At 39.8% G+C, this 141,960-nt stretch overlaps 13 protein-coding genes across 16 annotated transcripts in view; 6 read left to right on the forward strand and 7 right to left on the reverse strand.

Moving 5' to 3' along the window:
* The first annotated feature begins 337 nt into the window (after positions 1-337).
* LOC124405966 (laminin subunit alpha-1) lies at positions 338-71,682 on the forward strand. Its single transcript, XM_046881238.1, has 43 exons — positions 338-955; positions 16,697-17,004; positions 24,991-25,233; positions 27,881-28,111; positions 30,551-30,787; positions 31,778-31,939; positions 32,045-32,341; positions 32,455-32,712; positions 32,825-33,075; positions 33,179-33,425; positions 34,595-34,821; positions 35,138-35,325; positions 35,419-35,700; positions 60,987-61,093; positions 61,324-61,507; positions 61,623-61,978; positions 62,076-62,273; positions 62,368-62,538; positions 62,770-62,933; positions 63,229-63,363; positions 63,487-63,742; positions 63,873-64,044; positions 64,179-64,400; positions 64,502-64,755; positions 64,915-65,026; positions 65,099-65,243; positions 65,345-65,657; positions 65,741-65,901; positions 66,002-66,140; positions 66,262-66,502; positions 66,660-66,833; positions 66,928-67,094; positions 67,196-67,354; positions 67,550-67,698; positions 67,794-68,081; positions 68,176-68,344; positions 68,420-68,845; positions 68,922-69,107; positions 69,219-69,550; positions 69,642-69,948; positions 70,055-70,496; positions 70,574-70,945; positions 71,026-71,682. Exons 1-43 carry the CDS (start codon positions 817-819, stop codon positions 71,169-71,171), a joined length of 9,717 nt encoding a protein of 3,238 aa, XP_046737194.1. The 5' UTR covers positions 338-816; the 3' UTR covers positions 71,172-71,682.
* Positions 56,325-58,817, reverse strand: LOC124405967 (alpha-glucosidase-like). Its single transcript, XM_046881239.1, has 6 exons — positions 58,610-58,817; positions 57,996-58,459; positions 57,471-57,917; positions 57,127-57,382; positions 56,688-57,027; positions 56,325-56,579 (listed from the first exon to the last, which is right to left on the reverse strand). The coding sequence occupies exons 1-6, from the start codon at positions 58,776-58,778 to the stop codon at positions 56,402-56,404; spliced, it is 1,854 nt and encodes a 617-aa protein (XP_046737195.1). The 5' UTR covers positions 58,779-58,817; the 3' UTR covers positions 56,325-56,401.
* Positions 71,683-72,632: 950 nt separating the features above from the next.
* LOC124405610 (maltase 1-like) lies at positions 72,633-75,179 on the reverse strand. Its single transcript, XM_046880641.1, has 6 exons — positions 74,964-75,179; positions 74,159-74,622; positions 73,639-74,085; positions 73,308-73,563; positions 72,853-73,189; positions 72,633-72,777 (listed from the first exon to the last, which is right to left on the reverse strand). The coding sequence occupies exons 1-6, from the start codon at positions 75,136-75,138 to the stop codon at positions 72,702-72,704; spliced, it is 1,755 nt and encodes a 584-aa protein (XP_046736597.1). The 5' UTR covers positions 75,139-75,179; the 3' UTR covers positions 72,633-72,701.
* Positions 75,180-76,894: 1,715 nt separating this feature from the next.
* On the forward strand, positions 76,895-78,698 carry LOC124405365 (rRNA-processing protein UTP23 homolog). The gene is made up of 3 exons (XM_046880195.1): positions 76,895-77,144; positions 77,286-77,509; positions 77,650-78,698. The coding sequence occupies exons 1-3, from the start codon at positions 77,025-77,027 to the stop codon at positions 78,056-78,058; spliced, it is 753 nt and encodes a 250-aa protein (XP_046736151.1). The 5' UTR covers positions 76,895-77,024; the 3' UTR covers positions 78,059-78,698.
* A 125-nt stretch (positions 78,699-78,823) lies between these two features.
* On the reverse strand, positions 78,824-83,994 carry LOC124405364 (enhancer of mRNA-decapping protein 4). The gene is made up of 9 exons (XM_046880194.1): positions 83,812-83,994; positions 83,583-83,657; positions 83,215-83,420; positions 82,762-83,147; positions 82,386-82,663; positions 80,675-82,317; positions 80,348-80,555; positions 79,970-80,266; positions 78,824-79,842 (listed from the first exon to the last, which is right to left on the reverse strand). Exons 1-9 carry the CDS (start codon positions 83,826-83,828, stop codon positions 79,653-79,655), a joined length of 3,300 nt encoding a protein of 1,099 aa, XP_046736150.1. The 5' UTR covers positions 83,829-83,994; the 3' UTR covers positions 78,824-79,652.
* Positions 83,995-103,568: 19,574 nt separating this feature from the next.
* On the reverse strand, positions 103,569-112,487 carry LOC124405095 (adenylate kinase isoenzyme 5). The gene is made up of 10 exons (XM_046879700.1): positions 112,110-112,487; positions 108,316-108,483; positions 108,044-108,154; positions 106,833-106,975; positions 105,652-105,834; positions 105,415-105,537; positions 105,149-105,314; positions 104,787-105,055; positions 104,513-104,677; positions 103,569-104,293 (listed from the first exon to the last, which is right to left on the reverse strand). The coding sequence occupies exons 1-10, from the start codon at positions 112,129-112,131 to the stop codon at positions 103,691-103,693; spliced, it is 1,953 nt and encodes a 650-aa protein (XP_046735656.1). The 5' UTR covers positions 112,132-112,487; the 3' UTR covers positions 103,569-103,690.
* A 4,875-nt stretch (positions 112,488-117,362) lies between these two features.
* On the reverse strand, positions 117,363-119,385 carry LOC124405097 (E3 ubiquitin-protein ligase MARCHF3-like). Of its 2 annotated transcripts, none has more exons than XM_046879703.1 (4): positions 119,007-119,385; positions 118,548-118,711; positions 118,099-118,325; positions 117,363-117,949 (listed from the first exon to the last, which is right to left on the reverse strand). In XM_046879703.1, exons 1-4 carry the CDS (start codon positions 119,161-119,163, stop codon positions 117,691-117,693), a joined length of 807 nt encoding a protein of 268 aa, XP_046735659.1. In that variant the 5' UTR covers positions 119,164-119,385; the 3' UTR covers positions 117,363-117,690. The 2 variants fall into 2 exon arrangements, with proteins under 2 accessions (XP_046735659.1, XP_046735658.1); XM_046879702.1 differs by having other exon boundaries at positions 117,366-117,949; positions 118,548-118,714; positions 119,007-119,382.
* A 376-nt stretch (positions 119,386-119,761) lies between these two features.
* On the forward strand, positions 119,762-122,627 carry LOC124405094 (general transcription factor 3C polypeptide 5). 2 transcript variants are annotated; one of them, XM_046879699.1, is made up of 8 exons: positions 119,762-120,030; positions 120,107-120,280; positions 120,465-121,053; positions 121,143-121,445; positions 121,620-121,718; positions 121,801-122,006; positions 122,090-122,273; positions 122,353-122,627. In XM_046879699.1, exons 1-8 carry the CDS (start codon positions 119,893-119,895, stop codon positions 122,544-122,546), a joined length of 1,887 nt encoding a protein of 628 aa, XP_046735655.1. In that variant the 5' UTR covers positions 119,762-119,892; the 3' UTR covers positions 122,547-122,627. The 2 variants fall into 2 exon arrangements, with proteins under 2 accessions (XP_046735655.1, XP_046735654.1); XM_046879698.1 differs by having other exon boundaries at positions 121,143-121,718.
* Positions 122,628-122,914: 287 nt separating this feature from the next.
* On the reverse strand, positions 122,915-125,785 carry LOC124405096 (transcription initiation factor IIB). The gene is made up of 5 exons (XM_046879701.1): positions 125,690-125,785; positions 125,195-125,305; positions 124,935-125,121; positions 123,958-124,428; positions 122,915-123,874 (listed from the first exon to the last, which is right to left on the reverse strand). Exons 1-5 carry the CDS (start codon positions 125,704-125,706, stop codon positions 123,713-123,715), a joined length of 948 nt encoding a protein of 315 aa, XP_046735657.1. The 5' UTR covers positions 125,707-125,785; the 3' UTR covers positions 122,915-123,712.
* A 1,073-nt stretch (positions 125,786-126,858) lies between these two features.
* On the forward strand, positions 126,859-128,873 carry LOC124405431. Its single transcript, XM_046880309.1, has 6 exons — positions 126,859-126,926; positions 127,609-127,833; positions 127,902-128,061; positions 128,155-128,255; positions 128,403-128,528; positions 128,769-128,873. The coding sequence occupies exons 1-6, from the start codon at positions 126,859-126,861 to the stop codon at positions 128,833-128,835; spliced, it is 747 nt and encodes a 248-aa protein (XP_046736265.1). The 3' UTR covers positions 128,836-128,873.
* Positions 128,874-131,160: 2,287 nt separating this feature from the next.
* LOC124405575 (uricase) lies at positions 131,161-134,974 on the forward strand. Of its 2 annotated transcripts, none has more exons than XM_046880600.1 (4): positions 131,161-131,318; positions 132,831-133,408; positions 134,277-134,587; positions 134,694-134,973. In XM_046880600.1, the coding sequence occupies exons 2-4, from the start codon at positions 132,832-132,834 to the stop codon at positions 134,862-134,864; spliced, it is 1,059 nt and encodes a 352-aa protein (XP_046736556.1). In that variant the 5' UTR covers positions 131,161-131,318; position 132,831; the 3' UTR covers positions 134,865-134,973. The 2 variants fall into 2 exon arrangements, with proteins under 2 accessions (XP_046736556.1, XP_046736557.1); XM_046880601.1 differs by having other exon boundaries at positions 131,181-131,298; positions 134,694-134,974.
* Positions 134,975-135,911: 937 nt separating this feature from the next.
* On the forward strand, positions 135,912-139,318 carry LOC124405914. Its single transcript, XM_046881185.1, has 4 exons — positions 135,912-136,019; positions 136,152-138,631; positions 138,846-138,991; positions 139,102-139,318. Exons 1-4 carry the CDS (start codon positions 135,912-135,914, stop codon positions 139,206-139,208), a joined length of 2,841 nt encoding a protein of 946 aa, XP_046737141.1. The 3' UTR covers positions 139,209-139,318.
* A 459-nt stretch (positions 139,319-139,777) lies between these two features.
* The window catches only part of LOC124405708, a 5,112-nt gene continuing 2,929 nt past the window's right edge, over positions 139,778-141,960 (reverse strand). The window contains exons 4-5 of the mRNA XM_046880833.1: positions 140,189-140,435; positions 139,778-140,121 (exon numbers count right to left, since the gene is read on the reverse strand). Of these exons, the coding sequence (XP_046736789.1) occupies positions 139,935-140,121; positions 140,189-140,435 (434 nt within the window). The 3' untranslated portion in view covers positions 139,778-139,934. The remainder of the gene's footprint in view (positions 140,122-140,188; positions 140,436-141,960) is intronic.

Below are 141,960 nucleotides of genomic sequence, written 5' to 3' on the forward strand. Positions count from 1 at the left end.
TTTGGAACCTTTCGAACACGTGCTGCGGTCGTTTGCGCTCCAATAAGAGGTCGTTCGATCGTCGATTGTTTATTCGCCGCACTCATGTGACCGTGTTTGGTGCAGAGAATAACCACGTGGTCGCAACTCACTCGAAGCAACGGATCGTCGATTGTTTCGCATAATAAGAAAAAGTGTCGAGAGGAGGGAACGCGGCAAGGAGTAAATGAAATTGAAATCACTCGGCAATTGTGATGTCGAGATCAATGCGTTGCTGCTTGTCTCAGCGTTGTTATCCTTGTTTTGCAAAATTCTTTTGAAAGAGCGGCGAGCGAGGCGACTAAGTGAAACGCACTTGGGCACTCAGGCGACTAATAACTTTTGGTGATTAAACAAGATCGATAAGGCAACGGCAACTGTACGAAGCCGCGTAGGCCTGCCACAGCATCCAGGGTGCAGTATAAATTAGTGTAATAACTGGTTATATACCTACCGCGTCTGTTCAGAGGCGCAGTCTGCGTTCCCGGAGAAATATCGCTGGGACGAAAAGTAGAAGTAGAAGTAGAAGTAGAAGGAAAACAAGAAGAGGGTTGAGTTAATTAAGACAGAAAAGATTTTGCCTTTTATACTTATCGCTTGGATTAAAAAAAGCTTCAAAAATATATCTCGAGAGGAGCGCGAAACACGTGCGAAACCGGAGGGGCGGGGGAGGAATTTAAGTGTTCAGTGCACTTTGGTGGCAGATGTGATACCTGCGAATGTGCAGCCGCTCGGACCCGCCGTCTGCGGGGACTTAATTTTCAACTGCGAACTCTGTGGAGAGGAGATACGAACGAAATGGACGACGCCGAGGCGACGAAGATGAGGACCAGGACCAGGACCCGGAGGGCAATCGCAGCTCTTCTCGTCCTTATCCTCCTTCGGGATTTAACCGCTGTTCAAGCAGCGAGGAGCTCCAAACACGGCCTCAAAAACGGTGAGTATTTTACTTTCTCAAATTTATCTTGTCTTCTTTACGGGCCTTACGGGCCTTACGGGCCTTACGGGGTGACGTATCGATGCGTGTGCGTGGGTACGAGGGTGGTAAGGATAGAAAAAAAGGAGGAGAGAAAAAGAAAGAGGGACCCATAGGGAGATATATATATACTATGAGGTATTAGACGAAGTCACGATACATTCCGAAACAGTTTCTAAATCAACTGTTGATTACTGAAATATCATTTTAAAGAACGACTAATCGATATAGAGATAATAGATCAAGTTAGTTGAAATCGTTGGATGAAGCTTATGGTTTATTGTAGACGGTATATATTCGGAATTTCAAGCACGTATTTCATATGCATACGTGGGGATATAATATTCATAGATTATAAGGTGATTAGGTGTTGATTATGTGCGATAACCGGAATTTATGGTCTCGGTTTCTTCTTTTTTATCAGGCAAGCTCGTTTGTGTATACTTCTTATATATGTACCGAGCAAAGTTATGGCAGAAAAAAAATCTCACAAGTAAAAAAGTACCGAAGCGATTTAAGTATTGCTACAATCAATGAAGACAGAAATTGGGTAAATATTCTTTGGGAACTAATTAGGTACCATATAATTAAAAACTGTTGTAATCGAATACTTTGATGAAAAAAAAATAGTAATAATAACATATTTAAGTACATCAATAAACGATTATTACGACCAGTTCTAAGTTGTTCAAACATTTATACATTCGGAAAATGCTGCCTGAAATAAACTCTAAGAATTCTCATCGATTTTTTGGACTAAGGAATATGAAGTTAGTGTGAATGAAACACTCTGAACAAACGTAAGACGGAAAACATTAGAATACCCTTAATTATATTATCAACTAAACTGCATCGAGTTTTTGTTCTGGCCAATTGCTTAGATTATCATCCATATTTGAAGGATTTTACGACAGCTCAACAGTGTACATATAAATTAATTTAAAAAGTTTATTTTTTCTCATAAAATCAAGTAACAGAATTTTTAATATGGTGCCTAATTAGCACGTGTGGAGTACTTAATTTCTGTGTTAATTTTATATTTAAAATATTGTTGTTACATTCCGGTACTTTTTTGCTACAGTCGTGCAAATAATTGGCTACTCGTCAAAGAGCTCCTAATTACTTTTCACTAGATAAGCGGTGTATTTATGACATTCTGATCTGCTAATATTACGGGAAGTATCAAATTTTCCTACAATTTTATTGCATCGATGCAGTTACGAACTTGTCCACCACTATTTATCTCCGTATATTTGTTCTTATAAGGTACAAATACACACGAGACTGAAGCTAGCAGCCAGAATTTGCAGCCAATCGTTCTAATGTTCATTTGAATAAGATAAAAATTTCGTGAAATACCTTGAACCTCCGATAGTTTGATAGAATTATGAGGATAAAACTTGACTGTATTTTTTTATTTTCAAAAAGCTTAACACGTACGTTTGGCTGCTAGCTTCAGCTTCGTAAAATACACCGACGCGACGACCTAATCCAACAGAAGCGGATCTCGACCAGTTTTCCTCTCAAGAGAATTCCCGACAACTCCCTCCCTCCCTCCCTCCCTCTCTTTCTTATTATTTATGGACTCACGTTCAAGTGTGAAATGGGTTGTTCTGTTTGCCGTCCATTTGAATTTTCTCAAACAGTACCACCAGCGGAGAAGAAGGGCTCCGGGTATTCGGTAGAACTGAAAAATATATATCCGTCTACGAGTAATTAACGTGGATCGAGTTTCGAAATACAGATTCCAAATCACCGCGAGATGAGTATCGTTCATTCAATCGAGTTGAATCTTTCACACACCTTTCCACACATGTAATATCATATACCAAGAAAGCTTCAATTATTTCATCTTACGAAATCATCTCATTATAGCTATAAGGTGGAGCTGATTATTATCTGATAAATGGTCAGACTGACGATAAAGTTTAAAAGAAAATAGAGAAGAAACAACTACCGGCAATATTTTAGAGTCAGGTATAAATTACGAACGAGCACGTACGAGCATCAACCAATGAAATTAAATTGAAACTCACATCACCGTATTTTCCTTTTTCAATTTTCGATTTTCAAAATTCTACAGACATTTCTAGACCTCGGGAGATTGAAAGGATAGGTAAAAAGCTCAAGAGCTTTCCAAATCTCCGACAATCGATTCCCGGGCTGTTAGATTGTGGGTGAGAATTTACCACCGACTTAAACTACCTCCACGGTTTTCGAACAAGCTGTTGCACTGTGTCCGTATTTACCGCGTATAGTGGATATGTACACACCTATCTGTATAATGTATATATTATACACGCGTAATGCATAACAAAAAGAACTAGGAAGAATCGTGTTGGTCCAGCGAGCAGCACCATCACCATCACCATCACCATCACCATCACCATCACCATCACCATCACCATCAGCAGCCGCTGGCCCGGAGCGATTCATCACTAATTTCCCAGGCAGCGGTAGAACTTTTTCTCTTCCTTTTGTTCTCCTCATCCCCCCGGTCGTACACATTTTTTATTCTTTTTTTTCCCTATTTCTCCTTCTTCTTTTTTTGGACCATATTCTCTTCACCTTACATCGAACAACAAATACTTCGGGTCCGTTGTGCTTTCCTTTGAACCGAAGCGCCTCGGTTGGTGATCCCTTCTCTTCTCTTCTCTTCTCTTCTCGGCTTCATATTCATTCAAACCTTCCCTACTTCCTTCCTTCTTCTCTCGCTTCTCTCGCTGTCGTCGTCGTGTACTTCGCTCTCTAAACTCTATTTACCTTAACTCGAACCCCCGATGCGCACGTTATATGTGGAGACTATCTACGCCTTATACATTTCTTGTTTTCTCGTCGTGTACCTCGTTATTATACGTTTTTCCAAAATTCCAAATACAAACACACCGGCTATTTCTCCGCTCTCATCCTGTTTCAACTACGTATAGCGTGATCACCGATACTCACCGCGATATTATACACTCCGTTCGTGTTCAAATTCTTTTCTATTTACGGTTATGATTATCGAGAGATTGAGAAATTGGGTATATTGTGATAAGTACGTCTGCACGAGATTCGAATTATAAAAGAAAGAGTAAAAATTTTCGTCTACTTGGTTTTTTATTTTTTTTTTTTTTTTTTTCATCAATTTCTATAAATGTACTATAACAAAGGTAGAGGAAAAAAAAATATGCCATAATCATCATAGGTGTCACTTGATTGCTCCAAAACTGTAGAGTAATAAAAAAATCATCGCATTGCGATTTTTTTCGAATCGTAACATTCCTGCAGCAAGGATCAGAAATAAAAGAAACTTTTAAAACGTTATTATCACCAATAAAATTTACGGAAGAATGAACTTAATGGACCGTAAATAGATTTTTATTTATTTATGATTTTTTTTTTTTTTTAGTTGTCTGTGCTGCTATTATTATTCTAAGTATACGCGTTGAAAATCGAATGAAGGATAAAATAACTGGGCAATGAAAATGATCTGCAGAGAACTGTTCTTCTCGCTGGTTTGCACAGCTGTACAATTATAACGTTACATCGTAGTAGGAAAAGAGCGGTCAGTGATACATGCACACATGTATATATTATATATACATAGATATAGATATAGATATATGTATACGTAGGTATACGTAAATGCATAATAAATAGCGTTCGCACCGTTATACGATTTTAAACGCGCGAATCTTTCTATCTTTTTTTTTTCCATTTACTACTCAGGTATTCTACATTTATTTTAATTGCAACTGCTGCTTTCGACCTTCGTCGAGCTGCAGGCTTTTTACCGCATACCGATGTGCAGAATGCAAATACATATAACTTATGAATATAGTACATACGCGTGCAAACTTCAACTAACAATAAAAACGAAGAGTTTTTAATAATCTTGCAATCTGTGCAGCCGTTTTGCATTTTATTTGCTATAACTCGCGTCATCCCAATTGTTTCTATCTCTTCTTTTATTAATGTTTAAAATTCCGCAACGCGGCAAAGCTGCTTCGTAAGTAATTTCTTCGCGCATCTTGTTACATATGTGAGACTCGTAAGATTATTATTATTATACATGACAGTTTCTTCGATGATTCTATAATCTTTTTTTTTTTTTATCCTCTACCAATTCTGCAGTTAATCAATTGATATCGGTGGGTTAAAAAAGGTAGAAATTGCTTGTAATCGGACGATCTTTTTTATATACTCTGTTATGGTTTTAGGAGTTATTTTAACGATTTGTAGCCGCATGGATCGATTCATTTATAATATTTTATACCGCGATCGTGGATCGTTTGTCGTGTATGCGATGCAGGTGTGGGTGGAGTAGAGGTTGAGGAAGTCTCGTAGCGGTCTACCTGTATCCTGTATCATCCAACATACGTGATGAGCATATATACATCCTACAATCTTTCCTGTCAATCTGTTGTCTGGCATACGCCCAATTAAAATTTACGAGGGCACGAGAGAAGTAAAGGAGAAGATTATACGATGCAGGCTATAAGGGAAGCTCCAAGCTTATACGTCGACCGCTTACTAACGTGCCTGACGTGTCAACGACACGCGTGCTACACGGAACATTCTCAAATTTTCAAGAATATTTAGAAATTATTATATAGAAAGAGTGATTAACATTCAGACCTGGAAACACTCGCTCAACATTATCGAGGACAAAAATTTGATTCAAAGGATTTTTAGAGTATTCATTTGATTCGAAAATCAGATTTGTTCCATCAAAATGGAACGAACTATACAAAGTTTTCGATAATAAAACGAAAAAAAATAAAAAATAGAATGATGTGATTTCTCTAAAAAATTAAATGCTTAATCGTTATTTTATATCTTATTTAGCCTTAGTTTTACTTTTTAAATCTATGCTCACATTTTTGAACTGACTGTACCGCAGCTCCCACACACATTTTTAAGATCTGCTTTGAAAAAGGAATGAATTCTGTAAAATTGTTCTTTTTTCGTGACAGAAAATCGACCGTTAACGCGTGATAAACTCGGCGGGAAGAAGGAACGAAAAAAAAAAAAGAAAAGGAAATGTAAAATTTTCCACTCGTTGTGAGAATTGTGTTGAAACCCTCCAAAGTGGGCATACCTATGTATATATACCTACGTATACTTGTACCTTACAAGAGCGGTCAAGAATCGAGGTATAACGACGCGTCGTGTGGGGCCCTTTGGCCAGCGGACCCCCAGGACCTCCGGTCCCTTCAGGGTCCCTAAATAATCTGCTCTCCGTTCGAGCCACGGAAAATCCTTATTCGACTTGACAAAGGCGGCAAATATTCTGAAAGTCGACGCAAACTCTCGCGCAACCAAAAACTTGACTTGAAATTGCGCGCTCGAAAAAAATTTGGTGAAATTTTTTTAGTCACTCGCTTTGTGGCTCTGGGCGTTTCTTTTCTGTTACATAATAGACTTAGGTGATTGCAAGGACCTGAAAAAGGTATATAACCACTTTGCAAAAATTCGGACATTCTTTTAACGGCTTCGGTTCGGTCTACAATATTTACGATCGATTCTTGTCGTTCGTTAAGTCGCCATTCGGTGGTGGATCGGAGAGCTCCTCGATCTCCACTCGACAAAGAAGAGAAAATTCACAATGGGATGGGTCTGACTCGAGGAGATTAGAGTAGACTAGAGTGGAATGGAGAAGGTAGAATGAGAGGACAAACGAGCTATTCAGAACCTCTTCCGCGTATTTGACGATCTTTACGATTTCCGCAAAGGTTTTTACTCTTGAGGCGGGGTTCAAATTCCGAATTTGAATTGTTCCGAAAATACCATGTTCTGAATTTTTTGTTGCGAAACGTAAAGTAAAAAAATCAAAGTTTGATGTTTCGTTCGAAAAGTGAACGTTCAAAGTTACGAAAGTGCAGAGTTCCGAAAGAACAGAATTTCGAAAGGACAAAATGCTGATCGGGCAAAACTCCGACAAGTCAAAATTCCGAAAATGCGTAAATGAAGTAGTCCAAAAATCTGAACCATCGAAATTCTGAGTGATCGAAGATTTTCAGTTCTGTAATTTTCTGGATTAGTAAAACTTCACCACTTTGATCTCACTTTGTTTTGGATTTTCTGATTTTGACTCGCTTTGCGAGTATATCCTAATTTCCGGAGTTACCACCAATTCAAATTTATCAAAAATTGACCACCGCTTCAATTTGTAAATTGAACACTCCTTCTCCATTCACTACAATTATAAAATTCTGAGTAAAGAATCTCTCCATTTTCCTCGATCAGAAATAACGAAGGAACGTGAATCGCAATCCATGGTGCAACATGCGTGATGTGCAGGGGTTGAATAATGTCTACACCGCATAACGTTGTAACGTATTTTCAATGGGACATAAATCATGTACGATCCCGTGTAATTTTTTATGCATTATACACATCCGCACGTACGGGGACATGTGTATATATATATGCGTCGACCGTACAACATAACGTACGATCGTATGTTCTTCTCAATTGATCTTGTTGCGCAATCCCAGCGATCTTGCGAGCGATGTTACACGACGCGTGGGTTACGTTTCGTACATTCGTCTGCATGCCCAATCTCTACACATACCCTCAGTGTAGGTGTGCTCACTTACAGGTATATATATATATATATATATATATATATATATATATATATGTACATGTATAATTAAATAAAAAATAATGTGGAACCGATCTTGCTTTTAAGGTAGGTGAAAATACGTGGGTGCACTGACCCATATATGTGTATATACAGATACACACGCGCGCACAGAGATATTCGCACGATTGACCCCTGACTGTATAAATATTCGCCAGGAAATTACGCAACTAGGTATAATTTCACGTCGAATTACACGCGCTATAATCCGTATATGGACGGTGTGTTGTCGGTTGGTTGTCTCGCGCTATTTACCTCTCGATCTATATAATTATATAACGATCAAGTATATAATCGTTAATGTTATCGCTTCTACATGTGGCATATATATACATATAGGTATGTATACTTGAACGGTGCGTTTAGGATAATTATGGGAATTAATGAATCGGTGATCAGAAATTTTTACAGTTCTGTAATAACGTGAAAAGGTTGTTTACTTCGGAGATTGTTAAATATATATATATATATACATAAAAATTTATATGGTGTGCTTTTGTTTTTTTTCTTGAATTACATAGAAATTGACTTCGTCTTGAGAACGTGATCAACATATTTCGTAAGAAAATTTTCACTTCGCAATCATATCTCGGATGTACTTGTTGATAATATACGAATGTAAAATTATCGAAATAAATTCATTAGGATATTGATATTTTCTTTTTCTTTTTTCACAAATATTCTGTATCACAGTCGATTCAACCATCCTACTACAACGCCTATAAAATACAGATTTTATTACATCGTTTATACAGCTATAATTTCAGATAAGTACAGGTATAATTCGTGTGTACCTATACGTATAGGTATAATAAGAAACGTATATATCATGTACAACTTGTTCGCCACTTATACGTATATAGACGATAAAGCTGTTTATAATAATCGAAGTATTTTATTTAAATTGCTTCCTGCACTCGGCTTGCTCGCTTTGTAACGGGACACACACACACACATACACACGTGCATTCAAGAAGAGTATATATCATGCATATAATGTAACATAAATTGCTGCACACACGCATGTAACTGCCACTTTCTCCGCCGGGGCGTTTAAGGGCTCCACCCTGTTTACTGCAGGCTGATGAAAAAGTAAAAGTAACCATGAATGAATATGGATTTTTTTATGCACGATTTTAATATTTATTACATACTTGCTGCGTTGTATATTGTGCATTACAAAAAAAAAAAAAAAAAAAAAAAAAAACACAACTATTATGAGCTGATGTTTCCTTTTTTTAATCAATTTTTTTACCATATTATAGTAAAATTTAATTTTTCTTTAAGATGATAAATATGAATCGAAAAATTTTGCCAACCAATTATCGAATTGAATGAATATCACATGAAATCACTGATACGGAAGTATACATTATATGCATAAAAAAAAAAAAAAAAATTAAATAATAATTCAAAATACGCTGAAATTATTATAAATCCGATTTACAATCAAATACTTTCTCATCCTTAGTTCACCCACTCATTCTCCATACTCTAGACATTGTAAAATAAAAAGAATGAGAGAAGAGCGAGATAAAATTTGTTCACATTATCGCGGTGAAGCAGGAATAAAAGAGGCCTGCAGTGCGTGGGGTTGATTGCATTCTTTAGATAAGAGTTCTAGGTTCACTTTAACCGCATTGCAATGCTCTCACCACAACGCACTTAGGGTAAGAACGAGATGCGTATGTAACGGCCGACGCACTGTAGCAAAGAGCCTTCCTCGACGACGAAAAGATGCCGATGCCGATGAAGTCGATGCTCGTGACGGTGATGGTGATGGTGATGGTGATGGTGATGGTGATGGTGCGCGTAGGTATAATAATAATGTACAACGAGCCGAGTGCAGTTTCTCATGCCGATAAGAACAACACCGTCGCCACGTGGTTGGAAAACATTTTTTTTTTTTTAACGGCTTGAGGAAATTTTATGAGAATCACTGCACGTAGCGCATCGCATCAGCGGCGCGGTATACGGATTATCAATTTTTAAGAGGAGAATTAAAAAAGGATGTAAGTGTCAATTTTTTAATTTCATAAAAAAATTTTATGAAACAAAATATTCGAGCGATACATTATAAGTGTGCAGCGAAAAGAATATTTCTTCTGAATATCAAGATGTTGATATCGATGCTAATAAAATAACTGAGCGAAAATTCATTCAACAAAAGGTTATCATTTTTTACTTTGCATTTTTCAATGCATTCTTCCAAGTCATTGCAGCTCATGGAGTTTGGTTTAAATTCATTGAAAATTCATATACGAAACAAGTTTTAAAGTATATTAATACGTCTAAAAGTTATGATAATCTGAGAAATCTTTCATTGTTTTCGTTCAAAGTTGATGCGGTCTATTTAAATCACGAAAATACATAATTTGTCATATCAGACATGCACAAGAATTGAATATAGAGCAGAGACTGACGAAGCAATTAGATATAATTGATTCTAGAGTCTAGAGTGTTACGAAATTGAATGAAACATCTTTTATTCGTTTGAATCATTCAAATTTTAAGGATGTCATCCCGTGTCGTCCTTATCCTAGGGCAGTGCCTATCCCATTCCTCCTTCACCCTCGTTTCACAATCAGTATTGAATTAAGCCGCGTCGAATCGTCTGTCGTGTAACATGTGTGTATGGGTCTGTGTGGATTAAAAAGCGCCCGCCTCTGCCCGTCAACTCACAGCATTCAGCGTCAATCTGCCCCATAGATTTTACCCTCTTATTGTTACGAGCCCTCTTTTTTTTATCACGGTAGATCAAGGCGTGAAAATCGGATTTGAAAAGACTTGAGTGAGCTGTATACGTGCATGGAAGTCTCGATTTGTTTAATTTTTAACATTTCTTATTTTACTTCTTTTCAATTTTTCGTCTTCTAATTTTATCCCGTTATCATGTACATATTGAAAAGATTTTTTTTTTCCGCGTAACTGAGGGGGTGAAAAAATCCCCAACTCAAATGAAGTAGGTATTGGAAATATATAATGATTTTTCTAAGATTTTCTCAGCCCTTCTTTATCTCATCGTTGCCTTTACTTTACGTCCCTTTAGTCAACCCTTCGAATTCCGGTAAACTTCAGCGATGTATATAATATCCATTAGCTGTTTTTATGGACCGTTAAAACGCAGGTAATAATCACTTTGTAACGACCATGTCTCTCTCTCTTTCTCTCTCTCTCTCGGATTGGCTAGTATCTTCTGCACCTACATACTATATATACCTATTTATCTACGTGTAAACCTAGCGGTCCAAGCAGCATCAGCAGCCATCAGTAATAGTTCAGCGGTAGTCCGAAGTGAAAGATATATTGTCGAACTAAACAACCTTCCCCGAAGTGAACCGGAAAAGGAACACTTAAGATTAGATTAGACCAAAGTAGAAAGACAGTAAATGAGAATGGAAAAGAAAAACCGAAGTTTACGTGGATACATACATAGCTATACGATTTCAATAGTCTCGCGGTTAGCTGCGACCTGTATAGTGTATATATATATATATATATATATATATATACATACATACATATCTATAGAAGAATAGAATAAAAGAAAGTGAATGGATAAGAAAACAGAGATAAACGAAAGATAGAAGAAAAGAGAAAAAAGGGACGACCCAAACCTGTCGGGGGGGGGGGGGGGGGGGGGGGTTAAAAATGTTTTGAATTTTGCCTTCCTCGGAAGGAGACGGTATAGGTATACACGGGTATGTATATACTTAAAACAACATGCACGTCAGAACGGGAGCCTAATCCAATTTTTGAGGTGTTGACTGATGCAGATGATACCTGCAGCTATATTACGATATTGGAAAAGGACCAAGAACACCCGTGAAAAGTTTTGTTTTTTGTACAAAAGCAAAATCGTGAAAACAATGTCGAGGGGCATTTAGGTATGTTTAATTTGTGAAGATTAGTTTCCAATTTTAGGGCCGTCAAAAATCATTGAGTAGAAACGGTGATATCGATCTGAATGACTTGAAAAAATCCTCGGATACTCTTCAACTGTAATATTATATTTAACAATAGAAAATTGGTTATCTTTAGCAGTATGAAATTTTGAATACGAAAAAAAGGTTGATAAAACAACAAAATACTGGAAATGGATCATTCTACTACAAAAAAAAAAAAATTACAACTCACTGAATTTTCGATATATTTGGCTAAAAATTGACCGAGTAACTCCGAAGACACGGATCCTATTGAAGAAAAAAAAATATGAAACATGAGTGAACGATTTTTACGATATTTCATTATTTATCTTGGATAAAATCAAATAATCTTTAACGTTTTTCATATGGAATTCACGCGTAAGGGTTAAAACACGTCATAATTCCCGAAGTGGGTACGATATGTAGGCACGTGAGATTTGGCACTCGAGCCTGTATTTAGTTTTAGTTAGCCAAGTCCGGGTAAGAGGATCACATTCTCTCTTTTTCGCCGACGCGTTGCGGTGGCAGCAGGCCTGTAATCAGATGACCGCCGGTAATCACGCTGGGAGTTCCTCCGCATCCTCTTCATCCTTTTCATCCTCCCTCTCATCCTTGGTTCAATGCGCCTTCCGACTCCTCGCAGGTTCACCTGCGAACAGGCATGTTTAACTTCACTAGATCCTCTTGAAGCGTGTAATCGTATCCTGTTGAATGGATGGCGCTAGAGAAAAGTGGTCGAGAGAGAGAGAGAGAGAGAGGAAGAAAGAAAGAAAGAAAAAGAGAGAGAGAGAGGATTGGATAGCGATAAGTACTCGTAGCGCGGCCGCACGGCACTGTAATTATTATAGACATGAAACAAAATTTTTTCATTATTGTTTCTTATTTTTTGTTTATTTTTGCTTTGATTTTTATACGAAGCTTCCAAGTTTTTTTTTTTTTTTTTTTTTTTTTCTATCGTATTTTTATTATCATATCTTGTTCATTATGCTGTATCTTTATTGATTACAATTGGTAAATTGTATAAATGCAGGATCACGCGAAGATTGTGGAGAAAACTCTGGGATAATCATGATTGTACGATTATTTCAAATCAATATATCGTTCAGTTAAATGCTATTAAATCAAAATAAGTTTTGAGATGATCGACACGAGATGATCGTGTTGCGGGAAGCTTTGCCGACAGCAAGATCAAGAGAGAGAAAGAGAGATCGAGAAAGGGAGAGGGAGATGAATAAGGGAAAAAGAAATAATGAAGTAAAAAAAAAAGAGGGAAAAAAAGGTGTGTAAGTGAACGAGAAAGGGGGACGCTGTGGAAGGATGGGAGATTTAACCGGTACTGCAATGCAGAAGGAGGAACAAACGCGAGCAACGGGAAACCCGTCGATACCGGATCGCTCGTTCGCGCGTAATTATTATATGCGAGTTTACACCCCGCGGCGAGGAGGTGGATGATCAGGAAAAGAAGGGGGGGGGGGGGGACTTTTTTCCTTCCATTGCATGCGTCGTCGTAAATACTTGACACGAGAGGAGAGAGAATTCCCGGTTTTATAATCGATCCGACGAAAATAGAGAGTGCAGGGAGGCGGGAGGTGATAATGAGTCTGACGCATTTCTGGATCGATAAAAAAAAATGGAGGGGCGAGGGGGGGTGGGGGGGGTGGATAACAGAAGTAAGAAGAATGAGTAAAAATCAAGTAACATGAGAAAACCAGCTGCTGCGTACAGGTATATTGCAGGGTACACCATAAAGATGTTTATCCTGCATGTCTCTACGTGTATAGTAAGAAGTAATTTTCAATCTTTATCTTCGTGTTTACAACGCGTTTATATGACTTTTTATTGTTTTACTAACAAAGCTAATTGCCTGGTATTATACCTGTAGTAGTATTATACCTATACGATATATTATATATGTATAAATATAGAAATATGTACAAGGTGTATTGTGGGAATATTATACCCGGAATTGATTATATGCATAAGAATTTCCTTGATTTATTATATAATATCCAGAAATTTGTTTGCTCCTTGAGCGTATGAAAAACATAAATGAACTGGAATAATTAATTTCGTTGTTGTGATAGATTTTTTAAACTCACATTTATTGAAAAACAATGTACAATGAAAAATTTTTTACGTGACTTACTGATATAGCGGTGAAAAAAATCTGACAAAGAGAGTAGAGGAATGCAGAAAATTGAATGGCAATTATCTTGACTAAGTTACTTTCGTACGGTGAAAAATTAACACCCGACGGTGTGCAACGACTACTTATGACCGCCATGACTTCGTCGAATGCCCCGCGTGATTCACGCTGGAGGGCCGGTTGGGCTTCTTTCGCGTCGCGACGCCCGGTTGCACGGCTAACTTTGTCGAGTTTTTGCTATATTTAGGACCACGGGGTGAGAAACTTGTATAGACCGATCCTTAGGTGCGATATTCGCAACTTTGCGACTCCTCGCCGTATACAACGTGTCTGTCCCTACTGCCGTCAGGGGTGAAGACATATTATGTTTATGCAATATTGTTAACAATTTTATTCAACTCTCTCACGATCGTCTGATTTTTATTTGTAAACGTTATTTTTCAATCCTTTTAGTTTTTTTTTTTTTTTTTCATGGTTTTTATCACAGAGGAATGGGGAAATGATGTCATAATGTAGAAACATAAGGGCGGCGTTATGATCGATAAAACATTCGCTTGATGCACCCTGCATGTGAGAGAGAGAGGGGGGGAGGGGTGACGGGATTTTTTGTTGTTTATAATTTTTTTTCAAACTTATCTGACACCGAGATGAAAAACTTGGATCTATCGGTGTGTATAAGGTGTAGACGAGAATAACACGTGACTTTGAGAAACGAAAGCAAACGTGCGAGTTTTGAAAGAAATGTCAAGACATCCAATCAGACTGGAAGTTTAAAGAATTGACTTGACTGAGTGACGGATTGTATATTTTGTTGTGAGAAAACGTAATTTCAAGTAAACGTCGTTTTCTCTGACGAGGGAAAGTAACACGCGACAGACAGGGATAAAGAAAAAAAAACAAAGAATTGAGGCTGGCTGGAGAGAAGTGATGAGAAAATGAATGCAGGAAGGAAGAAATATCGTTCTTTTTAGTGGTTTAGAAAAATTTAATGTTTGTACGGGTTTTGTATTTTAAAAATTTCATCATCAGCCTTTTGTTCTTTTTGGTTTTTTCTTTAGCAAAAACAAAATATATATATATATAAATATATATATGTATGTATATGGGGGTGCTGGAAATTTTATGGGCTGTTAGAAAAGCTGACGCATAATTCAAGTCGACCTATCGCAACATAAACGCGGCGAGGAGGAGAAGGAGGAGAAAACCTGCATACTTCTCGTCGTTTAACTTCTCACACCAACTTAGGCTTGCCGTGCATTGGAATGAATGAAAATTAGGCAACATTATTCAAATAAGGAATTCACAGAGAATTCTAATTGCTTATTAGGCCCTTAAAGCCTGTCCCATTACTTATTTTGAAACCGAGTTCAACAAACAGCTTGATTCTCAATATACATATGTTTTATTTTCTCTCCTTTTTTTCTGTTTCACTTTCCCCTCTTCTTATCCTCGAAAGAAATTCTTGCGATACGTTTCCGAGATAAATTGATGTAGGATTAAGCAAAATATCGTTGCTCTTTCATTCACGTTCATTCAATTTACATGCATAATATTACACTTATTAAAATATAATGGCAATCCTATAGATCCGATCGATCAAGCAGCTTCATATGGAAATCATAGGAGAATCAAATACTTAAGCCTCTGTGTTATATCTGTTCCCTTTGTCTCTTTACGTGGCAACGTGCCTCGCTCTCTATGGTTTTCACTTTTGTTTGTCATGGCGTATGCTCTCCAGAACGATTATCGATCAAATGTCTTCTTTGCTCCGGAGAAACGTAGACTCGCGTTGCTTCTTCGCTCTTTTCCTGTTAAAACTAAAAAATCTACGGTCCACACTCTGGTTGATCGTTCCTGGACTCCACTGAATCCCGTGCAACGAACGAGAAGTGAATCACATCCGGACACTCCTTTATTTGGTCAGGATTAATCGCCCACTTGACGAGTTGAACGGCTGCCACGTCACGTTAATTCCAGTTCGAAATCCCATATTTGAAGGGCTTATATTTTCCACTTGAAAGTATCCCTGGAATTAGGTTTCAAGTCGAGGGGTTTCGTAAAATCACTTGAAACGACCGACCACTCAAAGACTTGAAAGATTCTTATGCAAAGTGTGTGCCAAGTTGGACTTGGAACGATTTGAAACTGAAATTGGGTATCGGAGTTCAACGACTAGATAGATTCGCATTTTTTCTCTCTTTCTTGTATGCACATACCTACGAGGATCTTATTTAAAACCGAGGTACAAAGGGAGGGTCTCAGTGCCGTGCAGTTATATCGTTCGAAGGATAATAATATGCTCTCTCGTCTATATTTAGAGTAAATCCGGATTGTTGGCGCGTGCCTGATTTGCTAAACTTTGAACCGAACCGCCCCCGCATCAGTTGTTTCCGGTTCGTTTTAACTCGTCGACGTTTCCGAACCGGCATTACTAACCAGCCAGCTCCAGCTCCAGCGACCCCGAGTCTATCCTTGGACCGACGTGACTGATGCCTGCTGAAATAACACCCGTTCACTAACAATAAACCCATAGAACTGCAGCCATCCAGCCACCACGTCGCTCGCCAGCGGCTTTGGACTTCTCACTTTATATACCCACCGTCAACTTCTTCTTCACCATGTGTATTTCACTGAACGTCTATTTTGCCAACTAGCACGTGCCGTGTGCCATGTGCCATGTGCCATCCGCCATCCGTGCAGCCAGCTCAGCCGGATTATTATTATTATACCGCTACAGTGATTTACAGATTCAAATTTCCCGCTTACCATTCATAATTATCGCGGATCAAGGATCGATGATTGTAATATTGTCATCAATATTGATCAATCGACGATTTACTTTCATATTCCTGTTTTAAACGGCTGACATCGAGAGTGATTTGTCTCAAAAAAATTTGAAACTGATTTTTAGTTGAATCGATCTGCTTGACACAAAAATGAAAATTACAGTTACAACGATTTTTAATAATTCCTTTTTTCTCTGCTACTGTGTATTACAGGTGAAGCGCGGCGGCACGGAATAGGAAGAAGTTTGAAGAACGGGGGCTTGTTTCCGTCGGTATTCAACGTGGCCGCGAAAGCTGAAATACACGCGAACGCAACGTGCGGCGAAGAGGGTCCTGAGACGTTCTGCAAGCCATCGGAGCCGACGAGATGCGCCGTCTGCGATCCGAACAGTCCGGATCCGGGCAAAAGGCACGACGCTTCTCACGCCCTCGATTCAAACCGATCTCGGTGGTGGCAGAGCCCGACTCTCGCTGCTGGTGATCGGTTCGAGTACGTCACGATCACCTTGGACCTGAAACAGGTGAGTGCCGAATAAAGAATGCGGAAGTGTCGGGTAATCTCAGTAAAAAAGCATGAAATTGCTGTGACGGTTCGTTATGAGCGTGAAATTTGGTACTTCAGTAACTTCATTATTTCGGTAAATTTTTACGATCATGTGACGTGAACGATAAAATCGAACGAGAATCTCTTTGCACCACCTTCGATAAATTTCAATACAATTCAAATTCGATATTTGTATATTAATTTTTGTCTTATTTTCGGGGAAAGTGGGAAGGGAGGGAGGGGGGATTGTATTTCGAGTTTGAAAAATTTGAACATTTAATTTTTATGACTATGGTTTATCGAGTGGATGAATCGGTATGAATTGAAAGAAGAAGATAAAGAAAGTATAAAAAATGAAATTGAATTTGAGAAAATGAGTGGAATGAAGGGACTTGGTGGCAGGTTACTGCGTCGAAAATATTACCCAAATACTGAATACTTAATCAAAACTGTCTGACGTGACAACAATGCGGTACCACCACATTCTCAAGCATTAACGAGAGAGGCTTGGAAGATGAGAGGAGAGACGACAGCCGAGGGAATCAGGGGTGAGTTTTCCACGCACCATAAGCTGCGATCTCTAGCTCGAATTGTCGTCCTCGTAGGGCCGAAATCTTTTTCTCGGAGTGAAAAGACCCCCGTTTTAATGCCGCTTGACAGCTACGCTGTAGGGAGTGAATCCTCAGCCCATTGTGCGTATACCAACAGATTAAGAAGTCAAGAATACTCATCTCCTACTTGTTCTTTTTTCTTAACCCGACTTCAGACGGCGAAAGAAAAAGAGAAACGTATTACCGAGCCGGACGAGAGAAGGAGAAATTCTTCACGCTGGTTATACTGCAGTCATTATATGTTAAATTTGAAAAGAAAACGTAACGATGACGTTGCAATATTTCGACAAATTACTTCTGAAACAGGCCAATTTTTTAAACTTTTATTTTCCATCCATCTGCAGTTGAATTTGCTTTTCGCGATCACCGATTCCATCGGCAATTAGAATAGAAAATGGTGAGGAGTGTGACGACTTATGGTCACTCACAAAATTAATATCAGTTGGAAGTCTATTTTCTACGACTGTGTAATTTACTTTCAATTTATTTTCTGTCATTTCGTACGCGATTTTGTCGCTATTCATATACACGTGTAACATATTATATGCATACGTATAATGGATATAATTTGAAACCGTTACACCGTGATGGATTATTTTGAAAAGAGAGACAGGATATCCTGAGCTTGAATAAGAAAGCTGCAGGCGTCGTCACTGCAGCATATAACCTTAGTAGTGCGAGAGTGAGGAATGAACGAAGAAGAAGAGGGTTGGATATACCCTGAAGGAAGTAGAAGAAGACGGAGGAAAAGGAAAACAAACGAGAGGTGAAAAGAGGAAGAAGAGAAAGAGACGGAGGTCTGGCTTCGTGTGTAATGAAACGAAGAAGGAGGAACGGAAAACAAGAAACACAAAAATTGAAGGAAATATGTGCACGCAGACATAATACACATGGGTGTATACCTGGGTATGCTTATACGTTATTACGTCAAGGCAGACTTCTGGACCCTCCAACTCCCGCAAACCCTTCAGGAACAACTCCTTCTCGGGTCCCCCGTGGCGAGGAGAGAGAGCGAGAGAGAGAAAGAGAGAGTAACCCAACCAACAACCGCAGCCTCCACTAATTGCGTCTCCTAAAACCAGCTTCGAGTAAGAATATCGTAGTCATTAACGTATTTCATTACCTTCATTAGGATTATTTTCATTTTATCTGATCAAATAATACAGCGTAATGATCGTTGTAAAGATCATTATATTGTTGTTTAAATTAGTATTAGATACGTTGAACAAGTTTTTGCTCAACGCGTTACGTCGTTCAAGTTATGTTACTTTTGTATTTGTGTCGTATACATAGTTTTTCCTATTTTTCTTTATAAAAATCATTTATGTATGTAAATTGATGGAAAGTTTATATACCGCGAATGAAGATCTCGCAATTTTGCTTATATCAGGTACACGTAGCGCAATACAACTGCGGTACTCTCTTGTTCAAGTTTTACCTTTTAAGGCGATTAGAACGCACTCAGCGATTCCTCCGTTGCTGCAACACAAGCGAGTTGTGTTATTTAAGTCTTGACCCGATTGCTGAATCAATTTTTTTTATTAGTTAGATTCCACGATGTTGACGGAGATGAAAAGTGTGGAAAGAAATCTTTCGACATTCGTTGAGTAATTTGCATTCCATTAGAATTGCAATTTTTTTTTCATAGGCAGTTGAAACGCGTTTGAATACCTTCTTTCAATCCTCTTTTTTCCACTGATCCGGTTCTCCCTACGTATTCATTCTCTTCTTAATATTCATCTTCTTCCTCGTGTGTTGCACAGACGTGTTTCTCACCGGTCTGAATAATTGCACTGTCAGATAGCTCAGGCAAGGGGGTTGCTGACTCTCGTATACGGCGTCATACGCAGGTTCTTCCATCCATAAGCGTCACCCCGGTCGGAGTTCCCGGCGTCTCCTGCGGCGAGACAATGGCGGGGGCGGGAGCGGGGGCGGAAAAAAACCCACCACAAAGCACCCCACGCTCATCCTCAGCGATACGTTTTGTGCGCGTGTGTTACTGTGCATTTTACTACACTGCAGGGATAGGTGCATGGAGTATAAAGTGGCACACGAGTTGTTGTCGTCCTCGTCGTCGTCTTATTCTCTTCTTCGAGGAATCAACGGACCAATGTACATGACCGGGTGTCGTTTCAAGCTTACGAGAAGACGACGAAGACGATGAAGAAGAAGAAGAAGAAGAAGAGGAGGCCAGGTAACCGCAACCGCGGAGGATGGAAGAAGGTCTGATCCCGCAGAGTCGCCTCCTCTGCAGTTAAAGACTCTTCGTTCTCGGCTACGAACATTCGCTCTCCCGCTCGTTAAGGCTTATAACGTCCTTTTCATTACCCGAGAGAACGCGAGAACGAGAGAGAAGAAAAAGAGAGAGAGAGAGAGAGAGAGAGAGAGAGAGGACTCCAATCCAGTTTTGGGTGGTCCGTCAAGGTGTTTTCTCATCTGTGGTTTGGGAACCTTAACACTTCCTTGTTTTATTGTTTTACTCCATTTTATTTGTCAATTTTACCTTTCTCTTATTTCTTCTTCTTTTTCTTCTTATTACTATTCTCCTTTCTTCGCGTTGAATGGTTTTACCGATTTCTAGATAGAACGGATCGACAGCTGGTCGGATTTTTATTCTTTGCTTCTCACTCTTTTTTTTTCTTGGTAAACAGTTCCGGTAAAGATTTTTATTGTCATTTGGTAGGTGGGTGGTCAAAGCGTTCATTCGAAAATTACAATTCCAAGTGACCTCAAAGCAATCGATAATCGATTTGCTGGAGTAAATATAAATCTGTACGAGATATAGCAAAAACCACTTATAACGACGTACAAATCTTCCTCGCTTTGGGTGTGAATTATCTCAAATCACCTACGACCTAATCTGCTTTCTGCAGCTAGATTCTCAACCCTACTTGTTACAAAGAAGACGAACACGATCTTGCCGCCTTCCTGACTAATGTCATACAACAGCAGCAAAGTATAACACATCGTCGCAGCTTCTACATTCCTATACATGTGTGTCATATATGTATTCGAGCTGCTGCGCTACGTGAAAGCTAGACGCAATAAAATTTCCACATATCTGTCATACGGAATCGGTGTACATCGCATACCTACGCCACGTACATGCCGGCATCTCGAGCACCAGCAACGAGCTTCGTACATCTCTCACGTGGGCTTGGCTTCTGGTGTTGCCACCGTTGCTGTTTCTGCTGGTGTAGCCGTTAGCTGCGACTGCCGTACAACCGATGACGAGTCTATAAATACGAGAGATGTACCGCTCGCCACATCCAGAGCTTCGGAAGACTCGTCTTCCCTTCATTCAAGCCTTCTCTCTGTCTATATCTACGTCTAAAGAGAATTAAGACTTTATCCTGCAGAATATTTTCGTAGTTAAAAGTCTTCTTTATATCCTTAGGTATTGTTTGTGATTTATAGAGAAACGAACCGCTTTTCACTTTTGGTTTCTTATCCGGTTACCGAAGTCACGTGATTATTTTTTCATTAAATTGTCTATCGCGTATATTGCAAACAAGCCATTACGTGTAGCCGCGGTTGTGTTTAGAGCGGTGCTAATATCAATCCGTGTTGGTTCACTGTCAAGCCTGAGAGTGTCGTTGAGTAATGAAGAGACCTATTGGTCGTAAAGTATCCTTCTTCTCTTCCATTCGTTTAGTTTTTTACTTTTTCGTCTGAACGTTTTTTCCTATACCTCTCGCCGTGTTATTCCGCCTTTGTTTTTACTCCTTCAATCTTTTCCTCTCTCTAGTTCTCTCTGGCTCAGTTCTTTATCTCTTTCTCTCCGTTTAGTATGGGAGTAAAAAACTACATATACACGCGGATGTACGTACACTACACACGTGTGTAAAGTGTAAGGTGCGTATAGACGCACACTTGACGTCTATACACCTACTAAATATAAATACAAAAACAAAAGCAAGAAAGAAAAAAAAAAAAAATAATAGTGAGCAAGAAATTGGGGGAGACGAAAACGAAACGAGAGAACGTCGCGACGCGTCGCGTCGCCTCTGGGGGATACGGCAGAATCACCACCAGTCATCCTGGTGTCGTCGGCGCCAGCTGGCGCCGTTTCAAGTCAGCCAGACGGCGCGGCGATGCGATACTTACTCCGATCTTCATTCTTATACCCTCCTCTTCTTCCCACAGGGTGACGACCGGTGGTCACTACTTTCACCGACAAACCAACTTTTAAATCAGCAAGTACCAAATGGCGAGACGAGAAACGAAACGTTCGCACGGAAATGGGAGAGGAACATTCTTCGTGGCACAAATTAATGTGCACCGGAAGGTGGAAAAATTTATTTACAGTCATTTTTATCGACTACAGAAAGAAAAACAGAAATGAAAATTATTTTTTGGTGTGGGTAAAATTAAAGAATAAATAAACGAAGAAGGAGATGAAAAAGCTCAGCGAGTTGAGTGGACCGACCGATGTGTATGACATACATATATACAAATGAATGTATACACAAGAAGAGCGAAGGACTTCTGTATGACGGCGCAGACTTTTTCCTCATTTTTATCTTGTTTCCCTTCATATACGCGGTCGACATCCTCGCGTCAGAGGAGAAGATGGGTGTGCCAGATATAATAATAGTTATAATCCGGATGGTCGAGTTGCTGCCCGGACTTCTGATTCGACTTGTAATAATCAACTGTGAAATTTATCCGAAGCGTGCTATGGTAATCCGATTATTATTTTATCCCCCCTGATGTCAAACCCCCAAGGATTAAATTACACACGTGGTTATTCAGAGTCTCCTGCGCGGACAGGATCAAGAATATCAAAGTACGAATTAAAAATCGGGATCGTTGACAAGCATTATGCGTGTACGAATATCGTTTTTTTTCTTCTTTTATAGGTACTCGCTTGTCTCCTTCTTGGATTTAAAACGTCTCTGTTTTCCCTCCTTTCTCCATTGTCGTTCGACCAACAGCAGCGTGCCCCACTTTGCCCTCGTGTATCAGCAGGAGCTGGAGTTTCTCACGAGTGAAATTCCTGTTAAGGAAATACCTGTGCACGAGCTCGAGGAGCACCAAGGAAGGCCGCTATAAGGGTGGCTACTAATAAATTACCATCGGGTATCCTCTCTATCTTTGCTACCGTAAAAGGCAACGCGCTGAATCTCCGGCTCTCAGCAAACCTCCGAAGCACTTCGTGCGGTTCCCGACGTCGTCTCTCCTGTCTTCTCATAAGCGATTTCTCCTTTTTCATCACCTTGTTTATACATATTTTGGATTCTATGCCCTTTCACGAATTCTCTAATTGATTGTCTAATCATGAGCAATATTATTTTGGCCACCATGTTCGGTAAAAAGTTATGACCGCGGACATTGGACTCCTATTAAGGGCGGTACTTTGTATAAGTCCAAGTTGTGCGAAATGCAGGATCTCATCGTGTGAAAAATTAATTGTTCACGGTATTTATAAAGTTGTCGTTAGTTAACGTCCTCCTCTCATCGGTTTTTGATTAAAATCTAATTCGTGTCGTCTGTACTTCTTCGTATACAGTCTCGCTCATAAACTCATTAATCAACTTTGTAAAAAATTTGAGGGAAATTTTTAGCAGTTACCGGGAATTCCGTTCGACTGAAACACGCGTTTCGATGGAACAACAACCTGTCAGTCACGCGGACGAACGTGAGTTGGTCTTTTTAAATCATTAGACCCAGGAGTTGCTGCTGCTGCTGCTGCTGCTGCTATGGTCCTCTTCCTCCAACGGCGTCGCGGGTTTCTCAGAGAGATGAACAGAACGCACGGCCGTATTTAGAATGGAATGATGATTGCCCCCACGATCCGAGGGAACTCGCCAAAGTAACCGCGTGGCGCGGTGCCGGTTTCTCCTCTTCACAAGGGAAGAAGCGAAGGAGGAGGAGGGAGGACGACGACGACGACGACGACGACTACGGAGGACGTCGAGGGAACGTTTTTTCACCGCTAAATAACTCGAAAGGAAATATAACCTCTGGGACTGCCAAACAAAGCGGACTCTCACTCCACGTTGCACGGGTCATCGGCAAATCCGCGCCGGTTTTTTAACCGCTTCCGTGTGGGTGCAAAGACTGCAACGTTACCGAAGGCATCACTTTTCAGCTCGTCTCCTTACTGTTTGTCACACTTCTTTATACCTACATAGTCTCTTATTTTTTGCCGAAGTCACAATCTTCGAAGAACTTCCAACTTTATCGGGTTTCAGTAATCGAAACCCCTACTAATTTGATCAGTTACGAATGATAGTCAAGGATACTCGAAACTCGATGCTCAACAGCTATGTACGAACCGATGATAATTCTGAACCGAAGATCCACCCTCTGCCGATGGATAAGGAAGTGACAGGGTATTCCTTTATTGTAAACTGAGCTGATGGGTTTTGCAGCCGGGTTCCGAAAGCTTGAAATACCCGTGGCTAAGTAAGACCAGAGCTGGTCTTCCTTGACGGGATCAGGAACCGTGTGAAGTATTAACGTCCGCGGTGAAAGGAGCTTCTAGATAGTGTATGTATAGTGCAGCAGTAGCTGAGCCGTACTGCATGCGGGGGCTGAAAATGCGCTTCCTAGCACAAATATTTACGTAGGACGCACGTGCTGGACTGGCTTAGGTCGCGCTACACCCACCGAGACGGTGTTTTCGGGGCTTGTTTTATTCCTGGAGTGTCTCATCGGCTTTCCTTTTCCTCCTCTTCCTCGTCCTCGTCCACGGGGATGCCGGGGTTTATCGCACCCTCACCACCATTAAACGTTGTCGGAGGTTAGTCGCCGGCTGTCGTCACGGAGTTCCTCGATACCCACAACGCAGGTACCTGCGACATTCAGCCCTTGGGTCCTTGCCTTATTTCGCTTCATTGTCTTCTTCACTTCGCTCTCGAGTCTTCGACGTGCAGCCCTCGAGACTCCGGAGTTATGAGACGAAATGGCTCTGCATGTTTCAGCCCCTCTCTTTCTCTTTTGCTCTCCTCTACCATTTAAGGAGATGTCCAACTCTCCGTCGAACGGCATCTCGATTAGGAACAGTCTCCAATTATTTGTGGATTGTTCCTTTTTGGGGATTAGGTATACCTGCTGGTATTATATGCCCGGTTCATCTACCATGTTCAGTTTTCGATTCGAACCCCTGCAAGTCTCTGAATCTTCATTTATTCACGGTTTTTGCAGTTTTTTTTTTTTTTTTTAGCAGGATATGAGATGTGCACTGCAAAAGATGTCATTAATCTTTTCGTCGCGTTTCATTACCCTGGAAGAGATACTGATTTCACAATGATCCTCGATTTCGTCTGCCCCCGCATTTGTTCGTCGTTCCTTGACTCGTAGGTACTCCAATATTTCACTAACGTTTTGCCTTTCTCTGTTTACAGGTGTACCAAATAGCGTACGTGATCGTGAAGGCTGCTTATTCGCCGCTTCCGGCGGCCTGGATCCTGGAGCGATCTTTGGACGGGAGTAATTTCTTTCCCTGGCAGTATTACGCCCCCACAGACGAGGAATGCTGGACCCGATACTCGGTGCCTCCGGTTACAGGGAAGCCGACGTACGTCAGCGATACCGAAGTCGTCTGCACCAGCTCGTACTCTCGGCCAACGCCCATGGAGAACGGCGCGGTATACTTAAACTTATTATCACCATCACCATCATCATCATCGTCATTTTCTCTTTTGTCTTTTGTACAGTCTCAGTGTTACGCATTCGGCGTCAAACTCGCGTCTCCATCTTATGTCCAATTATAATTGAGACGATTCTGGGCGTTGATACCCGATTAGCAGCGCTTTCGGCGTCTTACCTTACTCGGCCTCTGGTACCTACCTCTATAGAGGTACACGTTTTCGACATGGGTGGACCCAATTGCCTTTGTGCGAGTCCCGTAGCGCCGTTATACTACCTGCCTGACTACCCGCGCAATTATTTAAATTGCCTGTAACATAAATCTTGGATAATTTTTTTCAATCGGATATTATTAAATCCTCGGTTAACCCGGCGTCTAACGAGGCTTCTATACTCGAGTGGTATGTGAAGTTAATAATCGCATTTAATTGAGTACTTCGATCGTTAGTGTTTCGTTCGTTATTTTTTCACCCTCTTAAATTGACGTCAGCAATTTTTCTTTTTTTCAGATTTCTTTTAGTACTTGTACACTGCGAGGAAAATAAACGTGGGTGGGTGTAAAAACTAGAATGGCCGATTGACAGAGCTTCAAGACCAGATTTTCAAAGTCGTGAAAATTTAATTCGTAGAATTATCAATATGCAGAAAGTTCAAGTAGATAAAATTGAGAAAATAGAAAGTCGAAGTACAGGAAGACAAAATATAGAAAGGTCAAAACGTGAAACGATAAAATGTAGAATAATTTTAACGATATTGTGCCCTAATATTTTCTAATGGTTCTATATTCTTACCTCACCCACAAACGTAACTCTCTTATTCTCTTGAGTGATTTGATGCATATCAATTTGAGTTTGAATAAAGAAGACTTTCATCACTTTGACCATTCATTATATAATTTATTATCAAATTAAAGATAGTTTTATTGGTTTTATGTGATCATTTTATACAATAATACAGAAAAATTATATTTTAAATACGAGTACGTGAAATAATTTCATAAAATCAGTACAAACTGTGATGGATTGTAAGAAATTATTTATTACTGCTTTTACACGCAGTAACAAAATATTTCTTCACTCAATCAATTCAAGTTCTCTCGAGTCAAGTTAGACTATTTATCTTTCTAGCAAATTTTGAGTATCATTGAAAGTATAGTTATTGAAAATTTGACGTGAAATTTTAGGATTCCTTGTCTAGTATTCGAAAAACTTCGAAGGATTGATTAAATTTGTTTTTCATGAAAATTGATAGTTATATCATGGCGTGCTGGTAGCGTGAGAAGTATAAGAAGTTCATGCACTTGCAATATCTCAAAGAAAACTGTCCAGATTGCTACAGATACCGTAGAAGGATATAGCCATAACCGGCTGCAAAGTAGTCGCAGTGCACTCGGTATAAAGAAGTAGAAGGAGGAACTTCTTTCCCCCATTCTTACCGCACTCCTTTATTTACACCGCATGAGATTTATTTTCAATACATTTTCTATTCTTTTTCTCTCTTGTTAATATGGAATCTCGTCGAATACGCGTCTTTTATTTTTAATCGCATGAAGAAACAAATTGACGATGAAGGAAAGGCGCGCGCACCGCACGCGCTTAATCTTGTTTGCGGCGCTGCATATGGCACGGGCCATAATAATACTACAAGTTAAATACCAACCAACGAGGGTTTTAATTACGGCAGTGATGCTGCTGCTGCTGCTGCTGCTGCTGCACGAGCTCTGGGAAAAGGAACAATTATCGTGTCGTCGTCCCACCATGCCTTGCCTTCGCATCGCATTGCATCGCATCGCATCGCATCGCATTGCATTGCGCGCCGTTGCCGTGAGATAGAGAACGAGAATATAACAGAGCACATCTCACACATACATATATAGTATGTACAATATACATATACATATAGGTATACATATGCGACAGGCGGTGGAGCAGCGGATCCTCTTGCGCATGGGGCGCGCGACGAGTAAACGATCCAAAAAACGAGCGACACTCGCTTCCGTAAATGGCCCTTCTTGCCGTTGGCCATTCCCATTGGCTGCACTCTCCCTAGTCAGGTATATGCCCTGAACTTAAAGCCAGTTAAGATACTCGCTAAGATTTTGTACCCATCTACAAAAAAATTCACTCTCAACACCGCGGGACTAACTTACGCGTACATACATGTATATGCGGTGCGGTTTGTGGACATATACATGCATATATATATATATATATATATATATATACTTATCTGCGTATACGTGTATGCAGCTGTCAACTTATATGGGTATCAACGCTCACCGATTTCCGCGAGCGATTATCAGGCTTGTATACCAACTTCGCGTGTTGTCTCAAGATTCGTACAGATACGCCTTTTTTAATTTGCCAAAAAGTAAGTTCTTTTTTCATTTGCGAAGGTACCTACGTTTGAATCCTGTTAAATAAGAAATTTTCGAAATTTCACGCCTTGTGTGTTACTCTCGAATCGTTGAAATGCGTCAAATTCATTTTTCACGGAGTGAAAATAGGCGCAACTATTGAATAACTATTCGGAAAATGGCAAATTACAAAAGAGGGAAATCAAGGATCAAAATTTTTCCTCCATTTTCCCTGCAGCCTATTCGTCTACGATTTCATTAACCCTGTATGTTTTCTTGCAAATTCGTAGATTCACACGTATCTGATAAACGGTCGGCCTGGTGCTCTGAACCACAGTTCAGACCTCGAAGAGTTCACCCAAGCTCGGTTCGTCCGGTTAAGATTTCAGGGACTGAGGCCAATGGGCGAAACAATCGTCGATAAACGGAGGGGCTTTTATTCTATCAAGGAGATCAACATCGGAGGACACTGTCTTTGTTCTGGTCACGCCTCGCAATGTCGCTACAGCGTACAGCACAGGGTGAGTTGAAAGTTATTTACAACATTTATCTCGATCGTTTGAAATTTTATTCTATCATCAGGCGTAAAGTATATTATATATGTAAAAAGTAATGAAATTTTTTATGTTATTCACCGTAACACTAACTTTAGTAGAAGTTATAACGAGATTCGAATGTTACCCTTGTTCACAAGAATTAAGTGTAAACATGAAAGTCTGGGGAAATTTCTTTTCCCAAGATCTCAAGAAACCACCGCCATAAATTTTCGAGGATGAAAGATGCATTCGCCGTTTCTGCTCGAGTAAAACGTATAATAAAGCAATTAGTTAGCATCGCATTTTTCGATGACACCGTTCCGCCCCTTATATGTGGGTACGCAGACCGAATAAGACACTAAAGTGGTCTCAACCGAATCGGTCTAATTCCTACCAGTTCTTTGGCCGATTCCTCTGGAGTATGTTTCGCTTCGTCTCGGCTTGCGATTCGCAGCTGCGCCGCTTTGCGAAAACCAAACGAATCGCGTGTTCTTTGCGAAGAGAATATACAGCGATGGAATTTTCATTTCGGTAAAAAAATCTTACCGCAAGAATTTGATACTCGATCAAACTAATAGTTTATCAATTAATAGTAATACTTTTTGTTTTATGATTGAATTCGACAAAAGTTCCAATTGTATCAATCGAAAATGGCCCGAAGTTTATACGTACATTTAAAATTTATTCCACAATATCGGTTAAAGAAATCTGCGTTGTATAGAATTTTGAAAAAATGAGCGATTTATGGTAAAAAATATCAAGCTGTTAAAAAAGTAATAACAATTTGATCCAACAATGAATCCTGATTCAATTTCCTCCATTCGTCATAGTGAATTAATCCGTTTGCCCCTTTAAATCAAATTGTCACCCGTTCCTTGTGATTAAGCCATAATATATCGGGATGTTTGAAATGCTCGTTGACGCTCCTTCGCGCTAAGGTGAGATCGAAATGCGTCCTATGCTCTTAGGAGGATATGTTATTCGATTCAAAAGACGCCCGAAAAGAAGAGTCGAAGACCTTCAAACCCATTGCACTGCCAAAAAATCTCTCAATTACCGGTCGCGTCGCCAAAAGTCGATTCTAATCCGGAGCGTATCTTCATGGATCATCGCCTTTTGGGCCCGCAGCTCAAGAGTGGATCTTCGGTCTAAAAAACGCTTAGAAACGATCGTTGCTGCTGCAACGGAATTCGATTCAACGTGAATATTTATGCACGTGTCTGTATAATTTTATCTGCCAATATATATATCGTGTGAAGTCTTCGTTATATGTTATGTTCGTTATACGTATAAGGCGTAACGACGCGCATTATATGAAAATCTCGGGGAGAATCGTCATCTCCGCCGTAGAATCGAACGATGGTGATCGGTCTTAACCCTCTAACCGCAAACTTCAGACCGCAGACGAGACGTTGTAACGACTGTAGTACGACGTGGAATTCGAGACTTCGTCCCCTGTATTATTTTCATTGAGCTGTTTTTTTTTCTATGTTTTTTTCTCATCTCGTTTTTACGATAAGATTTTTGGAAGTATGTACCAAGTGCATTGCAAGCAATTGTTAATGAGACGAATTGTAAAGAACGAATTTAGTTTAAGAATTTGAGTACGAATCGATGAGTGAAGAATTAGATATACAAGCATTTCTTTAATTGAAATTCGAAGTACGGTTAGTAGAATAATAAAACGCTGATTTCCTTTGAATATATTTTTTTAAGACGCAGATTTATGGCTCCTGCAAAATTCACCAACAACGTAACTTGTTCTACCGTGCAAAGTGGCCATTTGTGGCTTCGGTAGCAGCCAAATATTCATAACCATAATGGAAACTGCAATATTCGGAGTAAGACGGTGGTGGAAAAAAATTATTCTTAGAACGTTTCGTTTTATTATGAGAGAATGTAAATTTTTCTTATCCTGCTCTTGGCGGTTTGCTTATAGAATTTAACGTTTGTTCGACCACAGAAGCCACACGTAGATGCAAGGGACCTTCCGATTCACGCTTGCCTTAATGGCTGCAGTTTTAGGATACGTCATTCTAAACTGTATAACAGCGTCAGAGAAATTTAAACAAATCCGATCCGTTGAAACGAACTTTGAAGAACGCGATTTACACTTTAATGCCAGCAGAATTCTGTAAGATCAATATAGTGAAACGGTTACCCTATAGTATATATAGTACGTATAAATTAAACAAAACGGAAATATTTGATACTTCAGAATGTTCAATATTCGAAGTTTCAAAAACTCGAAAATCAACTGCTGAAAATATAAAATACACGAGTCTTGGAGAATGTTTGCTTCAAGTACGATAAAGCTATGATTGCATTCCGTAAATTTACATCTTGCGTAACAATTCACCTCATTGAATTCTGAAAGATTGGCTTTCACGCAGATTCGACAGTGAACTTGTGATCGGTTTTTAGCGCCAGGAATGCGAATGCGAACGTCACACGTGCGGTGAAAGATGCCACAAATGCTGCCCGATGTATAACCAAGTACCTTGGAGGCCGGGTACAAGTGGAAGAGGGTTTCACTGCGAGAAATGCAATTGCCACGGTCACGCGACGGCCTGTAGATACGATCCGGAAGTCGCCAACCAAAGGTCTTCCCTGGATATCCGTGACAAGTACCGGGGTGGAGGCGTGTGCCTAAACTGCACGGTAATTAGACCTTCTTCAACAACGTAGCCCCGATCTCTGCCAGTAGTTTTCAACCCTCAAACCGAGAAATCGTTGCAAGCAGGGGAAGCCGGGGCAATACGAACCTCTGGAGAAGCTATGGTTGCGTTATATTATTATGGTTGCCCTGTACCTCAGGGTTAGTGGGTGAAAATATTAGAGACGAATCGGACGGATCGTCTGACTCCAAAATTATGAAACGAGAAAAATCGTTGGGAAAATTTTCCACTATTATGCATGGCGGAAAGGAATCTGCGCAAACTTGAATAACAAAAGCTAGAAATTATCAACGATTCGAGAAGGTTTTATGACTAGAATTAACGTAATCTCTCGTGTTTTTCAGCCAGTTCTAATGTTCTTGGATTTATTTTCTTCGCCATTCCCGATGTTGCTTGAAAAATTGTTTACATAATTTGTGGAAATCCACTCCGCGAGCGAAATAAGCTCGATAACTCAAGCATCGCACGAAACGTATCGTATTTTTATTATTTGAAACGTTTTAGTTTTAAAACTTTCTCCCAAATTCTTGACATTTCAGCTCGGGCTGTTCAATTAGCTCGGTATTATTCCTATCTCATGGTAGAAACGCTGTTTTATTCATGTTTTGTATATCAATAGTGCAAATGAAATTGTGCTGGTAATTTTTGAAATAGTTTTTTTCCCTATTTCTCAACTGCCGGTGCAACCTTAAAAAATCATTTTACAGCGCACATCCGGCTGCATGTAGTAGGTAACTTAGAAACGCAGAACCTGAAAATAATGGATATAGCACTGCAATTAGAAGTATGGCGATGGATTAATATTTTGGCAACTGTACAGTCACGAAACAGAAATGACTCATCGCTGTGGTAATACGTCTGTGTAATAATAATGCAATAATAAGAGGGAGGACATCGTATTGCCCCGGGTTCCCCTAGTCACACGAAACACTTTCTTTTCCCTCTTTCTCTCTCTCTCTATCACTCTCATCAGGAACACACGACAGGAATAAACTGCGAGAAGTGTCAAGTCGGCTACTACAGGCCCAACGGAGTCCTCCCCAACGCCTCTCAACCCTGTCTTCCATGCACTTGCGACCTCCGTGGAAGCACCGGGTTCTGCACACCCGACGACTCCTTCACCCGCATTGGCAAGGTACTTTATACTCACACCACTTATCAAGCAATATCGTTGCCGCATTACCATAGGGCAGCTGTTATTCCGTGATGCATTTGAAAACTCTTATGATCTGCTTATCAGGTAGCAGGTGCCTGCGAGTGCAAGCCTGGATACTCGGGCTACAGGTGTGACCAGTGTGCTGCTGGGTACCGTCAATTTCCGGACTGCATGCCGTGCCCCTGCGACTCACGTGGCGTTCTTCCATCCCACGATTGCGAGGGCGATTGCCTCTGCAAGGCGAACGTCGCCGGGGAATTTTGCAGCCTTTGTAAACCCGGGTACTTTGCTCTGACGCGTGAAAACGAGGACGGATGTCTTCCCTGCGTGTGCTCTGGCCTGACTCGAGAATGCTCTGACGCAAGATTGACATTCGGCATGGTGAATATTTTTATTTATAATAATACCTCATCAATTTTGCGGTGGAGATCTTCATCTCGTTTTGTGTTATGCTATGTGCGAATCAGTTCCGACAATCACTTTGACAATTTTAGCTCTCAACACGCGAGGGTTGGCTGGTCAGCGACTTGAACGCATCGCGTGTTGTTTACCCGGAAATAGAGCCGGAAAGCGGTTCCCTGGTCTTTGATCCCTCGAGTTTAGATTACACTCCTTACTGGCTGGCGCCGAAGGTGTATGGAGGTAATAGACTCACGTCTTACGGCAGCAATATCACCTTCACTGTTACTTGGATCGTGATGCGCGGTGATAGCAGCGGCAGACCGACCATCGAGCCTGACGTTATCCTGCTCGTAAGTATGGGATAAAAATTTTCCATCCTTCTTGTCTTCGATGCTAGTGAAAAGAGCCGTATATCACGTTTTCTTCTCAAATCAATTTCTTCTTCCTGCAATTGGACGTCAGGGTGGTAACGGAATGCAAATTGCTTACGGAGAAGAGCGGTACTCGGGTCAGGATGCGATGATATCAGTGCCTCTTAGTGAACGGGGTTGGTACCACGTTAAGGAAGAAGTTCGCAACAACGTATCCCACAGATTAAGGAGGACCGAATACCGCGGTGATCCGGTGACCAGATCTCAGATGCTCCGAGTGTTGGCGGACCTTGAGCAAGTTATGATCAGGGCGCGTTATCACACGGAGCAAATCGAGGGACGGTGGGTATTGTTCTACATTTTCACCTCCTTAATACCTCCGGATTTTCTCCATTTTTCATCACACGTATGTGCCTTTGTTCTTGGACCAATTCGCGCTCTACAGACTTTCCGAGGTGATACTCACAACGGCGGAGATCACCGATTCTTCGGCTGATCACGAGGACCGCACTCTTGTCGAAATGTGCAATTGTCCTGCAGGCTATACAGGATTATCCTGCGAAAGGTGCGCCTGGGGTTACGTAAGCGAACCTGCTAACGCTTCCGATCATCAGGATCAATCGGACAAGTGTGTCAAGTGCGACTGCAACGGTCACGCAGCCACCTGTGATCTTCGCATGGGCGAATGTGGGGTGAGTGATTCGGTATTGTTTTTATTTATTTGTTCAATCATTCTTCCATGTATTTATTGTTTGTATACTTTTGTTTTGGAAACGTTACCGCTTCGAAAGAGCGAGGAAATTCAAAAACGCTTTACATATTTTTTTCTCAATTTGCTTTTTCTTTTTGTACAGTTTTTCTTTCACTGATTCCTTTTCAAGGCTTGATTTCCTTGATGAACGAAGAAAATAGCAGGTAGTTGAATTTTGTCGCTAGCGATTTCACAGGGAATTAGACATTTTCAAAAATGGCAAAGTTCATTATTTAATCGATACTTTTACTCGTTTGTTTATTTGTTGTTATTCATAATCTCATTGTTATTCCAATTTCTTCTTTTCTTCATTTCGAAAAGTCTTAAATTACTTATGTTTAAAAAGTTATCCGGCAAAATGAGTCGCAGCGAGTGAAACAGACAGAAATCGAAAAGAGAGAAATCTGATTTACCTGTTCTGATAGACAGAACAGCTTTGAATTCGAATCTTGAGTTACCTTCCGAGTTTCACATGAAACAATATCTTTCAATTTATTTTTACTACGTAACTATAACAACACCATCATAGTTTCCGGAAGAGTCAAAAATAGATTCGGTGATATTTTTATCTAGTATTTAACCCAAGCCCTTTTCACTTCAGTCCTGTCTTGTAAATCGCGACGTCGGTCGGTAACTGCCGAGCTGACTCTTCAGAAGTCTACCTTACCGAAAGCCGCTCAATTGTCGTAAGACGGCAATTGACTGCTGAGAATAAGGTAGATCGTGCTTCCCACGTTCTTCTACCGTTGCTGTATTGAAATTGTCATGAACAATTGAGGTGAACTTTTAATTTTTGTCAATTATTTAAAATTTTCATATCAGTACGTTTGTTAATTATTCTTACTGATCTAATTTCACTCCGAGACTCACGCGGATAAAAAAAAACAATAATGAGGAATTATGGGTTCTCAAAATCAAAATCATGAAGATACTGAAACAGACTGCAAGAAAAATAAAATAAAGACTTAAATGTCAAATGAGATCTGCTAGTTTCAGGACGAGGAAAATAACTGTATTCAACATTGCCGTTTCTTAAAAAGAATTTAAACATGTTTTATCGACCGGTATCGTCAAGGTTTAAAAATTCTGATCCATACGATCGTCCCTCAGGTCTGTGAACACAATACAGTGGGCTCAAAGTGTGATCGTTGTGCAGCAGGATACTACGGTGACCCTAGCCAAGGAACCCCTGACGATTGCAAGAGGTGCTCATGCCCTCTTGGTATCGAGTCAAATAACTTTAGCCCCAGTTGCCAGCTTGAAGATCCGGACAAGCCGAATGGCGGATACGTGTGCACTCAGTGCCCAAAAGGATACACCGGCGATCACTGCGAAAGGTAAAGAAAATAAAAATCAATCGCGATGCACTGTTGAATGAAACCGATTTATTCTTTGATTTTCAAAGTTTCAATGTGATGGTTCTTTGATTATTATATTATAATGTAAAACAACAGAGAAAATTGTGTCGTTTTTGTCTTCTGTGTTCTTATTCATAGTTTTTAGCATTGCCTCATCGTTTTTGTGATAGGAATTAAATTTATTATCAACACCGTTTTACCGTTAAAGAAAAACTTTTGCATTTGAATAAGGATGGAAAGGAGTAAATTGCAGCAGGTTTATCAATCGCCACGTTGTGTAATTGTTTCAATACAGCTGCGACGTCGGATACTTTGGATCGCCGACAATCCCAGGAAAAATCTGCGAGCCATGTTCCTGCAACGGAGGCGTGTGTGATCAAGAAACGGGAAGGTGTCTGGAATGCCGCGGAAATACGGAAGGGTGGAAATGCGATAGATGCAAAAAAATGCACTACGGAGATCCGTTGGAGCCGAACTGCAACCGTGAGAATCTTATTTATGATTACTTAAAAAACAAAAATTCAAATTCTTCGTCCACTTTTTCATTATATAATATCTTATCTCGTTGTTCTCAAGCCTGTGACTGTGATCCTTTGGGAAGTTTGTCCCTTCACTGCGACTCCGACGATGGGCAGTGTCTCTGCAAGCCTTTGTTCATTGGTAGAACTTGCTCGAGGTGCATCGAGGGCTTTGGAAACGTTACCGCTGGCTGCGTCGAGTGCAATTGCGGGGAGGGAGCGGCGAAAATCGAATGCGACGCTGTTACCGGTCAGTGTCAATGTCTCCCAGGTGTTGCCGGACAACTGTGCGACCGATGCGATTTCGATCATTACGGACTCAACGAGGAGGGCTGTCTGGGTAAGTGAAAGCATGCAACGAATTGACAATTGTTTGGAAAGGGGTGTCATTATATCCCGATGTTTGCGGAATACCGTTTCGCTGCTTCTCTTTATGCTAGACATCGTTTAATCGAAGAAAGGATCAAGTCAGAGGATAGATCTAACGATTAATTGAAAAACGATTGGTTTAAAAGACGGCTTTAATTGATTGATCGAGAAAAGGGTTTTTTTTTTTTGAATGAAAGACTCGATTAATCGATGAATCGGAAGGAAACGAATTATTAAAAGGGTTGGGGATAATTGGTTCATCGAAGAGGCGATTAATCGAGAGCACAATTATTGAAACGTCCGATTGATAGATTGATAAATATAAACTACTACTAGAAATTATATTATTATTAAAACAATTAGGTATTCGAAGTTTACGATGAAATCGGTTAATCGCACAGTCTCACTAGAAACTTACGTCGATAATCTCGTGTTTTCCATCATCGGAAAATTTTTGATCTTCAAGTAAAATCGACTTTTGGCTATTTTCGATGCACGGATTTCGATACTCAGGGCGCGCCTTAAGTAACCGGAGCTTTCTCGAGTGGCGGAAGTTTATTGCCCCGGGATTGCAGAAGTTGCGAATTCCTATATCGATTATCATCGTCGACAATCGACGCTGTCCAACGTGAGATACGAAGGCGTTTCAGAATCTTTCTTTTTTCTAGTCTCCGTATCGCTTTGCAGGCACGCGATTCTCGCGCCTAACGACCTCGCCGAGTTAAACTTATGTGCGGGATAACAATTCACCGGCTATACGACAAGACGGAAATTAAGAGGAATTCTATTTGAAACGCCATTTCGCTGTACAGAAATATTTATTCGTCGTCTATTTAGATTCAGGCAAAAAATACTGAAAGCCTTATCTGAGGAAATGGAAAGAGAAATTGTGAATTTATTTATGCTTTGTCATAAAGTTCATGGAATGATTTATTTTATTGCGCCCGGTTTCAAAGTGCGATATATCTTCTCTGAGATTGATTTCTTATCAACTCGGCGGTGACGTTATACACGCTTTTTTGTTCATTAGTTTGAGTTTAACTTTGACCTTATTTTATTACGTTATGTATGGAACTGATCGTGCTTGACGAAATTAAGAAGAAAGAGAGTAAAAACAAAAGAAAAAAAAAAGAAACTATATCACCAAAACACGAAAGTTATCTTACACACGGAGAAATCTTATCTGATTTAAATTATTCAAACGGTTGCGGTAAGTTAGGATTCACTGTTGGCAACGGAATTTCTGAATATAAAAAAAAATAAAAGCATCGTAATTGAGGTCAAATTCCTGCAGTAACTCCTGCGCTAATAACTGATAGATATATATACCTATAACATAACGTACACTACAATTAAACTGGCATTTATCTTCGATCAAGTGAGTCTTACGACTTGAGCCCCGTAGCCAAGCCGATCTCCGTTTCTACACCGCCGTCTGCTGCAGCAGTATCAGCGTATATAATAGCGCACCGTAGTTGGAGTTTGTTCCGGGTATACATATATCACCCGACACAAACACTCAGGCACGCATTTAATGATAATATAAGCCAAATGATTATTATACCAGGTGTGAAGCACCTAGTTAACGCCTAATTGAATCCGCGCGGTGCACTTACACTCAAATTATATGGAATAAATTAACTCGATATTATCGATACTGTTGTAATCCACGTGTACGCAGCCTAATCCTTGGGAGCCGCATGACTCGAGATAAAAATTCTGTAATCAATTAATTGCAATTAACGGTAGTCGAATATGGTCTTGTTTCTTCCTTGTTGCAATTTTTATTCACATTATTTGATTGTGATTGAATTACATCAGGAGAAGAAAAAAAATGTAAAAGAGTTTCTGGACTCGGTCAAATGATGAAAGTTCGATTGCACATCCACTTTGGTTAGTGTAACAATTATCTAAAGGCAGAGTCTAAATCGAAGCGAAATCTTATCCTTGCAGCTTGTCACGTATTCTTAAGTGCTTGTATTAATATCTGAGTATATTTGATAATTGCCGCAACTGTTGCATCATCTTTTCTTACCCTCTTTCCATATTTTCTTTTTCGTTTTTTCAATTTCTAAAAAAATTCCTTTTCCTTTTTTCCTCTCTTCTCAAATCTTCACGGTTTATATTTAGCCTCGTGTGTCTTCACGCGCGTTCAGTAACAACGTGATGTGCAGCTTTTGATAGGTGCGATGTAAAGCTTGTAACGATTAGACCTGTAGGTGGGTAATCTCTTGTTTGAGCATGCTGCATTCACACACCTTCACGGACCGTCGAGCGGAAGACGGAACGAGATATTATATACAGAAACGGAGAAGAAGGAAAAATAACAAGAGTGAGAGAGAGAGAGAGAGAGAGAAAAAACGATCGCACACCTTTAGACTTACATGCATTATACGCGCTCTGCTGTATTTATTACTCAAGCTACAGGTTTCGGGTCAGCACCTAGAGCTGCGCCGTGGAAATTAATCAGCAAATTTATCTTTCTAATTGCTTTCTTGCTTCAAATTATATGACTTGGCAGACGGCCGTGTTTTACGTTTATTAAATAATCACGAATCTGGGCCAGCATGATGTAGACAAAAGTATAAGGAATGCAAAACGTTAACCGGTAGTTACGTTAAGTGGTGCAAATTTTCACTGCAACTATATAACGTTCGAAAATTCTTACCAATTCCGTAAAAAAAAAAAAAAAAAAAAACTGTCGCAGCGGTATTGACCGGCGTTAAATTCAAGTTGTCAGCGGTAAAAGAAGCGCGTATGTACGGTATATATGTAGGTATGTAGCACATACGCACACGATTGCATCAGACTTCCGGCAGTTTCACCTCATCGCCAATCCGGCCCGCTATGATTTATCGCGTGATCGATAATCCGCTATGCAAATTAACCACGTCGCACGATACACTTGAGAAAAACGAGGAAATAAAAAGAGAAATGGATCAAGAGCATGAAACTGAATAGGCGGCATTCCTTTTTCACTCTTGTGCAATATCTGAAGTTTAAAAATACCGCGGTTACTAATTGTAAAAATTTCCCACCAAATTTTCTTGCACACTATAAATGATGGAGATTAATTAAATTTAATTATTGCAATAACTATTATTGATATTATACCATCGTATGGAGGATAATTATAATACTCGACGGTGTAATATTTCCACAATAATAGTTTCATACCTCGGGGTGGATTCATTTTATGCAGTATACCTTGCTTGTATACCTATATCCAATGCTCGTAATTAAGTCGCTCGCGTCTTACTTGACGTATACTAATTAATTATTCACTGCATATTAAATCCCCGTATCTTACATACCTACAGTTACGTCTTCTAATGGAGACGCCTACCACCTTCGTCTCATCTCCGCACGACATTTTTGTACCGGATACGGATATACCATACCTGTACACATATATACATAAATATCACTTGAAAATCGAAGATTAATTTCAATTTATTAATTAATAAATCAATTCTTCATACACGCAGGGTACAATGTCGTATAAATAATCCTTGTCTTTTGATGCATGTAAAAAAAAATGATCGAAATCCATGTCTTTCGTCTCGAAATTGAAATTTTCGCTTTTACCAAATCTCGCCATTATGCTGTTAAAGTGCACCATCTAGCGTGCATGCCATACTGTAATACGGTATAAACTACACCCCGGAATTGCACCAGGTCGCGGTTTGTTAAGGTCCGCGATCACGTACTACAGCTGTACACCGCGTGCCATCTCCATGGCAATCACCTCCTGGGTGGTCCGTGCCCAACGCCACCGGGCATCTTCGGACCGTGCCCTCGAGTATTAAGTAATTTACCCCCCTTTCTTCCTTGCATTTATAGTTTTCCTCTTTTTTTTTCTTTCTTTCTTTTCCTCTCTCTCGTACGCGGATGTATGTATGTATGCACGTGTATCTCATATCTATAACGTCACGTGGCTCGATTATCGTGGACGAGGGATAACCGGCGTCGCGTAATCAACGAGCTTGATTAACGAGTGAAACGAGGTACAGGTATAATGATAACGATCATGCAACAATTTTGCACGGGATTTTATATAAAGTGGAGAGGAAATTTGAAGATGCAATATTACCGCACCAGGCCAATACTTCAGCGTTCAGAGGTTACAAACTGAGTGAAGGGAAGAAACTGACGATTCTTATCACGGGATTGGATGGCTGGAATTCCACATTTTTCATTAATTTTAATTTGCGGTAGTCGTACATTGTATATTGGTTAAATTGATGTATACGTCATGTTACGAGGATCTCTTTATATGAATACTAGAATCTTTATGGAAATACTAGCTTATAGATATCGATGCCTTGTTCGAATCCCTTCGATGCAGCTCATTTCATATTCAAAAGCTCAGTTTCTACAAAATTATTGAAACATTTTTTTTTATCTTAATTTAATTTTGTTCAATATTTGATTTCACAACATCGAACTAGTATTGACTATTATCAACAAATGGCAATATTGAATTTATTACTGAAAAAGAAAATGAAAATCCGTTTGAATGAATCTGTTGAAAATAGTTTTCCGAGTAAAAGGAACCATCATTGAGTGAAATCGGAAGAATATTGCATTGATTTGATATGATTTGAAATGAAGCATCGATTTCTAATTTTTTTCTCTATAATTCCAATGTTTTCTACTTTTGCAATTCTAAAGAGACTTTCGTACCTTACGAATATGCACAACAATTCGACAAAGACTCAACGTAGGACCAAAACGCAAAAAAAATTAATAAAAATCATCAATTTCGACCAACTCAAGTCACAGGGAGTCAAATGAATTTCACCGCAGTTTTCGACTCAGCTGCCATATTGCTGGCATATAGCGGTATTTCGTGATATAAAATTTGGGTGTTTAGGTAACCGATATTAAATCCCTGATGGTCCCAAAGTACAGGGCGGCGATCTGACGCAGTAAACGGAGTGGCTGGTCAAAGACCGCGTTACTGGCATTGGCTAAGCTTTATTAGTCCGTTTCACTGTGTATCCTACTTCAAAAAATTGCAAGGTTCAGATTCATACGCAACCATGCATGGAATACATTGTGTATCTATGAATCAGGAGTTCAAACTTGCGGTTCGTACGGTACACACTCGAGTAATTCATGCTGCTACAGTTGAATCTTTTTTCTTCTTCATCTTCATTGCCAGTCCCATAAAAAAGAAATTAATTAAATGTGCGTCTTAATGGGAATAAAACGACGGGCTATTCAATTCTTGAAATTGCGTGCCACTAGTATCACATAAAGCGAACCCTGAGAAATCGGTGAAATATTACTTTGAATCACGATATATACTCATCTCAGCTACGAAAAGAAAAATATAACGAGTCATTCGTGTGTCAAGACGAATTGCAAAAATTATAATTTTATCCATCCTTTCGATATACACCAACTGCACTTTACTATTATAAGTAGACTTCGTCAAGTTATTATACATAAATTTGTACTTTGAAATGGAGAGAAAAAAAAGATTCTAAATACCGACTGTTATAACAATAATAATGAAAAAAAAAACCGAAACAACTAGCCAATTTTTTTTCTCTCTTTCAATAAAGATCGCAGTAATTATATAAATCGACGCTATCGACTATTCGCCGAGGGTTCTAATGAAGGCGTTTAAATCTAATCACGTATGGCGAAGAGGGTCGAGAATGAAACGTGTGTCAAAACTTCATTCGGTGTTCTTGCGATAAGTTCCTCTCATGGAGTCTGCGTCTCGATGCAGCGCGGCAGCAACGCCGGAGAAACGACATAAGCGAAGCGTACGAGTTTACATGTGTGGATACACTTTCTCATGTGTAAGTAAATCGGACCTCGCTGTCGTCAACGAAGTAGTCAGCATCCTCCTCCTCCTCCTCCTCCTCCTCCTCCTTCTTCTTCTCCTCGTCGTCCTCGTCCTCTCGGCATCGTCAATCCGGCGGACCAGTCTTTAAAGGGGATCTCCTCTTGGCGCTTTGGACACAAACAAGAGATTCTTTGATCGTATCTTTTGACTCACTCGTCGCATCGCCACACTCATGTGACACACAAACGTATGGGAAGATAATACACGTCCAGTACGCGTGACGCGGTCCCTATGAAGTTACCGCTACCCATATTCTATAATACGATCCCGCCAATACTTTTTACCTCGCAATTTATCATCCACTTCATGTAGGTACGCGCGGGCTCCGCAAAGTGCGCCAGATACTCGCGAAAAGAAAAAATGAATAAACAAAAGTATCGGGATAAGAAAAAGCGATGCAAAAATTTGATTTTTCGTCGATTGTTCTCGGCGGTTGAATAAATCCCATTATGGAGTTACGAATTTATACATATATTATTATATCGGTATTGGGTATATGATATTTATGCAGGGATTTGAAGCAACTATTTTTTTTTACTCGCAGATTAGGTGACGAGCGGTTTCATGTTCATTACATATTTCAATGCAAAGTCTCGATTCGTTGATCAGCGATTGCTTATTGATATATGTGCTTCACGATTTCAAACAGTGAATAGCATCTCGAAGAAATTACAGTCGTCGGAATTTATAAATAAATCATGAGCGTTGGAAATGTACGCGAACAGCTGTGCAGCTCGATATTTTAATACAATCACGCAACAGCTTTATTATTGGTAAATATTAATTTTTAGTTAAAGTAAATTTGCATCGTTCACCGCTATTTGAATTTGAAGAGAATTATTTTTCATTTCATACAAGTATGAACAGATGAAAAAACAGAAAAGAAATGCGATGGATGTTATTATACGATACGTGGAGTATGATGAAGTATAAAAATTGCGTTAAAATTGTCCAATCATTTTTTTTCAGGTACGTCGTAGTTGAATTAACATTTTTTTCACATTCACTTCATTGATCATGTCTTTAGAATCATTATATATACAGTGATTGTCACATGCTGAATATAACTGCATCATCAACATTCCCATGTAAATTTGCTGCGCTTATAACGGGTCACTGTGTGTTACTCGAGTTATTTATCGTTCATAATTTTCCATCGAAATGAAGAAAAGGTGAATGAATGAAGATAAATTTTGAAAAAAAAAATTTCAAATGGAAAAATCAAACGCCGTTTATGTGGTAACGAATTCGTATTAATACGCGTCTACACCCACGCGTTTCCATGCACGTGACTGCATCGCGTTCCATGTTACAACATGTATTTAATTGCTCACATACAATTGTAAGACCATGCATTTAAAATTTCGATTTTGTGATCGAATGATTTTCCACAAAATTTTCGCTTCAGGGGGGGGATCTCTTCCAAACTCACCCTGCCTGAAACGTAGAGAACTCAAATTCATATCCCGCATACACATGTACGTATATAATGTATACATGTGGTACATGGAAGAGAGATAAAAGGGGGGGAAAAAAGAAAATGAAAACACAGGTGATGACGTCGAGGCAGGTATAATCTCGCCGTGGTATAATAATGGTCCTCTCTGTGCCTGAAAAAAGCCAAAACTGTTTTCTCACTATCGGGGAGAGACGGAGAGAGAGAGAGAGGGAGAGAGGAGAGAACACGTGCTGCAGGGTACTCGGAACGCCGTTGACCTTAATTCAAATTCCTCGCATACAACTGCACGAAGGAGACAAAAGGTACCCGGCAGCATGTTCATTTTTGTAATCCCTGAAAAATTAATTGAAAAAATGTTGAATCTCTTCTTTGATTATCTGCTATTATTATACTATGTACTTTGCCTAGATATTTCCATCGAAATTAGGTTTCAGAAATCCGATACCTCTGTGACATGGATTCCTATCCTCAGACCCTTCGTATATGTGGAAATCAATCAATAGGTATACTCGATACCGGTACCTTGTGCAACGATCTTGTAAATAAAAAATTAGAATGCGATACGCATGTCTCGGATGATCACTGATGAACTTTCCAGATATCAGTCCAGACGGGTTTCAATTTTTAATGATATTATATTTGTCTCATATTTACTAAATTTGGTCATTTTTTTCTTTCCTGCACACCAAATATCGTTTCAAAAAGATTGATGCTAGAAAATACGTGAACTGTTTATATTTTCATGGCTAAATGCCTGTACACAACGTGTATTACAGAGAATGAGGTACAGCGAGGAAGGCGGTCTTGTTTGCGTAAGAAGGTATACTGGATAAGATTTCTTCTGATGATACCGACCTTAATAATTTAATCTAGCACAGTGATTAAAAGAAAAAAAAAAGTAAGAAAGAAAAGAAAAGAAGAAGAAGAGGTAAAGAAAAAAAACACAAGAATCCCCCTTACCCGTGGCTTCTTCCCACCAGGGGGTTACGTAACAGCAATGCGTTGCTTTGCGCTCTTGTTCCCTCTTCTTTTCTTCATTACTCTCCTATGATCCTCATCGTATCCGTGACGCATTTCTCTCCCTACTCGAAATATTTCACTACGTCATTCTACCTCGGTATAATCTTTCGTACACAGACATAATATCCCTGTCCCCCGAGCTGCAGTAGGCAAAGGAAAAAAATCTTGCGTCGAGGATTTGGAAAATTGACGAATCGCATGCCAGGGAATCACAGTTTGTAGTCACGAAGGGAACTCGCACCTTTCGATATATTCATTTTAGGTAAAATATTTTTCGACACGAAGGAAATTCCCGTGAACTTTAACTCGCATCGTTTCATTTGAAATTCCTCGCATGATTTTCCGTCTATATACGATCAATTAGCGGTGTTACTGCTTCCGGATTTCGTTAAGGTAAACTTGGGTGAAGTCTCTTCGGTATTCCGCGGGTAGAACCCGCTGCGGCGCGGCGTCGTAAAACTGACCGTAAACGATGACCGTTTCTATCTCGAAGAATGGACGGATGCCTGGATGAATGTACCTAAGTATACACCGGGGACATTATCCTCCCCGAGTCTTCCGCCTGGCTTGTTGCAAATCACCGTCAATTTCTCATTTTATACCGATATACATGTCTCGATGTACATATGCTGCGAAAAATCATTGCATATTATAACAGTGCTTGGGATATTTTTAAACGCCTATACGCTGACAATAAATTGAAAAGCTCGGCAAAATGTAGCGCACTTTGATCTTGCAATTGGATGCCTCCGCAATCAATTTCCCCGGATTTTCTTCTCGTCGTTTCATTCCCAGACACAAGAAATTTGCGCAGATGTCAGCGGCTTGGTGTGAAACGTACGGGGCACGTATTAGGTGTTTAGACACTTATCTGTTATTCACGTGTAAGTACGTGCGACGCTCAGAAAAGGATGATAGGAGTGCGGAAGTATTTACAAGCGCGTTATTGCAAGCTCGAGATCTCGCCATGGGGTATTTTATGGGTCCTTTGCCCTCTGGAATAAGGAGGAGGCGCGTTTTGTAAAACTAACAGACGGACACCGTTTGCAGACTTCGAACCGTGCGGCATATAAGCGACGGAATGACAGCTTGACGTTTTAATCGTTCATTCATTCGCTTTGGTGGGTATTCGTACGCCTGTGTAACTCACGATGTTGGATAAGTGACGTGACGTTGCAGGTATAAATGCTTGCCCCGCGAAGCGAGAATATATGAGAAGAATTTTATACTTTCTTACTTTCTTACTATATATATACGCTATATCTTTGTTGATTTTTGAAGCTGGACTTTAAAATATAAAGAAAACAAAAAGGTTTTAAGCTAGCTGGAGAGATCGGTTAGGTGAATGGTATCAAGGGGAGGATGGGAAAAATGGATAATCGACTGAAATGTTCTGAACTAGTACGGAACAAATTTCTATCGAATCACGATCACCACTTCTGGTAACCAAATGAACGTGATATTAAAATGAGCATTCAGGAATCATAGAAGAGAGACGATCCATCAACAAATCTTCGATAACGGCAGTAAAATATCCGCAGGTTGAAAAGGTCCTCAAGTATAAATAACACGTATATTATATCGAACGGAAACGTCTCGTCAGTTTAAATCAGTCCCTAATGGCTCCCCCCCCCCCCCCCCCCTTGACACGAAATATATGTGATAACCGCATGGTTTAAGAAACGAATAAATTACTAGTTGGATGTATAATCCACACATGCGCTGGACCGCATCACCTGCTCCTAAAACGACCAATTAATCTCGCACATGCAGAGACGAGTCACGCGCCAGATTGTGGGGAACCGAACAGTATCCGCTTTGTTTGAAAAGTACGGTGTATGAAATTCCACTACGTTATCACGCGGCCCGCGACACTCCGTGGCAGAAGGTCGGATGTGGGCGGGATAACACGCGTGCAAAACGGGCCGGATGTACCTCTTTTTGTTCCTATGTGTTATATGCATGGGTGTGTATTTTACTACCTAGAACGGGGAAAAGCGGGTAAAGGAGAAACCAGTGCAGGAGATGAGAAAATCGGCGAAAACGGAGATTCCGAAAAAGGATTAAAGTCGAGGAGAGGAAAAGCCGGAGTCGCTGCGGTTTCGCCGCGGCTGGTGCAGGTGCTTTTTTTATCTTACCCTACCTCCGTGCCCCTATGATTCTAACTCTGAGGCCTCGACTCCCCGGTGATATCTTCGCCCGGTGCACCCACGTGCACGGCATAGTAAACACCGGGCGAGATGCAGTCGAGAAAGAGTAAGAGAGAGAGAAAAAGAAAGAGAAAGAGAAAGAGAGCGAGAGAGGAGGGAGAGGAGAGAGAAACTTGGAATTGGGCGAGTAGTACACGGGCGAGAGATGGTGGGACGAGGACTTGAGAGAGGAAGAGATGAAGAGAGGAAAGAGAGAGGAGCAGACTCGGCTAATGGTAGCGCGCTCAAGAAGTAAGAACAGTGTACCGCGAGCTACGCGACTCGAAGCACCAGACGCCGCGCCATCGGAATCAACCTATCGCCGATGCTGCAGGTGTCTCGACGTCGGTGGTTCCTCCAGGTTGCAAATTTTTGAAGACGAACCAAATCAGAGAAACGGAGCGAGCTACACATGCCCCTGGTACCAACCATTGGGTTAAGTACCGCAGGGTGTTCGGGTTCAAATCGCGAGTTCGACGTCGGGGACCTTCGAGGTTCGAAGGGATCCCTTATTATGGGGTAGTCATGACGGAAGGAATCAAGCTGCTGCGGTCCCAGGGCGGCGTTGCCCTGGTCATAGTCTCGGTGCTTATGGTGGTATCAGGGGGACCTGGAGGATGCGGGGAAGCGGGAAGTAGCGGTGCGACGAAAGTGTTTTCCAAAGATTTTGAGTGGACCCTTGTGCCCGGTTTGAGCGAGCGCGATAGCCGAGGGAGTGTCGTCGATAAGGGCGATGAGAAAGCCCGGATTCCTCTCGGGGTTGAGGGACCGATTTTCCCACGGGACCGTCCACGCAACCTACGGAAACGCGCTGCGAATATTCCGCCCGAGTTTCACCGCAGGAGAAAATACCAGAGGAGGAATCGCGGGCCCCGAATTCAGGGTTTCTACCCCGGGAGGAAACCCGTCGCCTACGTTCACATACAACCCTCCTCTCCCAGGGTTGCTTTCACCAGGAAATGCCACCGATGCATGGTTTACTACAAACCTTGTCCCCCCGTCAACCAACCCGTCAGGGTCTGGCCTACCAACAAGTATGGAAGACCTCAGGCCAACTGGTACGGGCTTAAATACGGTGAGTTTGTTAACGGAGAACCGTGTCAGACGCCGGAAGGATGAGCTTTCGAGAGCTTTGCGCTCTCCCAAGGCGCCTACGTCGAGTCAGGATCGCGTCCTGTGCCTCGATCTCTATCCTTGCATCGTGCACCACATTGATGCACCGGCGCTTGTCAACGGAACAGACAGCAGAGACAGGAGAAGCTAATCCTCCGCGTCTGTCTCTCCGCAGCTAGTCCTACTCGCTAATCTGACAGCGGATCGTAAATCAGTCCATGAAAATCTTTCGGCTCGATATCAGAGTGGACGATGTCGTCTATCGTACGCGTTTATCTGTGCTATGGCTTGTTTTCGGTGTTAGGACTGATCGGTACTAGGTAGGTACCGTAAGCTCCACCAAATACAAATTGAAGGACTAATTCTATCCACCGTATTGGTTCTAATTCGTTTGAAACATTTTCCTTTCGCTCGAGGTCTAAGATTTGTGATACTGCTCGCGCAGTTGAAAAGAAAACAATCCCTCACGTCTGGTCCAATGTAACTGCATCAGTAAAGTGGCTAGAAATGATAACCCATTTGCCGCAAATTATTCGAGCCCAATGAAAAAGGAAAACTGATCGCGATATGTCGCGAAGTTATCAGGCGATGGCTATCACGGCGGAATCTCGTCACAAGCTGTCATCTCGCTTACGCCAACACTCTTCTCGTCTTCGTTTACTTTACTCGCATCCGTATAGCATGTGTGACTGCGATTAGCCGTCAACGCCCATTCCGATGAATCGGGATGCTCCCCAGAGTCACTAAATTTTAAGTCATTGAACTTGGAGAAGAGCGATAAGTGCGATGGATCAATTAGCGCAGAACATGACGGTCGATTCTTTAGACAGTTTCAGTGCTGTTAATTTACCGAAAGATTTAACGATCGAGATCTTCGGTGCAACGAGCTGCGGTAAATTCAGGACGACGAGAGGAACCTTTGACTCGATCTGATCGACTGTTTCAATAGCTTTCGAACACCCTCGAGTGTCTTTCTTCCAGCGGGATGCGACGCTGGGTGAAATGAGACGTCAACGTATCTTTTACGCAAGTCGTTTTAACCGTGTGTCACCTATGAATAATCCTTGATTACAATAAGCTGCATAAATGAGTTGAAAATTTGTCAACCATACATCAATTCGAGTTGAACTCATTTACGGACAATAGACTTATATATCCAATTTCTGTTATAATTAATTACAGCAAACTACTCGAAAGTCAAAGAATAGCTACATGTAGGAAGAAGAACCATATAGCCTCATAAACTTATATTTTATAGCCGTTGAATTAATGGATCGAGTATCGACACGCGATAATTTAAAAGACATTTTTCCGATCGTTCCGGTTAATTATTACCGTCCCGAATCGCATGGAGCGAGAGATTCGCCGCAATTCCTTTAACAAATAATAAAAATGATCGTCTGTCAGAAGTCCTGGTATATATATAGTGCCGTGGCCACTTGGGAAGAGAAAATAAAGTTGTTCACCTGGAGAGCCGTGATCGGATCGTTTCGCCTCGCGTCGCGTCTCGCCTGCACAAGTGGTGGACCGTTTTAAATCGTATTAATTGAATCCGATCTCCGTACCAAATGGCATCAAGCTCGGATCCGTCCCGCAGAGAACTGCCTTTCAATAGAAAAAAAAAGAATTATTCATCAAACGAACGATAACTCAATCGTCGATATATACACTCTCATCGAAAAACAAGTGAATAGAAATCCAATTAACAATGAGTTCGCCTTCATTCATCGAACTTAATTCTAAAAAAAGAAGAAAAATCGGATCCCTGCGGTATTCCGTGTTTTATTTATTCCATTCTCTGCGGAGCAGAAGCAGCCACGGCCGGTAATCAGCAGCCTCGATTATCCGGGAACGTCAATCCGACTATATACCTACACGCTCACCACCTGGAACCTGCGATTATCGTGTGATTTTTGGCCAACGTTTTGGAATGCGATTTCCCCCCCCCCTTCTTTACTTGCCCTTTTCGACGCCGCGCCTTACCTTACATGCGGCTGCAGTTACCAGCCGCAACTGCACTCTTCTTCGGTGCCATCATTAGAGCGGATAGGCATCATGAAAGGCTGAACGGTACAACGTGCCTATCCCCAGCCATCCTATGCATCTTCGGAATTAACTTTTAAACCGGAAATTTCGCAAGCACGATACGAGGCGACGTTTTCTGCGCTTTGCTTAACCTTCTTTACCGCATCTCTCTTTCTCCTTATCTTCCTCGATGCTCGACACTCCCACCTACACACCTGTTTTTTGCCTCTTGTAATCCCCCCCCCCCCCCCCTTCCCATTTTTTTTCACCTCCTCTCTCAATCTGTCTCAATCCTCTCGGTGCTTATGTGCAAACGAGTTATAGCCACCTGAGCGAGTCGGCGACGCGTATGCACAAGCTTTATACCTCAGTGCGTGTCGCAGTTATGTACACCTTGGTTGCAATCTGCGTGAGGCTGCATGGCTGCGTATTTTATACACATTCATTTTGCAGGAGAACTTTTTCGCGGCGAAAAAATAAGGCAACTTCCGATCCTCAGAACCGGATCTGAATTCCCCTTATTCCTGATTCGAATGGTTCGCGCTAAATTCCGTCTTTGTTTTACGTTACTGTACGGATCTGATCACGTTTTCTGGCATCGCACGTACGTATGCTATACGTTATATACGCACAACACGCGTCGCCTCAACGACGGTACTTTTGTACTTCGGTATCTCGCAATATCTTCTCGTGTCCGCTCACGCCAACTTCCTTCCTGTCGCGGTCGAGCTCTCACCCACACATCCAGTTAACGAAGATATCAGGAAACGAACGGGTGTACACGAGGTATATTTATAGTGTGATTGAGTCATTTTTTGCTCAAGATAACAAAAAGGCGAAGATGCCGGTGATGACAATGATGACGACCCTCCCGATCGGGAAAATATCTTAATTTGTATAGTACGTCCAAACGAGATCTATTTTTTATAGTACAGTTCATTCAATCAACGAAAAATTCTGGTTTGGAAAAGAGAAAAAATGGCATATTTTATATAAAATACTTTTCTTTCGAGACTAATAAAAGAGTTTCTTTTAATTAAGTATTTGAAACTAAAGCCGTCTTCGAGTTTTACGCAAGTTAATATAAAACAATTTTTATAATTAATGGATAAGAGCCCGTTTTTTCTTTCCGTTCTCTAATTCGAATACGCCTTCGTGCGTTATTCTGGAAATATTTTACCGCGAGAATTGTAGAGTTTTTCGTGGTCGCGACTGATCTGATATTTATTTTCTTTTTTTTTTTTCATTCGACAGTAGTTTCACGTAACGACAATTTCACGTATCCAATTACACACCGCTATTACACCGTACACACAACAGTACGCGTGTTCAGACAGCTACCGTGTATCAATATATGTATTATTAATATTACGGTCGCGATCCTCGAGATAGGAAAATCAAACCGATTTCTCTTTCAATTTTGTTGTTTTCATTGCTCTTCCTTAGCGAGAATAATCTACGTTATAACCCGTTTTGTTTTCATTCATTTTCTCCGTACGGGATGAGAAGAAATTACACTTTCGGTGGAATGCGTGACTTCAGTGATGATTGCCGATTATAAGAGCCTCGTCTATGCTCCAGGCGAATCAGGACGCGTGCTCAGGAGGCTAATTAATCGTCATATTTAGGACTAATTCAGTCGTACACCTAATATTCTAACACTTCTAATGCACGTCTGGATCCTGAGCGCAGGGCGAGGAACGGATAAATGAAGTATTTCTGAGAATGATTACTGTGACGGTGATTAATTATCAGTCATCAAGTATATATTCTCTCATACTTTTCTCTATATATATCATTATATTATATATATATACGTATACGCGCATATTTCGTATGCGAATGAACATCTACATCATTGTGTACGTGAATCCAATTAGTGAGATGGATTTTTTTTTATCTGATTAGTTCAGTACAATATAAAATACAAACAGCTCGTTATGTAATAATTATACGTCAAGTGCACACGTTTTAATTATGTCCGATAAGTAAAGAAGTGTTATAACGATAAACCAATGATACATCAATCTGTGCATAGAATGTCTTTGACAAGATCGATAAAGATTTACGTGTCACTTGTTCGAGACAAAATCAGCTTCGGAATTATAACTGCTCGTTTTCAATCCCGCCATTAGGATTCTCTTTTTTCATTTCATTCTCTAAACGCAATTTTTTTTAGCGTCGATGTACTTATTAAAAAATTCCGCTTACAATTATGTGAAAAACAAGAGTAATCATTGAAATTGCTATTTTAATGAGACAAAAGCTGAAGCTATAACTTACATGTTTTTTATTTGGTGCAAACTGAACAATTACCTCATATGTTTGTCATGTTTTACGAGTGCAACGATGCGGTAAAACAATTTAACACCGGCTGGGTATCGAAGTTCGAATTATTAGTTCTGAACTACTTGTGATTCATAGTTGACTAGACAATCTCTGTAAATTACGAACAGCGTTTATGACGTGGTTTAAGGAAGTCGACAACGGCTGGCTGCTCGTCATTGACAACCCCGAGGCGTTCGGAGTTTGAATAATAATCAACATTCGGAAAAAATTTCGAAGACGGTTGAGAATATCAGAGTGTAGGTAACGATTGTACAATACTTACTTGAGATGAAAAATCGAGGCAGTTTCACGACTTGAACGGGTGTCAGCAGCACAGAGTTATGTCCTCTCGTGAAATATGAACGAGAAGCTGCAGCAGAAAATGAACTCGCCATTGCTTCGCTTCATAAACCGTGACGCCAAGGAACATAGAAGAGCAGAGACGACAGATTGTTATCGCTATTCCAGAATCTAGATTCTATAATTAATCGCCTTATCTTGAACTGTCTTATAAATGGGTATAGCAGCTCGACTGCAGGGTTGCCTAATGCTGCATTTTAATTATAATATTTTGGATGACGTATTACACGTTGAACTACAGTTGGAGAAATTTTTAAACCGTGTTTGGCATTACTCAAAATTTTACAATACAAAGGTATCTACAGAAATCATCGGAATTAGCATGAATAATATTTAAATGGAATTTTCTATTTTTACTAAATTATACGCAGCAGGTTTTATTGTTTCTTTTAATTTATCACAAGGAATAAAAAGTGCCAGAATTTTTTTTTCCTCATCGACCTCGTTATAACATTATACCGTGGATAGTTGGTGACCGGGTGGTAAAACAAATTTGATAAAGGATAACGACAATGCCGGTTCAGAATCCGAAGTGCAGGTTTCGTTGTTCAATTCACTATGAGAACTGGCTGCAACAATCGATTTACGATTGTCATCGAGGTAAGGAATTTATAGAGTGGTGCGGCTGGATAAAAGGGGCCGTGATTGGCATGGCAAGGATACACCTTGACCAACTTGAATCGGAACAAGACAGCGCCTTTATCGTTATCCATGACACGTGACAATTATTATAACTCGAGGCGGGTGTATCACTTTCTTTCGTCGAATTTTAATAAAAATAGCTATGCGATGCATGGTTAGGAATTCGGAACGGTACCAGCTCTCTTTCTGTCCTTTAGAGCGGATTGGTATGAGGTAACCGACTAATGGAAAACATACAGTATATTAAGTCACCATGACAGTACCTGTTCAACAATCTTTTAGAATAAAGAAGAAAAATCCGAGGCATCGATGAAGCTTTTTGGAATTTACGAAATTGATTAAAATGCCTTGTCGATTATCGAAAATCGACGATAGCTATGTATGAAAAAATTGACAAATTATCATTCTTGAGCTAAAGAACTTTTTGTCAATGTTCAGGGATTCTTTTTATTCTCCAAAAGAAAAGCCTCTTTTACGTGAACAAAGTGAATCTGTATTCAAAAGAAATTACGTTCGAATCAAAAACCTGGATTTTAATAATGGGGGCTCAGAATTTTCGTATGTAATGAAACGGACGTCGTTCAGCGGAACAACGGTAATTCCTCATTTCGATAAAACGATTAATTATATCACGTCGCCAGTAATTAGTAACCAAAATTAGTCTCAAAAAGATTCTTGAGCAACGGCTCGTTCCGGATGTTCAATGCAGTATTATTCTCCAGCTGTGGATCTATGAGTAAAAGTGACGTACCGCTGTAAGCGAGATGTGTATCTGCCTACCGAGATAGCTCAACTTTTATGCTGAGCAAGATTTCCGGGAACGAAAATGAGCCGGGTGATAGAAGAGAAGCTATGTCCAGCGCCCCGATTTGCCAAGCCTTGAGGGTTGAGCTTTATAGTCGTCGTTTTGTAACCTCCGGATCAATGGATGAACGATTAAACAGAATGAGTGGCTTGTTCTTGCCAACTTGATCGCTACACTCCGTCAATTCGAATATGTTCACCGATAATGCGATGTTATTATACATATATCGCACCTACTCGATGCGCTATTTCTATGATATATTAGTTAGATACAACACGCGTCGGGGTTATGAATAAAGAAATTGAAAAAAATGACCCGCACCGCACGCAGCTGCGAGGATTGTGCAACATTTTCTGTGCAATTGATGGATAAACTGATTGTCAGATTTGCCTCCGGCTTCCAATTATCCGGATCTTCACGCCTCGCGCTGTTTCGTCTTCCTCTTCATTTTATTCATCATCTTCATATTCTTTGCGCCTCGCGTTTCAATCTCTTCTCACTTCTCTTACCTACGACAGTTATTACTAGATAATAAATAGTAATCAATAATAGACTCTGCGACGGAGATGTTTGAAGACGTTTTCAATCGCCTCGATCTTCTCTACCTTCAGATTTATAGCCTTACGATCGCGTTGGTGTCGATTTAGTCTGCGGTACTCGACCATTTATTCTCTCCACTAGAGGCTTCGATCGATCGTTTCGCTTTCTTTTCGGTCTGTTTTTTTCCCCTCTTTGAACCATCTCTTTTTTTTCGCCTTCTCTCGGGATCTTCAACTTTAACCAGACACCGCCGAGAGTTGAGCAAATATCAATTTCTTCACTGTTATATGAAACGGAAAAAATTTCTTAGCCGAAAGTAATTTGAATTAAAAATCGATGTCATTCACTTATTCACCTATCTATTCCGAAAAACACACTCAATTATTGTCCTGATCGATTGATCGATTAATCTAAACTGTCGCGAGTCTTTGAATTGAATAGCAATTAAAAAATTTGACAATTTTTGCAACCCACAATGTCTCAGTATACCGAGAACTGTTTCACGTGATGAGAAAATGACGAGTGACATCACCTCCTTCATATTCTGCAGATGTCATAGAATACTCGACGCAGTACGTCGGTGTGGCAGTGATATAGGTGATATCGGTTCGATCTATAAGAGTTGAGAGGATCTATGCTCGACGAATATCTGTTGTGACAGCATTAGACGTGATCTATAGCCCGGGGCTGTGACAGCAGGGCTGTGCCAAGGGCTGTCCTACGATTATAATTTTCGTTTCGTCTATAGAGAAAATTGGACGATTAGATAGTTGAAATTAAAGTAGATTGTTACATGCAGGTAGAGTGAAGAAGTGAACGCGTGCTGGATGAAAATTTGACACGTGAATAATGAAGGGTAAAAATTAATTCTAACTGCCCGGAGTTAGGGCCGCCTCTTTTTCTCCCTTCCTCTATCTCTCTCTCTCTCTCTCTCTCTCTCTTTCTTCTCTCTGTCTTGTACACCTTCGCTTATGACATCCCTGCAGACCAAACTCTCTATCTTTCTTTTTATTTCTCTCCGAGTCTCTCTCTCTCTCTCTCTTTCTTACGTCGCGTCGTGACTTTCTTCGAACTCCAACAAATCAAGGAACCTGTGTCGCGTGTACTTACAGATGTCGAGCTATACGTATACAGATAATGCAGCTGTGTTACATAGCATCGCGCTCCATCCTCTCGGACGAAAGGAATACCCACGTGGTGAGGCTACGTGTTAAGTGAATAGAGGATGGAAGAATATCTGTATAGACGCCGAGCACTTGTCACGATACCTTTTCATCAATCATCTCATGCCTAAGCCGTCATTCGGTCTGTATAGGCATAAGTGTTGTATGCTAAGAGGAGTTATTGCTCGGAATTGTTTATAGATATCGTTCATTGAATTTGATAAACCGCCGCATCTTTTCTGACGGAGATAACAACTAGAGACGATGATCATCGTATGCAATATATATTCTCTCCTTGACTTTCTCTGTCTCTCTTTCTATCTTTCTCTTGGGTGAAATTATAGTGAGCATACTCTGCGCAGGCTTGTTATTTGTATCTGGTTATTTATTTATTCATTTTTACCACCCTTTTGGTATTACTGATACATTGACTTGGCTGGTGTTTTTATTTTAATTATTTTCCATTTCAATTTTTTTACTTTTTATAATTTGCTTCAACCGTTTATCAAGATCCATTTATATCGACTTCAGGGTCGAGACCATGCTCACGTCATGCTCTTAAAAACTCTCGAGATTCAATTTGCGCTGGGGAACTTATCTCCCGGGTTTATAAGGAGCTTACTTTGGCTTGCGCACGTTTCTATGTATACCATCGTACGTTTTATGCCCCGATCGCGTTCGTGTTTGCGTCTTTATTTCATACGCATGACGTTCTTTCGCGTATTATATACGTTATACATATGTACAAAAAACTGTAAAGTGCTCCATACTTTCATGCGCGCTTGATTGGCACTCGGACACTTCAACTGAAATAGAATTATTTATTATTATACTCTGTATGTCCTACGTGAACCAATTGAATTCTGTTTGAAAGCGGATTAAGCTCAGACGGCTCAACGTTTTACCATTTGCAGTTGATCAATCGCTAAGAAACGAAATGTAGAGATCTTGAGTAAGGCTGTATGATATCGAAGCCAACGTGTATCAGTATCGCCATATATATTGTCATTGAGTGTGACGATCTGATTATCAGATTTACTCAATATCTGCGATATTTCATTATCCGCGATTATTTTCAAACTCTGAAATCATGGGCATCGATGGATTGGAAAGTGGACTTTGATTGATAAGATTTTCTGTTATAACAACAGATACGAGATTATTATTACGTGAATAAAATAGGCAAGTGATTACAGGTCAATTGTAAAATGCAGATTAAACCAAGGACACAGCGAGTTATCGATGATCGGCTGGTCCATGCTTCGGAAACAGCATCCTCGACACCCTGCAGGACAACTGCAGCGTTCGCAGGTAGTTCAATGCTGGTTTTAGCATATTGATCCCTAAGCAATGGGATAGATTATTTTAAAAAGTGCATATACGAACTTGATAAATAAGAACTTGATCGATTAAGTACGGTGCCAGTATTAACTGACGAACAATCATCTTACCCAACAATAATTCCGGAATTAATGTCAGCGATCAAGACCTCCAAAGTTTCAGGAAGACTTTCGAACACTTCCAGGCTAAACGTCACCGCACTTGTGTTGTCCCAATTGACCAAAACAGCGATCGGCTGAGAGTCGACAATCTCTCTTGTGAAGGCTATTACACTTTCGCTGATGACTTGAACGTTCAAATTTCCCCGCTGAACTACCGTACTGTTGCGCAACCGAATCAGTTCTTGTACATTCTTGTAATTACTGATATCGGCTGCCTTTTGAGCCGCGAGGTTCAATGTTAGATAGTTCGAGTTCACCGGCAGCATGGTAGTAGCGTTCGTTGAAAAACCTGGAGAAAAGTATGTACGTAGAATTAAAACTCGTTGTGTCAGCAACTACGAGATGTCGAGACAAGAACCGGGAGGAAAAGAATACGCGAAATATTAACCGGCGGAAGTCGTGTTGTCCCACTGATAAGGAGTGCGTTCGGGATCTCTTGAGAACGATTCGTAACGACTTTCGTCCGTGCTGCAAGCCTGAGGATCCTCAGTCTCTTCCCATGTGAGATAGGTATCGGTCATACCGATTTCGTCCCCGTTATAAATGGTCGCAACACCGGGGAGCAGAAAGAGCAGTAAATTAACAGCATCCACACGGGCCTCGCCGAGCTTAGTTGCGATCCGACTGTTGTCGTGGTTTCCAAACTGTTTCCGAAGAAAAATTATCCCATTAATTATTCGAGACATTCTATTCTAGTTGTGGCTTAGAACGATCTCTGCTTTCGTAACTTACCACCCAATTTGCTGTTGCGTTCTCCGGCAAGTTCTCCATCCATTTGACAATTATGTCCACTACTTCGCCAGCTGTGTCTAAAACGGCATTATTCACGCCATTCTCGTCTTTGATCATGAAGAAATTGAACGGTACGTGGGATCCGTAATTGTAGTATTCCATTATACTTGAAATATTTGCGTATGCTTCGGTGAACATCACTCTCTCAACACCGTCCCCTTTAACAAGCGTGTAATTGTCTATGTGATCCCTCCATATTTGTACTATTTCGTAATTCTCTTGCAAATCCTTCGTGTATATGTGCTCCAGATAGTAATAGTCGGTTGACGTGTAGCCGTCCAAACCAGATGCCGGCTCGTCTGCCAGTGAAGCATCCTCTATCAGGTAGGGCAGGGAGTCGATGCGGAAACCGTAAATACCACGATCTAGCCAGAAGGTCAGTATCTCCTGAAAATAATGAGATTTGATATGACGGTGATCGTCAGTATTGGCTAATCAATCTGAATCAATCTATCAGTACCGCACCTTGGTTTCCTCTATCACCAGCTCATTCGTGAAGTTAAGATCGGGCTGCTTGACGTGAAATTGATGAAGATAGTAGGCCTGACGTTCGTCCACCCATTCCCATGCGCTTCCGCTGTTGAAAACGCTGAGCCAATTATTCGGCGGATTCCGAGTGCCGTTCACCTCGATTCCTTCGTTCCAAATGTAGTAATCAGTGTAAGGATCGACGCTGTACTTCGAATAGTTGAACCATGCGTGTTCGTCGCTTGTATGATTGGGCACGTAATCCAAAACTACTTTAAGACCAAGTTCATTTGCCGTAGCGATGAGGTCGTCGAAATCATCCAGGGTACCATAGACTGGATTCACGCTAAGGTAATCGGAAATATCGTAGCCGCTATCGATTAAGGGACTCGCGAAGAAAGGTGAAAGCCAGATAACTTCGATTCCCATGTCAACCAAGTGAGTCAATTTGCTAGTGATACCTGGAAATGAATTAGTTTTAGTTTTTTCGCGACTGTTGTGAACATATGAGCTACAATACTGCACTGTTAATTGATCACTCACTGACTAACCAACGAATTCATTCTAACCGCAGACCCAACGATTATTGAACAATTTGAATGATAACCTACCATTCAAATCACCGATTCCATCACCGTCACTGTCTTTGAAAGAACGTGGCCAAATTTGGTAAAGAGTTGTTGTCTGCCACCAAAGCGTTGCTTGGGTTACGTTGAAGCTGGTAGCTTCGATTGACGCCGTTACAGCAACGACGAAGAAAATCCCTCTCAGAGAACACATCGCGTGATTGACAATTAGTTTCGTAGAATTACAGTGTACTCTTCCTGGACGGCCGTATATATTGACTGTGCCGGTATCGCCTCTCAGGATCTTTCTACGCTGCTGCACGCGTTTTTAATCGCATAAAAATAACAAACATATGTTTAGTAACTTACGTAAGTCTGAAGAGCGATTAAAGATTTCCTATGATGCTGATAACAAGCATCAACTGCTTCTTCAATGAGTAGCATAAATATTATTTTTCAGTAGATTTTTTTCCTCATGAGTATGTAAAAAGTCGCTCCACCGAATCTCTGTGCGTCCATTAGATAGTGTGAGGGAAAAAAAACCGTACAGTTTAAATGTCAATAATTACAAGGTAACCTGCACGGGAAAAAAATTCTGCGGTCATAAAAAGAATCGCCGAATAGTAATTATGTATACATTTCTTGTGGTAAAAAGTACAGAGTACTCAATCATTTTCACTCTGTTTTGTAATGGAGTCGACGAATGAACATTACAAACCTATACTAATTTTTTTTTTCTTTTTCCGATATTACGAATGTACTCATTGTACAGGCGCAGTCGTTAGTATACGCGTCTTTCAGTCAGTCTGGCAAGGCGGCTTAAGTGATCTCAAGTGATAGCCAGACTATTTTTTTCGATAATTGTATAACGCATTTAACCATCTGATGAATTTACAAAAATGCGAAAATAAGATTCAAAAGTTTTCTTTCCTGGTTATTCGGGTGCCAAACTAAGTACTAAAACTCTCATCTCAAGAAATCAACCCCACTGACCTTTAACTAAGTTTTATGATCACCTTGGTCAGTACAATAATCTTGCAAAAATAAGTTCGATACATTTACTTTTTTTTCACTTTTTCAAACGCCCCTCGCACGCTGAACACATCGGAACTGAATGGCAAGATTGGTAAATGTTTGGATAAGCATCATCAATTATCGTCAATTAAAAGGCAATTTTCAATCTGATAATCGATAATTGTACCGTTGGGAGGTACAATATAGTATCTACTTATTGAACTTGTGAATTTCATATTCACTTATCGGTAACTCATCATTGAGGTCGCCGATTCCATCGCCGTTGCTATCTTTGAAAAAGTTTGGCCTAATTTGATATAGATTAGTCATCGGCCGCCATTGTGTAGGTTAATTAATGTTTTATAGAGATTACAACCAACTGAACCTGTTGTTGACTGAAACTGAGACTGAAATTTTTGAAATATACGTGGATTTCGCGTTTTCTGAAAGCCGAATCAAAGTAAAAAAATAAAATTAACAAATGTTTCATTATGTTACAAACGCTGTAATTTACGTTATATACTCCAGAGATTAAATGAGTTGTAACGCATTTTGAATGTATGCACATACGTTTGGTGAACACCCGTGATTTTTTTTTAGATCACGAACAGAACTATTTAGAAGCTAAATAAGTCATCGGCTCAGAGTTAGACTCCCAATTGAAGTGTATACTCAGCCCCAAAGAGAGAAAAGAGATATAGAGAAAAGAATAACACGAGAAAATCATTTCAAGAGAAATTACGTACAACTTTTCTCGGTTAAGATTTTCTTGACGAGAAGCGGGAAAAGCTTTTATGCTGCATGGAATGGATTCATTCCTCAGTCCACGTATGCATTTCTGTAAATAGAAGAAGTGTCTGCAGAATATACTTCACAGTCCGTTAAGTATACCATAATAAACGAAGGCGGAATCTGAATATCTTTCCAAAAAAATTAGACCGCGCAGTTGCCTTTCGGTTGTGAACTCGTGTTCATTATCGGCTGAACAGATGGAAAATTTAACACTCATAAAGTCATCACCTGCGATATGCGAGTAGTAAAACTGAAAGGTTTTTTATCAATAAACAGTCTCAAGCTTGAGAAACGATCCAGAGGTGTATTACTGAGAGAATAGTGCGCCCCGGAAACCAAGGCGTATTAATCTATCGTATTTGCATATTTATATTTCTCCAGGTTCATCCACTACCTTACTTACTCACGGAGATAATCGTTATAAGCTTCAAAGATTCAACGTCTGCGTGAAACCGTTCTTTCTTTATCTCAAATTGATAGATATATATTTACCCGGCTTTCTCCCTGCAGCGTTTCGTATGAGAAATATACATTACGGAAAACCGTACAATTAGTACGTAGTTTCTAAGAAGAAGGAGTAAACTATCGACATTTCATTTCACCTCTTCTCTTTCAGGATGTCGCTGTAACGTTCTTGGTTCGCTGTCTCACACCTGTGACATTGTAACGGGCCAGTGTCAATGCAAGGCTCAAGTGACCGGAAGAGCTTGCGACCGCTGTCAGGTAACACCGTCATCCTCATCTCTTTCATCACAAGTATATTTCCTCTTCAGTAAATTCTGAAACGAACTTTATAACACCTCTAATTGTATTTCTGTGCACAATTCGTAACGTGGAAAGTATTTTACCTGTCCCCATAACATCCGTAAAGATTCTATTAAGTGGAGAACATTTCTCTCGATTATCAAATCGCTAGTAATTAACCATGAAAATTCGTTTTTCCAATCTCCTAGACGGGATTTTGGGGTCTTACTACCGGAGCAGGATGCCGACCCTGCAATTGCGATCCGATGGGCGCTGCGAATTCCTCCTGCGAGGATGACACTGGCCATTGTCACTGCCGTCCAGGGATCGGAGGTCCCCGATGCGACGTGTGTTTGCCTGGTTACTATGGATTTTCGAACGAGGGTTGCCGGCGTAAGTTATAATCATTCGACACGGTTCAAATTGTATTTGAGAATGAGACAATACTTCTTCCGAAGCCTCACCAACGCCTCACGTCAAAAAATTTTTTCTCACTTTCTGACTACAGTTTGCGAGCCATGCAACAAACCAGGTCACATCTGCGACCCCGACACGGGACGTTGCGTCTGCCCGAAGTTGACGCTTGGTGAAAATTGCGACCGATGTCGGTCTGGGGCTTACGGATTCGTACCTGGTCTCGGGTGTAAGTCTTGTGCTTGTAGTCCAGGGGCGACGAGAGCTCAGTGCAACCCTGATGGGCAATGCTCTTGCAGAGATGGTTTCAACGGGTTGAGATGTGACAAGTGCGCCGTCGGTTACTACGGATATCCGAGATGCAAACCCTGCGGGTGTAGCATAGACGGCACCGTGCAGTGTGGCGAAAAAGTTTGCCCCTGCAACGACACCGGCCAATGTCCTTGCAAGGTACGGTGGTGTCAACGCGGAAAACAGGAGTGTGAGACTTGTATTCGTGAAAACTATCATACCCAACGTCTCTTCTTTCGATTTATTATCCTTTTAGGAAAATGCTATCGGACGAAAATGCGACGAATGCAAAGCCGGGACTTATGGCTTGGCTTTTGAGAATCCAAAGGGATGTACGGAGTGCTTTTGTTTCGGTCGATCAACTTCCTGCCATGGAGCCGCTCTTAGTTGGGGCCAAAGAAGACTTCCTCGCCCGCGGACTCTTTACGTCAATAAAACTGTTAGCGAGATCATGGTAAGTTGAGGAACAATAAAACTCCGAATAAACTTTACGTCACGGCGAGGTTCCTTTCGTTACATTTTTCTTTTTTTTAATTCACCTTGCGTAGGTAGCTAACTTTGGGACTTCCTACATTCTACCGGCAATTAACGGGGGCCTCAACATCAGCAATGGTCACTCGCTTATACCTGGAAATGAAGGAGATGTCACTCTGCCAGCAACGCTTCATTTCAATTACCCTCTTTATTGGGCTTTGCCCGAATCTTTTCTTGGCGATAAAGTGAGTACATGAACTCTCTCCAAAAATGCATATTTTGTAGGTACGGTCGTTAGTAGACGGAGTGCCTTATATATTTACTATGATAAAAAACGTTAGCTTGAGAAAAAATCGTGCAATCATCTACGCAACATGTTTTGCCTTTTTGTTTACTGAAAATGGCTCAATTTTGTTTTTCAATTCTTCTCTTGAATACTAATTATGAACAGGAAATATTCAAATTGTCAATTGCAGGTCATATCGTATGGTGGGTACATCCAATTTGTGACAGAGATAGAAGGCGGAGAGCCGCTAGCGACTAATTTTAGGTACCCTGTAGTCCTGTTGCAAGGGAACAGCAAAATCGTCCTGGAACACTACGCTAACTCGCCTATCGAAAGTAACCGTTACAAAATCAGGTAATATATGAATCGCTTTGACGGAAGCACTTTAGTTACAAACAGAATTAACGTGCAGTGAGTTGAATCCATCGTATTCAATGAGAGAGCTAATTATATCGTATTGATAAAAGGGTAATGACCTGATTGCGGAAACCATATAAGCCTAATTAATAAAGTGAAATGAAGTTTTTATGGAAACACACTTATGCCGCGTTTCCAGCAGCTGGAACCAGACAAATATGAATACTCGATGTATATAATTTCACAAAGCCATAGAAACAATGTAATTTACATAAAATTATTTATGTTACAGAATGCACGAGTCCCTCTGGCACTTAAAAAATCAACCAAACATTCCAGTATCAAGAGAAATTCTCATGATAGCCCTGCAGAAAGTACAAAAAATACTTATCAAGGCTTCCGATTATTCTGAATTCACCAAAGTTGTGTATGTAATTAACGCTTAGACTATTCAGAATTTACTTTTCATTTTTCTCGCGATAATATATTGCAATATTGCACGCTCAGAATTAGCGATAGTTGAAGATTAATCCAGAGTTTTCTTGCGCAGATTGTTGGAAGCATCTTTGGATGCTGCTGTCTTAACTCCAACCCGTTCGCCGCCGTTTGCAACGGATGTTGAAATCTGTAAGTGTCCACCAGAGTATACTGGCACGTCTTGCCAAGATCCGAACATTGGCTATTACCGATGGTGCAACAGCGAGATTGCTATTTCTACGACCGTAATTGATCTCATAGGAGAGGCTCGTCCTTGTCAATGCAACGGCAGATCTGGAGTATGTGACAGAGAAACTGGCCGTTGTCTGGTTCGTATATTTCGATGTACAGTAGCACGAAATTAATTACACTAGATATAAATACAGTAGAATATATTTATTTGATTTTGCGAAACACTCATATGGTTGGATCATGAAAAATCTTCATTTAAATTAACAGAATTGCAGCGAAAATACAACTGGAGAAAGATGTGAGTTGTGCGAAGATAGTTTCTACGGTCATCCTGACATCGGTGGATGCAAACCGTGCCCCTGCCCACATGAAGACAAGCGATTTTCCAGTACCTGCGAAATTCATTCCGACACTGATGTAGTTTGTCACTGTAAACCAGGTTTGTATTTCACGTATTAAGTGTCATGTGCTTCTTGGGCAACGTCGACAAAAGTGACAATGCATGGCACAGTATATACACAAAAAATCACTCGAGGGAAATATTTAATTGGCTATTTCAATTACGTGTTACAGGATATACTGGTAGCAAGTGCGAAAGATGTTCGTATGGCTACTTCGGAGCCCCAACCACTCCAGGTGGTAGTTGTGTACCATGCAATTGTAATCCAGCAGGAAGTCTGAGCGATAGTTGCCTTGCAGAAACTGGCCAGTGTAACTGTAGGTCTGGATCAACGGGAAGAGATTGTTCTCAGTGCACGAAGCCACGTCACGTATTTATCGAGGATATTTGTACATGTTAGTGTTTTTATATTTTTTGTTGTGAATGTAGTTCGAATCGGAAACAATTAACTAATTGAGTTGATGAAAACTGTGCTTTTCTGTGTTTTCAATCATAGCTTGTAACGACAACTGCACTGGCATACTTTTGGATGATTTGGATACTATGTCAAGCTTCTTAATGGAGGAAACGGTCCATATTGCTAATGGCTACATTCCACCCCCATGGCAAGAACTTTCTTACGTGAACGACAACGCTTCTCTATTATTTGAAAATATAAAGCTTGAGCGAAAGTTACGTCATAAAATCGAAAATATACCGTGGCATCAGTACAGAAAACTTAAAAAACGTGTCACTGATCTGCTTGATAGGGTGAGTCCAAGTTGTCATCTCCTATTTATGTTCCTTAGTTGGTTCGAATATACGTTAAATGGGTTAAGCTTGTACAGAAAAAGCGGAATTGATTAGAGATATCGGTATCTTGGAGTATGTGAGTAAAAGAGTATATGTAGGAAATTTTTCTGATTTTAGGCTCCCAAGTGCTTGAATCAGACCAGTAATCACAAATCGAGAAGTGACGATATTAAGAATAATGCTTACAGTACACAATTAGAAATTTCAGACATACACCAAAGGTTGAAAGGTAGAGTACTTGGGTTATTATCATCAAGTAATACATACCCTTATTCTATGTTTATTTTCTTTGTTATTACAGAAACAAGCCATCAATTATTTAGGTATGCAGACAACGATAAAAGAATTGAGATTGAAAATGCGCTAAATCAGGCGACGATAGCTTTAAATAAGATTAAATCTGTCAACTTATCTGGAAGGACAAGCGAAATCGAAACAGCCATCAAGTTAGTTCATATATACAGATAGTTTCGTAGATTTTTTTATATTGCATTATCATATTGCAGTTTATTTTACTCGTTCTCATAAATTTTACGTATTTCGATAGCAATGCAACGGACTACATTGATTGGCTTAGCTCTTTGAATGATGGCGCGGAGGATTTAAACAAGGTCAAAAAACACGCAAACGAGTACAATGAAAAATTGGAAGATTTTGACATTATTATAGAAAATACTATGGAAAATTTATACACGTATGACGGATTGTATAGAAATTACGAAAAAGAATTCAACCATGCAAATAATCAATATTTAAGAATAAATACATTGAAAGAAGAAACTACTGAATCAATTGTCAAAGGTGAAATGCTTGTGGCAGAGGCTAGAGGATTTCTGGTTGATAGTCAAAGTAATGTTCAGGTAACTTAAGTTTATTACAAATTATTCTATTACTATACCAGACTCACATAAACTAAATGCTTAACTTTCTATTCAAATCACAGGATTTACCTGAGTTAAAGTTCAAACTTGCAAATCTAACTGATGCGTTAACAAGCAGAGAAGGAATTTTATACAGATTGAACTACGAATATGAGGATATGTATGTCATACCAGCTAAAAAACACGCTCAAAACTTGACACGATATGTAGATGACTACGTAAGGTAAATATTTTTTTTTCTCCAGGCACTCTAATATCTAACAAAAAAGCATGTTAATCGTGATTATTCTTAATTTATTCTACATTGTTTTTAATTATAACAGCTTATTTGCCCAAACACGGAATAAAACGGTGAATCCCTTAAAAGCTAGTCAAGTATATCAAGATATCGTTGATGCTTTGAATACAGCCAAAATAATTGGGCAGGAAGCGAAAGTAATCGCTGATGAGATTCATGACAAGGTGATAAGAAAAATTAATTTTCATATCAAAAGTGTGAGATAACTTGCGAAACCAGCTGCCTAATTTATATTGTTGCAATTTTACAAATTTATAATATATTATTCAATAATTTCAATTGTAGACTTTTCCTGGAGGAGCTAAGCTAAGTTCTGTACTGGGTTTGACTGAAACTATGGTAGAAAAATCATCGGACTTGTGGAATGAAGCAAAGAAACAAGAAAAACCAGCAATATCATTGACGAACCAGTTAGAAGCTCAGAAGCAAGGCATCGCCGATCTCAAAAACACGCTAAACAGTACTGGAATCAAGGATAATCAAATGAATGTTAAACTGCAAGAGCTCAAGACCAATAGCATTGAAAGTAGGTACAATTCACTTTGGAATACATCGAGTCAGCTGACAGTCACCAAGTGCAAATAAACTTAGGAGTCGTATGATTGCTCAAAGCTGAAACGTTGCTGGCTCTGGCATACAGTCACAAAGCTGTGAAAAATGTATTGACTACATATTGTTTTCAGCTCGAAACAAGCTTCAAGTACTCCTAAAAGACAACGAACGGCTGAAACAATCTTTTGCAAAGACAACTAAAGAAATTACCGACTACGAAGAAATGATTGCAAATGAATTGAGGCCTAAGATAAGTGAACTAAAACGAGAGGGTGATTCGAAAATCAGTCTTGCCAGTGAAAAACGTAATGATTTTTATTTATTTTTTTGTCACAGCAGATTTGCAGAGAATACAGCACAATCGTAGATATTAATTTTGTTTAATTTTAACATATTCAGTTACCGAAGTGCAAAGCAACATCGAAAGAGCAGATGCGAAGCTCATCAGTTTAACATATACATCTGCGAAACGAAAGAATGAGTTTGATAAATGGAACCATACGCTAGCAGCGAAACTTCAATATCTTAGGGACAAAATAGCGGAAGCAAGAAACACCGCAGACGGGGTAAATAATAATAGATTATTGATGAAAAAAAATTATCCAACAACTGTCGTTTGCACCATTCTTAGCATCTGGCTTTACATAACGAGCGTATAATTTTCCAGATACGTATATCTCTGAAGAGTGTCGATGCAAAGAAATGCGTGCGATCGTACAGGCCATCCATACTTCAACCTGGAACTACGACTACCATTGTGATAACACTTGCCATCGAAGGTAAACAAAAACAAGGATCGTTATTCTACCTTCCAAGCACCATCAGCGTAAGTATTTAATGGAATCATAATTCTAGTAAAGTTAGTCCTCCTTTATTTACATTAGCAAAGAACAACTGCAATTGTAGAGTAAGTGTACTTGAATTGCAATGATTCGTAAATTACGTTTTTCTGTCGTTGAAAAGAAAATAGAGAGAAAACAAAATACGCTAAGAAATGTGATTAAATTTTTACAATTTTCAGGATGACTTTGTTGCTCTCGAAATGGTGAACAGAAAAATAAGGTTCGTTTGGAATGTCGGCGGAGGTACCGGAATCGTAACGCATCCCGAAGTGATTGAATCTGGGGATATTACGGGGGACAACTTTTGGTATAGAATTGAGGCTGAAAGGTATGTATCGTTAATTACCGCGAATCACGTCGTTCAAGACGTTTGTAATTTTAACATTAGCAGTTTAGTCATTGTCATCACTTTCTGTGTTACAGAACAAGAAATGTTGGTAAACTAAGTGTACGAAAACAGACATCAACATCAGGTAGATATCTCCCTGTACTTAATTCAACATATCCAGAATATGGCCGTTTTGATATAACACCTGGTGACAGAGTGTGGCTGGGTGGAATTCCGGAATCACAAAGACGACCGCCTGAACTCATTGCCTCTAACGGCCTTCCTGGCTGCGTGCACCAAGTAGTTTTAGATGGCAAACCAATCGGCCTTTGGAATTTCGTTACAAGTGCGCCAGATATGGCGTGCGAGGCCTGTGTTGAAGGGTAAATCTGTTCTGAATATTTCTGGTAAAAACTAGAAAGTCGTATTAATACGGAACAGAAATTTAACCAAGTATATCTCACTGTTCCGTTGCAGAGTCGAAGATGCCCATGACGATATTGCGTACAGTTTCAATGGGGAAGGATACGCAGTCAGGAACAGGGTTCCGTCCGGTCCATACAGCAAGTACACCTTTGGAGTGTCTATAACTTTTCGGACATTTGATGAAAATGCGCTTTTATTCCTAGCTATCAACCCAAAGAATGTAAGAATACATGGTTGTCTATGATCACCCATCATTTCCGTTTCTCGGTTCTTCTAAATAACATCAACCTTTCAGAATCAACATATTATGATATTCCTGCGTGAGGGGAGAGTCGTTTTGCATGTTGGATACGGCAGTAATATTAGTATGGAAATGCTCTCGATGCACAAGTACAATACTGGGAATTGGACGAACATTGATGCCTTCCGACAATATCAGCCGCGCAAAGGCATCGAGCAGTGTAGCTTGAGCGTGGGAGGCAATAGCGACAAAAAAATTGGTGCACCATCTCCACAACCAAAGAAAGATGATGTTCCTGATCTTATCAAAGCCAAGTATTATATCGGCGGTGTTCCGCCAAGCTTTAAATCTGGGGGAATACTAGTGCTGCCTTCACCCGTATCATTCCTTGGATGTATGTCCAATGTATTCATTAATCAAGAAGGGTACGATCCCATGGCAGAACAATACTACGGCGTTGAGCCCAGCTGTAGCAATAAAGTGAGTCAAACGATTGGTGTATTCATTACATACACACTCATGTCTGGATGCGTGACAGCTGATTTCATTTTTTCAGCACACTAAAATCGTTGGATTTTATGGAAACGGATATTTCGAGCACCATGCTCATACGTTGAAGAAGACTGAATCGTCATTCAGTTTTTCGTTCAGAACTTTGCAGGAGACTGCTATACTGTTACTGTCGACATTCCAAAGATCAAATGAGGAAGAAAATTTAGGAAGCAGCGATAAATACCTTAGCGTAAGCTACAGTAAAAAAAACTGTTAATAAATTAAAATCCGTGACTTGCGATCTTTGCCATCTTTGCTATCTGCAAACGCACACCAGTGTTGAATTTTTATGTTTCTTCAGGACAGCTACTATTCAGTCGCTATTATCGCTGGGCAAGTCCAGCTTCGTATTAACGCCGGAAAAGGGGAAGTCCTTCTGCAATCTAATGACACATTTAACGATGGAAAATACCATTCCATTTGTGTGACTAAAAAAAGAAAGGCCGTGGAACTCAGAGTCGACGATGCCTATCAAGCCAACGGTCGACTACCCACGGGTGCTGCTGTCAGAGTTCCTGAATTTAGCGGTGGAATGTACATTGGTGGATTACCTGGTGCCATCAACGATACGAATTTAGTTACAACCAATATTCCCCTGATAGGAGCGATCAAAGATATAATTTTTAATGACAAGTAAGTTGAATAAGGCGTTATTGATTTCTTCTCTCAAGATATAAAATTACAGCACGCCTTATATGAGAACAATTCTTCTCTCTTTTCGCAGAATCCTCAGGCTTGATGAACCAGTTTCGTTTGAGCGGGCAGCTATAGGGCGGCCAGGTCCCAGTATGGGAAAACATTATGCGATACATACTGCATCTGCATCATTATCGCGTGGTATGTCAACGCAACCCGAAGGATGTCAAAAAGTTCCTTATTACTCACTCGAACCGGGAGCCCTGAAATTCGGTGACAAGCCGCATAGCCACACTCAGCTTTACTTGAACTATGAAAAATTTTGGGAGAAGAAATATGTGATCGAGTTTGATTTTCGCACGTATTATCCGAACGGCTTGCTATTCATAACTCCGGTAAGTTTCGGTTTGGGAAAGTTTTTTTCTAGAGATTGATAATACGTAAAACGTGTGTTCGCTTCTTTCGGAAGTACGTGAAGTCAATTTCTGCTTTTTATTCTAGGGAATTAAATTGAAACATTATTTGATGATGGTCGTACGAAACGGCCAGCTTTCGTTGATGATCAAAACCAACCAACATAAAAAAGAAATATTGTTCAGAAGCACGTTTAACGACGGGAACTGGCATCACGTAGTGGTCAGACATGACGAAAGGACTCTAACATTGTCAGTTGATAGTCAAGCGCCTCAGACGATAAGAATCCAAAGAAGAATTGGCCTTGTCACAATGATGTATATGGGAGGCTTGCCCGAAAGCGGTACACCAATACCAGAACAAGTTGTTGTTAAATTAGAAACCTTGAAAGGATGTATCAAGGGTTTGAAAGTAAATGGAATCATTCACGACATGGTTGGGACGACAAGTAGACCATATAATATTGGCCAGTGTTTTCCGAGCGTCGAAAGCGGCGCGTATTTCCAAGACGACGCGTACGCGATATACAGTGAGAATTTGTTGTTATACCTTTTCAATTTTGTGATTATTATCAATGGCTTGTGTTATTTTTATATCCATTTGCAGAAAACGATTTCGAACTCGGTGCTCTACTTGAACTTGAGTTGGAATTCAGAACGTCCGAATTTTCGGGTGTTTTGCTTTCGATAACGGCACCCGGTGGTTCACCGTCACTTTCGCTGGAGCTTTTTAACGGAAAAGTGATAATGTCCGGGCAACTTGGAGACAATACTGCATTATACGTTGAACAACAGTTTCCTAGCCCGTACACCATTTGTGACAACAGATGGCACAGAATTCAGGCTCTCTACAACGACGAACAGTTAGCTCTCAAAGTTGATGAGCTTGATCAAAACTACGGTCTTCCTCTAAATGGAAACTACCACTTTGCACGGGACACAGTCGTCTCGAGTCCTCTGTATATTGGAGGATTACCAGGTATGAGAATCTGTGATTCCGATAAGTTATCGTCAATCGTTGGTTTTATTTTAATTCCGGTTTTATTTTTGTTCTTACAGAGAATGCACCGAAAGGAATGCTCATTACTCGTGAGAATTTCAGTGGTTGCATAAGAAACGTAATGATAGATGGCGAGAGACGGGATTGGACCGATATGGCGGAGTTGCATAATATTCATCTGAGCTCTTGTCCTATACAACAATAAGTGCTACTAAAATGTGTAATCGCAATTGTGATTTAATCAAACAGTTCCAAAGACAGCCTAGTGCCGCATAGATAAACACTCTTAGGAGAATAATGTTTATTGATAGATGTATGCGCGGGTTCAGTGCCATAACAAAAAAAGAAAGAAGAGTGAAAGAGATTCATTTATTGATACTTTTTTATATGTATATTTTTTTTCAATTCTTAAACTAAGTATAACTATACAATTATTTAATAGTAGCTGTCTAATTTGAATTTGTATAAAGTTAAACGTAACACTTCTCTACTACAAGTCGAAGGTAGAAACAATTATGACATCATTCATCACAGCATCAGCATATGACATTTTATACTTGTCGTGTGATTACAATAAGCTTGATTTTTTACATCTCCACTGCCATTAACAATATTTATTATTATGTTACTATAGAGACATTGTACATCAGTATTTAATGTTATTATTTATTTTCAAAACGTGAATAAAAACACGTTCATGACAAATTTTTATACGATAAGTATAAAACATATTTTGTATGTTATATCGATCCCAGTACAACTGAATTCATTTGATACCGTAATTACTGCAGGCCACATAAAAAAATAGGGAATTTATTTTAATCGCTTTGATAAGTGATCATGCAGGAAATACACTTTAAAACGGTAGCGTAATTTTTAAAACTACTCTGAAAAACTTCTCCATTCATTTTTGTTCGTGCGCCAATCCTGTACTATTTTTCCGCAAACAATGTTATACGTGAGAACTGATAACCCGCAGAATAAGGGAAAGTAGAAGAAAAATTGATACTAAGGGAGATGGGTCGATCGTATTGATCGTATTGATCGTATAAATGGTTTATCAATTCTCATGACTGACTTACGAAGACAGTTATAACCGAACGAGTGTTACCCAGTTAATTTTGTGCGGAGTGGAATGTAGGAGATCGTTGCGACTGTTACAGATTATATTTTAAATACAAAGAGTTGAACTTGACTTTAATTGTTGCGTGCAGTGTTAGGTCTTTGTTTCGTGGGATTTGAAAGTTAAAGACTGTTTTTGGTGAGGGATGGAGTAACAGTTATTCGCAAGTAATTTCTACGAATTTGGAAAAAGTGCAACAATTCATAATACTGGTGGAACGCATACAGCTGACTAATTGTAAGTACCATTGCAATTGACATATAAGCGCTCGAGGTTCGGCTGAGTATGCACAGGACCGAATGAAAATGGGAAGAGAGGAAGGAGACTATTAGGATTACTATAAAGAATATGGGATATTGATCAGAGAGATGGAATGAACGTGTGCCTGATAAGTCAGATGGAATAAAATTCAGGTGAATAAACAAAAATTGAACATTGAAAGAAATTTTTATTTTCATTGCTACGTGACACGTTTTGTATATCTTATGCACTTGACACGCATTTCATAGCATGACGCATCGAATGAAAATTTCTATACCACGAACGTGAAGATTATTGGGTTCATGTGTTAAAGTAAATAAAGTAACTATGGACAAACTCAGGGTCAACTCTTTACTGGTCTGTAATTCCTTGAAGCACCACTGCAGCATTAGCCGGGAGTTCTATGTGGGTTTTCGTGTACTCGTCTCTGAAATATTAATGACAAATCACTAAAAAGTAGCTGGACCAGAAACTTGGGTGATTGGAGCGAAAATCAACTCACCCTACGGTTACACCACTATTTATATCTGATATTACAACCTTCAGATTATTAGGAATGTTTTTGAACACTTCCAAACTGATCGTGGTTGTGATGTTATCCCAGTTTATCAATACTACGATCGGCTGTTCGCCATCAAGTTCCCTAGCAAAAGCGACCACGCTTTCGCCAATAACTTGAGTGTCCAAACTTCCGTGGCGTATGACCTCGTTACTTCGTAGCTTAATAGCCGCTTGCACATTTTTGTAATGGCTAACATCAGCCTCCTTTTCAGCCGCGAGATTCAACGTTAAATAATTTGGATTTACCGGTAGTTGGGTAGCTGAATTGGTTGAAAACCCTGAAAATTCGCGTTGAACGGAGGTGACTGATTCATAGTTTTGGAAAGACATGAATTGATGTTAGAAGATGAAATGCCGCTTTGGTTACAGTCGCCAATAATACGTTCAAATACCAACCGGCGCTGGTAGTGTTATCCCATTGATAAGGCGTTCGTTCGGGATCTCTAGAGTACAATTGGTAACGAGTTTCATCCGTGCTACATGCTTGCGGGTCCTGAGTTTGTTCCCACGTAAGATAAGTGTCAGTCATACCGATTTCATCGCCGTTATAGGTGACAGCGATACCCGGTAGCAAATACAGAATAAAATTGATCGCATCAATACGATCTGATCCATATTTTGTAGCAACACGGCTGTTGTCGTGATTGCCAAACTATCAGCAGATAGAATGATATTACCAAACTGATCCGTAATCAAAAGGATACACCTGTCGCAACTGTATACTCACCACCCAATTAGCCGTGGCCCCGTCTGGCATGTTTTCCATCCAAGTATTGATGATATTCACGACATCAGTCGCCGTATTTACTGTGGCCGGTTCAATGCCATTTTTATCTTTGATAAAAAAGAAGTTGAATGGTACGTTTGATCCGAAATTATAGTATTTCATGACGCAGGAAATATTTGCGTATGCTTCCGTGAATATTATCCTCGAAACACCGTCGTTAACTGTAGCTGTGTAATTGTCAACGTGCTCGCGCCATGTCTGCAAGATCTGATAATTTTCTGTTCGATCCTTTGTATAGATATGGTCTAGGTAGTAGTAATCAGCTTTCGAGTATCCGGGTAAACCAGACAGAGGCTCATCGGTTAGTGAGGAATCCTCTACTGGATAAGGCATGGAGTCTATCCGAAATCCATCAACACCACGGTCAAGCCAAAACGTCATTATGTCCTAAAAAAGCAGCGAGGATTTGATTTGTGGCAACAATTCTTGGTCGCGTTTGGCAACACCATTAGTATCGAACCTTGGTTTCCTGGATTACTCGTGGATTCGAGAAGTTCAAATCGACTTGATGAACGCTGAACTGATGGAGGTAGTAAGCTTGACGTTCTTCGACCCATTCCCATGCGCTACCACTATTGAAGGCACACAGCCAGTTGTTCGGTGGCTTCCGAGTTCCATTCACTACGATTCCTTTGTTCCAAACGAAATAATCGGTATACGGTTCGATTCCGGCCTTTGATTTAATGAACCATTCGTGCTCATCACTCGTGTGATTGGGAACGTAATCGAGGATTACTTTGAGGCCAAGTTTCTTGGCAGTAGCGACTAGGGTCTCAAAATCTTGAAGTGTGCCAAAGGTTGGGTTGATTTCGACGAAATTAGAAATGTCGTATCCACTGTCTACCATGGGACTCGGGTATATGGGGGACAACCAAAGTACATCAACGCCCATATCGACCAAGTGATCCAGCTTACTGGTGATACCTAGAAACATTTTGTTCTCCTTATTTTTCAACCGACTGAATACCGAAGAATCTCCGTTAATAAAGCAAGAATAGTCAAACTCGCGGAGCCGTCTGAAAAAAGGAACCAAGTTGATTTGGTTCATTTGGCCTTAAAATTAATGTTTGCACTTTATTACGTTTGCTCCTAAGATTGTTTGTGTCTGGTTCAGAAGCAACGTTCGCAAAAGATCGTGGGTGATTTGAAATTCTCAATATCATGTTGCAAACATTGGGCTTGACTCTTGTTACACTTCAATAAATAGGAAACCCAATTATGATATTAGGTTCAAATTGGCTCAGACGCGTATATCAATGGCTTACCATTTAGATCGCCACTTCCATCACCGTCACTGTCTTTAAAGGAAGCTGGCCAGATCTGGTAAAGCGTTGTCGTTTGCCACCATTCCGTTGGCTGAGTGACGTTAATTACGGTGGCGTCGATTAATGCCTCTCCCGAGACCAGAAGAAGAAGTAGAACTGCTTGTGAAGTATACATTGCGTATTGCTCAATTCTACTCGCTTTGTAAATCTTCTTTGAAGCAATCATATTTATAGGGGAAGATTGACAGTATAACGCGTATGAACGATATTTGCGTAGCGGCATTGTACGGTAGCAAACAAAGTCTACAGCTTCCTGTGTTATTCTGTATTGCAATAAATAATTAATATAACTCAGGTGTTCGCTATGCGCTTTGCATAAATATCAGTGTGTCTTGGATGTATAATAATCGATAAATTATACATATTTGTATGTAGAAGTCACATTCTGTGAATCAGCTGGAACACAACCCAACTGCAAACAACTTGTTTGAAACAAGTCAAGAAATAAAATTCGCTAATCTGCGTTGCTGCGTAGACTTTCAGCTGGTGCGGCGCAATATGCAATTGCATAGCCATTTGTATGGAAAAACACACTTTTCGTTATTCGGCATGAATAAACTGCTGCAAATTCTATGACACAACCCAACAATTACGACACACATTTGTTTTGGCAGTTTTATTAAAGGTACAGCTTATCACATCGATTCTCCATCAGCTCGAGTCAAGAAATGCCAGTCCTTATGAAACCAAAATAAAGAAGTTTTGCTTAGTCGGTAGCAGTAAGACAAGGTGGAAACATGGCTATAATGTGCCATGAAGTATTGGCACACCCTGACAACAACAAAACTGGTGGCAGCGTAAAAATCTTAATGTTAGAAACTCATGTGTAAACTATAAAAACTAATGATTTTTTTCTGATGACTTCGAATGACATATTATACTTTTCATAGCAAAAATCATTGCGACACAAAAATTTTTGGCAAAAAATTTTCCGATGTGAAAAAAACTTTGGTGAAGAAGTAAACCGTTTTTGGGCTATGTTAAATTCTGTAAAAGAAGGTGTACTAGTTTCCTGAATGCACCACAATTTTGTGTAACAGCTTTCTAAATTAGATTGCCAACCAACTTCCAGCAAGACAAAATTTCAGCTTGAATTAAATAAAATTTAGGTTTTTGTTATTTCACTTTTCTCATAACGCATTGAACGTATGTCAGTGGAAAGAGTAGAAAATGTGATTGAATTTTACGATGAATATAGAATATAAAAATTTTTGCTCCGAAAATTGATGTTTGAAAAATCGTCAAGTAAGGAATACAAAATATCAATCCGGTTATACCTGAATATCAGGTCTACAGACAACATTAATCAGAACTTTTTTAAATTATTATATTACCCTGAACTATTAATGGCTAACCGAGATGCAAGTAATTCTTGGGTTTTGCTGTTTTCAATTACTTTCGAGAATAAAATCAAAACTTCATTGAAGGCAAACTGACTGACACTCTGTCGCGTTAGAAATTGTTCGTCAATATAATTGTGAATGCTTTTATGAAGCTGTTTCTCCGCGTTTTACTTTTCACACGGACAAGTTGGTCGGGTGGAAAGATAACAGCATCAGTCAATGAATATAAAAAACAATTGTCCAAAATCATGAAGTGGTGAGAAGCAGATTTTTTCAGGAATGTCGACGGCTCTGAAACCCGCGAGCCAGTCATTTCTGCAAAAATCTAGACGACCGCGCTGAAGAAATTCTCACCTGTTCGATACCTTCTTAGCCGATTAATATTGTTCCGTCGATAATTCTGTCGGTAATAAACCCTCTGGTTATGACTAGTAGCGCTACCTTACCGATATCTTGAAAACTAGTAACTAGTAAGTAGTTGGTACCACAGTACCAAAGCCCAGCGGTTCACAATTTAGTTCAGACCGTTGCTCCGACCTGAGAGGATGTTCAGACAGTTCAGTTAGTTTAGTTCAGTCCGATTCAGACTAGTGAACAGAATCACGATAGAACATAAAAGCATTACACGTTTCGTGAGAATTTGCGAAAAGGGGACGTCATGAAGATATCACGGCACAAGAAGGTGCACAAACATCTCAGTTTCTTTGTCAATAATTTTCAATTCCGACAACCGTATCAGGTTCTTGTTGATGGTACATTCTCATTTGCAGCTCTTCAGGTGGGCACTACTTAATCAACATTTGTAATTTTTAACTGAGGATAGGGTATCAAGTGAAGCAGCTAGCATTGCTAGTTGCAAGAAAATTACATCAAATACGTCATAAACAGCATTTCTGTAATTTGTTGTTATTTTTTTCAGAATAAATTAAATATACAAGATCAGTTGCCAAAGTATTTTCAAGCCAGCGTTAAACTACTAACAACGCAATGTGTTATACTAGAAACAGAGAAATTAGGGCCAAAGGTTTTTGGTGCAATGCTTATCGTTAAACAGTTCGCTGTGCATAAATGTGGTCATGACAGAGAGCCTGTCACAGGTTCTAAGTGCTTGCGCTCAATGATTGGCAAAAATAATTCCCACAGGTAATGATTTGTTTTAATATTCTAGGGATAATCCAAGCATGTCTGATAACAAAATTCTAGCCTGAATCAATAAAGTTTTACAACCATTTTGGAACTAACACTAGACTAAATGAAAGCAATTGACATAATTGTTTTTACAGATATATAGTAGCAACTCAGGATCGAGAGCTCCAGGAAAGCGTTAGAAAGGTTCCTGGAGTACCCCTCATTTATTTGCATCAAAAAGCTCCTACACTTGAGCAACCATCTTTAGCTAGTCAGAAACAAGCATTAAAGTACCGAACTACAGTAGGAATGAATGCGCAACAAGCAGAAACGATAGCATTGTTAAAAAAGCAATCCGGTTTGGCAGAAGAAAACAGCGAACCTCTGCTGAAAAAGAAAAGAAAAAAAAGTGGTCCGAATCCTTTGAGTTGCAAGAAGCGGAAGAAAGTTGTACCAAAGCAAACAGAAAACACCAACAAATCTGGCAAAGTTCGGAAAAGAAAAAAAATAAAAGTTCCCCAACACGTAAAAGAAGCTTTGAGAGATGAAAGCGCAGAGCAATAATTGAAGCAATTTGACATGTTTGGGTAAATTACAACCTCTAAATTTATAATATAGAGGAGTATCTACAACGAAGAAAGTTGCTATGGGCCGTTTTAAGAAGTGACTGATTTTTCTAAGTACGTGCATTAGCTTCATACATACCTAAATTTGAAAAAAATTCCAACTCAGATGTACGAAATGAAATTTATTATCTAATATTTATAATAGATTTACATTTAATAAGAATAAAGTATTTAGTTCCGACTAAATTGTCATAATTTTTTTTCTGACCTTATACAAGTAATAGTTTTTGGGCAGTTATCTCGTTAATAGTTAGGAATTAGAGATTAATTTTATGTAAGTAAATTATAAGATATTTAATGACAATAACGCGTTTGGAAGGTATTGGATTTATCCTTTTCTTAAATTCTACCATCGGCTACGACGCATTGTAGTTAACGTTCCAGGTAATATTATTATTCAATTAACATTATTGCACTGGAATATCTGCATCATATATAGTAATTTAATCATAGTATTGAGTAGTGTGAAAGATTCGTATTTTGATGCTTAAATCTATGTAGAATACGAAACATTCTACAAAAACGGAAATCAAATTATTTTAAGCAAGCAGATAGAATAATAGCGATATCTGGATGATGATAAAAAAAAAAAAGAAAAATGACTTACAACAAAATAATATTTCGCTTTCATATAAACATAAGATGAGCGATTTTCATTGCTAAAAACAGCAGAGACTGATGTTTGTTGTACTACTCATTCGCATTTTTTGGTAACAAATAGGAATGAAATAATTGAAAGTGATGGACAAAGATACGGGTTTGTGGTCACTGTGTTAAAAATTGAATTTATAATTTTTACAAAGTCAAAAATTGCAGTTCAAATAACACATTTTGATTCAATTGAATTTTGAGATAATTTTAAAACCAAGTTGCAGATTGCATAAAAGTGTTTAAATTTATTGTGGCAGACACATGGATTGAATATGAGTAATACCAATTTTTTACTGGCCCTTTTGGAAGGTAACTAATCTGTTACTTAGTCGATGTTCAAATATCTGCAATCATCAAAATTAGAATAAGTATCTCAAGCAAACATTTAACGTATACACTATTGCGTGAGTCTTCCATCTATAAAATTTGTTCGAGACAACCAGAATGTAATAGAGCAGGTATTGCTTTTATTAAATAGTGAATAAATTTATAAGAATTTTAACAAAATGTGACAAAAGAAAAAAAAGAACGCTGCGAGCTTTTCATCAGCGTCCACAATATTACATTTTATTTTTATTATTTTACTCAAGACATCCCAGTACGAATACTGTTTAAAAATTAACTACTGCGAAATTCGACGTACCGTACCAGTGCGTACTAACTGCGGTTGCCGTGCTTCATTATGATTTTTGACGGGTAAAAACTACCGGAACTACTCTTAATACGCATTGAAAGCAGTAGATCGAATCCGTCATATGTTTGCAGTCTTTGATGTGCTGTTTGCTCCTACTAGATTCGTTACTTTCAAACACGCACAAGGTCACCTCGGTCTTGTATCTTAAGTTACAAACCTAAATTAACTTTTGTTGATCCAAATCATATCAGAGGCTTTGACCTCTTATAGCCTTAGCAGCCATAGCAAGCATTTTCATCTGCTTAGCAGATCGGTGGACTGGATTAGCTGTAATAAACGCTGTCAATTGACTCTGTAGAGCCATAAGGACAGTTCCCATATGCTCGTGAGTTACTGGGTCATCTGGATTTAAGTTCATAACAGCTTCTTCTAACCACCTGAAATTAAGGTTTAAAAATTCACGGTTTGATCTTTTACGCATATCAGAATATGTAGGTAGTGTGTTCCAAACAGCAGGTATCGCAGAACAATAATATGCATAGCGATACAGATGAGGGTACCCACCTATATTTTAATTCAGTTTGTTGTCCTAGGTCAGCGGAAAGTTGTTGTATCAAAGACAACAGAACTGGCTGCTGAAGTAGACAACGTGGGCCACTTGACCCTAGGCTTGGAGGGGGAGAAAAGACACGGCTTGGTTCAGTACGTTGACAGACGAGAACAACAAGATTCAAGTCACTGGCACTCAATGCCTGTTGGAAAGCAGCATTAAGCTGGCCTCTTTGTAGAAGATTCAGAACTCTTGCTTGAGCATCAGCTCCAATTGGGCTAGCTTGAAGACCCGGAGTTGTTGCTCGGGATCTGAAATTAATTTCAGTTTTTCAACATTATATAATGTATAATTAATTCATGAAGATTCTCAAGAAAAATACCACAGTCTACCTTGCTCCAGATATTTCGGTTAGATGTTGACTCAAATTCTCTCTTATTGTGTCACGAACTACCCTTGTGGTTCCTTCCTGCATGACTCTCAGTCCTTTAGTAAGTTCGTTTTGTAACTCCTGACGAACGGTTGCTGCCAGGGCTTCACTCTGCTGTTCGTTTCTCCGTTGTCGTTGTTTATCTGCCATCGAATCTACGTTTTGAATGTCTTAAACAAAAGAGAATATGATACATCAGGAATTCGCATATTGTTGATCAACTTCCCAGGGAGATGATTTTGATTGCAAAATCTTTCATAACTTATAAATTGATATATTTTCTGCTTACATTCACGGGTACCCCGAGAAAACGCGTCTTGAACTTGTTTGAACATAGTCTGACATGCTCTTTCCATTCCTGGTAACAAGACCGTTGTGAAAGCTTCCTTAAAAACAGCCTCGAGCGCAGGTTTTGCTGCGCTTGCTGCAGCAAGGGCGAGAGTATCACGTATGTGAGCACCATTTACTAACTGTGTGAGATTTTCTTTCATAAGGTCATCCATTCGTGATATATCTAAGCGCAGCTGATGCCTCAAGGGATCAAGGGCACTGTCGACTATTTTCGGTAAATTTTTCTCTATCTTGTCCGTCACTGTGCTTTCCAAAGTACAAAGTATCTCCTGCTGGCGTGATAACTGAACAAGCAGTGTTTGTTCCAAGGATGTGTTTTGCTGCTGAGTTGCTCTGGCCATCACAGATTCAACACGAGCAGTTACCGGGGTATCTTGTTGCAGCCTGGTTACTTCAGATCGCAACTCTCGTAGCTCTTGGCGTTGGTCTTCTACTGTTTTCAGAATAGAATCGAGTTTGGTTGTTAGAGCAATGATATTTCCAGTGTCAGCTATACGCCAATTAGTTTCTTCAGGCTGGTCAGATTCAACACTAGCTTCGGGTAGGTCGTTCTTTGTTAATTTTGTTGCCAGTTCTGCATCCTCGTCCTCCACAAATTCTTCCGGTTCTTTTATGGCTGGGACATTGACGTCTTTTAGTAGGCCAATCGGAATACCAGGCCAAATCTCTGCCTCAGCAGTTTCGGAATCTGGTTTGGCTTCAACCTCGGTTTCTGGTGCTCCCAGAGAGAATATTTCCCTCACTTCTCTTGAAGGGCTGCTTCCTCCACTCGCCTGCGCTTGCTCTCCAAGTTCACTTGTCGCTAATGGTGGCTCGGTTGAATTTAGTGCTTGTACGGCTTGAGCGAGGGAGGGACTAGCTGATAAGACAGCCCCCAGATCAGGGCTTGCGGGATTTGAGTCAATATTATTTCCCTCTTTTTTTGCTGGAGAGCTGAAAGCATCAGGCGTCATCAAATTCAGGCCTGTATTGTGATTAGACGCTGCCTCGATTGCCGCACCAACCGTTAGCTCTTCGTCCCCATTTTCCTCAATACTTCCGTTTTGGTTCATAGCCGCAATACCTGGAATATCTTCCAGGTAGTGTAACGAATCGTGAGTCAAAGTGTCCATAAGACAGTGACCGTCGGCCTGAGTTGCAGGTCTAAAGGCAATGTGGCATTCCTGCAAAGACTTAGGTTGTACCAGATACATCCTAACGACAAGCTGATCCTCCGTTTCGTCTTCACAAGGGCATAAATCCTCAAGGGATTCTCCAGTAGGTCGAACTCTGCGCTGTCCAGCGTCAACGATTCCAAAACTTAGGATTGGATATGGCAATAAGAATTCCGAAATTGTATTCACACAGGCTAAAGCGTCAGCACTATCTTTAGCAAGGCTCAACACATAGAGAACTTTGTTGTATATGTCAGAAAGAAGAAGATAGCCTGCACTTAAATCCAAACCCGCTTTCAAAACGGGTGTTTTTCCATTTAATGGTGCAAATTTTATAGTTTGCAAACACGTCCAAGACTCACAGGACCAGACTTTTAGCTCTGAATTGTTGTCGCAACCAGTTACAGCAAACCTCCAGAATTGCGCACTATAAAAAGGAAGTAAATCGTAAATGAATACCATGAGATTAAGGAGCAGTGAAAAGTAATTGCTTACTCTGGCTGATAGCTTTTGTGATCGTCTAGAAAAAATAATGATGAAATTGGTCGACCGCCGTGGGGTCTCCACTGATGTAGACATCTTGGTTGTTGCTGTGCGCCCTGATGAGTACTACTATTGTGCATATACACTTGGAAAAACTTCACTTCTCCGTCCAGACTGGCTGTAGCAAGAGCAGTGCCATCAGGACTGAATGTTGCCTCGACTATTGTGCCAGAATGTTGATTGATCTCCATCATGCCGCCCCATCCGTCATTCTGTGCAACGTCAGAGATCTGCTCACACATGTAATGAATAAATATACTATATTTGTAATCAGTAGAAAGCGCTAAATCAACAAGAGAAATAACTCTAGTGAAAATTATTTATTTACCTTTATCGGACCAGAGCCAAGCCTAGCAGCAACTGCAGCAACAGACCAAAGTTCAGCTTTGGAGCCACGTGTTAAGACTAAGAGCTTGGATACCTCGTCACCCTCAGCTGGTTCGTCCTCAGGAATGTAAGGGCACCATATGACACGGTGACTGGTAGGTGAAGCATCGTCTGCATCAACTTGTAGAACGAGATTGCAAACGAGTTTTAGATGCGTAGATTCTATGGAATACACGAACAAGCTACCAGAGTGATCAACACACGCCAGTATTGCGTTATGGACATGAGCAAAAGCAAGATCTTGAATAGCACCACGCATTCCTCTCAACAACGCTCGCTGCTCCCTCTCCTTGTAAACGACACGCACTACTCCTCCCCCTGTTCCAGCTGGAATTTTACAGTGTATAGTGTGATTACGCTCAATTTCAGAAAATTAAACAGTTTAAATACTTACCCTTGATTCCATATGCAAGATATTTGCCAGACATATGCACAGCCAGTAATTGTCCTGTATAAAATCGAAGCTCCCATGTGAAATCGACAATGTTTTTTAGCTTCACTTTGGAACTTCCGTGATCATGCCCTCCGGGCGATGGGACAATCGTCACATCTGTACTGAATAGTTCCACGGAGTGCTGGTCTTCCTGCCCATTGAATTCCCTGAAGAATTGAGATGTAGATTGTGGTTAGTAGAGATCAAGATTTTTTGAAACGGTAGAAATATTTTTCACGGATACAAAGAGTTTAAACAAGAATAGGCAAGAGTCAAGTGAAAGTTAAGAGATGGGACGACAGAAGTGAGAAAAAAAAAGAGCTACTTACACAGTTTGCGGATATTGATACGGCCTGATACTTTCATCAGTGGGTTTAATCATCTTCCCTGTCGTCGATGAGTCACTGAAAACACCGCGAAGTATCATTAATGATAAAAATATTTTGCAAGTTTATACTTCCATTTTATGACCACCGATATTACGGGATTCTAACCCCAACCAGTGGCACGCTACAAATATGAATATCGAGTGTCGTGTTGCTTGATAAGTGTACTTACCCGTTGCACATATGCATATATGAAGATACGGTGATACTTTTGTATACAATAAATCTATATACGTATGTTCACGGCTCGGTATTAATCAAGTTAACATTCCGTGCACCGCTTGTCCGATCTCACAAGATTCAGGATTTTGGTAAACCGGGTAAATGTTACAGAAACGTCAGGGATTCCATACTTGTCATATAGATTACCGATTACAATGCCATCTCGCGGTTACGTCACAAACTTTGAATCGGAATTCATTTGTTTTCGTTCTTTTTTATTCGCGACGTGCAAATATAGCGCCCGAGTCTCCACTCTTCGGAGACAGGCGATGGTTAGCGCTGCTAATCCGGGTAATTGGTGAGTTGACTCTAGGGATGGGCGATGTTGGTAAAGAATGTTGACATTGTACTATCAAATGCTCGATTGTTTGAATTTTACTACCATCCAACTGTCGATGTTCTTTTGAAAACATTAATTAATAACATCGATAATTAAAACGAACGTAAAAATTGTTAGAGTTACCATTGCAAATAGAATAATGAGCGCGAAAATTTCACATTTTCAAATATCATCATGTTTGAAAACAAGTATAAGACATGAGAAATTGATATAAATTGAATTAAGTACAATGAAATTAATTAAACACTCTAATTAACAACGAGAAATTCAATAGGAATTAAAAATTTTCTATCAGACTTAGAAACGTGTAGTTACTTTTGGTAACTAAGTTAGCGACAGATGCTAGCACAGAAACTTAATTTACTCTCGACTTGACGATGCTGATAGTTCAATATGTGCGATCGACTATCGCTGTATCGACTTAAAAAATCATCGATCGAAACAATAATGTTCCCCTAAAGAACGTCAATGGTTGAAACATCGATGAATATCGCGCATCCCTTTTTATAACTGCTCTGCTGTCGGTCCATCTCTCTTTTTTAATGTGTTTGTCATCATTCCGAGATTTCAATTAGTGGATCATAGTCGAGGAAAAACGATTCCGAGACGGAAAGTTTCCGAGATCTGCGATTCGCAAAATAGCAAGATTAACCCCTGTGGATTTTTTCAGTATAATTTTGGCGGATTTTGGAAGATGCTGAAATCGATTTGTTCTTACCCTACGTTGAGGTAACTTTGCTACAGGAATCCATTGCGGACAATCTTGACACGCTGCGAGCATCGAATCAAAACTCGTGGCTGAAGAACATTGAATTTGCCCTGGGTTTCGGAGAGGCGAAAAAGGGACTTCACTAACTTATACCTTCGAAGTTTCAGTTCCGGTTTATTGAATATGCCTTAGTTCTAGTGGAAGTGCTCAGGAGACTGTGTATACTACTTTACAAAGTTTCCGGACTGTGATAATTATAGTACAGTATACTAATACATTGCACTGAGAATGGTACATTACGCTGATGATTATAATAATATGTTACTAGTTGATATAATAAGTATAATATTTCCAATAGTATTAGAGTTTGAGAGAACAAAAAAATGCAATAAAATAAACGGACATTGCGTAACAAGACTAACTACTATATGAAAACAAAGAACTGCGATATAGACATATAGATTGCAATAAACAGAAGATGAACATTGTTAGATGTAATATTATGATTGTAGTTTGTGAGAGCAGTTTGAGTTACCGCCTGCTTACAGGTACGATGCGAAATAAAGCTCAGCAGAGAACGAGATGTAAATGAATGTGGTGTGAGTATTTTATGGAACCTAGAACAAAATGTGTTATGACGACATGATGTTCTCCGAATTTCCTTCGTATATCTTAAGGTGGTGAACTGATGATGTTCCGGAAAACTGTTTCCCGATCCTCGTAAGCAATAAGTCTAATGAGGGTCATACAAAACAAAGTAGGGCGCACCTAATTGGATTTGTGCAGAAATTTCGTAGTTTTTGGAGAGTATTGCGGTTATTCCTTCGTGGCACTTTTCCGACGTAGGTTAGCGTAAGTAATCGATGAGGCGCAGTCCCGATACGCTGCGAGCAACGGATCAAAAGTTACAGCCAAAAAACTGCAGATTTCCATCGTCATTTCTCTGCTGTTGGTCCTACGCTTATTCTGATGTGTTTTTTGAGTTCTTGGGGTTCCAATTAGTCGAAAAACGGTCATACAAATCAATTCAGAGACCAGAAATTTTTGGCTCCAAAAATCGCAAAAAAAGTAAGGCTAACCCCTTTGGATTTTTGGCGAAAATTTCGACGATTTTGAAAAGTGCTGCACTTAATTCTTGAGGGCGCTATTCCGACGTAATTTTGCGAGAGAAATCGATTGAGCGCGGTCCCAATACGCTGCGAGCAACGGATCAGAAGTTACAGCCAAAAAACTGCAGATTTTCATCGTCATTTCTCTGCTGTTGGTCCTACGCTTATTCTGATGTGTTTTTTGAATTCCTGAGGTTCCAATTAGTCAAAAAACGGTCATACAAATCAATTCAGAGACCAGAAATTTTTGGCTCCAAAAATCGCAAAAAAAAGTAAGGTTAACCCCTTTGGATTTTTGGCGAAAATTTCGACGACTTTGAAAAGTGCTGCAATTAATTCTTTAGGGCGCTATTCCGACGTAATTTTGCGAGAGAAATCGATTGAGCGCAGTCCCAATACGCTGCGAGCAACGGATCAAAAGTTACAGCCAAAAAACTGCAGATTTTCATCGTCATTTCTCTGCTGTTGGTCCTACGCTTATTCTGATGTGTTTTTTGAGTTCCTGAGGTTCCAATTAGTCAAAAAACAGTCGTACAAATCAATTCAGAGACCAGAAATTTTTGGCTCCAAAAATCGCAAAAAAAGTAAGGCTAACCCCTTTGGATTTTTGGCGAAAATTTCGACGACTTTGAAAAGTGCTGCAATTAATTCTTTAGGGCGCTATTCCGACGTAATTTTGCGAAAGAAATCGATTAAGCGCAGTCCCAATACGCTGCGAGCAACGGATCAAAAGTTACAGCCAAAAAACTGCAGATTTTCATCGTCATTTCTCTGCTGTTGGTCCTACGCTTATTCTGATGTGTTTTTTGAGTTCCTGAGGTTCCAATTAGTCAAAAAACAGTCATACAAATCAATTCAAAGACCAGAAATTTTTGGCTCCAAAAATCGCAAAAAAAGTAAGGCTAACCCCTTTGGATTTTTGGCGAAAATTTCGACGACTTTGAAAAGTGCTGCAATTGATTCTTTAGGGCGCTATTCCGACGTAATTTTGCGAGAGAAATCGATTGAGCGCAGTCCCAATACGCTGCGAGCAACGGATCAAAAGTTACAGCCAAAAAACTGCAGATTTTCATCGTCATTTCTCTGCTGTTGGTCCTACGCTTATTCTGATGTGTTTTTTGAGTTCCTGAGGTTCCAATTAGTCGAAAAACAGTCATACAAATCAATTCAGAGACCAGAAATTTTTGGCTCCAAAAATCGCAAAAAAAGTAAGGCTAACCCCTTTGGATTTTTGGCGAAAATTTCGACGACTTTGAAAAGTGCTGCAATTAATTCTTGAGGGCGCTATTCCGACGTAATTTTGCGAGAGAAATCGATTGAGCGCAGTCCCAATACGCTGCGAGCAACGGATCAAAAGTTACAGCCAAAAAACTGCAGATTTTCATCGTCATTTCTCTGCTGTTGGTCCTACGCTTATTCTGATGTGTTTTTTGAGTTCCTGAGGTTCCAATTAGTCAAAAAACAGTCATACAAATCAATTCAGAGACCAGAAATTTTTGGCTCCGAAAATCGCAAAAAAAGTGAGGCTAACCCCTTTGGATTTTTGGCGCAAATTTCGACGACTTTGAAAAGTGCTGCAATTAATTCTTTGGGGCGCTATTCCGACGTAATTTTGCGAGAGAAATCGATTAAGCGCAGTCCCAATACGCTGCGAGCAACGGATCAAAAGTTACAGCCGAAAAACTGCAGATTTTCATCGTCATTTCTCTGCTGTTGGTCCTACGCTTATTCTGATGTGTTTTTTGAGTTCCTGAGGTTCCAATTAGTCAAAAAACAGTCATACAAATCAATTCAGAGACCAGAAATTTTTGGATCCAAAAATCGCAAAAAAAGTAAGGCTAACCCCTTTGGATTTTTGGCGAAAATTTCGACGACTTTGAAAAGTGCTGCAATTAATTCTTTAGGGCGCTATTCCGACGTAATTTTGCAAGAGAAATCGATTGAGCGCAGTCCCAATACGCTGCGAGCAACGGATCAAAAGTTACAGCCAAAAAACTGCAGATTTTCATCGTCATTTCTCTGCTGTTGGTCCTACGCTTATTCTGATGTGTTTTTTGAGTTCCTGAGGTTCCAATTAGTCTAAAAACAGTCATACAAATCAATTCAGAGACCAGAAATTTTTGGCTCCAAAAATCGCAAAAAAAGTAAGGCTAACCCCTTTAGATTTTTGGCGAAAATTTCGACGACTTTGAAAAGTGCTGCAATTAATTCTTTAGGGCGCTATTCCGACGTAATTTTGCAAGAGAAATCGATTGAGCGCAGTCCCAATACGCTGCGAGCAACGGATCAAAAGTTACAGCCAAAAAACTGCAGATTTTCATCGTCATTTCTCTGCTGTTGGTCCTACGCTTATTCTGATGTGTTTTTTGAGTTCCTGAGGTTCCAATTAGTCAAAAAACAGTCATACAAATCAATTCAGAGACCAGAAATTTTTGGCTCCAAAAATCGCAAAAAAAGTAAGGCTAACCCCTTTGGATTTTTGGCAAAAATTTCGACGACTTTGAAAAGTGCTGCAATTATTTCTTTAGGGCGCTATTCCGACGAAATTTTGCGAGAGAAATCGATTGAGCGCAGTCCCAATACGCTGCGGGCAACGGATCAAAAGTTACAGCCAAAAAACTGCAGATTTTCATCGTCATTTCTCTGCTGTTGGTCCTACGCTTATTCTGATGTGTTTTTTGAGTTCCTGAGGTTCCATTTAGTCAAAAAACGGTCATACAAATCAATTCAGAGACCAGAAATTTTTGGCTCCAAAAATCGCAAAAAAAGTAAGGTTAACCCCTTTGGATTTTTGGCGAAAATTTCGACGACTTTGAAAAGTGCTGCAATTAATTCTTTAGGGCGCTATTCCGACGTAATTTTGCGAGAGAAATCGATTGAGCGCAGTCCCAATACGCTGCGAGCAACGGATCAAAAGTTACAGCCAAAAAACTGCAGATTTTCATCGTCATTTCTCTGCTGTTGGTCCTACGCTTATTCTGATGTGTTTTTTGAGTTCCTGAGGTTCCAATTAGTCAAAAAACAGTCATACAAATCAATTTAGAGACCAGAAATTTTTGGCTCCAAAAATAGCAAAAAAAGTAAGGCTAACCCCTTTGGATTTTTGGCGAAAATTTCGACGACTTTGAAAAGTGCTGCAATTATTTCTTTAGGGCGCTATTGCGACGTAATTTTGCGAGAGAAATCGATTGAGCGCAGTCCCTATACGCTGCGGGCAACGGATCAAAAGTTACAGCCAAAAAACTGCAGATTTTCATCGTCATTTCTCTGCTGTTGGTCCTACGCTTATTCGGATGTGTTTTTTGAGTTCCTGAGGTTCCAATTAGTCAAAAAACGGTCATACAAATCAATTCAGAGACCAGAAATTTTTGGCTCCAAAAATCGCAAAAAAAGTAAGGTTAACCCCTTTGGATTTTTGGCGAAAATTTCGGGGACTTTGAAAAGTGCTGCAATTAATTCTTTAGGGCGCTATTCCGACGTAATTTTGCGAGAGAAATCGATTGAGCGCAGTCCCAATACGCTGCGAGCAACGGATCAAAAGTTACAGCCAAAAAACTGCAGATTTTCATCGTCATTTCTCTGCTGTTGGTCCTACGCTTATTCTGATGTGTTTTTTGAGTTCCTGAGGTTCCAATTAGTCAAAAAACAGTCATACAAATCAATTCAGAGACCAGAAATTTTTGGCTCCAAAAATCGCAAAAAAAGTAAGGCTAACCCCTTTGGATTTTTGGCGAAAATTTCGACGACTTTGAAAAGTGCTGCAATTAATTCTTTAGGGCGCTATTCCGACGTAATTTTGCGAGAGAAATCGATTGACCGCAGTCCCAATACGCTGCGAGCAACGGATCAAAAGTTACAGCCAAAAAACCGCAGATTTTCATCGTCATTTCTCTGCTGTTGGTCCTACGCTTATTCTGATGTGTTTTTTGAGTTCCTGAGGTTCCAATTAGTCAAAAAACGGTCATACAAATCAATTCAGAGACCAGAAATTTTTGGCTCCAAAAATCGCAAAAAAAGTAAGGCTAACCCCTTTGGATTTTTGGCGAAAATTTCGACGACTCTGGAAAATGCTGCAATTAATTCTTTACGGCGCTATTCCGACGTAATTTTGCGAGAGAAATCGATTGAGCGCAGTCCCAATACGCTGCGAGCAACAGATCAAAAGTTACAGCCAAAAAACTGCAGAGTTTCATGGTCATTTCTCTGCTGTTGGTCCTACGCTTATTCTGATGTGTTTTTTGAGTTCCTGAGGTTCCAATTAGTCAAAAAACGGTCATACAAATCAATTCAGAGACCAGAAATTTTTGGCTCCAAAAATCGCAAAAAAAGTAAGGCTAACCCCTTTATATTTTTGGCGAAAATTTCGACGACTTTGAAAAGTGCTGCAATTAATTCTTTAGGGCGCTATTCCGACGTAATTTTGCGAGAGAAATCGATTGAGCGCAGACCCAATACGCTGCGAGCAACGGATCAAAAGTTACAGCCAAAAAACTGCAGATTTTCATCGTCATTTCTCTGCTGTTGGTCCTACGGTTATTCTGATGTGTTTTTTGAGTTCCTGAGGTTCCAATTAGTCAAAAAACAGTCATACAAATCAATTCAGAGACCAGAAATTTTTGGCTCCAAAAATCGCAAAAAAAGTAAGGCTAACCCCTTTGGATTTTTGGCGAAAATTTCGACGACTTTGAAAAGTGCTGCAATTAATTCTCTAGGGCGCTATTCCGACGTAATTTTGCAAGAGAAATCGATTGAGCGCAGTCCCAATACGCTGCGAGCAACGGATCAAAAGTTACAGCCAAAAAACTGCAGATTTTCATCGTCATTTCTCTGCTGTTGGTCCTACGCTTATTCTGATGTGTTTTTTGAGTTCCTGAGGTTCCAATTAGTCTAAAAACAGTCATACAAATCAATTCAGAGACCAGAAATTTTTGGCTCCAAAAATCGCAAAAAAAGTAAGGCTAACCCCTTTGGATTTTTGGCGAAAATTTTGACGACTTTGAAAAGTGCTGCAATTAATTCTTTAGGGCGCTATTCCGACGTAATTTTGCGAGAGAAATCGATTGAGCGCAGTCCCAATACGCTGCGGGCAACGGATCAAAAGTTACAGCCAAAAAACTGCAGATTTTCATCGTCATTTCTCTGCTGTTGGTCCTACGCTTATTCTGATGTGTTTTTTGAGTTCCTGAGGTTCCAATTAGTCAAAAAACGGTCATACAAATCAATTCAGAGACCAGAAATTTTTGGCTCCAAAAATCGCAAAAAAAGTAAGGTTAACCCCTTTGGATTTTTGGCGAAAATTTCGACGACTTTGAAAAGTGCTGCAATTAATTCTTTAGGGCGCTATTCCGACGTAATTTTGCGAGAGAAATCGATTGAGCGCACTCCCAATACGCTGCGAGCAACGGATCAAAAGTTACAGCCAAAAAACTGCAGATTTTCATCGTCATTTCTCTGCTGTTGGTCCTACGCTTATTCTGATGTGTTTTTTGAGTTCCTGAGGTTCCAATTAGTCAAAAAACAGTCATACAAATCAATTCAGAGACCAGAAATTTTTGGCTCTAAAAATCGCAAAAAAAGTAAGGCTAACCCCTTTGGATTTTTGGCGAAAATTTCGACGACTTTGAAAAGTGCTGCAATTAATTCTTTAGGGCGCTATTCCGACGTAATTTTGCGAGAGAAATCTATTGAGCGCAGTCCGGATACGCTGCGAGCAACGGATCAAAAGTTACAGCCAAAAAACTGCAGATTTTCATCGTCATTTCTCTGCTGTTGGTCCTACGCTTATTCTGATGTGTTTTTTGAGTTCCTGAGGTTCCAATTAGTCAAAAAACAGTCACACAAATCAATTCAGAGACCAGAAATTTTTGGCTCCAAAAATCGCAAAAAAAGTAAGGCTAACCCCTTTGGATTTTTGGCGAAAATTTCGACGACTTTGAAAAGTGCTGCAATTATTTCTTTAGGGCGCTATTCCGACGTAATTTTGCGAGAGAAATCGATTGAGCGCAGTCCCAATACGCTGCGGGCAACGGATCAAAAGTTACAGCCAAAAAACTGCAGATTTTCATCGTCATTTCTCTGCTGTTGGTCCTACGCTTATTCTGATGTGTTTTTTGAGTTCCTAAGGTTCCAATTAGTCAAAAAACGGTCATACAAATCAATTCAGAGACCAGAAATTTTTGGCTCCAAAAATCGCAAAAAAAGTAAGGTTAACCCCTTTGGATTTTTGGCGAAAATTTCGACGACTTTGAAAAGTGCTGCAATTAATTCTTTAGGGCGCTATTCCGACGTAATTTTGCGAGAGAAATCGATTGAGCGCAGTCCCTATACGCTGCGGGCAACGGATCAAAAGTTACAGCCAAAAAACTGCAGATTTTCATCGTCATTTCTCTGCTGTTGGTCCTACGCTTATTCTGATGTGTTTTTTGAGTTCCTGAGGTTCCAATTAGTCAAAAAACGGTCATACAAATCAATTCAGAGACCAGAAATTTTTGGCTTCAAAAATCGCAAAAAAAGTAAGGCTAACCCCTTTGGATTTTTGGCGAAAATTTCGACGACTTTGAAAAGTGCTGCAATTAATTCTTTAGGGCGCTATTCCGACGTAATTTTGCGAGAGAAATCGATTGACCGCAGTCCCAATACGCTGCGAGCAACGGATCAAAAGTTACAGCCAAAAAACCGCAGATTTTCATCGTCATTTCTCTGCTGTTGGTCCTACGCTTATTCTGATGTGTTTTTTGAGTTCCTGAGGTTCCAATTAGTCTAAGAACGGTCATACGAATCAATTCAAGGACCAGAAATTTTTGGCTCCAAAAATCGCAAAAAAAGTAAGGCTAACCCCTTTGGATTTTTGGCGAAAATTTCGACGACTTTGAAAAATGCTGCAATTAATTCTTTACGGCGCTATTCCGACGTAATTTTGCGAGAGAAATCGATTGAGCGCAGTCCCAATACGCTGCGAGCAACGGATCAAAAGTTACAGCCAAAAAACTGCAGATTTTCATCGTCATTTCTCTGCTGTTGGTCCTACGCTTATTCTGATGTGTTTTTTGAGTTCCTGAGGTTCCAATTAGTCAAAAAACGGTCATACAAATCAATTCAGAGACCAGAAATTTTTGGCTCCAAAAATCGCAAAAAAAGTAAGGCTAACCCCTTTGGATTTTTGGCGAAAATTTCGACGACTTTGAAAAGTGCTGCAAATAATTCTTTAGGGCGCTATTCCGACGTAATTTTGCAAGAGAAATCGATTGAGCGCAGTCCCAATACGCTGCGAGCAACGGATCAAAAGTTACAGCCAAAAAACTGCAGATTTTCATCGTCATTTCTCTGCTGTTGGTCCTACGCTTATTCTGATGTGTTTTTTGAGTTCCTGAGGTTCCAATTAGTCATAAAACAGTCATACAAATCAATTCAGAGACCAGAAATTTTTGGCTCCAAAAATCGCAAAAAAAGTAAGGCTAACCCCTTTGGATTTTTGGCGAAAATTTCGACGACTTTGAAAAGTGCTGCAATTAATTCTTTAGGGCGCTATTCCGACGTAATTTTGCGAGAGAAATCGATTGACCGCAGTCCCAATACGCTGCGAGCAACGGATCAAAAGTTACAGCCAAAAAACCGCAGATTTTCATCGTCATTTCTCTGCTGTTGGTCCTACGCTTATTCTGATGTGTTTTTTGAGTTCCTGAGGTTCCAATTAGTCAAAAAACGGTCATACAAATCAATTCAGAGACCAGAAATTTTTGGCTCCAAAAATCGCAAAAAAAGTAAGGCTAACCCCTTTGGATTTTTGGCGAAAATTTCGACGACTTTGAAAAGTGCTGCAATTAATTCTTTAGGGCGCTATTCCGACGTAATTTTGCAAGAGAAATCGATTGAGCGCAGTCCCAATACGCTGCGAGCAACGGATCAAAAGTTACAGCCAAAAAACTGCAGATTTTCATCGTCATTTCTCTGCTGTTGGTCCTACGCTTATTCTGATGTGTTTTTTGAGTTCCTGAGGTTCCAATTAGTCAAAAAACAGTCATACAAATCAATTCAGAGACCAGAAATTTTTGGCTCCAAAAATCGCAAAAAAAGTAAGGCTAACCCCATTGGATTTTTGGCGAAAATTTCGACGACTTTGAAAAGTGCTGCAATTATTTCTTTAGGGCGCTATTCCGACGTAATTTTGCGAGAGAAATCGATTGAGCGCAGTCCCAATACGCTGCGGGCAACGGATCAAAAGTTACAGCCAAAAAACTGCAGATTTTCATCGTCATTTCTCTGCTGTTGGTCCTACGCTTATTCTGATGTGTTTTTTGAGTTCCTGAGGTTCCAATTAGTCAAAAAACGGTCATACAAATCAATTCAGAGACCAGAAATTTTTGGCTTCAAAAATCGCAAAAAAAGTAAGGCTAACCCCTTTGGATTTTTGGCGAAAATTTCGACGACTTTGAAAAGTGCTGCAATTAATTCTTTAGGGCGCTATTCCGACGTAATTTTGCGAGAGAAATCGATTGACCGTAGTCCCAATACGCTGCGAGCAACGGATCAAAAGTTACAGCCAAAAAACCGCAGATTTTCATCGTCATTTCTCTGCTGTTGGTCCTACGCTTATTCTGATGTGTTTTTTGAGTTCCTGAGGTTCCAATCAGTCTAAGAACGGTCATACGAATCAATTCAAGGACCAGAAATTTTTGGCTCCAAAAATCGCAAAAAAAGTAAGGCTAACCCCTTTGGATTTTTGGCGAAAATTTCGACGACTTTGAAAAATGCTGCAATTAATTCTTTACGGCGCTATTCCGACGTAATTTTGCGAGAGAAATCGATTGAGCGCAGTCCCAATACGCTGCGAGCAACGGATCAAAAGTTACAGCCAAAAAACTGCAGATTTTCATCGTCATTTCTCTGCTGTTGGTCCTACGCTTATTCTGATGTGTTTTTTGAGTTCCTGAGGTTCCAATTAGTCAAAAAACGGTCATACAAATCAATTCAGAGACCAGAAATTTTTGGCTCCAAAAATCGCAAAAAAAGTAAGGCTAACCCCTTTGGATTTTTGGCGAAAATTTCGACGACTTTGAAAAGTGCTGCAATTATTTCTTTAGGGCGCTATTCCGACGTAATTTTGCGAGAGAAATCGATTGAGCGCAGTCCCAATACGCTGCGGGCAACGGATCAAAAGTTACAGCCAAAAAACTGCAGATTTTCATCGTCATTTCTCTGCTGTTGGTCCTACGCTTATTCTGATGTGTTTTTTGAGTTCCTGAGGTTCCAATTAGTCAAAAAACAGTCATACAAATCAATTCAGAGACCAGAAATTTTTGGCTTCAAAAATCGCAAAAAAAGTAAGGCTAACCCCTTTGGATTTTTGGCGAAAATTTCGACGACTTTGAAAAGTGCTGCAATTAATTCTTTAGGGCGCTATTCCGACGTAATTTTGCGAGAGAAATCGATTGACCGCAGTCCCAATACGCTGCGAGCAACGGATCAAAAGTTACAGCCAAAAAACCGCAGATTTTCATCGTCATTTCTCTGCTGTTGGTCCTACGCTTATTCTGATGTGTTTTTTGAGTTCCTGAGGTTCCAATTAGTCTAAGAACGGTCATACGAATCAATTCAAGGACCAGAAATTTTTGGCTCCAAAAATCGCAAAAAAAGTAAGGCTAACCCCTTTGGATTTTTGGCGAAAATTTCGACGACTTTGAAAAATGCTGCAATTAATTCTTTACGGCGCTATTCCGACGTAATTTTGCGAGAGAAATCGATTGAGCGCAGTCCCAATACGCTGCGAGCAACGGATCAAAAGTTACAGCCAAAAAACTGCAGATTTTCATCGTCATTTCTCTGCTGTTGGTCCTACGCTTATTCTGATGTGTTTTTTGAGTTCCTGAGGTTCCAATTAGTCAAAAAACGGTCATACAAATCAATTCAGAGACCAGAAATTTTTGGCTCCAAAAATCGCAAAAAAAGTAAGGCTAACCCCTTTGGATTTTTGGCGAAAATTTCGACGACTTTGAAAAGTGCTGCAATTAATTCTTTAGGGCGCTATTCCGACGTAATTTTGCAAGAGAAATCGATTGAGCGCAGTCCCAATACGCTGCGAGCAACGGATCAAAAGTTACAGCCAAAAAACTGCAGATTTTCATCGTCATTTCTCTGCTGTTGGTCCTACGGTTATTCTGATGTGTTTTTTGAGTTCCTGAGGTTCCAATTAGTCAAAAAACAGTCATACAAATCAATTCAGAGACCAGAAATTTTTGGATCCAAATATCGCAAAAAAAGTAAGGCTAACCCCTTTGGATTTTTGGCGAAAATTTCGACGACTTTGAAAAGTGCTGCAATTAATTCTTTAGGGCGCTATTCCGACGTAATTTTGCAAGAGAAATCGATTGAGCGCAGTCCCAATACGCTGCGAGCAACGGATCAGAAGTTACAGCCAAAAAACTGCAGATTTTCATCGTCATTTCTCTGCTGTTGGTCCTACGCTTATTCTGATGTGTTTTTTGAGTTCCTGAGGTTCCAATTAGTCTAAAAACAGTCATACAAATCAATTCAGAGACCAGAAATTTTTGGCTCCAAAAATCGCAAAAAAAGTAAGGCTAACCCCTTTGGATTTTTGGCGAAAATTTCGACGACTTTGAAAAGTGCTGCAATTAATTCTTTAGGGCGCTATTCCGACGTAATTTTGCAAGAGAAATCGATTGAGCGCAGTCCCAATACGCTGCGAGCAACGGATCAAAAGTTACAGCCAAAAAACTGCAGATTTTCATCGTCATTTCTCTGCTGTTGGTCCTACGCTTATTCTGATGTGTTTTTTGAGTTCCTGAGGTTCCAATTAGTCTAAAAACAGTCATACAAATCAATTCAGAGACCAGAAATTTTTGGCTCCAAAAATCGCAAAAAAAGTAAGGCTAACCCCTTTGGATTTTTGGCGAAAATTTCGGGGACTTTGAAAAGTGCTGCAATTCATTCTTTAGGGCGCTATTCCGACGTAATTTTGCGAGAGAAATCGATTGAGCGCAGTCCCAATACGCTGCGAGCAACGGATCAAAAGTTACAGCCAAAAAACTGCAGATTTTCATCGTCATTTCTCTGCTGTTGGTCCTACGCTTATTCTGATGTGTTTTTTGAGTTCCTGAGGTTCCAATTAGTCAAAAAACAGTCATACAAATCAATTCAGAGACCAGAAATTTTTGGCTCCAAAAATCGCAAAAAAAGTAAGGCTAACCCCTTTGGATTTTTGGCGAAAATTTCGACGACTTTGAAAAGTGCTGCAATTATTTCTTTAGGGCGCTATTCCGACGTAATTTTGCGAGAGAAATCGATTGAGCGCAGTCCCAATACGCTGCGGGCAACGGATCAAAAGTTACAGCCAAAAAACTGCAGATTTTCATCGTCATTTCTCTGCTGTTGGTCCTACGCTTATTCTGATGTGTTTTTTGAGTTCCTGAGGTTCCAATTAGTCAAAAAACGGTCATACAAATCAATTCAGAGACCAGAAATTTTTGGCTCCAAAAATCGCAAAAAAAGTAAGGTTAACCCCTTTGGATTTTTGGCGAAAATTTCGACGACTTTGAAAAGTGCTGCAATTAATTCTTTAGGGCGCTATTCCGACGTAATTTTGCCAGAGAAATCGATTGAGCGCAGTCCCAATACGCTGCGAGCAACGGATCAAAAGTTACAGCCAAAAAACTGCAGATTTTCATCGTCATTTCTCTGCTGTTGGTCCTACGCTTATTCTGATGTGTTTTTTGAGTTCCTGAGGTTCCAATTAGTCAAAAAACAGTCATACAAATCAATTCAGAGACCAGAAATTTTTGGCTCCGAAAATCGCAAAAAAAGTGAGGCTAACCCCTTTGGATTTTTGGCGCAAATTTCGACGACTTTGAAAAGTGCTGCAATTAATTCTTTGGGGCGCTATTCCGACGTAATTTTGCGAGAGAAATCGATTAAGCGCAGTCCCAATACGCTGCGAGCAACGGATCAAAAGTTACAGCCGAAAAACTGCAGATTTTCATCGTCATTTCTCTGCTGTTGGTCCTACGCTTATTCTGATGTGTTTTTTGAGTTCCTGAGGTTCCAATTAGTCAAAAAACAGTCATACAAATCAATTCAGAGACCAGAAATTTTTGGATCCAAAAATCGCAAAAAAAGTAAGGCTAACCCCTTTGGATTTTTGGCGAAAATTTCGACGACTTTGAAAAGTGCTGCAATTAATTCTTTAGGGCGCTATTCCGACGTAATTTTGCAAGAGAAATCGATTGAGCGCAGTCCCAATACGCTGCGAGCAACGGATCAAAAGTTACAGCCAAAAAACTGCAGATTTTCATCGTCATTTCTCTGCTGTTGGTCCTACGCTTATTCTGATGTGTTTTTTGAGTTCCTGAGGTTCCAATTAGTCAAAAAACAGTCATACAAATCAATTCAGAGACCAGAAATTTTTGGCTCCAAAAATCGCAAAAAAAGTAAGGCTAACCCCTTTGGATTTTTGGCGAAAATTTCGACGACTTTGAAAAGTGCTGCAATTATTTCTTTAGGGCGCTATTCCGACGTAATTCTGCGAGAGAAATCGATTGAGCGCAGTCCCAATACGCTGCGGGCAACGGATCAAAAGTTACAGCCAAAAAACTGCAGATTTTCATCGTCATTTCTCTGCTGTTGGTCCTACGCTTATTCTGATGTGTTTTTTGAGTTCCTGAGGTTCCAATTAGTCAAAAAACGGTCATACAAATCAATTCAGAGACCAGAAATTTTTGGCTCCAAAAATCGCAAAAAAAGTAAGGTTAACCCCTTTGGATTTTTGGCGAAAATTTCGACGACTTTGAAAAGTGCTGCAATTAATTCTTTAGGGCGCTATTCCGACGTAATTTTGCCAGAGAAATCGATTGAGCGCAGTCCCAATACGCTGCGAGCAACGGATCAAAAGTTACAGCCAAAAAACTGCAGATTTTCATCGTCATTTCTCTGCTGTTGGTCCTACGCTTATTCTGATGTGTTTTTTGAGTTCCTGAGGTTCCAATTAGTCAAAAAACGGTCATACAAATCAATTCAGAGACTAGAAATTTTTGGCTCCAAAAATCGCAAAAAAAGTAAGGCTAACCCCTTTGGATTTTTGGCGAAAATTTCGACGACTTTGAAAAGTGCTGCAATTAATTCTTTAGGGCGCTATTCCGACGTAATTTTGCGAGAGAAATCGATTGAGCGCAGTCCCAATACGCTGCGAGCAACGGATCAAAAGTTACAGCCAAAAAACTGCAGATTTTCATCGTCATTTCTCTGCTGTTGGTCCTACGCTTATTCTGATGTGTTTTTTGAGTTCCTGAGGTTCCAATTAGTCAAAAAACAGTCATACAAATCAATTTAGAGACCAGAAATTTTTGGCTCCAAAAATCGCAAAAAAAGTAAGGCTAACCCCTTTGGATTTTTGGCGAAAATTTCGACGACTTTGAAAAGTGCTGCAATTATTTCTTTAGGGCGCTATTCCGACGTAATTTTGCGAGAGAAATCGATTGAGCGCAGTCCCTATACGCTGCGGGCAACGGATCAAAAGTTACAGCCAAAAAACTGCAGATTTTCATCGTCATTTCTCTGCTGTTGGTCCTACGCTTATTCTGATGTGTTTTTTGAGTTCCTGAGGTTCCAATTAGTCAAAAAACAGTCATACAAATCAATTTAGAGACCAGAAATTTTTGGCTCCAAAAATCGCAAAAAAAGTAAGGCTAACCCCTTTGGATTTTTGGCGAAAATTTCGACGACTTTGAAAAGTGCTGCAATTATTTCTTTAGGGCGCTATTCCGACGTAATTTTGCGAGAGAAATCGATTGAGCGCAGTCCCTATACGCTGCGGGCAACGGATCAAAAGTTACAGCCAAAAAACTGCAGATTTTCATCGTCATTTCTCTGCTGTTGGTCCTACGCTTATTCTGATGTGTTTTTTGAGTTCCTGAGGTTCCAATTAGTCAAAAAACGGTCATACAAATCAATTCAGAGACCAGAAATTTTTGGCTCCAAAAATCGCAAAAAAAGTAAGGTTAACCCCTTTGGATTTTTGGCGAAAATTTCGGGGACTTTGAAAAGTGCTGCAATTAATTCTTTAGGGCGCTATTCCGACGTAATTTTGCGAGAGAAATCGATTGAGCGCAGTCCCAATACGCTGCGAGCAACGGATCAAAAGTTACAGCCAAAAAACCGCAGATTTTCATCGTCATTTCTCTGCTGTTGGTCCTACGCTTATTCTGATGTGTTTTTTGAGTTCCTGAGGTTCCAATTAGTCTAAGAACGGTCATACGAATCAATTCAAGGACCAGAAATTTTTGGCTCCAAAAATCGCAAAAAAAGTAAGGCTAACCCCTTTGGATTTTTGGCGAAAATTTCGACGACTTTGAAAAATGCTGCAATTAATTCTTTACGGCGCTATTCCGACGTAATTTTGCGAGAGAAATCGATTGAGCGCAGTCCCAATACGCTGCGAGCAACGGATCAAAAGTTACAGCCAAAAAACTGCAGATTTTCATCGTCATTTCTCTGCTGTTGGTCCTACGCTTATTCTGATGTGTTTTTTGAGTTCCTGAGGTTCCAATTAGTCAAAAAACGGTCATACAAATCAATTCAGAGACCAGAAATTTTTGGCTCCAAAAATCGCAAAAAAAGTAAGGCTAACCCCTTTGGATTTTTGGCGAAAATTTCGACGACTTTGAAAAGTGCTGCAATTAATTCTTCAGGGCGCTATTCCGACGTAATTTTGCGAGAGAAATCGATTGAGCGCAGTCCCAATACGCTGCGTGCAACGGATCAAAAGTTACAGCCAAAAAACTGCAGATTTTCATCGTCATTTCTCTGCTGTTGGTCCTACGCTTATTCTGATGTGTTTTTTGAGTTCCTGAGGTTCCAATTAGTCTAAAAACGGTCATACGAATCAATTCAAGGACCAGAAATTTTTGGCTCCAAAAATCGCAAAAAAAGTAAGGCTAACCCCTTTGGATTTTTGGCGAAAATTTCGACGACTTTGAAAAGTGCTGCAATTAATTCTTTAGGGCGCTATTCCGACGTAATTTTGCGAGAGAAATCGATTGAGCGCAGTCCCAATACGCTGCGAGCAACGGATCAAAAGTTACAGCCAAAAAACTGCTGATTTTTATTGTCATTTCTCTGCTGTTGGTCCTACGCTTTTTTCACTGTGTTGTTTGAGTCCCTGGGGTTCCAATTAGTCTTAAAACGGTCATACAAATCAATTCGGAGACCAGACATTTTTGGCTCCGAAAATCGCAAAGAAAGTAAGGCTAACCCCTTTGGACTTTTGGCGAAAATTTCGACGACTTCAAAAAGTGCTGCAATTAATTCTTTAGGGCACTATTCCAACGTAATTTTGCGAGAGAAATTGATTGGGCCCAGTCATAATATGCTGCGAGGACCGGATCGAGAATTACAAAAGAAAAACGGAAGGGTTCCCTCTCACGTTTCTCTGCTTCTGGACTCACCTTCCTACTTCTACTGCCGTTGGCCCTACGCTTCTCTCTTCGTGTTCTTTAAGTTCGTGGGATTCTTACCAGTCCTGACAGAGTCATAGAAACTGATTTCGAGATAAACGAGCTCAGCTCCAAAAAACGTAAGGTTATCATATTTCAGTAAAGGCTAAGTAAAGGCCAATTTTTACATAATTGGTGAACATGCTTGTGTCTCTGGATCGTCCAGGAATAAGTCCTCCGGCAACCTTGATCGACGTAATTTTGCGACAACGCATATGGTTCTCAGCCGCTATTAGCAATGCCTCAAAGTCAAGTACAATAAACAGAAAACTTCAATCGCTTGTTTTGCAGCCGTGTTGATTTCTTAATAGACTACGCTAGATCTCCTCTCTGATATAGCCAAAGTTTCCACAGTGTGGACATCGCTTTCAAATCTCTTTTGGAGCAGATTGAATGATCACACATGCAATTGCAACAAAGTCCCGCCCATACTAGTTATACTTCATCGCCAGGTCTCACAGCTAATTTCAATACTACCAATATCGAATTCTCAGTCAATCATTGTTTTCGCCAGGACTCAGACAGAAACACATTTGATTGTAGCCGCAAATTATCGGCGCTCTCGTTTGACAACAATTTTTCAACACAAATAACTCAGTGTACGTGTTGTGCCGGAAAATTGACACAAAATGAAAGCGCAATACATAAGTACACGATTTTCTTCCAAGCTTTGTTCGTTTTTTGCATTCTCATAGCTCCCTGCTCCGCCCGTGTGCATACCAGTGATTAAAAAATGTTCTTCTGAACTTATGAATCATTTATTTTACATCAAACGTTAGATACATATTTTTTCCAATTTACATCTAACATGAAATATAACTCAAAACATTCATCTACTGTATAATGCATTTCAAGACAAATAGAATCGTACAAGTTGCAATACTATTCCAAACAAAAAAAATGTTAGCCTTTTCGTTTGGCGCTTTGTATAATTTTGGTTTTCACGGTTGAGAGTTGAATTAGTATTGTACGGTAATCAATCCCGTCAGCCAAGAGGTTTATTGGCGTAGGTTAACTCGATCCTGCAGGAAAACTCCTATCAGATGTAAAATTTCGACTATGATTATAACGACAGTTGCCTGATCGAAAATCAAAATCTTGTTTTGAATACATGATCTATATGTAAGGCCACAATGTCCACAACAACTGCGATCATAGACCAATGACGAGAATGGCAATCTCCCATGACTTTTTCCATTTGTATAAGGCACTGACTTGCCACTGAGCAATATGCTAATTATTAATATTCCAACAACACCCAGTTTCCGAGGTACAGATATATCAACATTTGTGTAGTTATGTCATTTAGTTTTTAACGTTAAGTATGCATGTTCTTACGCACTATATATATATATAACTCTATCCCACGTTCTTAGATCAATGGGCTAACGTAATGCTTCGTGTGATGACGAGTGTAAATTGTACCGCATTCATGAAGTCCGCCCGCGGACTAAGTGTTTGCGTATAATATAACATCATATTCTAGGTACATAGTAAAATGTTTGTAAAATTTCACAGTCACAGGTTTGAAAATAGAGCAACTTTCTAATCTAAACTATGTTTCGTATTTCATTGTTACACAAAATATAGGTATAATACAGTTAGTATAGCTAGGTATAATGTTCAAGAAAAATCAAGTGGTTTTTAAATGTGATGTACATACATATAAATTAAAAATACGAAAAATCTTAGAGAATTATAATAGTACCGTATGTAGAACTCCTATACCTAATTAGGGTTTTGGTCGTGAGCATTTTTCAGTTACAGATATACACAATTTCTATATTACATAACGGTACACAGTAACTAAGCTGCCTATGATTATTATATCCACAGTATATAAACCGTAATTACATATGTATTTAGTCCCTCGTTTGCCTCAGACTCTTTTACTGATAATCATGAATCGGACGGATTCGTTAATTTATCAAATGCCGGGGGCATATGAATGAACCTATTTACTCTTTGGTGAAGCCCCCTGAAGTTCATCGACTTTAAAGATTCGTTTAAAAAAACATTTACTGTTCCTCGATTCCTGAATCCTTCTACGTTTGTTTAAAAATTTTTGTGTTTTCCTCTTTTTACATAGATTTTAATTCCGTCTAACTATTTGATTATTTTTCGAGAATTTTCATCAAATAAAATAACTATATCGGCACAGATCGCTTATATCAGATATGAAGATCCTGCTGGTAAGCGTCGACTTCATTGTACATATTTCTAACCGGATTTGGTACGTTATTCTGGGACAACATATTTCTAACCGGAGCAACTTTGTTCGTTAGTAAATGGCCGTTAACGAGATTCCCGAATCCATTAGCAACACCATTCTGTATCGAGGTACCCCCGTTAACGGCCAACTGCTTCGCGTTGTTCGCAATGCCGTTTGCCATTTTCGCAACGCCATTTTCACCCAGCTTAACACCCTGTTCAACGTGATTCTGTACCTGTTTCGATATCGAGTTTATCCGATTCACCATTCCGTTCATTGTTTTATCTCTGACCTTGCTGACCCCGTTCATCCCTTTGTCAGTCGCATTCATTATTCCGTTTGATAATTGGGTTTTCGCCAACGTTTGGACATTATTCGCCATCTGATTTACCGACTTGGCAACACCATTGGGTATGAAATTAACTATTCTCTCAGGAATATCAACTGTCGTTACCGGATTTGAATTCTCGTTGCTTTCTTGCCGCGATGAATTGGACACAAGGTTCTTAAGTGCAGCGGTAAATTCTTCCTGAACATTCTTGGTGTCAGTATCTCCGTCCACCTGTTAAGCACAATGCAAAAATTTTATATAATCATTGTACTTTAAAATTTCCAACAGTCTTCTAAAACAATCTCGCATACTATTTAGGATAAGAAGAATTTTCAGAAATTACAGAGATTTCTCCAGTAGAGAATCATGGAACTGAATTATTGTTTTACAGTGAGTTGTTTTCAGAGAGAACAAATTATCAGAGAATTTACATCAAGAACATGGACTCACGATTGTCAGTCGATTTTCACTGTCCAGTTTCTTCAACATGGGCAATGAGAGTTCTCTGAATATTTCTAATCTCCTTCTAAATGCCGAGACGCTGTCGTCCAGTCTTCCTCTGCCTAATTGGAGCTTGGAACAATCGAGAAGCAGCAACGATGGTTCTTGACCGAACTAGAACAAGTCACATATATCCAGTCAGCGATACACGGGATGGCAAATGAGGAAAGGACGATCAGTGGAAAAAGAAATTGCATAAAGCAAGTGAGAAATGTCTGTATACCTTGTTCTCGAATTCCTCTACTTGGTCTGAATCCCTCGGAAACCCGTCTATAACAATCCCGTCCGTGTCTCTATGGAGCAGAACCTGTTTCTCGACCAATTGCATGACGATATCCCTCGGCACCATCTCTCCGGCAAGGATGGCCTCCCTAACTATCGGATTCGAGCTCGCCATTCCTCGCAGAAGGCCTCCAATGCTGATGTGGGCCCATCCGACCTCGTCCTGTATCGCCTGCGCGCTGAGGGTCGCTTTGTTGCTCCCAGGACCACCTGGATTACCGGCACAGATTTTTTTTGTAAAGAATTTCAAACAGACGCCTTCTACTGTAAATTTTCTCCACCTCTAACTGAAATATCTCTCACCTATAACCCAAATGAAAAATGGTAGACCCTTCCTGGGCTTGTTTGCGGTTTTCGAGGGATGAAGTTCGGGTGGCATCATCGTCATCGGTGGCGGTGGGGTAAGTTCGGCAACTATAGTCTGTTTCGCGAGCGGGGATGTCGGAGTGATTCCTCTCTCGACCTTCACCTGTGTCATGTGGGTGAAAAATTAGCGGGAACGGAAGAACGGCCAACTGTAGCAAGCTCAACTTATGACTGTATTCGTATATCTACTGATGTATTTGTACCTCGGCTTCAACGGATCCGGGAGGATTTCCGGTACGCTTAGTTCCGTTAGACATACCCAGGATCTTCAGGACTGCCTCCCGAAAATCAACGTACACCTCGCTTGGATTTCTTTCACCGTTCACCTGAAAGTCGAAAACCGATTTAGTAGATGGAAAATAGTGCGTTGCAGAGTGCAGTTGATCAACAATATCGATACCTTGACGAATAATTATCCGAGCGAAATGTCTTCCACTTACCGCAATCAGCATTCCACTCTGATCGAAATACTCAGCAACTGGCATAACGTTTCGGTAAAAATTGTGAAGCTCCATCCTGGCCAGACCGAGAATAACGTGTCCCAATTGAGCACCGTAATCGATTTGCCTCTCCAAAATCTCCTGCCTCCACGAAACGAGAACTACCCCGTTAACGATTTGTATCTATGGATAAAATTATTAAATTGTAACTATGAGCGGTAACGTTCGTATGACGTACGTGACGCTTACATCACAGATGTATACGTCAAATTCCACGGTTGTCTATGTCCTCCGGATCGATATAAACAGTGTCCTCAAGCTAAATACTTTATTTATAAGACGGCTTTGAGCAAGCCCCCAAGATTGGCGGGCTGTGGTAAATTGCCAAGCTACATCCACCTTACAAGAACAACGTAGGTATTGAAATTTTACCTCGAAACTCCACCCCTCGCCAAGTGAAGAATAGCGTCGACGTGTGAATCATGCATGGGAGTCGCAAGGTGTAATTTGAAACTTCCAGGTAGAAAGCCTATCCAATTTATACCAGTATAGCGACTACTCATTTTTGCATGTTCTGAATATGGCAATATCACCCCCCGCTCGTATCAACGGAATAAAACTAAGCAGCTTATGTTTTTGCGGTCAATTATACCCATGCAGCGTATATTATACGTTTACTCGATTCCGTATCTAGGTCGCAACCTTACACATTTTTGGCAACAGCCCCACTCCTCCTGCACTCCAACCTTTGTGTCTCGCGGCTCTCAAGGACTTATCGCATGTGTATGCGCGCCTATATATCGAGTATGTGCGAAAAAGTTTGCTTCACAGCGTTGCTTCGAATTACCATTTGTTGCATATATTTTTGCATCAAGTTTTATTTCTTCAACAATAGCTGACGACAAGCCAGGGAGACCAGATTTGGGATAACATTTTATTGTGGCGTGAAGCAGCGACTTATCGACCAAATAGCGGACATGGTGTCTATGGTGCCAATCCGTTCCGTCCCCTTTCACATATTGTACACGGTACAAGCATGACATCACAGTATTTTCCATCGCTAAGGATATATACTGCGAAAATCTACACTATGCATAATGTATAGATGTATAGAGGCGACAAGTCTATAGAGCTATGTGTCAAAAGTTAATCATCGATCAAGATGCACGGAATGTTCTCACCTTTTCAGAATACTCGACGACGTCTCTCATGTTCCTCGGATATCCGCTGACCAGGAAGGTTTTCGCATTTGGTGCCATTTTCATTTCGAGCATCAGAACTTCAGTGACCGTTCTGCTGCTGAGGAGACCAAAGTCGAGCATATCTGGAAGAGGGTAAGACTTTGATCGAACAATCGAGCTACATGTGATCACTTCCTTTGATTGCGTTGGCTTCAGTGAGAGATTGTAGTATAATCGCGGTATTGGCTTGAGTATAAAGTGCGAAATAAATAATTTCAACCTGGGATATGGGTACATAATGTTTTTATATACACGTACGTGTACGCATATGTATTCGCGCCTGTTTACACAGGTATCAGTCGCGTGTCCACCGGTTTTCCAACCTATGCATGACGTGTATTAGCATACCGAGCTGAAGGTGGCCGTTGGGACGAGTGATATAGCCGGTGGATGGATAAGTTGCTCTAATGTTACACACATACACACATCGGCTCCACCCTCTTCCAAACCCTAACACGAATCCATCGATCTATGAGTACAATCAATTTCCCCTGCGTACATCACATGTACTGAACCCCCTTCTCCGCTGGTTCCGTGACTCACTATCCGCGACCATAGAATCCCACATATAGGATAGTCGCATCCGGATTCTACTATTTCATACTATTTTTCATTGACGTATAAACAGAAAATTTGTTCTCAACCTTCGTATCTTGATTCTTGAAAGGTGATAGAAAAAAGTAACTGATACTCTACGTCAGAATACAGACTAATTTAATCGATTGATCAAACGACGAGTATTGAGCGTTCTTTCTTCCGTGCAATAATGAACTGATATCTCAATAATGTTGTAGGACGCACCTTAGGAAGCCGTTCGAGTTAATATTATAATAATAATGTTTTTGCCTGTGACTATAATCATTTTCAAAATATCGATATGTGGTATAAATCACGAATTATGGACAGTGAAGATGGAATAAATTGATTATTTGCAACATGTAATTCACAGTGATTATTTACATATTATAACGATGCAATGTAACCATTTCTATTAGAGGCACGATATGTTGGTTTGCATTTGAGATTAAATCTTGGGGAAAATACGGAACAATCATTGTATGATGTATGCCTTCTGTGTTTTGTCGGCGAGGTTTCCGGGAAATGTCATATTTTTGGTACCTTATCGTGGAACGCCATGCAATACCACTTACCATTCCCCATAGCATACTGCTGCAAAAGATCGGTCATGTTGATATGAGTAATCCCCTTTTTCTCGTGCATCAGATTGTCGCAGTGGGTCACCTTGCCGCTTCCCGGACCCCCTGTGAAAAGCATATTACACTTTGAAAACTACCGAATATTGTCTCCACTGTGTGATGCGAATAGGAAAAGTGAAAAAAAAACACACGTAACTGTGTTTTCATTATTTTTTCGCTAAACGCGTCTGAGTAATTACTAGTGGATTTCTATAAATTCACTTTACCGAGAACGAAAATGACGGGGACTTTTGGTGATTCAAATTTGACCTGCCCGACATTTTGCATGGGAAAATTCCCGTCTGGAGGTGTTGATAAGAGTCCTGCCTCGCCTTGCCATCTTCCTGTTCGCCGCCTATTACCGTCGTCGAAAACCTGCGATCCATTTTGTTGCTCTGAAATTGAAAATTTGGTTTACATGTTTTTCGTCGCCGATACGCAAGTGTAAGTAAAATATTACATGAACGTTGGAAAGAATGTGGAAGGAAGAAGAAAGCAGCAAGTATTTGCAAGTATGCACCCTGACGTTCAGTATTTTCGTGACTCGAAGTACGCGTCAATTTTATTAAGTAAAATCATTACTTTAGATCTACGACTCACTGTATACACCAACATGCGTAATTGGTATACCGAAGTGGATTTGAAACGTTTAATTAGCTCCCAGAATTTATTAACGCCTCATGATCCCAGCGGCCACATATGCGACTCTTTCCCTTGTTTCAAGGGCGCAATTTCGGCTAATTACACGCCTGCAAAGCCTCTAGATGAAATTCTCTCATTAATTATTACTCACGCTGAAATGAATTTAGCCGGCAAAACAACTCGTACGTGACGACGCGGATGAATTTTGCGTTGAATAATAAGAGAAATGGCGAACTCACAATCGATGTTAACTCGCATTATATATGCGTATTAACTTATTATTATTACATTACGTATTACTCATCAATGATTCAGAGTGGTTGCGATCTATCATATTTAAAATTTTCTGACTGTTTTCAGATTTTATAGCCTAAGAATTTACTGCCGTCATCGAGGGGCTATTCACTCTTGTAATGAGCTGTATCTACACCTTGGTTTGAAATCGGTTTCAAGTCACTTGAAATAAGCAAAAATCGTAATATATTTAATATGAAATCGCCTGACCAATCACAGATAATTTAGAATCAGCTGAAATGGGTTGAAATCAACTAAAATCAATCGAAATTGGTTGAAATCAGCTGGAACCAACTAAAAACAGTTGGCCTTACTATGAACAGCACTCGTAATCACATTAAAATCTCCTCGAAATCATAATGAAATCGTTCAAAATCATCTGAAATCATGTTGAAATTGGTTTTAAATCATCCGGTTTAAACCGAGATTTTTGAAATCGTAAGAGGCACGAGATCCTACGAAAAAGTAGATTTATTTTTATGGCTCAGCGTGTGCGTGTTATCACATATTTAAATGTGCGCATATATTCGAAATAGTAAAATAAACGACTTGGGTAACAATTCTATTTTGACTCATGATTCATAATTGTCAAAAAATTAAAATGGCAATGATACAAGAAATATATATAATTTAAATATTAGGTATCAAATCTTGTATCACAACCATTAACTTTCGATTTAGGGTGCAAGTTGAAAAATTAATTGCTATTGTTTCAAATTAATCCTCGAATTAATCGGTTTGTGACACTGTGACTAATGTAGAAAATTCATTATATTTACATGCAATAGCTACTCAAAAGTAAATCCAGAAGTATTATACTCAGAATTTTCACGATTCTAAATTTGGTTACGAAGGGTGAAATCAACCGCTTTACCCCCATTTTCAAATGATCTGGTAGTCATCACAGATAAAAGACAAGTAAGACTTCTTATGTCACAAAATGAATGAGGTTCCTGCGTCAACCGACATTATTGGCTTTCGGCTTTCTGTATTTCGACTTTCTGCTTTTTTAAATTTTATGACACAGATTTTCGCGTCTTTGAAAATCGGATGCTATGATCTCTATTTTTCGATCTTTCTACATTTTCACCCCCAACCCTCATACTTTACATAAAATTGATTCAAAATTATGAACCCTAAATATCAGAGCTTAATCATTTTTATTGTATGGCACGTATCATCAATAAAACAGAAAAGTATGACTCCCCAGAAATTCAGCTGAATTGATCCCTCGTCTAGTAACTTAAGGAATAACTGATCCAATTCTTGAATGCCAAAAATTATTCATATGCTTAAATTAAATCCACTCTTTCTATGCATTAGTGTACAACCATTTTTCGGATTTTGCAGTCGATATATACAAAAAATTATTTGCAAAATCAATCATCTGTTTGAATTACAAAATTTAGTGTGGCAGGGTCATTCTAAAAAATGTCAAAATTTCAGTACAAATTCTGGATCTCAAATCAAATTCTTTTACCTCTTCCCGATGTCCACAAATTTATATATTGACCCTAACGGTATTAGCCACATATTCTCGCACTCTCCAGTTTACATTCCTCTCTACTGCATGTGCATATAGACGGACCAATTTACACTCATTCATATTTTACATGCACGACTGCGCGCCAGTCAATAAACACACAGATCGTATGAGTAATTTTCTCGCTACAGGGAATCCCTTCGCCTATAATGTTGTCCCTTAGGCTGAATAAACTCGCATTGGCTAATATGCTGCCAATTTCAACCACCCAAGTGAATGCAGGAAAAGCGACAAAGAAGTTTTATAGAGGCAAAAGTCTCTACGACAGTTGGTCAGCGTTACCGTAATGCCATTTCTTTGTTTAAAATTTTTTTTTTAAACAAAAAGGAACTCACTACTCCATTAGCGCGGTGTAGATTATCGGACGAGATCCGATCTTGACGGTATTACCGTGACGTGTGGTTGAAAACGAGGAAGGTATTCATCTATATACAGCTTTGCAATAATATTCGACAATCTAATTTGATAATTTGATATCTCTGAAATTTATTGTAAACATAGTATTCTTTCGCCGATGAAATTTGTCGCTGCATTGAGCGGTAGAGAAACGTCGGTATTATATATACCTAATTAGTATACCGATATACATAGACAATGAGTGTGTGACGCGGTCACGTATACTTCGCGTGTTCATTAAACGTTGGATATTCCATGTGTATGTTTCTGTAATGAATGTGATTCGGATTAAGAATGGCGTTTAAAGCCTCCTCTTTCAGCGATGAATTATGCTACACTCGGTACTTGTATTACACATCGGTGTTACCGTGATCGGCCTATAATTCTTGCCCTGCAAATAATAAATTAATACTGCGCAATTATCGTCCACGGCTTAATGTGTAGACCATATGAAACGCATGCGAAAGAACGCCGTTAATTTATTTTATCGACAAAGAGAGGAGGGCTACACGTTTTATACGTTTAATATGCATTTCGCTGGGAATTTCTGCAACTCATCGTACTAATTGATCATCGCTCCCCCAGCAAATTTTAAATATGAAACGTGTAACTCCCTTACACATTCTACACGTCACACTGCAGTTGTTATTGTAGAAAAAAATATACGTACTCAACTATAGTATTTCATCATCGATTTGTGATTTTCTTTGCAATTTTTTGTCGAGACTAATTTTTCAGTTCAAATCCCTACTGGATATAAAATCAGACACGCTGTCCTTTTTCAGGAATTGAAAAATTCAATAACTTCTAATATCTAACGCGAGTAATACGGTACGTGTTTACCTCTACGGCGTACCTCCATAATGTAAGCAAAATCTAAAAAGCTGTACGAAAATGTGTCTGGATGAACTAAGGAAGGGATGAAGAGTTGGACAAAAATTTCCAGAAATCGACCAAGCTTGAAAATAGTTACATTATAATAACTTCAACTATTATATACATAACAATGAGAAATACATACACCAAATAATTTGGTCCATTTTTCTGCAGGTTGTTTTCACAAATTATTGATCATACGCGTATAATGAGATGTATTACTTGCCGATCGCTACACTTGAAATGAAATTGTAAATAATTTATACTTGCCAGTGTCCAGGCAGATGCCCATAGTCCGTTTATTGGTACGGGGTTTCCTTGTGCCGATGGAACTGCCATTTATGCACTCACATGACTGGAGATATTGCCAATCCCCACCTGTGACACCAAGCACACGTCGCCACGAATAATTGCCACGTGAATAAGTACTCGGCCCTCAAATTCACTTTTCCTCTACAATTTCGACCCTGACTTTGCGGTTGACTTTGAACTGCCGGTGAGATCGGGGAACTCATCAGATCGCGGTGTTCCGCACGATCATATAGAATATCAAACCGCAACCACTGATAGCTCTGTCAAGCTGAATTCTAATAACGCGTATAATTTATTCGCACTTTGTGCAGTAAGTCGAGGCACTGATTTTTCAGATTTATATTCGTGAAATTAAATTCGAAGTTATATGCAGTTTTATACAAGCAATTCCTCGTTCAGTAGACACATTATAATTTCACAGATAAAATAAACATAATCCTGTTTTAATTTGGCAAGAATTTTTACAACATTAGTGTGTTAATACACCTCCTCAGGATTAATTTCTGCATAAAGAAAAAGTTCGATTCTAAAAATGATTCACTGTGATACAAAATCCACTTTCTAGTAACGCATAGGATACACAACACTCGACCAAAATTCTGCTGTGCAGAAAAGTTTTGATCACTTATTGTTAGCACTTCGTTGAAGAGACGATAAAATCTTTATGCATTATTATTGTTCATTTTTATAACTTTCTCAGGCAATGTCAAACAAACAGAGCCTGGGGCTCGTAGTCATGTATGTTGGAAACAGGTCGATGTCCGCGAATTTATTTGAGGACTTGAGCAATCAAATGTTTATTACGAAATGTTGAATAAACACCCCAAGTTTTTACGCGATTCGAGATCACAGGTTTTTCAGACGGTCAAGGGTCACCCGGCGAAGTGGAAAGCGTGAAATTTAGTGACGGTACAACCAAAGCTAGCCTTTGCACAACGTTTGCCACGATGGTTGGTTCTACTGCGTCCGATTACTGGCTGACTCGCACTACTTGTCACCATGACGACGCGCAGGCGCAAGCTTTATTCTCCTTCTGGACACTGTAATTTGCGATTTCAGATATGCATACTCAAATTTTCCCGGATAGTTACGCACACGTACACGCCATTCTAAAATAGTGAATAAAACTCTATTGAGATCGACGAACGAATGGAGTGAGGCGTTTTACCTGAATGATATTATACGCTACATTTCTACAAAACTTTTCTCCGATATTTGTCACTTGTCCCCTCTGGTTGCCTGAATAATCAATTTGAAATCCCTGCGCAATTAATTGGAAAAATTAATTACACATTTGGCAAAATTATTATAGGAACAGAAAAAAACCTGTATAAGTCACTGATTAGAATTTGAACAAGGTTTTCATCCTTTCAGGATGAATTGTTTCTTTATTTGTTACTTTTGATTTTGTCTTTTCAGTTCTAACGGCGTGCTGTGCGATCAATGACTTGGAAAAGTTATGAATAAAGGAAGAATTTCCCAATTACGCTAAATGATATTTAATTCTACGCGAGTCATTACGCGGTTCGAATGTATGTTGTCTCGGAATTGTAAATCAACGTTGCCACTTTGACTGTGTTGTGAACACTGTGCAAATTAAATAAACATGCTTCATAATTAGAACTAGAAACTTTATTAATTTACAGGCGGCTAGATGGGGCCAGGGCTAGGGGTTGAAATCGTAGTTGAGGGTCGTGGACTGACCCAATTTGCGACTGGGGCCAAGTCGTTATGCTACTTATGAATTATAAAATAAACTTGAGAACTGACTACACCGAATAACCTTGTCCGCTTTGTATTTTTTCAAGACATCGTCGAGATATGTAAAATACGCCGGCGGTACATCAAATTCGTAGTAATTCGAAGCCGTGAATCGTGACGAGAAAAAAAACGTCTCATCCTCTAATCTTACGTACGATAATAATTAACTTGTGGCGTTCTCGTGGATTGTCAAATTGCGTTGAGATTGTGTAATTCGATCGAAACACGTTTGATCATCCGTTATAGATGTATCGTTTTGGTTCTCAAATTGCCACTTGCACTTTTCTCGCTAGCGACATTTTCGCTCAAGTTTGTATAACAGACGTTGAAAAAGGGTAAAAAACGAACGAAAGAATTGCACTGTCCGAGAATATTGCCGTTAGCGTTACCAATTTTTTCGCATATTATTTACATGTAACGATCATTTGACTATTACGTTTGCTTCTATCGGCTATCGTATGTTCAGGGTCTTATAGATACATACATACGTATGTACGTGTCGTGAAGGAAAACGTACATGCCTTATTAGTTATTACATACCCGGTACTTATTGGCTATACGCGGCTCGTTAATTAATACCGCGATATTCATTACTGGTCGAGGAAAGGTCGCTAGTTGAAACTACTTTACGCAGGCCTATCAAGACCTGAGACCATTGAATGCCCCAGATCTACTTCATTGTAATAAGGCTTCCTTCTGGGCCACTTGTTATCATTTTTATAATGTTTTGAATGAAATTAAGCGAATTAAATTAAAGAAGAGAAGTGGACGCTAAAAATATATTGAATGGAGCCTATTACCAAGTCGAAACTTATTCTTAGGCTTTAAATGATTCAAATGATTTTCAGCGGTCCTACATTTACGTCTATCCAAAAAAATATTCAGATAAATCAGATCACAAGTGCACAAATTTGAATGAATTTCTTATATTCCTATTCAGAGCTACATTTTTACCAAGCAAATATTATTAGTTGATTTTGTTATAAAGTTGAGGGATGTGTCGAAACTCGCAATGTTTATTTTAGCGAAATGGGGATAGTTTAATTGGCTGCTATCAAGTTTCATTGCTGGGTCAGTCGAAGAAGGGTCGATGGGAGATTCGCGTCGACAAACGACGCTACGAAAATCGCCGTTCCTTATACCTTTCAATTCCACGATGGTAAAGTGCCATAGCTAGCATAGAATACGTACGTATGAAAGTGGATTTATGGACCTGTATGGCCTAGGACAGATATGTAAATAATATACAAGATGGACAGCTGCTGAGTGTCCCTTGTCTGTACATGCATAATTCCAAACTACGCAGTTCTTTTTTCATATTCCACATCATCCTACTTCGGACCCCGACAGATGCGCAAAGGCACATTATACATAATTCGATTTAAAATATACGTTCGTGAAATTTTCCAAAACTGTTCGATACACTTGAAACTGCCGTCTTGCTTGCATTTAATAGGAAAAAATAAAATGTTGAAGTTGTCACAGATAATTGTTTAAAGTTTCCTGTACATCAACCGTGTGACACTTGCAAACTGGTACTTGTAAAACGGATAAACTTGACAAATGATCTTTTTCTTATCATAAACTCGGAAAATTTCATTTTTATAGTTCTCGCTAAAAATAATCTTTACAATAATGGTTTAGAAATTGTTAAAACTACAAGAAAATGTGGTACAAGTAACTACTCAGTATGAATAGTTGTCAATCGTACGTTTTCTAGTTATTCCAATATTGCATCTATTTGTTCGGTTTGCCAAGTAATTTTTTCAATTAAACAAGAGCTTCGCATGAATTTATTGTTGCAACAAAATCGAATTAACGCAACAGTTATAAGAGAATGCGGTACAAATGACCAAAATGAAAGAGAATATAGTAAGACTTACTAGATCTACTGTTTACAGCTGCAAAACTCACTTTCATTTTACACCCAGAATTATATATTTTTCGTTTATGGTGAAAAATGAAAGTAGTTAAGTACAGCTGTGTTCTAATCACGACTAGAAATTTCTAGTAATTAATAGCGCGTAAATGAAACACCCTTTGATCGAATGGATGTTGCAACTATAATAAAATTTGTTTTCCAAGTGACTGTGTGAATAATAATTGTTTGTTATCCTTAGGCGGTGTACACAGTTTTGTCAGTTCACGATTTAGGCAGAATTCGTGATCGCTATACGTATAGTATGTACATATAAATGGCATATTATCGACCCATATTTCCCGGGACTAACAAGATTACGAAATAATTTATTGCCTGTGATACTAAGTTTGGTGAATCCGTAAAGATGTTTCCGCTACTCTTTGCTCATACATAAAGAATACGCGTATCGTATGTAAATGTTCATGCGCGTTTTAACTTAATACGAGACAATTACGTATCGTAGAATTATGTGATAAAATTAATTCTCCCATCGTATAATCATCCCGTCTTTGAATATCTACGATGACGTATACCTACCTACTTTTTTTTTTGTCGGAACTTACATCGCGCAAATAGTGATAAATAATTTTTTAAATAGTCTGCGATTTCTGATTTTCAAAATCAAAAATTACGTCACATTTACAAGTTTGTCAGAATATTCAGAGGCTTGAAAAAAAAACAGCCAATTTTAGTGAGTACATGATGTTCATTGATATTCTGCGACAATTATGTATTCTGAATGACTTCGGACTTTTGATCATGATATCTTATCGAAATTCAAACTTCACAGAAATTTCTGACAAGTTTTCATCATATGCCGATATAATTTATTGTCTTTGCTCTACATTTATCTGAAACCTTAATAAGATTCGGTGAAATTTTCATTCAACTCATTAACTGTAGAAGCGTTTAAGGTTTGATGTAACCGCGGAGAAGAATATACCTCTGTTTAGATTTTTCAGATAACTGTCACTATTCTCTTCCATTGTATAATATACATCCTAGGTAATACCGTGCTTCGATTGATGCACTATATATAAGAGGTATAAGTTGGCTGCCACAAACAGTAGAAAAAAAGAAGCAGTGTAGCAATAAGAAATTCATCGCATGATCATTAGATTCATCAAGTTACTTGTAGACCGAAGAAAGAAATGCTGAGTCGGTGATATTTATTATACAACGAATGTGTTGGTATGGTATACCTTACAAGTATAACACTTGGTTTGATACTTTGTGCAACTTGAATATGCAAACTTGTCATACTCACCCCGCTTCTAATTTTCATTCCGTTATCAATCGATCACCAGTAAAGTGTTTCAAAAAGATAGAAAATACGATTTGGAGTATTATTACAACATCAGTAATATTATCTGTACATCGTTGTTCGAATTATCAATAGTAGTATCTTCATTTATTTTTATTCACTATCTTCATCGATCATTCTCAAGTACTCTATTGCTCATTCATCCACAGTATATACATCACAATATCAATCGTTTTATTTTGTACTAATTTTTTACGAATCATACTATGAAAAATTGGCATGGCGTTATACATAGATATCGCACGTACGTATGTACTTTCAATTTGACTCTGGTGATAACAACACATAGAATAAACTTTATCATGCGGATAAGATATCTGATTCCACGGACTGTTAAGGAAGACTAGAAAATGCTGATCGAGCCCGCACTGAATTATTCACCGATTTTTTTTATTGTTTCTTTTTATTATAAAATATTTATAAAAAATGCCCCTCCCACTTTTTTTCGAGTTCAGACCGGGTAGTCTGTCTTACTTCTTCGACATTCTTTCCTCCATGTATATCATCTACAAATTACAATTCGAATTATACTATCAAACAAAGCTCGTTTGTTGATGCACGGTAAACGTAGGATCTTCATTGTGATTGAATGGCACGTTGAAAATGAATCTAGGCATCGGTCTTTCCGGCATCCCTCTATTGTTATTCCTATCCTGCCTATGGCGTGGTGATTTCTGCTCAAGTGCGGATTGCGCTGTGTCGTTGCGGTCCGGCGAATTGGTTTTATGCTTCACCAAAAGTACCACGTCTTGATTCTGCCTTCGCCAACGACGCCATATTTTGTAATGGTACCTACACCCGAATCGCGTTTGGAATTGATTTTCATAATTGTGGATGATGAAAATTTTGTTAAAAATGTTGCGGAAATTGACGGAAATTGGAAAAAGCGTACACGATTAGATGAACCTCATATAATGATAAATGAGCCGGTACAAAATTACCTGATAGTAATCGTCAGCCAGATGCAGTAAGTTATGACGAGTAACGAGCACAAAATCGCTAAACCAGTTCCTTCCCAGTATCCAAGACGAGAATATGCGGATGCACCGATGGCGCATAAATATGTAGCGATAAAACACAAGGGTGTCAGTATAGCCAGACAAATTGCATCTCCGCCGATCCCTCGGGGCCCATTGACACTTTTACTTCGCCACCATTGGCAGGCTGACTGGTCATTACCCAAAACAAGTTCAACATTGGTTTCCATATTGGTTACGTAAGCGACAATTGCCGTGATTGCAATATATCGTCGTTACCAATTTTATCGATTTTAAAATTATGTCTCTTAATGTTGTCTTGCTTCGCTTTTTAATAAGTGGTAAATCAATTAGGTGGTTTCTCAGCGAACACTTACAATTGCTGAATAAAGATTTGGAGGAATTAGTATTACCTCGGAGATTGGTTTCTTCTTCTTTTCAATTGTGAATACGTATTTACAGATTTCACAACGATCGGTGTTCGATGTTGACAACCATTTCTCTAAACAGCTAGCGTGAACCAGTCCGACAGAACCGCTACACTTGCAAGGATCCACCAACTCCTCCAAGCTGTCATCTCCTCGAATGTCGAAGAAAGAACAATAAAATAACAATAAGAGTGTCAAAAGAATTTGTGTACAGAAGTATTGTTGAGGTGTGAGAAAACGGAAATTAAGACATATACCTATGTATGTATATTATGTACATACTCCATATCTAATATTGATGCACAATCTTTGAGATAACACGATAAGTCCAAAACAATACAAAACATCATTTTAAACACTTGTTAATTATTCTTTTCCGCTGTTTAAATTTATACATTTTCAGTTTAAACGATAATTTTCTACCAAGTACTAACTTCTTATTACCTTCGTGACATATTCTACAATATGTCGAAGTTGAATTTTGCTTATCGGACGACATTGTTCGCCTGTAAGAACCACACGATAACGGCGATGAGAAGACAACGGACGTCGTCTCTTCGAATACGTCACTGCAGTCGGTTTTACTGCCACGGGTCTCCATCGGGCATTCGGTATTACTATCAAATCTTTACCATGTTACAGCACATCTCGTTATCGCTATGATCACTCTAAGGAGCCAATCAACGGTATTCCGTGAACTGCTGCCGAGTATGTATGTACATACCTCGTGACAGGAATCACATGTATACGATTTCTCATTTCGTTGCTACTCGTCTGTTCTATTGTTCGGCTATTAGTGCGACACGAAATTTCTGTTATGTTCCAGGTTACTTGTACCATTTCTTATAGAATAAATAAACCCATGAGTACATTACATAAACGTGAGAAAGACACATCATGCCTAATCTATCGTCAACATGCACATAATAGTACTTAATTCCAAGGTTTTTGATTATTCAGTGAAAAAATGCAGTCTTCTAAGTGTCATTGACACAAATATTTTTGTATTGAAACGAATCGTTAGATATCTATTTCGTTCAATGGCCCACAGCTCATAGGTCTCCTTCGATGCTTCACAATCAGTAAACACGGATAAGTGACTTGTGATGACGAATTAGGCGCCTGATATGCTGCAATCCGCAAAGCATGCAAGTAGTGCTTGAATCAACGAAGTAGGCGTAATGGTGACTACTTACTCAAGTTAACCTCAAAAAACGAAAAACATTCTGTTGTGTTTACAAAAGAATGGAAGGATGTCGCGGGCGTGTTTGAACTCCAAATGATCGAAGAAATGAGTAAATGAACTGTATCATACAAGATCATTATCGCAATGAGTATGAAAAGTGATTATAGTGACGAGGAGCGTTTCGAAGATGATACCGACAGCGATTTTAACGCTGGTGATTACGACGAGGAGGGTGACAGTGATGATTCGATTGAACCAAGCCGAGCACGTGCAGCAGGAAGAGTTAGTATACGTTTCGATCATATTAATTAATGAAATGTACAATATTGAATCCCGTTTCTTTTTTGGTCGAAATCAGCCAAAAGAATACGACGAAGCTGAAGATGACCCAAACAAGAAGGAATATGTTGGACCCGTTCTTCCAGGGGGCCACAGATTCGATAGAAAATTTATATGCATCAAGTACCCAGGCAATGTGGTCAATCCAGATAAAGCTATCGAGACTCTGGGTGGATTAGCATCTATCTCAACGGTGCGTAACCAGCTGTACGTATTTACTTTGCCTAGGAGGAATTGGAATTATAATTTATTTACCTTGGGAAAAGTCACCTATGGCAGCATGAAAAGTTAACATAGTAACACATATACATAGAGGAGAAGATATCTAAGGAAAGAATAGGAAACCAATATTAATTGATTTCTTAATTTGATTTCAGGCTGTCGATACTCACAATCGGAGACTCGAGCTTAGGTTCAGGCCGGATGATGGTTACCGCAAACCAGCTTGCGGTGACCGGCATTCGACTACTGGGTTTTTGCTGAGAATCAGAGTGAAGAAAAAACAGGCAAATGATGCCCAAGAGAGTACGGAACCCCTGAAAACAGACTCACAAGTAGTGGAAGTTGTGAATTTGGGAACCACCAATCAATTTGTGAACACTAAGAACGTTTCTTCTGAAGAATTGAACAAGACTTTCCAAACAATTGTGAAAAAAGGATCTGAGCATTCAAGAACAGAGGTAGAGGTTGAAGATTTATTAAAAGATTTGACGAATAAAGTAGCAGATTGTAACGTTAGTGCAAGCTGTGAAAGTAAGGACACGAAGAAAGTTGATGTCAGAGAAGCAGAGCCGGATTGTTCTGATCAGGCTGAGTGCAAAGAAAGTAATGATATGTTCAAGTCCAAGAAAAACTGTTCTCTGCCGTTTGATAGGCATAAATACAAAGATTTATCCAGAGACGATGACTACGAGCTGCCAAAATTGAAAGTTTTGGGTCAAGTCGATACGGAATTTAGATTCAAAAGTAAGCATAAGATTGATCTCGATTTTGTATGATCTGCACAAATTTAACTTGCCGTTTTATACTCAAATTTTGTCATTACTTATTTTCAGATCTCTGCGATTTTCAGTTCCTACCATTAACACCAAGTGCAGTAGATCGTGGAGAGAATGAATGTATATACGATTCTATATTCCCCGTTGGTCTGCCACCATACAGTTGGCTAAAGAATAAGGTCCCGTACTTTTTGCCACCCGCTGCTTTTAGTCGGATGGACAATGTTCAGTTGTATGTACCAAAAACGGGAAAAGATGCATTGTCAGGAAATGCGATAGGTAAAACGCGAAAGAGGCGAGGAGGGTTTTCTAATTTCGTTAACTTCCATACGCGAGATGTTCCCTCGGAGCCGCCAAAGGGTATAGAAAACGCAATGCGAGTGAAATTTCTTCAAAACTATCACTTGGAAAGGGTGAAAAAGTTTTTTGAACAAAGACCGATATGGTCGAAGAACGCTCTAATGTACGAAACAAAATTCACAGGAGAACATTTGAAAGTTATGCTACCCTCCGTAGCGTATTACTTTATCTCAGGTCCTTGGCGAATTATGTGGGTCAAACTTGGATATGATCCTAGAAAAGATCCCGCCGCAAGAATATATCAGACACTGGATTACAGACTTAAGGCAATGCGTAAGTCGTTTAGTAAAGTAATTTCTGTATCATAAACAGCATACGTTACGTAGAGTCAAGCTAAATTTTCTTGTTCTTCTAGACGGATTGGAGTCGACGGTCAAGTGTAAACGGAGTTATTCAAACTACATTTTGCCTTATAAACTGGCACCGGCTTCCAAGTCGAAGACAACTATTCTCTCTGCAACTCTACCGGAAGAGAATAGAAAGAAAGAAAAGCATCTACACAAAAACGTTTATATCTATGAAGAGGGAACTGTACCTCCGTCTAGACAAATGTTTTATCAGGTATTAGATTGTGTCGGGGATTTTTATGCGACACAGCCCGATTAATCTTGTCTTAATATTGTTTTTTTTTTATTCCATCTCAGTACTGCGATGTTCATGTCCCAGAAATCCAGGAGATGTTGGAAAAGTTACCTAATCCTTCGCCGGAGACAAAATGTCACGAAAAAATGGGGTGGCTACCAGTAGGATTTGACGATCATTGTAGAGAAATAATAAATAAACAGCTCAGAGGTGTGCTGAGAAAAAGAATGAATATTCCAGAAGATCGTGAGTACATTTTAATAAAGTAACTTATCATACCTGAGACTAAAGAAGCTTAGTCTAAAGTCGCCTGAACTATTTTTAGACCCGACAACATTGCCACGCAAGCGTGGGAAGCTGAAATTCGGGCGTTTTAAAAAGCAACGAGCGCAAAAAAGCCACCTAGTTAATTCCGATTCCGCCTCAATTCATATGAAAGTGCTTCCCGACGAATCTGACGAGGAATGGGAAGATACAAATAACTGCAGCGTGCCAAGTACGAGTCAGCAGGATTCATAGTACTTTTTATACGCAAGAATATTGGTGGAAAATCTTCAATATACATTCAAATAAATTCTTACACTTATTTGTTGTTGGAATAATTCTTTCTTTCATTTTAATCACCTTCTTAACTTATTAATAGAGTACATAACAATGATTCCGAGTCAAATTTTAGTATTTTACAATTTTTTTAAAATTATTTTTATTGTTATTTTTTTAAATAATCTATAATCGATAATTACTAAGGCATGTTGGAATATATGCATGATACCATTAGTTGAAATTCGATTTGTGAACATTCTTTTGCTCTGTAACAGATACGTGCATAAATAATTCTTGATGTCAATAGATATGGAAGTTGTTATGTCGTCCTTTTACTTTTTTTAGCGATCAATAATAATTAAATTATTGTTAAAAACGATTTTTAACGAGTACGTTTCTTTTGTTACTAACGGTGCGATGGGAAGTTCGAAAACATATAATAATTCATACAGTCTAATATTCTCGTCATAGATTACTGGATAGATTAGGAAATTTCAAAAGGGTAATAATTACTATTCTACTAAATATTTGTTACACACGGTGACTGAGAACCGATTTACCTTCGGAATAATTACAAGTAATGAAATATTCAAAACGTTTCGCAAACGATTATGAACTGCATATAATTATTATTCAAATCACTTCAACATTATGTTGCAATGGAACCGTACATTAAGAAGACAAAAAATAGAATATAAAAAAAAATGTAGAATAAAAATACTGCAATCTACCAATTATTGTCTAAATTCCGCGATTTAAACTATATCAAATTGAACGTGTTGCCGCATTGTGCTTTTCGAATTCTGCGTATAGCACGTTAATCCAGGAGTGCAAAAAAATCTGTCATCACTTCGTGGAAATAATCAAAATTCTAAGAAAGACTTTGTATGTTAAAACCTTTTCGTCGGCCTTATTAGTGATGTAAGCAGAAAAATATATAGTATATAAATATATATTTAAACATATATCGATAATCGTCATACTGTGCGCCAACGTGGGAATGCAAATCGTAATCAATGATTCAATAAGTCGTTGATGAACATCTAAATGAACCAATCTAACCAGCCAGTGAACTAAAAGAGAAGTAAACGGAAAAAAATAATGGTGAACGCTCACCAACACCAGCATAGGAAGAAGCTAATTTACATCTGAGGCAGTTGATCGATGGGTGTTGCAAATTTAAAGTCCTCAGGGAAAAGCTTAGCTGCGTGCTGGTACATCAGCTTATACGATTGCCTGATGGTTACATCAGCAACACCGGCAATGTCGCCGATCTCTTTCTGTGATTTTTTGTCTTCAGACGCCTGCATAGTAATGGAAAATTTGGAATCTGATGAACTGAAATTTAGATAATAAGCGATCTTACAAGTTCGAAAAAATTTTTTACCTGTGATGCCATATAAATAGCTGCGGCAGCCACGGATATAGGAGATCTTCCAGGTACAATGTCAATTTCAACGGCTTTTCTAGCTATGTGAGTAGCGGCCCTCTGCACCATATTGGGTAGTCCCAAGTTGGAGCAAAATCTTGACATAAAGTCGCCAGTCGTTATGAGATCAACACTCGTTTCAAGAGCCTTAAGAATCAGTTTGAAACACCTGCCGATTTCTTTCTTGCTGATTTTGCTCACGGCACAAATCTCCTTAAACGTTCTCGGCACCCCCTCTTGTCGACACGCAATGTAAAGACAGGCTGATGCGATTGCGTCATTTGATCTGCCTTTCAGATTTTTCCCGTCATGCACCTGTTTGAAGAGGTTGTTTGCCCTGTCGACAATAGTTTTAGGAAGATTGATGCGGTCTGCCATGCCGTTTATTTCACGAAAAGCATTTATCAGTGCTCTGTCAGAGCTGCTCATCTGTTGGTGAAAAAAATTAAGGTCGCAGTGGTTGTAGCGTCCACTATAAACGATGCAAATGTTTCAAGGCCTTCGCAATATATACATGTTTAACAATTTCCAGTAATTAACGGATGTGGCAATTTTTTCATGACCTACTTTCCACAACTATAAAGCGATGATGCAGAGAAATTCTTTCAGCCATCAAAAATTCTATCTGTTGCTGACACCAAGTCCATACAAGTTTTCTGGGGTTACATCAACCTTAATAGTTTTGCAGTAACACAGAATAATAAACTTGAAGCAGAAAATTGATCAGACCTATACTGTTCCATTACTGAAACTCATTGTCAGTAAACTACAGGTACATAGAAAAGATGGACAAACTTTAGACAAACTTTGAAGACACAAAATTCCAGGGTGTTTTTAGATTTTTTTCTCAAAGATTCATAGATTACAGGATATTCTTCGATTATTTGGAAATCAAAGATTTTGAGAGAGCCTGTGTTTTCACAGTGTGAACTTACCGTACGACGATTCTGGTACTTCGAAGCCCCAAAAGCATCGAACGAAGCGGCTCCAGTTCCCGGGCCGATCATCGTAGACAAATCTGAACCATTGAGAAGTGGATTTTCAGGTCCACCAACTCGAGAGGGATCAACGCCAGCTTTTTCATTGCTGAACGTCCGCCACTCGGAACCGACATCTATGACTCTGGAGAACAAAGCAACAGACGAGTGGATTATTTGACGTTTAACGAAGAGGTGTAGCGGGATTTATCACTTACCTGTCACCCACGACAAGCCCACATTCGGAACAGATCTGGTCCCCTGCACGATAATCCTCGATGAGCGGGGCATCTGGATGAGCATAGCAGCATACCTTGTTTGTGTCATTTCTATGGGTGAAGAAAAAAATGCAATGTTGATGTTATAGTTTCTAGTTTATAGAGGTACGTCAATGCAATCGCGCGACGAAACGTTTGCTATTTTGCTTTGAAACTCAGGTGTAGATTCAGGTTTTACGTAGTTAGAAACGGGATTAGGTAGCAAATTATCTGGGAAATTTTTAGACGGAGGTTTTCTTTTTGTTATACAACAGGTGATATTCCGTTGGGAGGTTAATTCGCGCTGAAGTTGTCGCTGCGCTAATCCCGCAACTCTGATTTTAACCTGCATGTCATACTCATCAGATAAGATCAAGACTTTGTAGCAGCCTCGTGTCGCGAATTCTCGGTATTCTGTGTCAATTATACTTGTCAAAACTGTTATTTAAAAATCACCTTGACGAACTCGCCATATTTCATGTGTATGTTGGTTGTGTCAAGCAACTTGTTACGTGAACTCATCTGTGGAACAACGACACTCACCTTGGTCGGTCTATCGAACTGGCGATAATCGAACTTGGGAAGTCGAAACTCGCGTTACGCTCGCGCCATCTTGAACCCAAATTTTGTGCTAAGAATTGGCGCGCATATTTGAACTGGTTTCGTTCCAAGTCAAAGCAGGAATGTTAAATCCGTGAGGCTTGGATTTGGAATATTGCGGAAAGCTAAGACTTACTCACATTCTATAATATCTCAACCAATTTGAATGATATTTCTAGTATATATGATAATTCATTCTGGCATTTTAAATCATCTAGGACGCATTTTAGAAATCGTGCAGCTGCAATAGGCACATCATCATGATCAACTATGTGCGCATTCCTTGATTATAATTTTTTTTAGCATCCAGAACGGTTCTTTGAAAATCATTGAAAAAATCAAAATATGAGTAACTACATAATTACAAAATTATTGATTTTTTCGAAGTTATATTCAAATAACATCCTTCTTTGATAACCCATCACATAAGATATATAAAAAAATCATTTCGTGTTATCAAACAACGAAATTAGCAAGCAATATCGTTCACGCTTGATGTTTACTTACGATAAACAGCGAAACAATTCAAAATTGCGATCGCTTGTTCGTGACTAAATTCACGGGCATGCGAAAAGCCTTCGTTTGTAAATACATACGTAACATGAATGAACCACAATCCAAATTCCAGTATTTTTAACCATAAATTATCTCTCAAGTTTCGCCTTCCTTTTAAAACTGCAATGCGTTTATTAAATTCTAGAAAATTACAGAGCGCCGTACAGCTGTGCTGTCAAGAGCAGAAAGCAACTGGAGGAATCGGTGTTTTGGATAAATGTCTCGATAATTCTGGTAAGAAGTGTTGTATAAGCCACAAGATAAATTCCTCTGGGTTTTGAACGAGCCCAAAATTCACAAACCCCAGCTATTTTATGAAAAATAATTTCGAATTTACCTTATGTTTGCCACCCACAGACTCGAACGTATTTTTCTACTTTTTCGAAGTCCTCTACTGGATCCCTTATGCAGTGTTTGCCGTGATACTATTGTTCATAACGATTCCTATATTCTCGAAACGCTGTAGCAGCATGGCTAGATGCAACACTTTGAGCGACAGACGAGCCATTTTTTTCACTCTCTTTGAGGATCGTATCAGGTAAAAATTTCAGATTTCAATTCAACATTTAGTTTAATTATGTTTGGAATTTTTGTTACCGCAAAGTTTTCCAAGAGGAATAAATATGAGAAAATGTGTTAGCTTTACCCAGCTTAGTGATACAGTCCGTGGAGATCATTTACTTTAACGAGCTCGTTATAACTGTGGGCATCGTATCATATCTCCAAAATGATGGATCGTCTTCACTTCATATTTCCCTCAGTCACAGGGCATCTGAAATTAATTATGCGTGCCTACCTCTAAAAATTTTCACTGTAAAGCACTTGTGCAGTAAATTAGGAAAATGACGTTAATTTTTTCCCGTGACGTTTAGTTTCACGAACGTGATTTCTTCAAACCACGATCATGATTCTAGATTCACTGCGAAGATCGATTTGAAAATCGAAACATTTGATCTGCTGAAACACATTGAAAATACAAGCAATAAATCTTCTTTTATATACTATTTAAAAAAATTTCTACAGCAGGTAAAAGGCTTCAAAACACTTTTAAATCGGATAACATTTAACGCGCCACTTTATGAATGCGACAAAAGTGAAAAAAAGTAACTTGCAGCAGAAGCACAACAAGTATAAACCATAAAATAGCCACAAAAGCTCGATAATGGCAACTCGGAGCTTAATAGCCATCAAATATTTACTTCGTAAACCTTAATTTATAGACGTGAATTTCAAACTCAGTCCGCGGATACAATGTCGACGATTGTCACTGCCGTTTCGCACATTCTGCTACCAATCCCAGAGAGGCCTTCGATTCTTCTCTGCCTCGTGTCTTCCGATGCGAAGGAGACTGGGACGAGAATCGTAAGAGCAATTGCTTCAGCCGTGATGTCGGCTTTCCAAAAGCCAAGCTACAACGTCGACAAAGTGACGCTAAATTGTTCAAAGTAAATGAAATATGACAGAAATTTCCGTCCGGCTGGAATCTGTTTGTGAAAAACTATTTTATCCACAGCTATGCCAGCACCGACGAATTTTGGAAATTTTATGAGGATATGAGCGAGCGCATGAGGCGAGATAAGGTCGTCGTGCTTGAGAATTTCGGAAAAATCAATGCCCAAGTAGCAACCGCTCTTTGCCACCTAGCCGATGACACTTACGCTCCTTTTCCACAGGTGAAAATACATTCGAAAAATTATTTCCACATCACTGATAAAGTAACTACAAGTGCTTTCTCACTCGCATGTATTCCTTTTTCGCTCTTACAGTCCATCATAATCGTCTGTTTGGATATCGGCAATCGATTCGATTCCAGCAACTTGAAACGACAGGCGCCTGTTACCTTGGCTGAAACTTTCTTGGAAGAAAAGTTCGTATGCTTTGAATAAAAACATGCACGCAAGCTACGCTCGAGGAAACTTTCTCTTTCTTTCCTTAAAACACGGATATACTCGTATGCTCTACAGTGAACTTTTCATTTCTCTAGAATTTCAATTGACCTTTTTCGTTATCGTAGGTGGGAGTACTTCCTCGATAGGACAGCTTTGACGGAGCTTCTTGGGCGTCTGACTGGCAGAGCCGTTTTAATCGAACGAGAAATACCGCTGCGTAGGCGGCCGGGTTCTTTGCCTTCGATCACAGGGTGGGTAAAAGTTTTAAATTTGGTTAGGAAATTTATTACTTCCGCGCGCATTTCTTCGATGAACATTTTTCCCTTTCAATTCTTGAGTATGAAGAATCAAACGTTATTCTTCTTTCAAGCGTATCAGTCAAATTTAGTACATTCTTTGCTGTAAATCATGTAGAAGAAAAGACAATTTTTACTCCTGAATTAGTGCACCTATTTTCCATCATCACCAGTGCTATTTATCTTTTGCAACAGGTATTTGGGACCACCACCGAAGCTGCGAAAGCGTCGACAAATTGCGAGAAGTGAGATGCATATCTGACGAGGGGGAGAAAATTGCGCAACGGTCACAAAAATTGTTTTTTTCTTTTTTTTTCTTATACTCTGATGGAATTTTGCGCAATATATATTCTTTTATCGCACATTTGTCAGACGACGTGCAATTAGTCCTGCAGGCGTCTCGACGTGTTGGGGGAATTTTGCAATTCTCTGAATCGCTGGGATATACTCGTGTATTAATCGGAGTAGCTGTCACAGTCGCGAATTATTGCATCGACGTTCACCCACGTTATAATCAATTTTAATTACGCACGAAAAGATTGGCTTTCCAGTGATGTATGTCTCAGTGTTATAATATGCGGCTTGAACCTTGGTTTCTAATACGGCGTAAAACTGTGACGCATAGATTTCTAGAAACTCTATTCAGTTGTCCAATTCTGCGATATGAAAGACTGTCTTGTACACAATATTTTATTTACTATTATTCTGCTTCATAAGGTCAGAGGTGAGAGGAATTGAGGACAAAATAAAAATTGTATAACGTGTACAAAGTGTCCAACGACATGTGACGATGTGGGTTCGTAAAGAAACTTCCATATTTGGTACAGTCTAACCGAGGCTGAAAACAAATAACAGATATTTACACACGTATAACACCCGATGTACGTACGTTAGAGAATTGCGAAGCTATCTGACGATCAGAGAGCAAACTTTGGAGCACGAGGAGAGATAGAAGGGTGACAAAAATTCTTTGACCGTGAAAACCGGGAATCGGTTTCGGTAAACAATATTTTTCGGCGAACTTCTCAACGCATAGTGATCTTCTAGGTCGCATCTTAGATGTGGGGTCTATTGTCTAATCTATGTATTTCACAACGAGCTCCTTATCGTCATCAAAGTTTCCCAGACTTGTTTTTATAATGAAATGTCGTTAGAGTTAACGCAATAAAAATCAGAAGATATTCTATGAACGTCACCGTGGCTAAAGAATCGGAGCGAAACACCGAAAGTGGATGCTTGATCTGATATGAAATTCGAGCGAATTATATCAAAGCCGTTTGTGAAAGTTCATGCAACGTTATTATCGCGGGAAATCTAGCTATTGTAAGTGATTACGCTGTTTGAGGATTCATTGAATAATTATAACATTAACGTAAGATCGGTACAAATGTATCACATAAAGTAGTGTGGAAAGAAAACGATTAAAAAATAATAAGCAACTAGGAAATACACGACCAAATTTTCACTGCCGTAATAATAGTGTGCAAAATTATCATATGCGAAAAGATAAGTTTACTGTAATTTATAAATAAAAGAACGAAGATACGCGTAGATTTTTCTGGGAATTGGCAGACTCATGCAAATGGTGAAAAGTATTTGATTTCTTCCAGCCGCTTGCCCTCTCGCTTTCATCGACTGAATGAAAAAACGTATCTTAATTGCAATTATTGAGCTGATATAATATCTGTGACACGCGAACGACACAAAGTTCATGCGAGCTGTACGTGGCACGCGAATGGACGGTTATATATATTTACAGATTTGCAAAGCACATTAATTATACCAGTTTACACCGGCTCCATAGTTCAGTTCGATTATCTGCTCACGTGGTATCAAATTTTTGACTACGTAAACGTCCAGGGGCGGTAGATCTTGAACGAGAATGTACCGGATCGCTTCGGAAATTTACCACGAGTCAGCTTTGAGTCCTCAGTTTCAACGAAATACTGCCACCAATAATTATCAGGTTTCGGATGTGTTGCGAGTAAGTTTGTAGAAAAAGAAATTGAAAAAAAAAAAACAATAGCAGAGTGGCTTTAAATCGATGTTAATGACACCGAAGCCCAGTTTGTAGAGTCTGTCTCACGGAAAAAAGTCTCACGATTAGACTGTGATTAGATGATACACCTATTTCGAAGTTATCAGGGCTAGATAACAAGCCCTTAATATTTTCAGAAATGAATCACATGAACCACAAAGAGTGTCTGCCTCTCAGAGTCTAGACGCAAGACGGTTGTTTATGCATTAGAAGTAGACGTAGAAAAACATTCGTGAAATTTTGTAAATTAGTATTATAGCAAAGATCTATCGCAGAGATCCCGTGAATCACGTGTACCTGATATAGTTTTGAATGATCCGCAGTTCGCGTATTAAGCACAAATTTTTTTTTTTCAAATATGATTATCATGTGTTTGCTTTCTTTCATACATGTGTATAATATCTAAGCATAGTTAATTCTTTCGGATGTCGTTATCAGCTTACCCGACGAGTTCATAGGTCATAAGCCGTCGTGGTGGGGAAGCGTACGCGTGGATGATAGATTTTTTAATCCCGCTAAGTATATAACGCCGATGCACGTACCCGAAATCTTTTAAGTGCTCACAACAGTTTTCAACGCAGGAAATACACGACAAATACGATCTTCTACACGTCGTTTTAAATCGTTTTCTTCTGTGGCAACGAGAGAATCGATCATCTTCAATCTTGCATCTTGAGCTGCGAAAAAGTAATCAATTTACAGTATAGGTGGGTCAAAATTTGAACAAACAATTGGTATTATTAGTCGATTGATAAATGACTGCGAGTGCTCGGCAAACGGCCAATATTTAAATATAAATGTTTTTCAACTATCTATCGGCGAAATGCGCATATTCTACAATATTTTTTCATCCCTGTAACGTATCTGAAAAGATTTGAAAAAAAAAATTCGTCGGTTGTGAATAATTCCTGAAAAAATTCACTTTCACGTACCCTATTAAAAAGTTATAAAGTAAATCCATAGAATCCATCAAACTCTGTTCCAAATTCCTGTGGATTTGCCGGATTTCTATACGATCCCATCGGAAATTGGAACGAACCAGATGGATGCCATGGGACATTTTCACTAGGGTATTGATTACTCTATCGTGGTATTGATAATAATTAATATCGAAAATTACATGAACTGTGGGTTCATGACCGAAACTTTTGCTAGCAATAATCAATGGCGTTTGTATTTTTATTTGGGCAAACGGTTAGCAGTATTATAACTGCTCGTGTGGATCATTTACAATTGTTGCAATTGATGAGCAGAGAAAATAGATGGCATGTATATGATTAATGCTTGGCGAGCTGTTGAATGATAAAAAAAAAGTTGTTCCCGCGAGAATACAGTTGATTAGTCGATACTATGCCTTCATTAAACCCGCGTTAATTAGCTGAAGGATATTGATAAACGCGACCTTTTTTCTTAGCCGTGTAAGTCTGAATCTTATCGCGTCGTTTTACAGACACGGCGCGTGGAGAACTCACGTTCGGCGTGTTGCCATTGGATAAACTGCTCTTCACCGGTTTTCTAATCTTTGTAGACGACACTACGACCTCCTTTAAATTCAGTCCAATTATAGATGATACCTAAATAGCGACTTTAATTTCTTTATTTCGATAATAATGCGATAGCTTAGAGGAAAATAAATACGACTGTTCTTAATAACATAATTTTTAACAAATACAAAAATAGATTATCGGGGTTTCAGATCACCTTTGTTGTAAAAATTATTCCATTCAACCTCTGAATGCAGGATGTATGCGCCGTACATTCAGGTCAGACGTGTGTCGACACCATAGTGTGGCAACACAGATTAATTTGACAAGTGAAACCGAAACGAAGTCTAGTTAAATCCGATCGAAAAATCACTCTGAGTTAGAAGAAATTTCGAGCCACTGAATTCAAAGTGTAAACATTTAGTTAATGTGTCAACGTCAGGGAAATAATTTTATTCTACTATATTACTCGGCCAAAAAGTTTGGATTCAATTTAAAAATTGCTCATTTCATTTGTAATTAAATTTCCAACAAAATGGCAATGACAATCTAACTCGGACAAGCAACATCAATTATCCGATAAAAATAATTTCGAACGAAGTAATTTTTTTCGTATTGTCGTTACACTAAGGTAGTGACAATTAAAATCCAGGGTTTTCAAAATTTTCCCTGCACCATAGGAACGTTTCTTTTTTTTTCTATTCGTAATAATTTAGACCACGTCGAATTGCGCAGAATGAGTAGATTTGGATCACTGGCGGACGGTTCCCTGGGACTGATGAACTGCCGAAGATCAGGGCCGCCAAGCCTGGCGTCTTCGCGACTATCGGACGAGCTTTCATCGTTGCGACCAAGTACGGAAGTGCAGCCGAACCTGAGCGCGACCCGCGATGCATCTCGGGAAAAGTACCAGCTCGGATCTTACGGGTACGGTAAAAACCACGTAAAGCTCCTCTACGTGCACCGGGATAGCACCCACCACGAAATCCGCGAGTACGAGGTCGACACCCACCTCAGGCTCTCGACGCAGAAGGACTACTTCGAGGGTGATAACGAGGACATAATAGCCACGGACAGCCAGAAAAACACCGTCTATCTGCTGGCGAAAAAACATGGCGTTCAAACGCCAGAGGAATTCGGGATACTAGTCTGCGCCCATTTTCTCTACACCTATCGTCACGTCGCCGAAGTCAACGTCAACGTCGAGGAATATCCTTGGCAGCGTCATCTCGTCGATGGCGAGCCACACAATCACGCCTTCGTCTTCACCCCGACGGCCACGAGGTACTGCCAAGTGACTCAGCTCCGCAATGGTGAGTCTATACGTGTATGGTATACTTTTCTTTTTGTCTAGTCGGTGTAGTCTTGATTGATTGATTGATTGATTTATTTATTAGTTATGCCCTGGCAAGCCATTGGCAAAATGCAAATCAAACTAGTGCAATTAGAAGATATAAGAGTAGAATTAATGCTATTTCCATGGTGGTTAATGAGAGTTCTAAGAGTTCTAAGAGTTCTAAGAGAGGGCAGAATACAGTAAATTCTATAAATTGATGAGAGCGCGAAGGAGATCTTGAGGCCAGAAAGATGAGGGGATACTGGATGTTTTCTTCTCATGGTAGCTTTGTTGTTCGGCAACATTGTTGGTCAAGACGTTTGTATGATTTTGCAGGTTCTGCACGACCTCTGGAATCCAGTCGACCAACAGATTACATTATCTCGCGAAACGAGTTTGATGAAGATAAAATAGTTTGTCAATACAAAGTCATTCGAGACACGAGATTCCAGCTTCGTTTTAACTCTGTCTTATCTGAACCTTACGAAATCCTAGTAACCAAATTCTGTACTTATTGTTTTCATTAAGCTGCTTGTGACACATCCGATAATTTCTCAATTCATTATTGTAGCACTCTATGTGTATACTTCTCGATTACGTAAGCAGTGAACATTACGTGACTCACTAGTAAACAACTAACTAGATTGTGAGTTGTTATCTATTATTTTCGAGTGTTGTGTATACAATAATTCGGATAGTTAAAGTGTTTTTCTTTTTTTCACGAAACAGTAAGATGGATATCGTAATTTTATATACATCAAAAAACTGGATCGATGGTCCATAAACTGCACGTTGATGTCGTTCATTAGCTTAATTTATTGAAACTTGTTTCACATTCTTCACAGAATCACCGAGGATTCGTGGAGGGCTGAAAAATTTACGCGTTTTGAAAACAACCCAGAGCTCGTTCACGGATTTCATTCAAGACGAGTACCGAACCTTGCCTGATATGAATGACCGCATATTCAGCACCGAGGTAACCGCATCTTGGGATTTCTCGACGGCAACCGGAGTGGATTTTGACAGGGTGTGGAGGACAGTCAAGGACTGCATTCTCAGCAATTTTGCCGGACCCCCGAAAACCGGAATCTACTCACCGAGTGTGCAGAACACCTTATACCTTGCGGAAAAATGCATCTTGGATCAAGTTGACCAGGTAAATAATTATGTTCTTCTCGACTATTATTCTGCCAATTCTTCCGAGAAATAAAACTGCAAATGATGAAAAATGTTTTTATCAATTTGTCATATGTTGGTTACAGATCTACAGCATCGAAATGAGGATGCCAAACAAGCATTACTTCACCCTCGACTTGAGCAAGTTCCCGAAGCTGGTCCAGGGCGAGAATCAAGAGGTCTACTTGCCGGTAGACAAGCCTTCTGGAATTATTTATGCACAACTTGACAGGAAAGCGGTAGTTTCGAAATTGTAACTGTACGTTTAGATCGTTTGAAATTCAAAACTCGTGTTGAAAACTGTTCAACACGCGTTATCTTAGCCTGTAAAGTATATAAGACTTTAATAATTTAATTTGTAATCTTCATTTCCTTGTTGTAACGCTCGAATGTGAGCAACAGATTTAAGAATAGTGTAATTTGATTTTTTACGAGTATCTCTATATTCATCAATTTCAAATTGAATTATACGAGCAGGAATATTATTTATACTACAGTATTTGTTATTTTAAGATTTTTCCGTTTATTTTACAATAATAATACTAAGAATTGTAAGTATAGGTATATAACAATAAAAATGTATGAAAAAAAGACGATGTTTACACGAAGCGTATTTTATGATCGTATGTTGTTGTTACTATTACTATCCAAGACCAACGCCTGCGATACGTATGAGATACCTTATCGAAAGAGTTGCCACATTTTCTTTCAAGAGTTTGAAAGTTTCAGTCACGTGTAGGAGATTGAGGACAATTGCTGATAAAATTGCTGGAGAAATAGTTTTTATCCTTCTTTACCATATTGTGTAATCCTTTGATCTACTAAAGCGACGAGGCAAATAGGCGACGTGACAACGTGAAGCGCGGGTAGGTCAGATTGTGTCGAACGAGAATTCAATTTCATCAATCAAAAATGGCCATCCTCAGAGCTTAATTCAATGAATCCGTTTGTCTAGACAGATTTCGCAAAGCACGCGTTAATTGACAACCATGACACACTATGTGAGAGATTTTTATTTTCGATCAATCAAATTGTCAATTACCGTTAGGGCCGGGGTCCAACTGGCAAAACGCGAAGTCGCAAATTCCCATGCCCCCAACCCTCTGCCTACAGTATTAGAATTATTTACTCAACGATTGATGACCTGTTTCGATTTTCAAGCGACGATTTCTACACACATCCTCTGCCGCGCCTCTTCCTGCAGAACTGCGTGACTCCGCAAACAAGTGCTGCATGTAGCCTTGCCCGAAACTGGGAGATATTTGACTTGGTTAAACAAGAAATTTCATAAGAGCCGGTCATTCATGGTTCGCACGATCAGTTGTACCCTCTTTGGCTTCTCGGTCAGGCGACTGTCCTGTCGAAAGCCGATCAAAAGTTACGTTGAAACAGGACCAGTGTACAAGCCGAAGGTGGTTTATCCACGAGTGTCGATCGTTTTTGGAATCATGAAACTCCTGCTCTTTCTGAACTTTTTCATTTTCATCAAAACTTTCCTCTGCGATGACGTCCAAAGTTGCGGTGGGTCCTTCTCTGGGTTCCAGTACGTCATCACCAGCCCAAAATATCCGAGCAACTACCCAAACAGTCAGGACTGTGTCTACGTTTTGAAGGGTAGTCAGTTCGCCAAGTGTGAGCAGGAGTTTCACCTTCAGTTTCTCGACTTCCAGCTCGAGGCTTCGACAGGGTGCGTTAAGGACTACCTCAAAATCGGCAACGGGACTATCTACTGTGGCAACAGCATCGGGACTCGGAAATTTCGGGGGCAGGACAACAGTCTGAAGATCATTTTCCACTCTGGAAACGGAACGAGAGCCAAAGGGTTCAGGATTCTGGTAACAGCCTTACCTTGTGGTGATTCTCAGCTGGATCCACTGACCAAGGTATCCTCGACCACGAAGGCCGCAATCCTTGGCAACAGTGCGAAGACTTCATACCCGGTATATCACCCTGAGATCGAGTTCGACGAAGAAGATGAGGCCCCGAAGGATGTAGGGAGAGGGGACCAGCCCTCGCCACGCATTCACACCACCGCGTCTCCGACGAAAACCTCTTCAACACCATCCAACGTCCCCGACGGGGTGAAGAGTCCTGCGGAACGCCTTGAGCTTCCGGAGTTTGAGCAGCATGATTTCTGCGATAAAAACTGCGGCCATGTGCATGAGGCAGACGTCAGTTTTCTGCATTCGGAACCCCCCCGTGTCACGTCTTACCTCTATCTACCACCAGCCAGTATCACCAGGCCGCTCAAAGTCACGGGAACAAATTCTCCCCCGAAACTTTCGTCGGAATCAGTTCCCGGTGGAATAGTGATCAGGAATTTCGAGGAGCCAACCACTCCACCTTCTCAATTATCCGTTGAGGCCATCGAACTTTCGAAGGATTTCCTCGTTCCAACCCAAAAAATTCCACTTCCGTTTACCAGGATTGGACTCAGGCCCGAAAAGGGTACTCAGTCCTCGCTGAGTGGTCAGAGTACTTCTCAGGCTTATGAAACGTTCAACAGATGGCTGACATACGGGGTTCCCGATTCACTGTCTCCCGTGAATCCCTCGGTTCCAACCACCAGCTTCGACCCCTTCGCAAATGGCAACAACAACAACAACAACAATAATGATCCAGGGATCAACTACAATCCGACTCTAGGGACAAATTGCGGGGATGGTCGTAATCCGAGTTTTGGAACGGGGAATGGAAACTTCGTTCCACCAGGGTCGACCGGGTTCAATAACAACCCTGGGGTCAACTGCATCTCTACGACTACGAACTGCGGAGGAAGTTCTATTCCGAATTTCGGAACAGGGAACGGGAACTTCGTACCGACAGGATCCAATGGATTTAGAAATATTCCCAACTATTACCCGAGTAACGGCGGGAACGGAAGACCAAATTTTTACCCTGTCACGCCTTATCCGGCCCCTTCTTACCCCGGAACAAACCTCCAACCCTATCACCCGTCAGGCACGAATTTCGGAAACGACAACGGATATCCGGACGCAGGAGATGAGTTTGACTTTGGGGTTAATAACAACAACAACGGTAATTATCCAAGCAAGACTCCTACGAACGGTTATTACTATCCCAATGGAAATGGGAACGGAAACGGCAATCCGTATTACGGAACTGACGACACGACCTACTTCAACAATGGTTTGTCCGAGTGTTGCGGCTCGGTGTACTCCTCGGCGAATTTCCTCCTGGCCAATCCCGGATTCCCGAGTTTGATATACTCCTCTAACAGTTACGAGTGTCAGTACACGATTCAAAGAGCCACGCAGAGCACTTGCCAGCTTCGGATGTACTTCAAGTTCTTCAACTTTGGTTCTGACGACCAATTCTGCGCTTACGGATACGTTCAAGTAGACGGGCGCAGGCTCTGCGGGTGCAAGACTGGCCTCAACGTCACTACTTCCTTCGACAACATCGCGACGAAAGTGATCACCGTCAAGTATCTTGGTTATCCGAAAGTCAAGTTCAGCGGATTCGTGATAGAAGTTACCCAGGAGTCTTGCTTGACCAACTACTTTAGGACGAGAAGTGATTCTGCTGGGCAGGAATTTCTCCCTAACACCAACCAGCCAGTCTTCATAAGAAATTATCAAAGAAACTACAAGCGCAGCGCAAACCTCGACGGCGAAGCTGAACGACCCTCGGACCCTGATAAGGACTCCGAAGAGTTGCGGGAAAAACGGGACTTGGGTCACTCCTTCGAGAAGACCAACTCCGCGGCCTTAATGACCAGTCAAAATCTGTTTTTTGGGACCTGCCAAGTGTTCAAGTTCGTAAACTGGGTCAAGGCTGCAAAGCAGGTATACTTGAGGAGCGCACAGTGCTCGAGCGGCTCTACCAACACCGGAACTTCGTCGACGATATCGGTAATACCGATTTTCCCGGAGAACGGAAATTCTGCCATCATCAATTTCCCCTCCTCGGCCAATTGCGAGACGGTCAACGTCGTCGAAGGGATCATATCTTCGTCCCATTACCCGAACAGCTACTCAAACAATCTTAATCAGTGTTACAGGTAAGATTGCTTGCTTACGCAATAGTTGCCGATATCTTACTTCAAGCGTTGTTTAGTCACTTTTCGATTTGATATTAAAGCAGACGCATATTTTCCCGATGTTTTCATGGTGTAGATTGATGGCAGGAAAAAATGTCCTGAAAATCCTCGGTCATGTTCGCTTTCCTTAAAATGTGCGAATATTAACGAAACCGGAAACCATCCGTTGTTTCAGGTTCTTTAAGGCGCCCGGCTATTGTCAGCTGGAATTAGCGATCCTGGATTTCGATCTGGAAAACAGTACGTTGTGCAGAAAGGATTACGTAACGTTCAGCGGTCAGAAAAAGCGATACTGTGGAACGTCGCTGGCAGGAAGTCGAAGTATGAATATTATTGAATATATAATAAATGTTGTATTGATGGTACTTCCTCTGAAAATTAAGTTTATCTTCTCTAGTAAACTGATAATTCAACATTTTTTCTCCTTGCAGCGATCTTTGACTTGACTCAATCCAGTTTTGCAGACTTGTATTTTGTGACCGATTCTTCAGGGACTGGGAGAGGATTTCGGGCTGGATTTACGCAAATATCCTGTTGAGATTGGACAAGCTTGGTTTGCCAGTGAGCCTATAATTAGTAGCATAATTCACATTAACATTATGTACGAGCAAATTATCCATGACGTAGTTTGTCGAATAAAATATTATCTAGAACAAACTTCCATATGATTTTATGTTTTGCAATCGCAGATCCTACTGTATAAATTGCACATGACACTCTGAAATTAATGCAATCACTGATTTATAGGATTCCAAGGATATCCGGTGTCAAAGTATAATTTATATTAAACAGCTGCATATACGTGTTGAATTTTACTTTCCAAATTATTCGGTACGTATACAATTAAGATACAATATTTTCATTTCCTGTGCGTCTAGTCACGGAATAAGTGCGATGAATTTATCGTAGAACACTCACTTCATGACGAAGATAACGGCGATAATTCGATTTCTAACATCGACGGATAACTTGATATCTTTTTCTTTTGAACGAGAATTTCAAACCTTTCAATTCAATTTCAAAATCCACACAACGCTTTTAATACACACCACGGTTACCAGAGTACATCATAAAATAGAAAAAGAGAAGGTCGAAAGGTAGATTCTGTAGGTTTAATCGGTTTATTGACTAGCCGTGTGCTCAGCATTCGCCATTACAACACGGGGTATCAGCGAGAGAGTGATTATTGAAAATACGAAGTGTGTTCATATAAGTATACGGTATAGTGTAGCTGCAGGATGTGGGAAAACGCGTCGAGTCCTCACTATTTCCTGCGTCCGAGGAAACGGATGTTGGTGAACACCGTTCCGGCGGGACGTCGCCGTTTGCAAAAATTCACGGTTTTGGACTTGTTCCCTTGACGTGCGTCGTGCAGTGCGACGAGCAGCTGAAAGACGTCCTCCCGAGTCGGCGTGCAGAGGTATCTTGAGCTGTCATTTGCGTAATGAGACCTGAAACATAATCAGGATAGAGCGCAACCCAGCGGTGGGTCCGACGTTTCGAAGCAAAGCAGTCCACCTGGAGTTCTGTCGCTTCCAAGGATATCGTCTGTAGTAACGAGAACGTTTCCACGGTGTCGGAAGAGCCTCAAGTCCATCCTGCAAATCGTCCACCTCTCCAGGACTCTCCCATTGAACGGCTGGTTCCTCGATCACGAAGACGGGAGGCTCCCAGCCACCCGGTTCCTGAAGGAGTTGGGTAAGGTATGCGGACAATTGACCGAGTTCAGTGTCGTCCTCTACCTCGCTTGGCGGAATCCTGTCGTCTGCATGGGGGTGAAACCGTAACAAGGATTAGGTAACCCAGTGTGAATTACCCTTATCGTGAATTTTGATTAGTCGGATGATCAACTTCACAGTTACCACAGTTACCACATGAGTTAAGTTAAGGTGTGCTTTGTATATTCCTCTCCCAATACAATTCATTGACGCAAGTAGTCGAGTGTGATAGTCGAGTCCGATCTCTCTTACGTGTACAAAGTATTTCTGCTTGTATTGTTCTCTGTGCAGACCGTCGGGTGGCGTAAGCATTGAGTTCGTTCAATAACCGAGATAGTTAGATTGAGAAGCGCAAGAGACCGTGATGTTTAATCGTGCGAAAAATGAGAATTGGTAAAGTCAGATGAGCGCCTGCATGACATCGAGGAGAAACAAGTGTCGGAGAAGGTTCTCTTCACTCTTGTGAATAAAGTTATGCATTGCTTTCCAAGTTGATCAATTTTTTCTTACATCTAATTTTTAGCCAACGGACCATGAACGCGAATCGAGATATGCGGGGGTGGGTGGATGTTTTAAGCGACATTGAGAGGTTGAGTCGAGCTGCGTTAAAGCAGCGAAGTGAATTCCGCTAAAGTTGTTCCTGGCAAAGGGGCCTCAGAAGTAGTAAAGGACCCGCTTATCCCGGATAGTAATTATCGAAGATTAACGTGCGCATGCATTGTCCGTGCGTAATTGACCGACTGTACTCGGTTACAAGTTAATCAACTCGTCGTACAGAAACTCATTTATACCGTGAAAGCAAAAAAATGTAGAACCGTACGACTGAAAGGCTGCTGCACATAAAATTAATCACGTATGTAGAAAGTGTGGGGGTGGAATTTCATCAGGGTAGAAGCCGTCTGAGTGTACAATTTCGAGTATTGCAGTCTGATCGCAGTCTGAGCAATTTACTTGATTGCTGCATCGTAGAAGGGGGACAACAATTTAACGTGATATTTATTTTAAGACGTGATCAACCGGAGCCTTGCAGACTCACAATCAGACCTTTCTTCACTTCGTAGATGCGGTAGAAGAGACGACGATGATTTTCCAAATTCGGTAAAACATTCCGCCGGTGTTAATAACCATAAATGAGTAAAAACGAAACGAAATTACAGAAAGGACAAAAATAAAACCGATGACGAGGCACGACTCTCGTCAGCATTTTTGAAACAACCCTTCGTTCGTTACGAGTAAAATATGCCTTGTGTTTTTCCTTTCTGCAATCAAACGATTATTCTGTGCAACGGATTGAAATGTTACAACGAAATTATATGATTGGCTGCAGTAAAATAAAAAAAATACATTTATAAAAAAATGAGCTGCACACTGCTGGGATTCAGTAATTGTCTTCCTTAAAGAAGACTGAGATTTGGCACAGACGAGATTAGTGGTTGTCGTCCTCGATTAGTGAGATAGATTATCCTATAACTGGATCCGCGCGAAATTATCCCGAAAGGCAAGGACTAACGGGGAGAAGTTAGAGCTGAGGTTAATCATTGAATTAGCGAATACTCTGTATAGGCAATTCAC

The sequence above is a fragment of the Diprion similis genome, chromosome 4 (genome assembly GCF_021155765.1).
Source record: "Diprion similis isolate iyDipSimi1 chromosome 4, iyDipSimi1.1, whole genome shotgun sequence".
NCBI lineage: Eukaryota > Metazoa > Arthropoda > Insecta > Hymenoptera > Diprionidae > Diprion > Diprion similis.

Bases quoted from the DNA above. Each gene is read 5' to 3' on its own strand.
- LOC124405966 (XM_046881238.1), top strand. From the start codon at position 817: ATGGACGACGCCGAGGCGACGAAGATGAGGACCAGGACCAGGACCCGG. The intron at 67,355-67,549 runs GTAAGTATTTAA...TACAATTTTCAG, and splicing joins ACCTTCCAAGCACCATCAGC to GATGACTTTGTTGCTCTCGA. The intron at 69,551-69,641 runs GTAAGTTGAATA...CTCTTTTCGCAG, and splicing joins GATATAATTTTTAATGACAA to AATCCTCAGGCTTGATGAAC.
- LOC124405967 (XM_046881239.1), bottom strand. From the start codon at position 58,778: ATGTGTTCTCTGAGAGGGATTTTCTTCGTCGTTGCTGTAACGGCGTCA. The intron at 58,460-58,609 runs GTAGGTTATCAT...ATTCATTTCCAG, and splicing joins TGGAATCGGTGATTTGAATG to GTATCACTAGCAAATTGACT. The intron at 57,918-57,995 runs GTGCGGTACTGA...CATTATTTTCAG, and splicing joins TGGTGATAGAGGAAACCAAG to GAGATACTGACCTTCTGGCT.
- LOC124405610 (XM_046880641.1), bottom strand. From the start codon at position 75,138: ATGTATACTTCACAAGCAGTTCTACTTCTTCTTCTGGTCTCGGGAGAG. The intron at 74,623-74,963 runs GTAAGCCATTGA...AAATGTTTCTAG, and splicing joins TGGAAGTGGCGATCTAAATG to GTATCACCAGTAAGCTGGAT. The intron at 72,778-72,852 runs GTGAGTTGATTT...TTAATATTTCAG, and splicing joins AATAGTGGTGTAACCGTAGG to AGACGAGTACACGAAAACCC.
- LOC124405365 (XM_046880195.1), top strand. From the start codon at position 77,025: ATGAAGATATCACGGCACAAGAAGGTGCACAAACATCTCAGTTTCTTT. The intron at 77,145-77,285 runs GTGGGCACTACT...TATTTTTTTCAG, and splicing joins TCTCATTTGCAGCTCTTCAG to AATAAATTAAATATACAAGA. The intron at 77,510-77,649 runs GTAATGATTTGT...TTGTTTTTACAG, and splicing joins GGCAAAAATAATTCCCACAG to ATATATAGTAGCAACTCAGG.
- LOC124405364 (XM_046880194.1), bottom strand. The intron at 82,664-82,761 runs GTAAATAAATAA...ATGTGTGAGCAG, and splicing joins TTGGCTCTGGTCCGATAAAG to ATCTCTGACGTTGCACAGAA. The intron at 82,318-82,385 runs GTAAGCAATTAC...TCCTTTTTATAG, and splicing joins CACAAAAGCTATCAGCCAGA to TGCGCAATTCTGGAGGTTTG.
- LOC124405095 (XM_046879700.1), bottom strand. From the start codon at position 112,131: ATGGGCATCTGCCTGGACACTG. The intron at 108,484-112,109 runs GCAAGTATAAAT...TTTCAATTTCAG, and splicing joins GGGCATCTGCCTGGACACTG to AGCAACAAAATGGATCGCAG. The intron at 105,315-105,414 runs GTACAAATACAT...CACATGACACAG, and splicing joins CCGGATCCGTTGAAGCCGAG to GTGAAGGTCGAGAGAGGAAT.
- LOC124405097 (XM_046879702.1), bottom strand. From the start codon at position 119,163: ATGGAGACCCGTGGCAGTAAAACCGACTGCAGTGACGTATTCGAAGAG. The intron at 118,715-119,006 runs GTAATAAGAAGT...TCGACATTCGAG, and splicing joins TTGTAGAATATGTCACGAAG to GAGATGACAGCTTGGAGGAG. The intron at 117,950-118,098 runs GTAATTTTGTAC...ATTCGGGTGTAG, and splicing joins TGGCTGACGATTACTATCAG to GTACCATTACAAAATATGGC.
- LOC124405094 (XM_046879698.1), top strand. From the start codon at position 119,893: ATGAGTATGAAAAGTGATTATAGTGACGAGGAGCGTTTCGAAGATGAT. The intron at 120,281-120,464 runs GTGCGTAACCAG...ATTTGATTTCAG, and splicing joins GATTAGCATCTATCTCAACG to GCTGTCGATACTCACAATCG. The intron at 122,007-122,089 runs GTATTAGATTGT...ATTCCATCTCAG, and splicing joins CTAGACAAATGTTTTATCAG to TACTGCGATGTTCATGTCCC.
- LOC124405096 (XM_046879701.1), bottom strand. The intron at 125,122-125,194 runs GTAAGTGATAAA...TTTGTTCTCCAG, and splicing joins GGGCTTGTCGTGGGTGACAG to AGTCATAGATGTCGGTTCCG. The intron at 123,875-123,957 runs GTAAAAAATTTT...ATTACTATGCAG, and splicing joins CTATTTATATGGCATCACAG to GCGTCTGAAGACAAAAAATC.
- LOC124405431 (XM_046880309.1), top strand. From the start codon at position 126,859: ATGGCTAGATGCAACACTTTGAGCGACAGACGAGCCATTTTTTTCACT. The intron at 128,062-128,154 runs GTGAAAATACAT...TCGCTCTTACAG, and splicing joins CTTACGCTCCTTTTCCACAG to TCCATCATAATCGTCTGTTT. The intron at 128,529-128,768 runs GTGGGTAAAAGT...CTTTTGCAACAG, and splicing joins TCTTTGCCTTCGATCACAGG to GTATTTGGGACCACCACCGA.
- LOC124405575 (XM_046880600.1), top strand. From the start codon at position 132,832: ATGAGTAGATTTGGATCACTGGCGGACGGTTCCCTGGGACTGATGAAC. The intron at 133,409-134,276 runs GTGAGTCTATAC...CATTCTTCACAG, and splicing joins AGTGACTCAGCTCCGCAATG to AATCACCGAGGATTCGTGGA. The intron at 134,588-134,693 runs GTAAATAATTAT...TGTTGGTTACAG, and splicing joins TCTTGGATCAAGTTGACCAG to ATCTACAGCATCGAAATGAG.
- LOC124405914 (XM_046881185.1), top strand. From the start codon at position 135,912: ATGGTTCGCACGATCAGTTGTACCCTCTTTGGCTTCTCGGTCAGGCGA. The intron at 136,020-136,151 runs GTGGTTTATCCA...TCTGGGTTCCAG, and splicing joins GACCAGTGTACAAGCCGAAG to TACGTCATCACCAGCCCAAA. The intron at 138,632-138,845 runs GTAAGATTGCTT...CCGTTGTTTCAG, and splicing joins AATCTTAATCAGTGTTACAG to GTTCTTTAAGGCGCCCGGCT.